Below are 144179 nucleotides of genomic sequence, written 5' to 3' on the forward strand. Positions count from 1 at the left end.
GGTGGCAAAGAATCAAGAAACATCAGAGGCAATAGTATCTTATCTTAAGAGCCTAAAATAGGCAAACAATTGGGACAGGCTAAAAGGTCCCTGCTGCTCTGTCAAATTCTTAAATCTTATTTGATTGGGTAAGACAAAACTATACTCTGCTGTAATAATAAAGTGCAATGTTTTCTCATGTTAATGGAGCTTGTTATATTGTTGGGATACTAAAAATCTTTCATCCCTCACTTAGATGTGTTCATTGAAAAAGGCCTTTCATGGGAGTAGGACAACCTCCAGCAGGCTGCTTTTAAAAATTTTTTTAAAAGAAGGAAAAGGTGGACGTTGGCTTACCTGTGAATTGGATGTGGCCAGCACTAATATTGGCTTTGGGTGGGGTTTGTGGCAAAGGCAACATTCTAAACAAGTACCCCTTGGGTTTTAGTCACAATTGTGGGAAGGAGCTAAAAGTACAATATAGAAAAGCTATTTTCGTAGCCTGTTGAAAGCAAAGGAATTAACCCAGTAGTGTCTGGACACTCTGAAGACTGCCATCCCTATCCAGCAATGGATTGCAAATACTGAAAGCAAGACAAAAACGATGGACTGTTGTGAATCATCCTCTATGGGGGAGAGATTCGTGGAAGAACATCTGGGACACCTGCCAGCAGTGACATGTAAATGTCTGTCATGTCCAGGCCCACTCCTCTAACATCCCTCTCAGGACTGTTGAGGTAGATACCTCGTGAAGATTCAGAGCCATACAATTGAGACCTGAGAAGAAGCAGAGTGGCTCCACCAGAAAAGCAAACCTCTTGAATACCAGACCTTGAGGTCCTAGCGCAGCAGTTCCCACTGCCTGCTATTCACCAACAGCTTGCAGCCTTAATGCTCACTTCAACGACTGTGACATCAGCACCCTCCTGCTCTTGGAAAGGGCAAGATATACTTTCACTGCTATAGACACTGCAAAGTGACCCTTATAACGGGGCAGCTATTGTTTTCTGCCTGGAAAAAGAGTCCTCACAATGATGGACAAAGTTTAAATTCAACACTGAGTTGTGGCCCCAGGTCCAGTGAAGATGCTAAGAGCAGGACCAAGAAGGCATTGAAATTATGTGATCAACTTCCAGCTCTCCCATAGCCCAAAATGGGGAAGTAACAATAATTTGTCATTGCCTATGCCTCAAACTGTACAAATTGGGGAAAATGAGGCCATATTTGATTGCATACTGGCCTATATAGCCTTGCTGGCAGGAAATCTTAAGCCCATGAAAAATAAGTCATCTGCTAGTTGGAAGTTCATATAATCTGCTGTAGTTATGGATTATATATAAAATGCTGTTCTAAACTTGGAAAAAAATTACAAAATGTAAATATGCAACTGAGATTAGCATGATTGAAAGTAACTTTTGTGTAACCCCACATGTTTATAAAATAGTCAAATTGCAAGCTGATGTAATGAGTATTCAGAATGCTGATTTAAAATTGTTATCTGATTCTTAAATGATGACTGAAATTGCTGATGGACTACAGTCACTAAACCCTATGGGGGAAAAGTTGGGGAGGAGGTATTCTGGGAAAAATATTGCTTGTTCGTCTTTGTTTCTTTTGAGCTTAATCCTTAGAAGCACGCAATGAGCCCTTTGGGGTATGAGGCAGCAAGAAACCACCGAATCTGCCCTCGTTGCTTTACAAAAACAAAAAGGAGGAAATGTTGTGGGAAACTGGCTTACCTGTTCCCTATTTGTTGCACTTGTCTCCAATTATTGTAAATATTGCCATGTGATGAGGAACAGCTGCATTAGAGTTTCTAATATGATGTGGAAACTAGGGTCGAGGCTCTGAGTTCCCAAAGCTGTGAGTCCCCTGATTCCATCCTTGGTTCCTTTCTCATGTTTCTCTCTGTCCTTTATTTCATAAAGTTCTGTGTTGCCTTCCCTTTGAGCAAATCTATTGCTGAGCTGGTTCACAGCATCAGCTGCCATGTCTTGAAGTAAGATGGTTGGCGATCTCTACCTGTTCTCTGCCTTGCCCTCTGACCATTCTCTTTCAGGATCAGCTACTGTGCTTTCTTCCCAATTTCAGCAGCAGGCTGGCATAGGGCTTGTCTCTTTCCAGGCCTACTATATCAATCTTGGCTGTAAGCATATAGCAGTGCTGGTCTCCTCTTGAGCTGCTCCCTGGGCGGAGCCTGTTTGGGGCTTTGTGCTTGGGAGCATTGCAAATCAAATATGCAGGCTCCACTTTTTCATCCTCCATCCTATCTGTCTCACTCTGTTCATATCAGATCCAGCAAGGGACTCGATCTGAGTCATGCCTCACTGACATAGTTCAATAAAAAGCCTACAGCAATCTAACAGATAATCTAATCAAAAGCCCCTCAATTGAATTTAATGCAATCAAAGGATATCACACATAGAGGAATATATTAGTGTACAAACATAATCTTTCTCTTTTGGGATTCATAAAATAATCTCAAACTGCCACACCATCTTTCTGATTATTTTCCATACTTTTACTTTTAACAAATTTATTTCAAGTGAAATTCTTATAGGTAGCAGGTAGCTTGGAACTGGTTCTTTATCCAATCTTAAAGTCTCTATCTTATAATTGGGATGTTGACACCATTTACCTTTTTAAAAAAATCAATTTTATTTATGCATATTAATAAAGCATAAATTCATCCTAAGTGTACAATCACTGGTATTCAATATAATTAGAGTTGTGATCCATTGTTTCACTCTATTCAGTTTTAGAGCATTTTCATTATTGCAGTAATAATAGTAATAATAAAAAAAACAAAAACAAGCAAAACTCATCACCTCTCAATATTTCTGTGATTTCACTGCTGTACATAGCTGCTATTCTGTTTCCTTCTCTCTAGTATATTTGTATTTATATTTTGTAAAAACTGTCTTTATATGCAATATCACACATATTCATATTTTATATTGAGGTTTCACTATGTTATACAGTCCCCTTTTACATTTTTTAGCTTTCTGTCTAGTAATATAATATCCTTAGGCTTTTCCTTTCAATGGCTGATATGACCATATAATAGCTCTGCTATTCACAAACAGCATGATATGCTCTCACCGGTTCCAAAGAGTTACCTATTTTCCTTTATTGTGATCATTAGTATAGTTTGTTTTAGGTGTATTATTTTGCTGTCTGTTTTCTATTCTATCTAGTTCCCCTCCCCATTTCTTTTTTCCAGCCTGATTTTGGATTAAGTATATTTATGTGGCCATTATATTTCTTTTGTTGACTTTTTGTAGTTCTTTTCACTTAATTGGTTTATTTAGGATTTAAAATAAATTTATTTAATTCATGACACTCTACCTTCATAGACTTCAAACATAAGAATATTACAATAACATTTTCCATTCCCCTTTTTCAATCTTTGTGCATATGTTATACATTTTAGTTCTACATTAAATTCCATAAGACATTATTAATTTTACTTTAAACAGTTATATATATTTTTTTAATTTTTTTATTTTTTATTGACTTTGTAATAATATTACCTTAAAAATATATATGTGAGGTCCCATTCAACCCCACCCCCCCACCCCCCCTCTCCCCCCCCCAACAACACTCGTTCCCATCATCATGACACATCCATTGGATTTGGTAAGTACATCTTTGGGCACCTCTGCACCTCATATACATTGGTTCACATCATGGCCCATACTCTCCTCTATTCCATCATGTAGGCCCTGTGAGGATTTACAATGTCTGGTGATTACCTCTGAAGCACCATCCAGGGCAGCTCCATGTCCCGAAGACGCCTCCACCTCTCATCTCTTCCTGCCTTTCCCCATACCCTTTGTCCATTATGTCCACTTTTCCCAATCCAATGCCACCTCTTCTATGTGGACACTGGATTGGTTGTGTCCATTGCACCTTTATGTCAAGAGGAGGCTCAGATTCCACCTGGATGCTGGATGCAATCCTCCCATTTTCAGTTGTAATCACTCTAGGCTCCATGGTGTGGTGGTAAGTCACTTCATAATACATTCTTAGTTTTCCTTTATACATTAATTACCTTTTTGTTTTGATTTGATTTTGCAGTGCAAGTCATGTGGATCATTCATTTTCCTCTGTTGTTGTAATACATAGAGGAAGCATAAAATTTCCTTTTGGGAATGTTCTTTTGGCAATTATGGGAAGGGAGGGTTGCTGCTTTAAGGTGTTTGATGTGGGGAGCATGTAGATCAGGGTGTACCTGGGGCAGATTTCTCGGGATTGTGTAGTGTTCATCTTGTCATAATGTTCTTTCAGTGGGTGAAGTCTTACATAATGAGCAGGAATGTGTTGTACTCCCATCCTGGGAGTACTACTATGATCTCAAGTAGAAGGGTGGGAGTCTCTTGGGAGCATAGGTAGTGCTAAATAAAGAAGTGCAGTCCAGTATGTCAAACCTTCAATGTTATTTCAAGTAACTAATAATCTTTTCCTTCAATGAGTTAATCTTTTTTAAAAGATTTATTTCTCTCCCCTTCCTCCCTCTCCCCCCCGAGTTGTCTGCTCTCTCTGTCCATTCACTGTGTGTTCTTCTGTATCTGCTTGTATTCTTATCAGTGGCACCGGGAATCTGTGTCTCTTTGTTGCATCATCTTGCTCCATCAGCTCTCCATGTGTGTGGTGCCACTCCTGGGCAGGCTGCACTTTTTTCACACTGGGCAGTTCTCCTTATGGGGTACACTCCTTGCACATGGGGGCACCCCTGTGTGGCATGGCACTCCTTGCACGCATCAGCACTGCACATGGGCCAGCTCATCACATGGGTCAGGAGGCCCTGGGTTTGAACCCTGGACCTCCCATGTGGTAGGCAGACACTCTATCCCTTGAGCCAAATCCACTTCCCAATGAGTTAATCTTGGTGGTTACCATGGACCCCAAGGGGAGGGGGAGGGACAAATAGAATAGATGGATCATGCAACATTTTTGGGGCAATGGAATTGTTCTACATGATCTTCCAATGATGGATAGACTATGTTAAACTTCATCAAAATCTATAAAAGTTTATTGTCTAAAATGTAAACCATAATGTAAATCATTGGCCATGGTTAGTAGTAATAGCTCAGTATTTGTACCTCAGTTGTAACAAATGTACCATCCACATGTAATATATTAATAGGTAAAAGCTGAAAAGTGGAAGGATGTTGGGTATATGGGAATCACCTATATTCTGTACATGAATTTCCATAACCTAAAGCTTCTTTGAATATGAAATGAAAATATAAGACACTGGGGGATTAAATGGAAGAAAATGTCACTGTACATACAAGATAACAGAACTTTTGGTGATGAAAGGCATAATGTCAAAAGATTTTATATATTTTTTAAAATTATTTTAAACTTAAATTTTTTGCATTGTGCTCATTTTTAAAAAACTATCATTATTATATCATGTTCCTATTAATTTCATTCAGTTATTTTTTTGGCTTCAATTGTGAAAAAGTTTTGGATCACAGAAGGTTTACATCTGTGGTGGGGGAGAATCACTGGAAGGGGTGTCAGAGATGGAGGATGCATGGGAGGAGGTTCACCTGTGGCACACCTATAAGACATATGAATGTGTTCAAGTCTTCATGGGGCATTGTCACAGTAGGTGGAGTTTCATGCAAAAACCAAAAGAACATCAAATTCTTGTAATGGGAGCTCTGCCACATTCTTTATTGGAGCAGCAAGAAACCCCTGATGGTATGTGGGGCATGGAGAGCAGCCATCTACTAAATCTGACCCAAACAGTTGGCCCTCCTTGGAGATTATGATGGAATATTTACAACTCTTTCGGACGCTTTGTGCTAAGTAATAGTGTCCATCTACAAAAAGATTTTGTTGTGCCTAAATACGTATTCTCATAATGTACTATAGATAACATGCTCCACTGATTTTGGCGCTGCAAGCAGAGTGCCTTAAAAGAAGTACAGAATGGAGTCAGTTATTTTCTAGCCATTATTTTCTTAGTTTTTTTATACCTTCTATAGAGAGGTGTCTTGAGCAAAATAGGTCTGGTGGCTTTGTGGGCTAAACTGAAGGTTCTCACCTGCTCTACCAGCCTGAATAGAGTTAATGACCCTAGGTAGGGGATCTAGGATATGCTGTCTACATACTTTAGAGGAAAGGTGGCAATAAATAGCACCTTGATAATCCCCTATAAATCATAGGGAGTTGGCTAGTTGGTTTGATGCTGAGATCAATGAGGTTGGGGTTTTCACTGCCCAGCATATACTTCCCTGGACATGGCTTAGTGCATTTGTTCTCATTCTGGACTGAGGGTTACCCACAATCAGGCCACTCAGACTGGTCTCGTTGTTAGTGTGAGTCCAGTCATTATTTAGGAGACTATTAAAAATGAACATAGGGACCCAGAAGTTAAACACAAAATTAGGAGACTTCTGTGGAAGACAGCAGAGTAAGGAGTTCCAGTACTCACTCTTTCAATTATAACAACTATGAAACAGGCAGGAACTATCTGAAACTAGTTTGAAAATCTAGGGGCCAGAAGAAAACAACACCTTCATGGGAAGAGTGGGAGGAAGAGCCAATAAACTAGGATAAAGAAATGTAATTTGCTCTCTTCCTATAGTGATTACCCATGCCCATCCCCCAATCTAATGAAAGGTCATAATGGGATCCAGTCCCTGGCTAGCTGCTGCTGAAAGAAACATAATGACCCTGTTCCCCAAGAACAGAGGTGGGCATGGCTGATGTCTTAGCCACCAATTTTTCAAACCTCCATGGATGGAAGAGGCAGGGGAGGCTGTGTGTGTGTGTGGGGGGGGGGGGCGCAGTGACTGAAGGACTGCATTTGCTGTGCAAGCCAGGATAGCTCAGTTTATGGGAATAGGAGAATATTTTAATGCCCTTCCTGTCCCCCTGTGCAGTGTACATGGGAGCCAGTCTGTGTCCCCTTCACAGGTCCTTGGCCATGTTTTGACTGGGAAAGGTTGATTTGGGAAAGTCCTCTCTGGGATGACCATCCTCACAGAATTTACCTTCGAGAGAAAAGAAGCATGAAGTAACAAAAGGTATGTAAAAACTATAGAAATGGACAGTCTGGTACAAATGCCTGCTAGCTCAAATACCCAGGAGAGGGAGATCAGTATCCTAGGGAAAGAGGCAACAAGCAAACTCCAGTAAACAGGGGAACTCCAAAACAACTGAAAAGCAAAATCTCAAGATAAGAAACAGGTCAAGAAAGTCAGGGAAAACTGCACACTGCTTTGAACAGAACTTCCTGACAAAAAGGCTGAAGATCTAGAAACTATGTGTCTTATCACCAGCTGGATACAGAACAAAGAAAAGCACTTCCCAGGACATAAATCCCATAATTAACATATTAAATATTAAAATGTACAGTGTACTACAAGAGTACAAGACAAACATAGAAATGGGAACTGATGGTCCATCCAGATGAAGGGGAAGAAAACCACCAATACACCAAAACACCAATAAAGTAGACAAGAAGATGGGCCTACTGAAAAAAAAACTTAAAAAAATGATATTAAAAATTATCAAGAAAGTGAAGGAAAGTACATAGAAAGAACTAAATGATATCAGGAAAATAGTAAATGAACATTATGAGAGTCTTAATAAAGTGATAGAAAATTTTCAAGGAGCCAACCAGAAATACTGTAGTTGAAAACCACAACTGAAATTGAAAATGCCCAGGAGGGTTTCAAGAGCAGATTGTGCCAGTTAGAAGAAAGAATCAGTGAACTTGCAGTTAAACAACTGAAATGAATTAGACCAAGGAGCAGAAAGGGACATGAAATATTAAGAGTGAAAATAACCTAAAACATCTGTGGACACCATAAAGTATACCAATATATGCATTATGTGAGTTCCAGAAGGAGAAGAGAGTCAGGGTAAGAAGGAATATTCAAAGAATATTAACAATAATAGAGAACTTCTGAAACTTAGAAGATGTGACTATGGATATCTAAGAAGTACAGAGAACACCAAATGTGATAAACATGAAGAAAGGTATACACTGTCATATACTGATTACACAATCAAATGCAAAGGGGAAGGAGAAGTTCTGAAAGCTGGAGAAGTAAAGCACCAATTTATTTACAAGAGAGTAAGAGTCTCAATTAGATTGAGTGTTAATTTCTCATCAGAAATAATGGTGGCAAGATGGTAGTGGGTTGAATACTTAAAGTGGTGAAGGAAAACAACTGCTGGACAAGAATTTTATATCCAGCAAGACACTCTTTCAGAGTGTTCAGAGCAGAGATACATAAATTAGAAAAACACACCAACAGTAGAATAAAAAGAATTATAACACTACGAATATAAGGAAACTTCCTCCACATGACAAAGGTCATATATAAAAAGCCTACAGCCAATATCCTACTTAATGGTGAAAGGCTGAAAGGCTTTCTGCCTAAGATCAAGAGAAAAAATTTATGAGCACTGTCACCACTGATATTCAACAATGTACTAGAAGTTCTTGCCAGAGCAATTAAGCAAGAGATATAAATAAAATTCATCCAAATTGGAAAGGAAGAAGCAAAGCTCTATGTGCACATGATATGATACTGTACACAGAAAACCCTGAAATATCCACAATAAAGATCCTAGAATAAAGGAATTCACCAAATTGGAAGGTACAAACTCAACACTCCCAAATTAGTAGTTCTTCTATACATAAGCAATGAACAATTAGCAGAAGAAATGGAGGAAAAAAATTCCATTTACAACAGTAGCTAACAAAACCAAATATCAAGGAACTTTATCCAAGGATACAAAGGACTTGTACATAGAAAACTGCTAGATATTGCTAAAAGAAATAAAGATCTAAATAAATGGAAGGATATTCAGTGGTCATGTGCTGGAGGAATAAATATTCAGACATCAAAACTACCCAAAGCAACTTATAGATTCAATGCAATCTCAATTAAAATTCCAACAAGCTTCTTTGCAGAAATAAAATCCAAACAAGTGCCCCATATAGCTAAAGCCATCTTTAAAAAGATGCAAGATGATTCTTTTTTTATTACTCTTTTTAAGAAAAGATATATAGATCACACTCAACATTTCATTAAAAAATATGAGGTGCCCATATACCTAAATCCCCACCACCGCCACTCCTCCCACATCAGTGTTTTTCATCAGTTTGGCACATTCATTGCATTTGATGAATACATTTTGGAGCACTGTTACACAGCATGGATGAGAGTTTATGTTGTAGTTTACACTCTCTCCCAGTCCATTCAGTGTGATGGAGTTGGATTCAGATGTGACCTCTGTACACATGCCTCTTCTGTCACTTTTACTGAACCAGTGGTTGGAGCTGGGGTTGGTGTATACTCAGGAGACCTGAATCTCTGGACTATCCATGTACCAGTTGGGCCCTGAATCTCAGCAGATTTGCAACACCTACTCTCCAGTTCATTAGACTTACCCAGGTGAGCTAACAGGGAGCTGAATATGGTTAACCACCTCACCAAGGAACTGAGAGTCTACAACTGCAAGCAGGAGAATCCCAACCATCAACCATGTGGGGACTAAGCCCCCTCTTGATTTCCAGGTGGAGTGAACATCAACATCCCAGGGTCTTCAGGATGGGGGAATAAAATATGAAAAAAAGTGGACTTACTGGTATTTTACTATGGAAATATTGTAACTTTATCAATGGAAGAAATTGTATCATTGATGTGGAGATGTGGCCATGGTAGTTGCTGAGGGCAGAGAGAGCGAAGAAAAGGTGTTATATGGGAGCATTTTCAGGACTTGGAATTGTCCTGAATAATATTGCAGGGACAGATGTAGGACAGTATATATCCTGCAAGATGATTCTTGCAGTGAGTTCTGATTGATTTTCCCAACAGGGCCATTAGTGAGGGGCAATGTGACCTTTCCTTTGTTTGGCTCAGTGAACTACTGTATGCAAGACCCACTCATCCTCTGATAAAGATTTTAGTCACTGAGATGAAGTATTGTTTCCTCTATGATCAGAAACAAAGAAAACTTATCTGTTCCCATCCTTCAGCTATTTAACCAATGAAACATTTTTACCATTGATTTTCATAATCAAGCCCTTAGATACCTAATCATTTGACCAAATTCCTCAAATACTACTATCCTTCACACAAACACAGTAACTGATGCACACAAGTTCCTCAAGCTCTGAATAAATGATTTCCCTTTGAGCACATTCTCTACCATGGATATTCTGGAAATACCAATGGGCATCATCCTTCTATTAAAGACTTTTCTCTTTCATTTGATGTTTCTGTGGTTATTCTTAAACTGAGTTTTCTTTTGAACATCAAGGTTTGTGTTTGGGTGAATGATCATGCACAGTGATTACAGACCTAGTGTTTCACTCCTGTGGGGTTCACTCATTTTATTAAAGGATAAATTATAAATTAAGGCAATCCCACATTTGGTACAGATATAGACTTCCTCAAATGTGATTTCTCTGGTTTGCTTATCAGTTAGAGTGGTATATGTGAGCTCTTCATTTAGATTACTTACATAAGTCCTCTCATATGATTATGCTATTAAACCATCTACTAAGGGCTTTGCTACATAGTTGATATTCTTATGGATTCTCTCCAGTATGAACTTCCCGAGACTTACTGAAGTAGCATGGGTAATGACAGGAACTTCAATATTGATTAAAAATATAGTGTTTCTGCAGTATATGAATTTATTTTTCAGAAAAATTTTCCTATTAAACATGTTCACAGTTCCATGATAATAGAAAAAAGAACCACATAAATTCTTAAAATGAATTCTTACAAAATCTGCTGCAGAAAAGAAACTGACCTCAAGATACAGGAAGCAGGCTTACTACTTAATTTCATAAAAGATACCACTTGGCTATGTTACCACTGAATGGACATCAATGGTTATCTTACTATTCCTTTACTGATAATAAAAACAAAAGCTCAAGGAATGTGGGTCCCTGAGCTCTTCCTAGTTGCTACCACTAAAATAGTTGGTTCCATGCATGCATGGCATGTTTTGCAGTGAGTGTACTCTTCTCCTTCCTCCCCCGCCCCCCCCCCCCCCAATTTTGCAGGTCAGGTAAATGATGGAGTAATCATTTTTCTAGTTCATAATTGTGCAGTTCATGGAATCATAGTATTTCAGATACATGTACAACAGATTAGATTGCAGTTGTATTGAGAAGCCTGGTGTGGACTCAAAGATAGATATGCTGAATATGTTCTACATGTTATCTGCAGACTGGACAGGACTATAATTGGCTGAAACAGCTCTCATAGAATATAGTGTGGACACAAGGACCAAAGGTTGAATTAATCTCTTCCTATCTGTTGTGTTTAAAGATAAAACATATGGTTGAATTTTATTCTATATCCAAAATCTTTATGATGTGAATTTTCTCACTTCCATTAAGGTCAGCATATTGACTGATGGCTTTCAAACACTGATATCATTCATAGGGACTATCTCCAGTTTGGGTAATCTCAGTTGTCTCAGGTTTAAAAATTAAGGTTTTCCCACATAGATGGTATTCTTATGGCTTCTGCCGAGCACAAATTCTCTTGTGTCGCCTGAGGGCAGAACCATGAGTAAAGGCTTTCCCACAGAGATGACAATCATGGGGATTCTCTTCAGTGAGTTGTCTCATGTCATCTAAAATGATAATATTTACTGAAGGCTTTCCCACGTGCATGACATCGATAGGGTTACTCTCCCTTATGAGTTCTCTCATGTTTTTTAAGAGAAGAACTTTCACTGAAACCTTTCCCACATAGGTGGCATTCATAGGGTTTCTGTCCAGTGTGAGTTCTCTCATGTTTTTTAAGAGAAGAACTTTCACTGAAAGCTTTCCCACATAGATGACATTCATGGCGTTTCTCTCCAGTGTGAGTTCTCTCATGTTGTCGAAGAGCAGAATTTTGCCTGAAAGATTTCCCACATAGGTGACACTCATATGGTTTCTCTCCAGTGTGACTTCTCTCATGCTGTTTAAGTGAAGAGCAATGAATGAATGCTTTCTCACATAGATGACATTTATAGGGTTTCTCACCTGTATGAGATCTCTCATGTTTTTTAAGAGAAGAACTTTCACTGAAAGCTTTCCCACATTGATGACATTCATAGGGTTTCTCTCCAGTGTGAGTTCTCTCATGTTTTTTAAGAGAAGAAGTTTCACTGAAAGCTTTCCCACATAGGTGACATTCATGGGGTTTCTCTCCAGTGTGAGTTCTCTCATGTCGTCGAAGAGCAGAGTTTTGCCTGAAAGATTTCCCACATAGATGACATTCATAGGGTTTCTCTCCAGTATGACTTCTCTCATGTATTCTAAGATGATGATATTGATTGAAGGCTTTCCCACAGAGATGACAATCATGTGGCTTCTCTCCAGTGTGAGTTGTCTCATGTCTTCTAAGATGGTAATATTTACTGAAGACTTTCCCACATAGATGACATCCATAGGGTTTCTCTCCAGTGTGACTTCTTTCATGTTGTTTAAGGGAAGAGCAATGAATGAAGGTTTTCCCACATAGATGGCATTTATGGAATTTCTCTGCAGTGTGACTTCTCTCATGTCGTCTACAATTAGAATTATGACGGAAAGCTTTCCCACAGAAATGGCATTCATGGGGTTTCTCTCCAGTGTGAGTTGTCTCATGTTCTCTAAGGTGAGAATATCGACTGAAGGCTTTCCCACATAGATGACATTCATGGCATTTCTCTGCAATGTGATTTCCATTGTATTGTCCAAGGACAGAATTTTTTATACAGGCTTTAGCACTTTGGTGAAATTCATATGATTTACTCCTAGTGTGAATCTGTTTATGGTGATTAAAAGATGAATGGTCTCTGAGGACTTCTGCAATTGGTTTGGTGAAATATGCTTTCTTTGTCTTGTGAATTAATGTAGGTTGAGTCACTGTAGATCTGTGAGTGGAATCTTCTTGCAAATAATTACATTTAAAGGAATTCTTTTCAGTGTTGGATTTTAGCTGTAAGAAATTAGATGAGAGACTGTAAAACACTTTCCATGTACGTAAATTTCTTCATTTCCCTACACTTTAATGTACAACAATCACCCAGTGATAATCTTCAAATGAAATCTTTCCCATTTTTTGGTTTTGAATTTTTTCTTCTATTTTCATTATCTCTTTTTTTAGAGATACATAGATAGCAAAAATGTTACTTTATAAAATATAAGAGGTTCCCATATACCCCACTCCCCACACCCCTACTCCTCCCACATCCATGCTATTTTCATATACACTTTTTTCCTAAATGCACAGATATTGTCTCCATTATAGTAATCAATTGCAGAGCTATCTGGTCAATTTTGAATATTTATGCAATCATCTTTTTATATGAACTCACATTAGATTTTTGGCATCAGATTAGTTTTTTACCTAAATTTAAACAATCACAGATTTTTACTGGATTAGCATTTAATCCCAAAACTAATTACAGTCAGGTGATTTTACTGAATTCCTAATTTATTAAATCTCTATGTATCTATTTGAACAATTAGGGTTCACACAATGAAGCTTACCTTTGACAAGATGCTATAAGAGTCTTTCCATAAGATAGGTTGGACGGATATCATTTCTATCATTTCCTGATTTTTAAAGGCACAATTCCTCCCTGTAATAATTGGTCAAACACAATAAATTGTTAGAATACCATTAGGGAAAGGAAAATGTTGGAAAGTTTCAAATAGCCCTGTCAGTATATTTCAAACTTCCACAAATAGCTGGGAAAGAATATCAAATTAATGAATATTCTTGGCAGAGGGAAACCTTACACTACATTACCCTCAGAAAAGATTTTCATGATTGAAATATGAGAAAAAGAAAAAGAAGGTTGGATGTCAGGGGGGTAAAAGAGAGGAAAAATCAGAAAAGAGAAGGACCATGACAAGGATCATTATGTGAATGATTAATTCTAATAGCAAATAAATATATCTTTCCCAAAATCAAAGGCACTTGAATACAGCTTGAGAAGCTTATGGAATAATTACAACACATGGTGTAAATTTCCCCAGTATCCTCACCAACATTTCAGAACTCATAACTCACATTTTCAAGTACCTATTTACTATCTGATGAGGCACCTCTACTGAAGCACAGGTTCTTAGAACTCACCTGAACTCTGGTTTGGGGGAAATCCTATTCCTTCTCTCCACACTTCTTCCCCTTGTTCTAAGTGGGACAGCATATCTGATTTGCAGGCCTGATATCCTGTTTGTATGAGAAAAGATACCTGGATTTTGAATTTTATTTGGAACAGTGTAGTATCATCAGGTCCATGGCAAGCTACCAAAGAACAAGGTAAGCACTGAAGAACAGTTCCTTGAACACAGAACATTGACAATATTTCAATAGGAAAGATGTAATTCTTGACCTTTTTCCCATTTCAGTGGGGACCACACATTATTGCTCTCCATGCACAAGTTCAAAGAGAGATGGCAGAATGCTCTATATTCTAAATGGAGAGAAACGCTGTTTCCACAGTGTTTATGTTACAAAATAATCCAGTAATCATAAAATCCACAAGGACAATTTAAATTACATGTTAAATGAGATATATGCAATGTTTTTACTGCTATGCTCTGATGCATCTGCATAGCACTTGGAGAATACTTATTTCAAAATAGTTACTTATTTATCCATTCCAAAATTATTCATTGAGTTCACAACACTGCTCTGTGTGTTGGAAACTGAGATTCAAGAATGACGTTAAGTTGTGGTCAAGAAAATTAAATTCTATTTGTGTGAAACAGATATAAGTAAAAAGTAGAGAAAAAGTTTTTATTTAGGCAGTTGAATGTGTTATAAAATAGTATAAATATATTAAAATATAAAATATAAAAATATGAGAATATAAAGATTATACAAAACATACGAGAAGCTGACCTAGATATCTGATGGTTTATGATAGATATATAGGTAAATAAATATTATAAATGAAAGATTAGGTAGACAGAGATAGATGATAAATGATAGATGATAGATAGATACAAATGATAAATTTTAAGAGACTTACCCACTGAAACAAGATTTTCAATATTCTCCAGCATCACTTCTCTGAAAAGCTTTCTCTGGGATGTGTCTAGTAGGGCCCACTCTTCTGGGGTGAAATCTACACCCACATCTTTAAGGGTCACTAACTTCTAAAACATTACAGAAATTTAGGTTCACACATGGTCATCCTTATCAAGGTTCTGACTGTGATTCTCAAAATGACACCTCTGAGGAAGCAGAAATTGTATATCAAGCTCAAAGTGTGTTTGGAATACCAGTCAGATCAGTCTCAATGTTAAACTGCTATCTGTACTTCAGATAAACTCACAGATACACACACATTTTGAATACATAAAACTCTATTGTAAAGGAATATCACATGACATGTAGTGTGATATATACCTGGAGTTTTCCCAATAAACGTGTATTATGACTTCCTGATGCTGACTATAAAACACCCATTCTAGTTTTCATAACTAAATACTTCTTTCCACCAATTTCAAGTACATCTACAGTCATTATATGGCAAGTAATATCCATGATATGTCACTTTTAAACAATGAATATGCTTTTAGATAATTCTACTATACAAACTGCCACATTGCCATTTATAAAATTATTTAACAATATGTTAGGTATTTCACAAATCCAATCAGTGAATGTATGAAGTGTTTTCTGTCTAAATTTAATATACAGGTCTATTATTCATTAAAATGAACTGAACAGGTTTCATATACAACCTATATGTAAGTGCTGCCTCTAACAATTCTGCATAACTAAGTGTCCATTATCTTGAACAAGTACAGTTCAGGATCACATACCAAGGACCTGAGTCTGTTGTATTGAAAGATGGCCCTAATCTGACCATTCCTGTGGTAGGAGACCTCCCATTCTCAGCTTTTCCTGGGGACTGCAAATACCAGTTTTAATAGTCTCAACTAAATCTTCATCTCATCTGTCAAAGATTGAAAGAAACCCCATTCATTGTTTCTGGTCCCTCCAAATCTTCAAAAATTTTCAGGGGAATGGATGTGGCTCAAGCAGTTGAGCACCTGCCTCCTACATAGGGGTCCTCAGGTTTGGTTCCTAGAGTCTCCTGAAAACAACAACAACAACAAGCAAAACAAATGAAAAAAACAACTCAGGGAATTCAGTGTGGCTCAGTGGTTGAGAGCTGTCTTCCCACATACAAGGTCCTAGGTTCAATCCCTGGCTCCCAGTACCTCAAAAAAAAAGTTCACAGGAACATACAGTTTATTTTACCTACCTATGTTTCCTAAATGCACAGTCACAATTAGAAAATAATACTTCCCATACATTGTATCAATTTATACAATTTGAATAAAGTTGATTAAAAACTGAGGATAGGAGATGGGAAAAATGGTAATGAGAATTTTTGTTTTTTTTGAATATATCATAATGTGCTAATATATTCCAAAACTTCAAGAAAATTAAAATCAGTGTAAATAAATCAATAATTTCCTCATTTCCTTTTATTTACTAACCTTCTCTTATGCTCCTAGTAACTATACACAATCCTGTACACCAGCACCTTTCACTTTGGATTGATGGGAAGCACCTCCAGAAACCTCAGCTGACACTGTAATCATCTGCACTTGCTAATCTCTATCACCTCTGTTCACTGCATGCCTAAGCCAATTTTAGGCACTAACATGATCCATGAATGCATTATTCCTCCAATGAAGCCAAGGGTTGTGTGAGAAAAAGAAAATAACTCTCATGTATTCAGAGAATACATAGCCTTATGGAGTCTGCAACAAATGATTGTCATGGTTGGAAGGAGATTACTTATTGATGAGTCCCTAACTTAGCATAATTATTCTAGAGGACTGTTTAAACTTAATAAAAGCTCAGATCATTGAATAGCTCCTGAATACACTTGGAATATCCATGGCAATAGGCAGAATCTGATCAACTGTTGGCAACAGAGATTCAATTTCAGTTAAAGAATTCCCTACTCACCTGTGGCTGCATTGTCAATAGCTTAGCTGATAAATGTCTTCCTCTGGATTTTTACTCACAACCAGACAAGCCATAGGTGAGCAAATCTGAGAATGGAGAAAGAAGTTATCATTTTTTTTTAAAGATTTATTTATTTATTTAATTCCCCCCCTCCCCCCGTTGTCTGTTTTCTGTGTCTTTTTGCTGCGTCTTGTTTCTTTGTCCACTTCTGTTGTCGTCAGCAGCACAGGAAGTGTGGGCGGCGCCATTCCTCAGGCAGGCTGCTCCCTCCTTTGCTCTGGGCGGCTCTCCTTATGGGTGCACTCCTTGCGCGTGGGGCTCCCCTACGCGGGGGACACCCCTGCGGGGCGCGGCACTCCTTGCGCGCATCAGCACTGCTAATGGGCCAGCTCTACACGGGTCAAGGAGGCCCGGGGCTTGAACCGCAGACCTCCCATGTGGTAGACGGATGCCCTAACCACTGGGCCAAAGTCCGTTTTCCCCAGAAGTTATCATTGATCACAATTGCCAGACCTGCCTGTCAAGAATCCCAAATGCTTCACCTCCAATCAATTCTAGGATTCCACGTAATCCTAGCCCAATCAAGAGGAACATGAAGTGTGCTCCAAGAGAAAGAGGGGGAGCACTCTTCTCTCTCAGCATCAAAAGTTCAAAGGTATTGGCTTCTCTGACTAATAAAGATTATATGAATACATTCATTGTACAGATAAGAACATGAAAATCTCTGAATTGTATTTATGTTAGCCCATGATGTCCAGAAACTTTCAATTCCCTCTCTTATTCTAAAACATGGGGATCTCTAAAACATGTCATAATCTGGAATTAGGTCCCCAACATCAGAGACAGCAGTCTGGAATTTCTCAGATACAATTATTCTTGGTTTTTGCAGTAGCACTGCTTCTCCAACATCCATCCCTGTCTTCTGACCCCACTCCCTTCCTGTTCTACCCTGAACTTGGCCATCTCGATACACTTATCTAAATCATCTTCATTCTTCCACATGAGATGTCTAACAATGTTAAATCCTTCAATACTCCAATGGATTTGGATATCAACCAATGAATTAGAAGCAATCAATATCTCCCATCATGCCAATCTAGTTATGATAATCCCCTGCCTCAGAAAATAGCAGAAGCATATGGGTCATAATGTCATTGTCATGTGCCACAATCCTCATAGGATTTGGAGGCTAAGAAGATATAGAATGAAGCAATTTGGAAATAAATATATTTGAATAGTGTGATATTTTAGAGAAGTGGTAGCTTAAATCTAGTCCTATAGTATCATCAGCTTAATCCTCCAGACACTTCATTATTTATGAATGTGATAGGATTTGTATACTGTAAATTCTCCACTAAAAATACATTTAATAATAACATGCTTTTCATGGACAAATGATAAAAAGCCATAAACAAAGGATTAACTTAGCCCTTTGTACCTCAAATCCAGGGGGAAAAATGGTTGTATTAAATATGCTTGGAGAATTACGTTTTTCTTAAAAATTTACTCTTCATACTAACCCTGCTGAAAAAAGTTAATCTACACATTTAACAAATTTCCCAGAGTTTTAGAAACTTTATTAATATAAGAAAATTACATGGCTTGAAAAAGTTTTTTCACAGTTTGAATTTCTTCTTTCTCTCTTCCAATCTCAAATTCCTTAAGGGTTACATGCCACACTTAGGTTTTACCTGGAATGTCCCTGCTCATTTCAATAATCAGAGTCCTCACCATATTGTCAAAACTTCCTCTTCATATGAGTTGCTCACACAACTGCACCCTATAACCAGTTTCTTCTGTCACAAGGAGATCTCCATTGCATTGAAATAACTTCCCAACATCAGCTTCCACCTCATTTAATGTTTACTGCTCTGAGTAATCCATGTATCCTCATTTCAGCATATGCTTCCTGTGAATAATATATATATTTTTTAAAAACCCATATTCTCGTTATTTTATTTTTAAGATTTATTTATTTCTCTCCCCTTCCCCCTGCCCCTGCCCCCCCCCCCCACCTGGGTTGTCTGTTCTCTGTGTCTATTTGCTGCGTGTTCTTCTTTGTCTGCTTCTGTTGTTGTCAGCGGCACGGGAATCTGTGTTTCTTTTTGTTGCGTCATCTTGCTGCGTCAGCTCTCCGTGTGTGCGGCACCATTCTTGGGCAGGTTGCACTTTCTTTCGCACTGGGCTGCTCTGCTTATGGGGTACACTCCTTGCGTGTGGGGCTCCCCTACGCAGGGGACACCACTGTATGGCATGGCACTCCTTGTGCGCATCAGCACTGCACATGGGCCAGCTCCACATGGGTGGGTCAAGGAGGCCCGGGGTTTGAACCGCAGGCCTCCCATGTGGTAGACGGATGCCCTAACCACTGGGCCAAGTCCGCTTCCCCAATATTTCTGATATCACTGTATTTACTCCATTTTCAATAAACATCAACCTACTTATCACATCTGCTCTCATAGGAGGTAACTCTAATTACCTCTCTTATTCATTATTGCTTCTGACACAGCATGTTACTAAGCTATTGTTCAGGTCTAAATGCAGTATAAGGACTTCCTTTGCTATAAAATGTACCTGGAAAACTATGTCTTGCTAATTGAATAATTCTTCCATGTCCCATAATTAATTCAAGTCCCATAGTTTTGAATATTATATATTATCACATTTCACATTACTTTACCAGATTGAATTCTCATAATAATCAGATGAATGAGGTACGGGGCCAAATCACCTAAGTTTAGCACCATTGTCTCTACAATTATTCCTGCATTCATACACATTAGTTATTCCTTCCCTCTCACTAAAGAGTCAAGTCACACCTGGTTAAGTTAAATGTCTCCAACTGAATTTGTCTTTCCTTTTTCTTGAAAAACCATTTTATTAAAATTCAAATCTTTCCCAGAAACCTCTTGCTCTTATCATGATCAATCACCTCACCATTTAAATTCATTATTTCTCTTCTATTAAGAACCCAAATCCCCCCATACCAATTTCCTCTCTTGTTTTAGAGGTTGTAGTGATCTATCTAGCCAATAACTCAAATGGGAAGACACCATGCACAGCTCTGGGGGCCTGGTTTAAATGCACAAGGGAGTTGGACCACACTGAAATCCATCCCTTTTAATTTTTATACACTTTCTAAACAATTTTCATTCAACTTATAACATCAAATGAACTTAACTATTTTTAATACTTCACTTTTTATTTTTACACCTATACCATGATCATGTTAATTAACAGGTATTTTACTACAACAGTATAGGAAAAAACAACTTTCTCAATTCTTTTATGAAAACCTAAGATTCCTACTGGAATCAAGATTATCCTTCCCTTACCACCAACTTAAAATACAGATTGAGGTGGCTTCTGACAGGTTTTTTTTCATGAATTACTTTTTGTTATCAATAGCAATTCAAATTTCTTTTTTCTTTTTTTTTTTTTTTACCCCACTCCTCCCACATTAACAACTTCTTTCATCATCGTGGCACATTCATTGCATCTGGTGAATATATTTTGGAGCACTGTTGCAGCACATGGATAGTGGTTTACATTGTAGTTTATGCTCTCCCCCAGTCTACCCACTGGGCCATGGCAGGACATACAATGTCTAGTATCTGTCCCTGCACTACTACCCAGGACAACGCCAAGTCCTGAAAATGCCCCCACATCATATCTCTTCTTCCCTCTCCCTACCTTTAGTAGCTACCATGGCCACTTTCTCCACATCAATGCTACAATTTCTTCCATTACTAATCACAATAGGTCCATAGTAGAATATCAGTAAGTCCACTCTAATCCATACTACTCTATTCCTCCACCCTGTGGGCCCTGGGATGGTTATGTCGACTCCCCCTCTATATCAAGAGGGGGGCTCAGATTCCACATGGATGATGGATGCAATTCTTCTGCTTGCAGTTGTAGGTACTCTGGGCTCTCTGGTGTGGTGGTTAACCTTCTTCACCTCCCTGTTAGCTGGCCAGGGTAAGTCCAATAAGCCAGATGGTAGGAGGTGCAAATCTGCTGAGGCTCAGGACCTGGCTGTCACATGGACAGTCCAGAGATTCAGGTCTCCTGAGTATAACCAACCCCAGCACCAACCACAGGTCTGGTAAAAGTAACAGAAGAGGCATGTGTAGAAAGGTCATATCTAAGTCCAACTCCACTACACTCAAGAACACAAACTCCAAAGTAGGGCCAACTAACATGGCATTGAACTCAAGAGCCATATCCCATGACCATAGAACCTGTGGGTTTCTGGAGCCCTCAGGAGAACTAGTACCTGGGGTTGTATCTACTTTGGCTGTCTCTGGGACCCTGCTGAGGCGTGTGTAAGCATTACCCCTCTGATGACCTTCTGACTCTTTTTTGGACGCTCATAGCCATATAAACTCATTTGTCCTTTCCATTTCCCCCTTTTATCCAAAATCATAAAGCAGATTTTAACACCTGATATTACATGTAGGCTGAGATATTCTGCTGGTCTGAGTTGACCCTTTTATTCAAGGTCTTTTTCTAGTTACATCATCAGCTGGTGCTTGGTAGTAATCCCTTAGCACCAGGGAGGCTCATCCCCAGGAGTCATGTCCCATGCTGGGGGGAAGGTAATGCATTTACATGCTGAGTTTGGCTTAGAGAGTTGGCCACATTTGAGCAACATGGAGGCTCTCAGGAGGTAACTCTCAGGCACCCTGCAGCTCTAGGCCTAGTTCATATTTCAGGCACACAGGCTCATAATCATAGCCATCAGTATCAAGGGCTCATTGTTGGACCATCCATCTTTATTGGTCTTTGCCATTGTACTTGGGGGATTGTTGCTGCTCCATTGGGAATGTCAATTCAGATTTCTACTTAATAATGACTTCCTGGAATTAGCCATTTATATTGAAATACGTCAGTTTACAAAATGCTTTTGCAAACACCCCATAACCAACCATAACAGAAAGACTAGTTAGCTCACCTTGAAGTAAACTAATTGAATTACAGTCATCCACCAATGAAATTTATTTTATCCATTTAAGTCTTGTCTTACATCCCTTATTCTGTTCTGTAAAACTAGTCAATTCACTTTAGGGCAGATCTACATTTCCTTCTTTAACTTAATTTCATTAAATGCAAACTTACACTTTTTATCATCTTAAAGATCTAATAAATTTAAACCTAGGAAGATTATATCCAAGTCAAATAAAATGGAAACTTCATAGTTTATGCAAGAAATGTTCATTTTTCCTTTCTCTACAGGAGGCTAAATCTTTTTTATAATATTCTAAAATTGTGAACAACCTCAAAAGCATATCAATTGCTGGGCTCTTGAATAGAGTATAATTGCTTAATTTGTTTTAACTTTAACTCAGAAAAATATTTCCATAGCTTTCAAGGACTTTTTCTTTACTTTCTGAAATTTGGCAATTGTATTATTTACTCTCTTTCCACTGTTAAAAGGTTTAAATCGGGGAATTACAGGAAAAACTATGCAAACCAAGGTATATTTTGTAACCTTTACGCTGTCCCTATCATTGTTAATTTCCTGGCCTAGTTCTAAGCTAAACTTACATTTTCCTATTTTATCCCACTAGCCTTTTCCCCATAGCTCTCTCAAAGAGAAGGTCCTAGGAGGATGGGTAGGTCGATGAGCGTAAGAAAAACTTACTCTTTTTCCAATAATATCTATATTCAGATCTCTATAAGACCTTTCCATCTAGCTTGGCTTTTCTAATTTGGGACTCCAAGATGACTCATTTTAAAACATGCATATATTTGAACAGCTAGGCACACAAACAGAAAAGCATAAAACTCATTAATTTGACTTATAATTCTCACTTCTTTTGACATCATGTCTTTGGGTTTTCCATTATTCCATGCCTAGAAAAAGTTATCTGGGCATTATTTGGTTAACAGGTTTTTAGCAAGGGATATATATATTCAGGAGGCTACACTTTAAATATTTTGGTTTTAATTCAGTAGTGAGGCTCTTCTCCCTCCAGACACTTTCATTCTGGGATTCTATCCAATACCATCCAGCTGTCCTTGGGGCTTTCTAATTCCTTAAGAATATCTCACATCCTCTTGAGGAGTGGGATAAGGGGTCCAATCTTTTGTTCTAACTCTGCTAAAATTAGCTTAAGCAGTGTTATTTAAAAGTGAGATTTTTCTTCAAGGATATGATAAAATTGAAGTATAAAAAGCTATTTTGAAAAAACAGACTTTCTACTATGTATATTGATTATTCAGGAGAAAAACTCTTTATAAAACCTTTAAAACAGACTAATGATTTAAGAATCTTTGTCACTTTAACAGAGAGAGAATCATGCTCCAGAAATAGATGGAAATATGCTGCTGGTTTGGACTCCTACGATTCTGCCAGTAGGTTATGGCTCAATATCCCTAGATCTACAATGGGCATTGCCTCCAGACTAGTGCTAGAAGGTGCGATGCACCAGATCAGTAAGATTGGTACCTACCTTCCTGTTCTCTCAAGGACCAACAATGCTGCAATATTCTGAATGCAAGAAGGATATACAAAGTGGAGCAATAATTGCCAGAATAATGTGGATAGAACCTAAACAAACACAATTGGCATTATAGTTTGCCCCCATGGAGGGAAAAGATATATGGTATTGCAAATCTGGAGCTTAGATATGTTAACTGAAACTCAAAGAGAAACTTGCTGTACCTATATATCTGATGAATATAATAATATTCCCTTTATACTGAATCATATGCAAAGTGGTATTAAGCACATTAAAGATCTTAATTGATTAACTTTTCTAAGTAGTTAATGGACATGCATATGAGATTTAAAAAATTGACTCCCTTAAATACTGCCTTTATGTTGCTTGCCATATGTTTGTCTTGCTGTTGACTATATAGTCTTTATGAGTTTATGTCTAGGGCATCCTCTAAAATAATATGAGAATTTTATTTGCCCATGGCCAGCAGGAAGCAATTACAGAAGAGGAGACCTTTGCCCATTTTCCTTATATAAGGAATGCTTATAAAATGTCTTAAGAACAAAAAGAATATAAACAAAAGGGAGGATTTGATATACTTATTAAAATTTCTTCATTTAAGCAGCTCTGTATCTTCTAATACTCTTCCTGAAAACTAATTGAACTGGTTTTATAGTAATAAATTCTTAGAAGTTTACTACTTTTACTTAGTTCAATAAAGAATATTAACCAGACCTTCTCAGTATTACCTACAGGAATAAGATAATCTCTTAAAGAAAACCAGACAGAATGGTGTCAGGAGCACTTTATGATCCAGTAGATCTGTTAAATTTCCTCAGAGGAAAAAAAAAGCTTGATATCCTTGAGGGGTCTGCTGAGAAATGAGCCATGAAGACCTTGCACATAGGAACCCACATAGTATCTAAGCTGTGGTTAATGAGTTGCTGAGACCACAGACAAATTTGAAGTGCTTGGGACAATGCCAGACTAAGAAATTGCACATACCCTCTTCACAAGAAGCCTGGAAGATCTAACATCATCAGTTTTTAAAAAAACTTGTTTTTCTTCTCCCCTACCCCATTTTTTTTGCCTATAATAACCCTAATTCCCATTCTCACTTTGAACTTGTTCAGGGAAGTTTTCCTCAGTTCCTTACTTGTGCAATCACAATACATCACCTCACTGAGAGCTGTGTTTCTCCTTTGTGGCACTGGATGGAGTAGGCCCTTTTATTGGAAATATCCATGCTTACTATAACACTTTCACAATCACATTGCATGAGGACTTTCAACATTTCCTCATGCTGCCTAAAATAATGACTTGCTAAAGTCACTCACTTTTAAACAAATCATGCTACCATCTCCAATGAGCTCCCCATGAATAACTTCAGGGTGTGTTTCAGTCTATAACTTGGAACCAAAGAAGAATTGAACCTTTTGGGAACATTCATTTTCCTAGACTTCTGTGACATCTCAGTGTCGAGTGTATTCAAGCTATTCTAGTTACCCCTTCCTCTTGTGTTCTGCATCATATTTCCAAAGCAAAATTATTAGAACACTTCAAGACTCAATCCTAACCCCATTTCTATACATTGTCATGACAATCCCACATATTTATTTAATTGCTTCAATTTATTGTTGGCTCTAAAACAGGGGTTCTTAACCTTTTTTGTTCCATGGACTCCTTTGCCAGTCAGGTGAAAATCACTGACTCCTTACTAAGACCACACTATACTATACATTACTTAATAATTATATCACACCATATCAACATGTCCCATAAGAATGTTCATTTAAATTTAAATTCAAGCTTACAGACCCCTTGTTAAGAACCCCTGCTCTAAAATTATGTGTAGATCTCTATTTTCATATATAAAGGCACAAAAAAATCAGACATAACTCAAGACATTACCCTCACCCCATCCTTGAAATTTAAAAAAATTCTCCTGTTCTAGAGGTTACTCTCTGATTAATCTGGATGTCAATCAAGATAAATGTAATTAAGGGATGCAACATTAAGAAAATATATTCCTTCAATATCAGTAAATTTCAGTTAGGACTTCACCAGACATCCAAGAATTCAACTGAAATCACTACTCAGAACATAGGTGTATAAGCCTATGTATTATTTCAGTACTGACCACTATAATATCCTTAATTTGTACCACAATCCCCTCAAACATTTTCCTATATCATAACCACGGTCTTTTTTTAAAAAGTGAAACCTCTGAATCCAATCCAATCTTTTTTTAAAAGATTTATTTATTTTTCTCCCCTTCCCCACCCATCCCAGTTGTCTGTTCTCTGTGTCTATTTGCTGTGTGTTCTTCTATGTCTGCTTCTGTTGTTGTCAGTGGCATGGGAATCTGTAGTAGATGGATGCCCTAACCACTGGGCCAAGTCTGCTTCCCACCATATTCTTTCAATCTCTATTTGTCATTTCCTGAGAGATCCCTTCACTGAACCCCAACCTAAGAAATCCCTTCCTGTAGCCTTTGCTAAAACTCTACTATTCCTTCAGGTTACTCTTTTTCATTACACATTTGTTCATTTGTCTGTCTCTTCCACTGGTCTAATTACATAAAACTCTTCATGAGTGGTGATGTTGGGTGAGTTTATTTCTCTTCGAAAATTACTAAAGATTTTAAATCCAGAGAAATTGTATTTTTACAATAACTTAACCTGACCTCAGATGGCCTGCACCCAACTGCCTGCAGTTAAATTAAATACCTTCTTGGAAGCAGATGTGGCTCAAGTGATTGAGCTCTTGCCTACCACATGGGAGGTCCCTGGTTCAGTTCCCAGTGTCTCCTAAAGAGGACAGCTAGCTGACAGATGGGCAGATACAGCAAGCTGACACAACAAGATGATGCAACAAGAGACACAAGAAGAAAAACACAATGAGAGACAAAACAAAGCAGGGAGCAAATGTGGCTCAAGTGATTAGGCACCTCCCTCCCATATCAGTGATCCTGGGTTTGGTTCCTGGAGCCTCCTAAAGAAACAAAGAACAGTGTGCAAACAATGGGAACAAGAAGCAAGTGCAAACAATGAGGAGGTGAGGAAAAACAAATAAAATAAATCATTAAAAGAATTAAATATCTTCTGACATAAAAGAAAAAAATTTTAAAGTTAGGATTCACCCACTTGGATAAAATTCTCTGCCTTACTGTCCAGAACCACCCAATATTCAGAGAAGGCAGGGATCCACGTCTTAATGGGGATGCTTTTACCACATTTTGGAGTTCAGAGGTTCTTTCTCTTTATAAAAAGCACTATTTGGGTGGTCAACTCTTTTCATGCAGTTAGTAACCTCATCAGCCCTATAAACCAAAAGACACACCTTGGTTAACTCAGGTGATTGTCAGGATAATCAAACCAAGGCATGCCTTTTTTACCACAATCTTTTCCCTCAAATTAGGTAAATCCTGTAAAAGCAATTAAGAAAAACAGACTGTCATCCAATTCCTTCTAAAAGTCTCAAAATTAACCTTCCTTTGTTTTTCAAGAGGCCTCACAGTTTTATGGAATTTTGTTGTGCTGGGTAAGTACCCTAGAACATCTATAGCAAGAAGATTCCTACTAATCTGTATTTCTAAAAGGAAATGTAATCTACCATTATTTTCTCATGCTATAGGCATCAATGTGACTCAATATAAGTAAAAACATTTGAATTGAAAAAAAATATAATCAAGGAAAAATATTGCAATTGCTCGAGTGTGTACATTTTCCTATTAAGCAAGGGAAATACCATCCTCTGTAGGTTTGTCAGATCTAGCTGATTTTCTAAGAATTGTAAAACCATACAAGCATCAAAATATTAATTGTTCCCAAAATAAATGATCAAGTTTCTTTGTTGATTTCTTTATGAATAAGATGGGATTTAACTAATTTTTAAAATTAAAATTATAAAATTCTATTGACATATCTATTTAAAAATTTATTGAAGTCTTATCACACATACAAAAACATATATAAACATGTGTATAATAATAGTTGTGAACTTACAAAACAAACATATATAACATCATACAGGACTCTCAAATTCACCCTTCCACCAATAACTTGCATTGTTGTTAAACCTTTTTAACTAATGATTAAAAAGCATTGTCAAAATATTACTACTAAACAAAGTATTTTCTCCCAACCAATCCTATTATTATCTTTATATCATTTATATAAAGATAATACACATAGACAATTAAGTGTATAGTAAAAGTTGTGAACTTACAAAGCAAACATGCATAACATCATACAGGGGTCCCACACATCAACCCTCCACCAACACCTTGCGTTGTCATGAGATGTTTGTTACAAATTACAAAAGAATATTGTCTAATCTTACTACTAATCATAGTCCTTATCTTACATTTGGTGTGTTTTTCCCCAACCCACCCTATTATTATTTTTTAAATATATTTTTTATGACAGAAGTTGTAAACTTATAAAACAATCACGCATATGTGCAAAATTCGCAAACAACACCCCTTCATCAACACACCACAATGTGGTGTGTTATTTGCTACAGATAAAATAATATCATCTGATTGTTACCATGTCCACAGTGTACATATGGCTCACATTTTCCACACGGCCTCAGTATCAACACAATATGTCTTTTGCATAGATGCAAGAATATTATATTATTACAGCTAACCACAGTCCATAGGTTACTCCAGCTGTATTTTTCCCATGCTTCTCCACATTCCCAACACCCTGCAGCAGTGATATACATTTGCTCTAGTTCACAAAACACTCTTGCATCTGTACCATCAGCCACAATTCTCATCTACCTCTTAGTTTACTGTGTTATCCAGCTCTTAGATTATTCTCTAGCATTCTGTCAATTGGCACTTACATAGCTAGACTACCATTTTCAGTCACATTCCCATTGATAAACTAGTTGTTACTCACTGTATGTTTCCATCCACTCTATGCATTCCCACACTTTTACAGTAAAACTAATTAAAACTTCTACATACATTAAACATCAGTAGTCCACTTAGTCCTCCTCTTATCTCCTTTTAGAATCCACCACCTACCACCAGGTCTTGAAGATACTTTCCAATAATTTCTTCTAGAAGTTTTATGGTTCTTGCTTTTATTTTTAGTTTTTTCATTCACTTTGAGTTAATTTTTGGATAAGGTGTGAGAGAGGGGACCTCTTTCCTTCTTTCAGCTATGGCTATCCAATTCTTTCAGCACCATTTGTTGAATGGATTTTTCTGCCTGAGCCATGTGAGTTTGACAGGCTAGTCAAAGATCACTTGACCACACCTGTGAGAGTCTGTTTCTGAACCATAAATTTGGTTCCATTGGTCTATTCTCTTTGTCTTTAGGTGAGTACCATGCTGTTTTTACCACTATAGGTAGGTACTATGATTTAAAGTCTGGAGATGAGGGTTCACTTTTCCTTTTTATAATGTTTCTGGCCATTCAGGACTCCTTACCCTTCCAAATAAATTTAATGATCATGTTTTCAATTTTTCTTTAATGCCAGTAGAATTTTTATTGGGATTGCACTAAATCTCTGTATTAATTTGAGTAGAATTGACATTTTAATGATATTTAGTCTTCCAATCCATGAGCATGGACTGCTCTTCCAGTTATTTAGGGCTTTTTTGATTTGCTTAACATTGAGTTGCAGTGTTCTTAATACAAATGCTTTATATCATTGGTTAAGTTTATTTCTATTTGAGTTTTATCTGTCATGTTTTATTTTCACCACTCTTTCAACACTTTTAGTTACTTTTATTGATATAATCTTCATTTCTAGACTCTCTTCCAGGCCCCTCTCTCCTGTCTTTTCTTTTCAGGCTCTCACACACCCTTTAGTATTGCCTGAAAATCTGGTCTCTTGCTTAGAAATTCTCTCAGTTTCTGTTTATCTGTGAATATTCTAATTTTGCCCTCATTTTTGAAAGACAGTCTTGCTGGATATAGGATTCTTGGCTGGAAGTTTTTCTCTCATAGTATCTTAAATATATCAGACCACTGTCTTCTTGCCTCCATGGTTTCTGGTGAGAAATCAGCACTTAATCTTATTGGATATCCCTTATGTTATGCATTGTTGTTCTCTTGCTGTTCTCAGAATTCTCTCTTTGTCTTTGTCCTTTAACATTCTGATCAATAGATGTCTTGGAGTTAGTCTATTCAGATTTTTTTGGATGGGAGTAGGTTGTGCTTCTTGGACAGGGATAGCTATGTCCTTCAATAGGGTTGGGAAATTTTCTACCATTATTTCTTCAAATATTCCTTCTTCCTCTTTTCCCTTCTCTTCTCCTCTGGGACACCCATGGCATGTATATTTGCACACTTTTTGATGTCATTTAGTTTCTTGAGGCCTTGTTCAATTTTTCCATTCTTTTATTTGTTCTTTTGTATGTTCACTTTCAGAAGCCATTTCGTCAAGCTCATCAATCCTTTCCTCTGCCTCCTCAAATCTGCTATGATTCCAATATTTTTAAAATTTCATTTATTGCATCATTCATTCCCATAAGATCTGCTATTTTTCTATGCATGCTTTCAAATACTCTTCTGTGCCCATCCAATATCTCCTTAATATCCTTAATCTCTTTATCCATCTCACTGAATTTATTAAGGAGATTTGTTTGAACATCTATGATTAGTTGTCTCAGCTCCTTTATGTCATCTGGAGGTTTATCTTGTTCCTTCAACTGGGCCATAGCTTCCTGTTTCTTGGTATGGATTATAATTTTTGTTGGTGTCTTTGCATCTGGCTTACTAAAGTACTTTTTGGGGTGCAGGTTTTCTCTTTAGTTTAGGGCTTCCTATCCTTTCTCCCTTGCTGGTTGTGCAGTAGGAGCCAAGCATGTAGTTGGTGCTTTAAGCTGTGGAGGTTCAAGCTGCCCTCATTGCACCAGGGACCAATGAAGCTTCTTCCAACTTTCTCCTTTGCCAGGAGTGGGGGATAGAGTCACAGCTGTGTGAATAAGCCAAGTGCAGGCCTAGACTATAGTTGCCCATAGAGACTGATGAAGCTTCACATTCCTTTCTCCCCTGCCTGGGGTGGGGATGGAGCTGCAGGTCTGGGCAGCAATCTATGCAGTGAGGGTCCAAGATGACTGTAGTTGCCTTGATAGACTTTTGATTTTTAGTCTGTGCCAGCCAAATTTACCTGCAGTTACCTATATCAGCTGGTGCAGGGCTCCTCACCCTCCTCCCTGCCAGAAGTGGGCCTGGAGCCTAGGCTAGGGCTGCAGGCTGTTCTGCATGAAAGGAACTGGATCCTGCCAACACTGAGAGTTTCAATCAGCCCGGCTTCCCCTCAGGCTGGGGACAGAGTCAAAAGTCAGAGTCTTTCTGACTTGGACTGGTTCACACCCCAGCTGTTCCCAGAGTTATATCTTAGCCAGGTGAGTCTACAATCAGTAGCCAAAATTGGCAGCCAACTGTCTCCTCCTCCCATTTCTGGGATATGGAGCTTCCATTTCCAACCACAGAATAGCTCCTGGGGTGGCTCATGCCACCACAGTAGGATAATCACTGGCCTCTGTGGCTGATAATTTTCTGGGAAGGCTGGCACAGGCCCCCACAGCTTCCTCCCTGCTGGAGGTGGCACTGAGGCCAGGCTAGAGCTGCAATATGATCTGGATGGAAAGAAGCCACTTCCCAACAGCACTGGGATTTTCAGTCCACCCCACGTCCCCTTGTGCCAGGTGCAGTGTTAAGATGGCGGCTCCCAGTCTCTTTCTGACCTAGACAGGCTCAAATTTAGCTGTTCTCAGGATTATATTGTAGCCTGAGTTTCCTCATCAATAGCTAAAATTGGCACCCAACTGTCTTTTCTGCTCCTGTTTTGGGGAGGTGGAGCTTTCAATTCCAGCCACAGAACAGCTCCTGAGGTGGCTTGTGCCTCCAGTGGAGTATGAACACCAGCCTCTGGGGCATGGAGCACTCTACTTATGAGTCTTCTCTGCAGATGGGCAGTCTTCTCCTTCTACTCCTTCAAGGACATTGCAGGATGCTCTTCTGGTCTCCTGGAGTCCCTAAACAGGTGGTTCAGCTAGCTCCAGAGAGCTCTGGGTGTTTGCTAACTACCCTGTAGAGGAGCTGACTCTAGGAGCTCCTTACTTGGCTGCCATCTTGCTGGTTCTCTGACATATCTTGAGATATAGAAGCATAAATTATTTCTGCAGTAGTAATGTTTACATTTCAGGTACAGGTATTTAAATAACTATTTAAATAAATATTTTATCTTTTCCTTTTTAATTCATCCTCCTGAAATTTAAAAAAGTTTGTAATCTTATTTAATAGAATTCATTGTAGGCAATCAATTATTCCATTTTACTGTTTTTTTTAAATATAGTCCTGTATGTTTTCATCTTAGTTACCCTACAATATTCTTAAGATAACCAATAATCTCTTTTTTACATAATGGGTATATTTTGGAAGTCACCTCTGAGCTAGGCCCTGTCCAAGGGCATGGAGTCATACAAGAAACCAAAACAGAGAATCTGGCCACTTCAGAAGAGATACTTTAAAGAAAAAAATAAAAGGAAAAGTTAGTTTGTGTACTTAACATGGATTTATTTCACTCATTGATATAGAAAATCTGTCTTGGAAATACCATAATTTTGAATAAAGAATAGTCCCAAAGTTTGTTTACTTTTCCACTGGGTGACAGACTAAGTTCAGTCAATTAGGTATGGATTATTAAAGAGCAATACTTGAAAAGGTCATGAGTCCACCTAAGTTACTGATGAGAAAATTCTGAGAATCTCAGTGTAGAATAAATTTTCAGATCTGGGATGCAGGAATGACATTTAGATTGGAAAATGTAAATTTTATAAACAGAGATGGTAAATGAGGTCAAAGGAACAGAAGATATTGCCTAGGCAGGAAGATATAATAAAGGAAGGGCTAGGACTGACTTCTGGAGAAATTCAACCTTTAATATTTCAGAGAGAACTAGAAAATATATAGAAAGGGAGACCAGAAACAATCCAAAAGTGTGCTGTGACCTAGGAGACCAGAACAGAGATAGATTATAGAAGGAGGAAATCAGGGAATTTGTTGAGGAATACTATAAGATGAGGCAACAGTGGATTTCAGTGAGGTAGAGGAAATGAACCTCTCTAGCACAGTGGATTTAAGTGAAGGAGGTATAAGCCATAACAGAGTGCACTGAGGAGTAGTAGGTGGTAAGCATAAAACCATTCACTATGACTCTTTTTAAAAGTTGGTCTCAATTGGCAAGAGATTTCAAATAACTGGGGAAGTAAAAATCACATACCAGTAAAATTTAAATAATTTAAGATAGTACTTCGATAGAAATAATGTATGGAAATTGACAGTATTTATAAATGGTAATGGGCGAAGGCCACATCTTATCTCATCATTTAGAACACACAAGAGCCCAAAAAAATAAGAGGGGACATGGAGGTCAGCTCAATTCTGAGGCAGGTTCCACAGAAAAGCCACATTTTGCTGTTTTTCCAAAGTACTGCACTGTTCAGCTTCTTTTTCTATGGGAAAATGCAACCACTATTTTATTCCCTTTGTAAAATGAAAATACTGAATCAATTTAATGAATGATCCATTCCAGGGAACAAACCCTCATTGCACAGACTGCAACCCTAATCAGGGTTTCAGTCAATGACATGCATCCTTGTTCTCCTTGATTGGATGTACAAGATAATTAACAGTTAAAATTGTCTTAAAATGTTGGAAACAAAGAGAAAATAATTGGGAAGGATGATGGAAAGGCTACTTAGTCAATTAATTCAATAAATACTTTACAGCTCATTCTTTGTAACAGGAAATAGTCAAAGTTCTGTAGACACAAAAAGGAACCAGATATGCTGGGTCTTAATTGACAAAAAGCTTGAGTTCCCTGAAGTTGATCAATGTCAGCAATGGTTCTAAATTCACTTCTACCTTCCATGTCATCTTTCATAAAACCTCTTCTACTGCCACTGCCTCATTCCATTCTTATCCAAATTAACTCTGATAAAAAAGAGAAAACAGACATTTTAACGTAGGTTAAGGGAAGCAGATTTGGCTCAATGGATAGAGAATCCACCTACCACATGGGAGGTCCAGGGTTCAAACCCAGGGCCTCCTGACCCGTGTGGTTAACTGGCCCAATCACAGTGCTGATGAGCGCAAGGAGTGCCCTGCCCACAGGGGTGTCCCTCACATAGGGGAGCCCCATGTGGAAGGAGTGTGCCCTGTAAGGAGGGTTGCCCTATGCAAAGGAAGTGCAGCCTGCCCAGAAGTGGCACTGCACACATGGAGAGCTGATGTAGCAAGATGATGCAGCAAAAAGAAACACAGGTTCCCAGTGCCACTGACAAGAATCCAAGCACAGAAGAACACACAGAGAATGGACACATAGAGCAGACAACAGGGTGGGAGGAGAGAAATAAATAAAAACAATCTTTTAAAAATTATTAAGGTAATTATAGGGATTTTCACCTTTTTATAACATTTTGGGTACCCTGAGTTTGGTGCTACACCCCAAGCTTTCAAGTGTTTCTCCTGCTTTGGACTAGGCCCCAAATAATGCCTTCTTTGAATAAAATACTGAAAGTACAGCCAATCTTAGGGTGACAAATAGGCGTCTGTCCTATTTTTCCACATTTTCAGGTGTAGTATAGTTTCTAAATGTTTTAACTCTGTGTATATTTCCAAATTTTTATAACCTTCATTTTTAAATTTATTTTTCCCAACAAATACTTAGTGTTTCAACTTTTTTGGCACTCCTACAGCAAATCTGCCAAGCCTAATACTTTGAAAATAGTTAAATCACAATTTTAGTTAAATTATCTCACTGCTTGAATCATCATCCAAATATTTTTATTGCTAAGTTTACTGTATACAAATTTCTTTCTCCTACAATGATTTTCCTTGCATTAATTTGTAATTTGTTAATACAGGGCAACACCTATTACAGTGATGAAAGGCAGAATGTCAAAAAATATGATATTTTTTATTTTTTAATACAATTTATTTTTTACATTTAGTTTTTCTAAATTAGTATGTATTTTATTTCTAATCTTTGAACCTATCAGTACTATTTCATTTACCTAATAATTAAATTTGGCAATATATTAGACTCCATGTCTGAAGAAGTTTTAGATCACAGAAGGGTTCAACTATGGCAGGGGAGTAGCACTGGTATGGGGTATCATTAATGAGGGATACATAGGAGGAAGCTTGCTTGTGCATGCATATAGGGTATATAGATATGCTCAGATGTACATTGGGTATTGACATAGTGAGTAGAGTTTCACACAGCTGAGGATGTGCTGAGTTCTCATCCTGGAGAGCTCTGTCACATCCCCCAATGGAACAATAACAATCCCCCAAGTGCAAGGGCAAAGCCCAGTGAAGAACGATGGTCCAATGATGGGCCCCTGTACTGATGACTATGCTTATGAGCACGTGCTTGAAATTTCAACTAGGCCTAGAGCTGTAGGGTGCCTAACAGTTACCTCCTGAGAGCCTCCATGTTGCTCAAATGTGGCCACTCTCAGCCAAAGTCAGCATATAAATGCATTACCTTCCATACAGTATGGGACATGACTGCCGAGGATGAGGCTCCCTGGGGCCAAGGGATTACAACCAAGCACCAGCTGGTGATGCAACTAGAAAAAGACCTTGAATAAAAGGGAGAAATGGTAAAGACAAATAAGTTTATATGGCTAAGAGATTTCAAAATGAGTCTGGAGATCAGCAGAGGGGTCTTGCTTACACATGTCTCAGCAGGATCTAACAGACAGCCAAAGTAGACACAACCCCAGGTAGTGGTGCTTCTGAGACACCCAGGTCTTACAGTCATGCCAGATGGCTCTGGAGTTTGTGTTCCTGAGTGTGATGGAGTTGGACTCAGATGTGACTTCTCTACACATGTCTCTTCTGTCACTTTTATTGAACCTGTGGTTGGCACTGGCATTGGTGTATGCTTAGGAGACTTGAATCTGTGGTCAGTCCATGTGCCACCTGGGCCCTGAGCCTCAGCAGAGTTGCAACACCTACTCTTCAGTTCATTGGACTTACCCAAGTTAGCCAAAAAGGAGGTGAAGATGGTCAACCACCACACCAAGGAACCAAGAGTCTGCAGCTGCAAGCAGGAGAATCCCATCCATCAGCCATGTGGAATCTAAGTCCCCTCTCAAATTAGAGGTAGAGTGGGCACCACCATCCCAGCATCCTCAGGATGGCAGAATAAAATATGGATTAGAGTGGATTTACTAGTACTCTACCACAGAATTATTGTGACTCTAGCACTGGAAGAAATTATATCATTGATGTGGAGACAGTGGCCATGGGAGTTACTGAAGGCAGGGAAAGGCAAGAAGAGGTGTGATATTGGGGCATTTTTGGGACTTGGAGTTGTCCTCAATGATATCACAGGGACAAATGAATGGAGTTGGAGAGAGTGTAAACTACAACATAAACTATAATGCACAGTGGGCCAAAATGTACTGATCAAATGCAATGAATGCACCATGCTTTTTAAAAATTTGCAATTTATTTTCTTTGAATCTAGCATTTATGATTACCTCCTACCCCTACCATTTTGAGCAATGCTGCATTTAACACTTGTGTACAAATATTTGTTCCAGACCACAATTTCAATTATTTTGGTATAAACCTAGATTAAGAATTGCTGTGTAAATGAGTATTTCCATATCCAAATTCCTTGTGAACAACAAAACTGTTTTCAGACAGCAGCTGCACCATTGCACTTTCCCAACACTGTACTAAGGTGTACCATTTCTGTTTCCCCACCAGCACTTTTTCTTTTTCCTTTTCAAATAATAGTAATTCTACTGGGGGTGAGGTGCTATCTCATTGTGGCTTTGATTATGTCTAGCCAATGAGCAATGATATTGAACACATTTTCATATACTCCTTGGCCATCTGTACATCCTTATGGATACACATATATTCAGGTCATTTGCTTATTTTAACAGTGAACACTTTAGAAAACATTCTCATTTCTGTACATATTTTTCCACTTTTTCTTTATGGTCACCATAGGACTTAAATTTAACACTCTAAATCTATAACAATCTCATTTGTTTTTATATCAACTTAACATCAATATCATACATATTATAGCCATATACTCCTCTACTCCTCCACTGTTATACAGTTACAGTCACAAATTACCTCTTTATATATAAGTCCAAACCCATTGATTTGCCCTTACTTTTTAGTCATTTGCACTTTAGATCCTATAGTATGTAAAACGTGGAATTATGAAACCCCCTAGAAAAACAAGAGTATGGTTTTTATTTTTATCCCTGTTTTTTCTTTTACTAGAGATCTTTATTTTCTCATGCAACTTCAGTCTATTGTGTACTATCCTTTTCTTTCAACATGAAGAACATACTTTTTGTATTTCTTATAGGTATGGTATAGTGATCCATGGCCATTTGACACTAATTATGAATTCCAAAAAGAGGTAGTGATTATGTTTGTGAACTGGTCTGTTCCTCTGGGTGTGATACCCTTTGATTGTATTAGATTCAGCTGAGATGTCGTCAATTAAATTATGTTAAGATTAGGACTTTGGTAAGACCATGCAATTAGAACATGCACGGTTGATTCCCCATCCCCTTGGTGGGCTACATAAATGGATGCTCAATCAAGAACACAGGAATCGATACAGAGAAGATACACATAGGAATAGAAACAGCTCCATAGACATGGCAGAGGCCCTGGGAAGACAAGCCATAGAAGGTATAATTTGCACCTTTTAAATCACATAAACATATATAATTCAGTGATGTTAATTATATTCACAATGTTATAATATCATCACCATCCATTACCCAAACTTAACAATCAGCTTAAATAGAAAATCTGAACTTGATCCTTAATTAACCATTCCCTACCCTGACCCTGTCCCATGGTAAACCACATTCTAGATTTTGAATTTGAGTTATTTATTCTAATTTTTTTCATATCAGTGAATCATATATTTGTCCTTTCATACCTGAATTATTTTAGTCAGCCTGATGCCTTCAATGCTCATCCATGTTGTTACACATATAGTTCATTCATTTTTATGGCTGAATAAAATTCCACATATTATTTATCCATTCTACAGTTGAGGGAAATTTGTTTCACTTCCATCTTTTGGGAGAATAATGCTGCTATGATCTCTTATGTGCAAATACCTCTTCAAGTCCTAGCTGTTAAATTTTTTTTGTAAATACCTAGTAGTAGAACTGCCAAGTCATATGGTAATTCTCTACTTAACTTTCTGAAAACTACCAATCTCTTCCACAGCAGTTATACCATTTCACATTCCCCCAGCAATGAATGAATGTTCCTATTCCTCCACATCCTTTCCAACACTTACACTTTTCCATTTTTTCCAATAGTAGCCACTTTAGTGAGAACTGGTATCAAATTGTGGTTTTGTTTGCATGACCCTGTTAATGATGTTGAGCATCATTTTTTTTTAACAAATCAAATTTATTGATACATATTAAAAAGTATAAATCCACCCAAAGTATACAATCAATGGTATTCAGTATAAACTGAATTATGCACACATAGTGCATAATTGTGCATTCATCACTTCAATCATTTTTAGAGCATTCTCAAGCTTCCCCTGCCATACTCATTTGTTATTCTTTTTTCTTCTCTCTAGCATATTTGTATTTATATTGGATTTTCTTGTGTTTAACCACCCTTGCATACCTAAGATAAAACCCACTTGATTGTGGTGTATAATTCTTTTAATGTGGTTTTGGATTCTGTTTGCAAGTATTTTATTGAGGATTTCTGCATCTATATTCATTAAAGATACTGGTCTGTAATTTTCTTTTTACTTTTTTTCTTTTTGGAGTATCTTTACCTAGTTTTGTTATTAGGGTGCTGTTGGTTTCATTGAACGAGTATGGTAGCATTCTTTTCTGTTCAATTTTTTGTAAGACCTTCATTCAAGATTGGCATTAGATAATTTTTGAATGATTGGTAAAATTCATCTGTGAAGCCATCTTGTCCCGGGTGTTTCATCATTGGGAGGTATATGATGAGATGACTATTTCAATCTCTTCATTTTTAATTGCTTTTTAAGTCTTCTATTTCTTCCAGAGTCAGTGTAGGTCTTTTGTGAGTTTCTAGGAATTTGTTAATCTCCTCTACATTGTCCACGTTTTTGGCATACAGTTGTTCATAGTATACTTTCATGATCTCTCTTATTTCTGTGTGGTCAGTGTTAATGGATGCCCCCTCATTTCTGATTTTATTTGCCTCTTCCTTTCTTCTTTATCTAGCTAAGTGTTGGTAGATTTTGTTGTTCTCAAAGAATGAGTTTTTGGGTTTTTTAATGCTATCTATTGTTTTTTTGTTCTCAATTTCATTCATTTCTGCTCTGATCTTTACTATTTCTTTCCTTCAGCTTCGTTAGGGATTAGTCTGCAGTTCTTTTTCTAGTTCTTCCCAGTGTGCAGTTAGATCTTAAATTTTATCTTTCTTCTATTTTAATGCAAGCACTGAGGGCTATAAATTTCCCATCTCAGTGTGTCTTTGCAGTGTCCCTTAGGTTTTGATATGTTGTGTTCTCATTTTCATTCATCTCAAGGTATTTACTGAATGCTCTTGCAATTTCTTCTTTGACCCACTGATCATGTAAGAGTGTGTTGTTTAATCTCCATATATTTATGCATTTTCCCTTTCTCTATTCATTATTGATTTCCAGGTTCATGCTATGTGACCAAAGAAAGTGTTTTCTATAGCTTCAATCTTTTAAATTTATTGAAAATTCTTGGGATACAACATATTGTCTATCTGGGAGAAAGATAAATGAGCACTTGAAAAAATGTATCTCCTGCTGTTTTGAGGTACAATGCTCTATAGATGCCTGCTAGGTCTAGTTCATTTCTCATATTACTCTGATTATTTATTCTCTGCCCAGATATTTTATCTAATACTGACAGTGATGTATTGAAGTCTCCAACTATTATTGTAGAGACATCTATTTCTCCCTACAGTTTTGCCAGTGTGTGCCTCATGAATCTTGGGGCATTCAGGTTAGGTGCACAAATATTTTGTATAGTTATTTCTTCTTGGTAAATTATCCACTTTATTAATATATAATGACCTTCTTCATCCCTTAAAACAGTTTTGCATTTGAAATCTATTTTGTCTGCTACTAGTATCACTACTCCAGCTCTTTTGTGGTAACTATTTGCATGGAATATCGCTTACTTCATCCATTTTGTCCATTGGTTCTCTATTGTCATATCACCCTATTGTCTGTCTCTTTACCATTTTAATTTACCCTTCCTAATAATTCTCATTTCTACACTCTTTTCCATATCTCTTGCCTTTGTTTTTTCCTTTGAGGCTGGAGCACTCCCTTTTACATCTCTTATAATTCTGGTGTTTTCGCAACATGTTCTATCAGTTTTTGTTTGTGAAGAATTTTAACTCACTCACATTTCTGAAGGATGGCTTTGCCAGATACAGAATTCTTGGCTGGCAGTTTTTCTCTTTCAGTACCTTAAATACATCATATCACTTTCTTCTCTCCTCCATGGTTTCTGACAGAGGTCTGCATTTAATCTTATTGAGTTTCTCTTGTATGTGATACTTTGCTTTTCTCTTGCTGCTTTCAGAATCCTCTATCTTTGATATTTGTCATTCTGAATAGCAGGTGTCTCAGGTACACCTATTTGGACTTATGCATTTTCCTTCTTGGACATTGATATTTATGTCTTTCATAAGGGTTGGGAACTTTTCAGTCATTATTTCTTCAAATATTCTTTCTGCACCTTTTCCATTCTCTTCTCCTTTTGGGACAATGGTAAGCCTATGTTTGTGCACTTTGTACTGTCATGCAATTTCCTGAGACTCTGTTCCATTTTTCCCATTCTCTTCTCTGTTTTCCTGTCTTTTCCAGGTCAGATGATCTGTCTTTAAAATCACTGATTCTGTCTTTGAGCAATTCAAATCTGCTCTCATGTGCCTCTAATGTATTTTTAATCTCATCCATCATGCTTTCCATTCCCATAAGCCGTGTTACTTTTCTTTGAAGGCTTTCAAATTGTTCTTTATGCTCACCCAGTGTCTTCTTAATATCCTTTATCTCTGTAGTCATATTTTCTTTAAAATCTTTGAATTGATTTCTTAGAGTTATGTGATTATCACAGATTGTCTTAAATCCTGTATCTCTTCAAGATATTTGGTTTGTTCCTGTGGCTGGGCCATCTCTTCCTGTTTCCTAGCATGGCTTGCAATTTTTGGCTGATGTCTAGGCATCTATGTTGGTGAATTTACTCTGATGGCATTTTCTCTCATCTATTTGTTTTTCCACAGCTCTTCTCTGACATTTGGTCCAATTTATTCTAAGTCTTTAAAATTGCCCACCTCAAGATATCAAAATCAGGCCAAGGACTCACTAATGGGGTTAGGATACAGAGTGAACCAAAATCAGTTTTTGTCCATCCAATTTCCAGACCTGCCAGCAGATGGCAATCATCAGCACACCTTTCCTTGGAGGTGTTTCCATCTCAGGTTTCCTGTATTCCTGTGTTGAATCTCCCGAATCAGATTCAAAGTGGGCTCTGCTGTACAAATGCACTTAAGAAAAACCCTCAGACTCCTTGCCTTTTCCCTTGAAACACTAGACAGAGAGGAAGATGTCTGTTCCCCTCTCAGTCAGCTGCATTAAGCTGGGATTTTATCCCAGCTTAATATCTTGGGGTTGTGGGTGAGGAGCCCTTCCCTGCTGTCATGAGGGTTTGGTAACTCACATTTGTTGTTTCAGGTTCTTCATCTCTCTGACCCTCCCTCCTGGGAGTTGTGTAGCACTATCCTGATCCACTGACCCTTAAAGTATGTCCCCTGGACAAGTTTTCACTGTTTCTCCATTATTTTTGTGTGAAATTCAAGTCCCACCTGCTAATCTGATGCCATCTTCCCAACTTGAGCATCTTTTCATGTCCTTCTTGGTCATTTGTATATCTTCCTTGTAGAAATGTCTGTTAAAAACTTTACCCATATTTAAAATATTATTTTAAAATTTTTATTGCTGCATTGAAGAATTTTGAAAATATATTTGGAATATTCTTTATTGGAAAAGCAGTTTTGAAACATATTTCTCTCATTGGGTAGGTTGCCTTTCCACTTTCATAATAGTCCTTTGATACAGCAAAGTTTTTAATTTTGATGAGGTTCCTTGTATCTACCTTCTTTTTTTTCCTTGGTCATTGGGTGTAATGTCTAAGAAAACAATGTGAAACACAGTATCTTAAAGATGCTTCCTCAGGTTTTCTTCCAGGAGTTTTGGCTCTTATATTTAATTCTGGCTCTTATATTTAAACTTATGATTTATTTTGAGGTGATTTTTTATAAGGTACAACGTAGGGTCCCCCTTTCATTATTTTGCAAATGGAAATCCAGATTCTATGGACTATTTGTTGAAAAGACTACTGCTTCCCCCAAGAGTGAACTTGATCTTTCTATCAAAAATCAGTTGGCCATCAATGTGAGGGCTGACTTCTCAGCTGTGAGTTGAATTCCATTGGTCTCTGTGTTTGTGCTTGTGCCAGTAATATGCTGTTTGGGTTTCTGTGGCTTTGTCATAATTTTTTCAACCAGAGGAATTAGGAGTTCCTACTAATTTCTTTCTTATCAAGATAGCTTTGGATATTAGGAGTTCTTTACCTATCCTTATTCATTTGTGATTGGTTTTTTTCATTTTTGCAAATAAGATTGCTGGAGTTTTGATTAGGATTATATCCAATCTGTAAATTGCTTTGGAGACAAATGACATCTTAAATATAATCAGTATTCCAATCCATGTAAATGGAATATCCTCTCATTTATTTAGCTCTTTGATTTCTTTTAGCAATGATTTTTAAATTTTCTATCTACAGGTCTTTTATATCCTTGATTAGATTTATACCTAGATATTTTATTCTTTTAATTGCTATTGTAAGTGGAATTCTTTTATTTCCTCAAATTGCTTATTAGTAGTGTTTAGAAACACTACTACTGATTTTTACATGTTGACCTTATATCCTGCAACTTTGCTGAACTCACTTGTTAGCTCTGTGTTAGATTTTTCAGGACTTTCTATATATATAGGATTATGTCTTCTAAAAACTGCAATAGTTACACTTCTTCCTGCCCAATATGTATGGCATTAAAAATTTTTCTTGCTTAATTTCTCTGGCAAAAACATCCAATACAATGTTATATAGCAGTGGTGACAGCAGGCATCCTTTTATTGTTTCAAATTGTGGAGGGAAAATTTTCAGTCTTTCACCATTAAGTATAATGTTAGCTGTAGGCTTTTAATATATGCCCTTTATCATGTTGAAGAAGTTTCCTTCTACTTCTAGTTTTCTAAGCATTTTCATAAATTAGGGGTGCTGCCAGATTATATCAAATGCCCTTTTTGTATTAATTAAGATGATCAGGTGGTTTTTATTTCCTTCATTCTGTCATTGTGTATTACATTAATTGATTTTATGTTGAGCCTGGGTGTTTTATTTTGCTACAATTGCTGAGAGCAAAAAAACAAATATGGATTGACTTTTACAATAGGAGTTTATTAAAGTAAAAGCTTACAATTCTGGGTACATGGAAATGCCTAGATAAAGGCATCAGCAGAGATACTTTCTTCTCACCAATGTCAGCTGATGACGATCCTGGAGTCCTGCCGCATGGCAAGGCAAAATGAAAACTTGCCTCACCCAGTTCCCTTCCTTTTCCTCAAGGCTCATTTTTCCCCCAAGCTCAGTTGGGGGTGATGAGCACATGACTCATCTCTCCTTTCTCCTCTTCTGCTCCTCTGATTTCAGCATCTGGCCTCTCTCTCAGCTCTTTAGTACTTCTCTAGCTTTCTGCAGCTGCAGGTAATCCTTTAATCCTTTCTTATATGGCAGGGTAAAATGGTAGCTTCCTTTCTCTGTGTGTCTCTGAATTATTCTCCTGCCATTTATAAAAGACTCCAGAAAGAGGGCCAAGAACCACCCAGGGTCACATGTCACTGTAATACCCCAATCAAAGGCCTCCAACTAAATTCAATCCAAAGGAGCCCATACCCACAATCTAATCACAAGCCCTTAACTGAGAAACAATCTAACCAAAATTGATCTAATCAAAAGGTCCCTAAACTGATTCTAACCAAAATGTTCTACAACATATAATAGGTTCACAGACACAGGAATGGGCTCACTTAAGAACATAATTTTCTAGTATCCACAAAAGATGCAAACCAGGACAGTAGGATAAATCCGACTTGATCATGGTATATAATTCTTTTAATGTTCTGTTGGATTTGGTTTGCCAGTATTTTTGTTGAGAATTTCTACAACTATATTTAGAAGATATAGTGGTCTGAAACTTTCTTTGAAAGTGGTATATTTATCTGGCTTTGTTATATGGGAGATGTCATCATAGAATGAATTAGGGAGTTTTGCCATCTCTTCAAATTTTGGAAGAGTTTGAGCAAGATTGGTGTTAGGTTTTATAATGTTTAAAATTTCCTGTGAAGTTATGTGGCCGCAGGCTCTTCTTTTTTGGGAGGCTTTTGATGACTGATTCAATCTTTCTACTAGTACTTGCTTTGTTTAGTTCTCCTGGCTCTTTTGGAGTCAGAGTAGACAGCGTGTGTGTATTTAGGAATAAATCTGTCCATTTCACCTTGGCTATCTGAGTTTTTGGCATATAGTTGTTCACAATATCCTCCTATAGTCTTTATTATTTTGGTAGAGTCAGAACTAATGCCTCCCTTTTAATTTCTGATTTTAGTCATTTCTGTCCTCTTTTTTTCTTCAGAGTCTAGCTGAAGTTTTGTCAATTTTATCTACCTTTTCAAATAAACAAATTATGGTTTTGATGATTCCTTTTTGTTGTTGTCTGTTCTCTATTTTATTTATTTCTGTTCTAATCATTATTTCCTTCCTTCTGTACATTATGGGTTTAATTTGCTCTTCTTTATCTAGTTCCTTAATTATTAATGTAGGACTCTGATTTGAAATCTTTCTTCCTTTTTAATATAAGCATTTAGTGTTATATATTTACTTCTCAGCACTGTTCTTGCTGCATTCCACAAATTTTAGTATGTTGTATGTGGTACTTTGAGATTATTTATGAATCCCAAAAAGAGAGACTATTCTATTCTATTAATCTATTCCTCTGGGTGTGATACAATTTGATTGTATTAGATTCAGCTGAGATGCCTTTGATTCGATTAAGATTAGGGCTTTGATTCAACAACATCGGTAGGGTGTAACTCAGGTTGAGTCCCTGTCCCCTTGATGGGCCTATATAAATGGATACTCACAAAAGAAGACTTGCAAAAGATGAGAGAACAGATCATTTCAGCCCTGCCATGTGACAGAAAGGAGAAGGCTCAAACTGCTAAAGCCCTGGGGAGAGATGAGCCATTTGCCTGATGGTTTGCAGATAAAACAGAGAAGCTGAGCATCTGAGAAGATCCAGAAAGAAATGAGGCCTATTTTAGCCTGCAGCTGTGAAAGAGGAAGGCTGAGCTCTTGCAGAGATCAGCAACCATCTTGCTTCAACATATAGTAACTGACTTTGGTGAGAAAGCAATCTTGAGTTGGACTCTTCAGGGCCTTGTAACTGTAAGATTTTACCCCAAATATATACCTTTTATAAAAGCCAACAGATTTCTGGTACTTTGCATCAGCACTCATTTGGCAGACTAATTCAGAATTTGGTGCCAGAAGTGGGGTACAGTCTTTTGCAATTACCAAAAATGCTGGAAGTTTTATACATGGGTAAGTGGTATTTTGGAGGAAAATTGTGAGATGCTTGATGGAAAAGGCCTAGATGGCAACGAAGAAATTCTTAGTAGGAATAGAGTCTAAAGTTATTTCTGATAAGGCCTTAGAAGGGAAAGATGAAACTTATTGGAAACTGGAGGAAAGGTGATTATGTTTTAAAGTTGCAGAAAACTTAGCAAGATTGACTCCTGATGTTGTATGGAAGGCAGAACCTGAAAATTACAAGTGTGGACAATTAGCCAAGGAGATTTCCAGACTAAATGTAGAAAATGCAACCTGGCTGCTCCTTGTAGCATTTAGAAAATGCTAGATGAAAGAGATAAGTTGAGAACTGAATTGTTGGGCACAAAGAAATAAGACATCAATTCCAGAAATTCCATGCCTCTGGAAATCAAGCCCCCAGATAATGGTTCCTAATTTGAGGAAATAACTAAACTTGAAATTTGTAAGACAGGATTGAAAATGCAGTTATCCAGGAAAGACTTGTGGAAAGTCTTACCGTCTGATGGCTGGGACCCCTGCCTCCTGCATACTAAACCAATAGGCTTTTTGTGAGATCTGTATGAACAAAACCACTGTCAGTATGGACTAAAAGAAACATGGAAGGGAGAGATGGAAGGGAAAACAGCCTGAAGAGGAAAACTATGGAAACTGAGGTCTGGAATTAAGACAACTCCTTGGGCTGAGAGGAAGCTAACCAATGTGTAAGGAGAGGGTAAGTTTGCCACAGCATTTGAAGAGGGTGGTTGTTTTAGCCCACTGCTCAGGTAGAGTTTTGCTACCCCAGGCTATACAGAGAAGGTGGAGCACATTCCCCAAGGGATGGGGACAGTGAAGTTGGTACCCCATTATTCTGAAAGGGTGGGCCTATTCCTCAGATTAGGGAAGTCCAGGTTGGAGGTTGGGTCTATGCCAGAGTTTAGGTAGAATGTTGCTACCATCTCACTTTACTAAGGGGTTGAGACCATACCCCAGAGACCAGGGAAAGAGTAACCATCACCCCAATGTTCTTGGAGGATGGGGTCTGGATATAGGTTGCCACCCAGATGTTTGATGAGGATAGAACCAAGAAAATGGCCATTGGGCAAGCCTGTGGAAAGGGCGGGACCCCATGAAGCCCTGAGGAGAGGCCATCATCTTAAGAACTCAGAAATCTGAGTGTGCGTTGTAGATTTTCAAAACTGTTGGCGACCAGTGGCTCATGTTTTCCTCCCAAATTCTCCTTGTGGTAATGCAAATGTTCATCCTATGTTCGTCCTATGTCAGACATAGGATGACTTGTTTTATGTGTCACAGATCTACAGCCAGAGGGGACTTTGCCCCCAAAAAACTATTTCTATAACTGTGATGTAATTCTGTACTTAGCATTGTAACTGAAAGGATTTAAGGTTTTTTGAATACTGTAAAGTCTTTTTGGGATTCAGAGAGTAGAGTGTGGCAGTTTGAAATTATTTATGAATCCCAAAAAAAGAGATTATGCTTGTAAACTAGTCTATTCCTCTGGCAGTGATAAATTTTCATTGAATTAGATTCAGCTGAGATGTCTTTGATTAAATAATGTTACAATTAGGGCTTTGATTCAGCCATGTCAGTAGGGAGTAACAGGTTGAGTCCCCACTCCCTTCGTGGGCCTATATAAATGGACACTCAAGAAGGCATGTGGTCATTTCAGTTCATCCATGTGATAGAAGAGAGAAGGCTCCAACAGCTAAAACCCTGGGGAGAGATGAGCCATTTGCCTGATAGTTTGCAGCTGAAGAGAACAGAGATGAGCAGCTGAGAAGTCCCAGAAAGAAATGAGCCTTATGTCAGCCTGTAGCTAAGAGAGGAAGGCTGAACCTTTACAGAGATCAGCAACCATATTGGTTAAACACATATCAACAATATTTGGTGAGAAAGCAACCTTGAGCTGGACTCTTTAGGGCCTTGTAACTGTAAGCTTTTACCCCAAATAAATACCCTTTATAAAAGTCAAGAGATTTCTGGTACTTTACATTAGCACCCCTTTGGCAGGCTAATACATTGCATTTTCATTTTCATTCCCCACAGGATATTTCCTAATTTCACTTGTAATTCACTCCTTAGTCCAATGTAGTTTATGGGAACATTATTTAATTTTCATATATTTTTCCATTTTCCAATTTTCCTTATGTTACTGTTTTCTAGCTTCATTGCATTATAGTTGAAGATACAGTGCATTACTTCAATATTTTTTAACTTATTGAGACATTTCATGACCCAAAATATGATTGTTCCTGGATAATTATCCATGCTTGAGAAGAATGTGCATTCTGTTCTTAGGTGATATGTTCTATACATGTCTGTTAGGTCTGCTAGTTCAAATATTGTATTCCCTTATTCTTTCCATTATTAACAGTGGTATATTAAAGTCTTTTATTATTATTGTGGAACCATCAGTTTCTTACTTCTGATCTGTCAGTATTTGCTTCATATATTTTGGGGCTCTACTATATAATTATATACTATAATTATATACTATATAATTTATAATTGTTACATCTTCTTGTTGAATTGACTCCTTTATAAGTATTTTTTTTTAAGATTTATTTATTTATTTCTCTTCCCTTCCCCCTCGCCCCAGTTGTCTGTTCTCTGTGTCTATTCACTGCTTGTTCTTCTTTGTCTGCTTCTGTTGTCAGCAGCACAGGAATCTGTGTTTCTTTTTGTTGCATCATCTTGTTATGTCAGCTCTCCATGTGGGCAGCGCCATTCCTGGGCAGGCTGAATTTTCTTTCACACTGGGCGGCTCTCCTTATGGGGAGCACTCCTTGCGCATGGGGCTCCCCTTCACGGAGACACCCCTGCATGGCACGGCACTCCTTGCGCGCATCAGCACTGCGCATGGGCCAGCTCCACATGGGTCAAGGAGGCCCGGGGTTTGAACCGTGGACCTCCCATTTAGTAGATGGATGCCTAACCACTGGGCCAAGTCCACTTCCCCTTTATAAATATTTTGTAACCCACTTTTTTTCCCTTTAATGCTTTTTAACTTAAAGTCTATTTAATCTGGTATTACTGTAGCTACCCCAGCTCTCTTTTGGTTAGTACATTAATTGCATATTTTTCCACCCTTTCACTTTCAACCTACTTATGTCTTTGAATGAAAGGTGGGTCTTTCATAGAGAACATATAATTGGGTCATGAGTTTCTATCCATTCTGCTAATGTCTACTCTTGACTCAAGAATTTAATCTATTTACACTTAAAGTCACTACTGAAAATGCAGGACTATCTTCTGCTACTTTATTATTTAGACTTTTTGAGTGTTACATCTTTTTTACCCTGAATTCTTCCATTAATACCTACTTTCATATTTATTTGAGTTTTGGGTATTTTACCATTTTGAGTCCCTTCTCAATTTTATCTGGACATAATTTTCATATATTTTCCTTTTGGTTATATATATCATATTTGATTTGATGGTTTACTATTGATATTATTATTGTTAATATTAGTTTTCAGGCCCAGAATTTCTTTCTGAGCTGAGGATATGCCCATTGATGCTCTCCCTATAAGAACTATGAAGTTGAGCCCTAAAACATTTTCTCAATTTAGTAATATTAGCATGCAAGTTGACCAGCATTATATGGAAATACTTGGGTACTAATCACAATTATACTATACCAGTCATAGAAAATATGTCAATCCTCAAAAAGGGAAGGGGCATAGTTCACAATTTTCCAAATTTTCTAAATGTAGCAAACATCTCCATATCAATGACTGATTCTTGGAAAGAATCATTCTAACAAGGTTAAAAAAAAACCTCACAGGATGAATTGAGAAAACAAATTTCATGGGTAAATTTCCATCTTCATATTAGAAAACCTGAATTGTTATTAAAATAGCTAAAAATAAATGCCATAATTTAAATAACCAAATATTCTTCATAAATTTAGACATGAAGCACAAAAATGATATTGATAAAATGAAAAAGGGAAACCTTTGAAATAACCATGTGCTCTCCTAAAGAGCATGTTTCATCAATATCCTAAGGCAATGCAATTGAACAACACTATAAAGAACTATAAAGCACTTGGGCCTAGCAGTCATATATGACATTCCACACCAAAGCAGCAGTATACATAATCTTTTTAAGTGCACATGGGATATTTTCCAGGGTAGACCATATGTTGACATAAAAATAGTTTAAAAATTTTAAAAGATTAACATCTTCTTTGACCACAATGAAATGAGAGGAAAAATCATCTTGGAGTAATGAAGAAATTATTACATTGACTGAGATGATAACAGCACAACTCTGTGATGAAAGTGAAAGTCACTGAGTGTGCACTCTGAATGGATTGGACAAAGCACATGACTGTATAACACCATGAATCCAGTGGTGGAAGATAGAAATAAGAGAACATTCTCCCATGAACTATAACAAATGTATAATAATAATACAGTATGATAAAAATCTGGTGGGTTGGGGTAAAAATACACCAAATATAAGATGGTCTATACTTAGTAGTAATATTTTGATGATGCTACTTCAGTTTGCAATAAAAGTTTCACAACAATGCAAGGTGTTCATGGTGGGGTTATATAGGTAATCTTGTACGGTGATATGCATATTTGTTTTTCTAAGTTCACAACTTCTACTATACACTTATTGTTGATGTATATTCATGTATGAAAGCTATACTTCAATAAAATTTTATTAAAAAAGGAAGTAAAAATCAAAAGCAGAAGAAAACCTGGAAAACACAAATATTTGGAAATTAACAACTCATTTTTAAGCAATCAGTGGGTCAAAAAATAAACCACAATAAGAAACTTAATAAAAACCATAATACAATATACCAAAACATATGGGATGAAATGAAAGGAGTGCTCTGAGGGAAATTTATAGGTCTAAATACCTAATTTAATAAATATGGAGGTTTGGAGGCAAGATGGTGGCTGCGTGAGCTTGCCTGGTAATGTCTCTGCAGGGGGCGGCTGGGCAGCGTTGAAGGCTCTTTGGGACCGCGCTGTTTCGGGGATTTTTGCTGGTTGGAAGGTGTCTGGACGTCAATTCGGTGGGAAGGTAACAGAGAGGATACGTCTATAATATATAAACGGAGGTCCCAGCTGGGCGCAGGAAGTTCCCTCCTTGGGTGGGCGGAGCCGCGGTAGCGGGCGCTCCTGCAGCTCCGGAGCCGCGGCGGCCAGGGTTTTTGTTTTTTTTTTCCTTTTTCTGGAGGCTTTGCGGTGCTGAGAAATTCGCGGATACTGGGCTGGCTGGTGAGGGGTTGTTGGGACAAGACTCCTTTGCAGATCGATTTGGGGAGACAGACGGTGTTTTGTTGTGAAGTGGGGGACATTTTGGTCGCCAGACAGGGGGGGTAGCGCTTCCGCATGGAGCCCCATCCCCACAGGTCCGGCTGCCGATCTGCAACGGAATTGGATTTTGGGCAATAAGGGGACACAATTGGGAGACTGTTGTAGGGTGCAGTGAGGGAGGAGGACACGTCTGGAAGCCGATTGGGGAATATTTTGCGAAGTTTGGGATTTCGGATCTTAGAGTCTGTTTTCGGCGTTTCCAGCTGAAGCCCACCCAACCCGGCGGGGCTTGGGATCTGGGTCATTGAACTGGCTGTGGTGTAGAGGCGCTCTCAAGTGGCCGTTTTGTGGGAGCACAGGGAGGGAGCTGTCCAAAGGCTGAAACCCTGAGGAGTAGGTGAATTGCAGGGATCAGACATTCAGTATAGAGTTCGCGGACCTGGCTTCCCCCACGGGGCTGGCACCCAGCTACGGGGATCCCTGAGGGCTGTGTTGCACTGCGGGGCTCCTAAGCATTCTGTGGACCAGATTTGAGGTTGCCAGGTCTGGGTCCCCTGGACTTTGGCAGTCCACACCCCAGACTCACACCTCTTGAGTCTTCAGTGTCTCAGACTTTCCACCCCTGAATCCATCACGCCCTGGGGTCTACCTGGGGTCCTTGAGTGCCCTGGACCTTAACGTTTGTGTTTTATCTTTATTGGTTCATATTGTTTTGTTTTTATTTTTACTTTATCTTATTTTTTACTCTTTTTGATGCCCTGATTGCTAATACTGCATTATCCCCTAGTCTTTTCTCCTAGCGTGTCCCCCAAAGTCCTTTTATACAGTTATTTAGGGGTTTTTTGGTTGTTGTTTTAGATAGTGTTGCAATTGTGACACGTGTATACCTGTATCTCTCTTCCCCCTATCTGTTCCCCACTGTTTGCCCATCCTCTTTTTCTTTCTTCCTTTCTTCTTGTCTTTCTTTTTTTCTTTATTTTAATTAGTTTTTTTTTCGGTTTTCTCTTTCCCTCTTGTCCCTCATCTTCCACTTATTTTATTTTAATTCAAGTATACAATAGGTGCTACAGGGAACACCTCACATTTGCTGGGTTTTCTCATCCTCCACTGCCTCATTTCTGTGTGAACTGATTTAGGCTACCTACACTATCCCCCTTCCCCTGCATCTTGATATCCACTATCATCTACTGTCTCTCCTATATTCCACCCCCCACCTCCCGTTCTTTGATCCACAAAGTGTCTAACTCTTAATTTCTAATACCTTTGTTCTGTTTTCTGTCTGTTATCCACTCTTGAAACTATTACCTTTCTTTTCTTTTTCCCTCTCTCATGCTCAATAGCTTTGTAGTTCATACCATATTCCTCCCATATTCAGTCATCTACTTCATAAAAGGTACTCTACCTACAGCTATAACTCTATACAATCTACATGAATCTAACCTCCATCCTCCCAGATCTCATATTCTTGCTTTGTTAACATACATCACCAATACTACTTTACACTTTTCCCTTGCTTACACAATTGCCTTTCCCCAACACTAATACTTTCCTCTAAAGTGAACTTAACCAACAACAAGTAACTAGAATAAGAAGAACTAAAAAAGTGACAAAGAGAAGATATAACACCTATGCAAAAATAACAACTAATTAACCTCCAAGAGCAGACAAAGAAGCTAAGGAACTGATTAAATTCGTCAAAATAAAGAGATGACCAGAAAGCAACAAAAATCTACAAACCAAACCAATAATCAGGAAAACATGGCTGAATCCAATCAACAAACCAATAATCACGAAGGGGAGCAAAACTTGGCACAAGCAATGAAAGATCTCAGAACATTTATCACCGACAAATTTGATGCAGTAATGAAAGAAGTTAACAACATGAAGACATCACTTGGAGGGGAAATTGCAGACATACGCAAAAACATAACAGATATGATGGGAATGAACACCACAGTTCAAGAAATCAAAAATACACTTGCAGCAAATATCAGCAGACTAGAGGAGAAAGAGCAGAGAATTAGTGATGTGGAAGACAGTACATCAGAAATCAAACAGATAGTAGAAGGGGTCAATAAGAAGATAGAAAAAATCCAACTAGGATTTTAGGGACCTGAATGACAATGCAAAACGCTCAAACATACGTATTATACGCATTCCAGAAGGTGAAGAGAAGGGAAAGGGGTCAGAAGGAGTGTTGCAGGAAATAATGGCTGAAAACTTCCCAAATCTACTGAAAGAGACAGATGTACATATCCAAGAAGCACAGCGCACTCCACAAGTCATAAACCCCAACAGGCCCACCCCAAGACATATACTTGTCAAATTATCCAATGCTCAAGACAAAGAGAAAATCCTAAAAGCAGCAAGAGAAAAGAAAACCATCACATACAAGGGAAGCTCAATTAGATTAAGTGCTGATTTCTCTTCTGAAACCATGAAGGCAAGAAGACAGTGGTATGATATAGTCAAGGTACTAAAGGAAAAAAATTTCCAACCAAGAATACTCTATCCAGCTAAACTAGCATTCAAACATGATGGAGAGTTCAAAATATTCGCAGACAAACAGAAACTGAAAGAGTATACCAACAAGAAACCTCCCCTTCAAGAAATTCTAAAGGGAGTTCTGCAGGAAGAAAGGAAAAAACAGGAAAGGCAAAGTTGGAGGAGAGTATAAGACCAACAACAACAACAAAAAAGACAAAAAAAAATATACAAACAAAATATGACAAATACAAATCCAATCAAAATATGGCTAACACAAATAATTCCTTGATAGTAATAACACTGGATGTCAACGGATTAAACTCACCTATCAAAAGATTCAGACTGGGACATTGGATAAGGAAATATGACCCATCCATATGCTGTCTACAAGAGACACATCTTAGACCCAGAGACGCATGGAGATTGAAAGAGAATGGCTGGAAAACAATCATACAAGCTAACAATAACCAAAAAAAGGCAGGAGTAGCTATATTAATATCAGACAAAATAGACTTTAAATGTGAAACAATTGTGAGAGACAAAGAAGGATACTACATTTTAGTGAAAGGGAAAATCTGTCAAGAAGATCGAACAATCATAAATATCTATGCCCCTAACAAGGGTGCCTCTAAATACGTCAGGCAAACGCTGGAAAAACTAAGTGAAAGAATAGATACATCTACAATTATAGTGGGGGATTTTAATACACCACTATCAACTCTGGACAGAACATCTCAAAAGAGAATCACCAAAGAAACAAAACATCTGAATAGTATATTAGAGGAGCTCGATCTAATATACTAGATCGCTACATTGTATAGATCGCTACACCCAAACACAGCAGGATATGCATTTTTCTCAAGCGCACATGGATCATTCTCCAAGATAGATCATATGCTAGGCCACAAAGAAAGGCTGAACGAATTCAGAAAGATTGAAATCATACAAAACATTATCTCTGACCACAGTGGAGTCAAGCTGGAGATCTGAAAGGGACAGAAGCCCAGATTTCACACCACGATTTGGAAATTAAACAGCACACACTTAGAAAAACAGTGGGTCAAAGAGGAAATCTCAAAAGAAATCAATGACTACCTTGAAACAAATGATAATGATAACACAACATACCAAAATTTATGGGATGCAGCAAAAGCAGTACTGAGAGGGAAGTTTATAGCCATAAATTCATATATCAAAAAAGAAGAAAGAGCAAAAATTGAAGAACTAACTGCACATTTGAAGGAATTAGAAAAACAATAACAAAGTAACCCAACAGGAAGAAGAAGGAAGGAAATAACAAAGATAAGAGCAGAACTAAATGAAATAGAAAATAAGAAAGCACTTGAACAGATAAACAAGACCAAGAGCTGGTTTTTTGAGAAGATTAACAAAATTGACAAACCTTTAGCAACACTAACAAAGAAAAAAAGAGAGAAGATGCAAATACACAAAATAAGAAATGAGAAAGGCGATATCACCACTGACCCCACAGAAATAAAGACTATCATAAGAGGATATTTTGAAAAACTATATTCCAACAAAAATGACAATCTAGAGGAAATGGACAAATTCCTAGAAACACATAAGCAGCCCATATTGACAAAAGAAGAAATTGATGATCTTAACAAACCAATCACAAGAAAAGAGATAGAATCAGTTATTAAAAATCTCCCAACTAAGAAGAGCCCAGGGCCAGATGGCTTCACAGGTGAATTCTACAAAACATTCCGGAAAGAACTGATACCAATCCTGCTGAAACTATTCCAAAACATCGAAACAGAAAGAACATTACCCAACTCCTTCTATGATGCCAATATTACCCTAGTACCAAAGCCAAACAAAGACATCACAAGAAAGGAAAATTACAGACCAATTTCTCTAATGAACCTAGACGCAAAAATACTTAACAAAATACTTGCTAATCGTATTCAACAACACATTAAATGTATTATACACCACGACCAAGTGGGATTCATCCCAGGTATGCAAGGATGGTTCAACATAAGAAAATCAATCAACGTAATACACCATATAAACAGATTGAAGGAAAAAAATCACATGATTATATGTATTGATGCAGAAAAAGCATTTGACAAAATACAGCACCCTTTCTTGATAAAAACACTCCAAAAGATTGGAATACAAGGAAATTTTTTGAACATGATAAAGAGTATATATGAAAAACCTAAAGCCAATATTGTTTACAATGGAGAAATCCTAGACTCCTTCCCTCTAAACTCAGGAACAAGACAAGGATGCCCACTGTCTCCGCTCCTATTTAACATTGTCTTAGAAGTACTTGCTCGAGCACTGAGGCAAGAACCAGAAAGAAAAAGCATTCAAATTGGAAAGGAAGAAGTCAAAATTTCATTATTTGCAGATGACATGATCCTATACATAGAAAACCCTGAGAGATCTACAACGAAGATTCTAGAACTCATAAATGAGTTTAGTAAAGTCACAGGTTATAAGATCAATGCGCAAAAATCAGTAGCATTTCTGTACACCAATAATGAGCAAGATCAGGAGGAAATCAAGAAACAAATACCATTCACAATAGTAAATAAAAAAATCAAATACTTAGGAATAAATTTAACTAAAGAGGTAAAGAACTTATACAACGAGAACTATACAAGATTGTTCAAGGAAATCAAAGAAGACCTAAATAAATGGAAGACTATTCCTTGTTCATGGATAGGAAGACTGAACATTATTAAGATGTCTATCCTACCAAAACTGATCTACACATTCAATGCAATCCCAATAAAAATCAACGCAGCCTTCTTTAAGGAACTAGAAAAACTATGAAATTTATTTGGAAAGGAAAGAGACCCCGAATAGCCAAAGACATACTGAAAAAGAAAAACGAAATTGGAGGAATCACACTACCTGACTTCAAAACATACTATAAAGCTACGGTGGTGAAAACAGCATGGTATTGGCATAAGGAGAGACACATAGACCAATGGAATCGAATTGAAAGCTCTGATATAGAACCTCACATATACAGCCACATAATATTCGATAAAGCCACCAAACCCTCTCAACTGGGAGAGAGTGGCCTATTCAAACAAATGGTGTCTGGAGAACTGGATAGCCATATGTAGAAGAATGAAAGAGGATTACCATCTCACACCTTATACAAAGATCAACTCAAGATGGATCAAAGACCTAAATATAAGAGCCAAGACCATAAAAACCTTAGAAAGCAGTGTAGGGAAACATCTACAGGACCTTGTAATAGGAAATGGATTTATGAATATCTCACTAAAAGCACGAGCAGCAAAAGAACTAATAGATAAATGGGACTTCCTCAAAATTAAAGCCTTCTGCACCTCAAAGGAGTTTGTCAAGAAAGTAAAAAGGGAGCCCACACACTGGGAGAAAATATTTGGCAATCATATATCTGATAAGAAACTTATAACTTGCATATATAAAGAACTCCTATATCTTGAAAATAAAAAGATAAACAACCCATTTAAAAAATGGGAAAAAGACTTAAACAGACACTTCTCTGAAGAAGAAATACAAATGGCAAGAAAGCACATGAAAAAATGTTCCAAATCTCTAGCTATCAGGGAAATGCAAATCAAAACTACAATGAGATACCATCTTACACCCATAAGATTGGCAGCTATGAAAAAAACAGAAGAATACAAGTGCTGGAGAGGATGTGAAGGAAGGGGAACACTCATCCACTGCTGGTGGGAATGCAGAAGGATCCAACCATTCTGGAGGACAGTATGGCGGTTTCTCAAAAAACTAGCCATAGATTTGCCATATGACCCAGCAATACCACTGCTGGGTATATACCCAGCAGAACTGAAAACAAGGACACAAACCGATATATGTACACCAATGTTCATAGCAGCATTGTTCACTATTGCCAAAAGTTGGAATCAACCCAAATGCCCATCAACAGATGAGTGGATCAATAAAATGTGGTATATACACACAATGGAATACTACTCGGCTGTAAGAACAAACACACTACAAACACATGTGATAACATGGATGAATCTTGAGAACCTTATGTTGAGTGAAGCAACCCAGACATTGAAGGACAAATACTACATGACCTCAATGATATGAAATAAACAAGCTGCCCTAGATAGCAAGAGACTGAACGATAGGCTTACAGGAAATCGGAGGGTGGAGGAAGGATATGAGCCGATGTCTGCAGGGGTGGAATTTAAGACGAGATGGTGGTAAGTATGAACACAAAGAAGAGATAAAAGGGGGGCAAGGGGTTGCCTTTAGTTGGGGCTTTGCGGGTTTGAGGGTGGCTGGGGAGGGACGGATGGGTAACGTTGCCCAAAAGTGGGGGGAGGGAGGGGTAGCATATGAACACAGGAGAGGGTCAGGTGTTGGTGGAGAGTAAAATGCCGAGAAAATCATATCAAAATATAATAAAGAGGGTTACCTGTTTAGAATGCTCGGAGGGGAGGGTCTGATGCAGGACGGGCTCCTGGGGAATGTCTAAATGCTCATTCTGCCAGAGTGGGTGACACCATGGGGTAGAAACCCAAGTAGTGAGAGTGGGGGTGGACCCACATCCTGGGGAGGACTAATGCCATCAAATAGAGGGAACTGTATCCCTCGAGAGAAAGGGTGGCTCCCAGGGCATTGGGGCAGTAGAGCAAGTTAGACCCTGAACACTATTCCATCTATCTCTGGAAGTGGCTCCTCAGGAAACGGAGGTTGGCTGTCACTGTGGGCACCAAGGTGGAAGGGAAAATGGACGTTAAATGTGTGGAACCAAAGTAAATGGGGGGTAAGAGAGGAGTTTCTTGAGAGTACACAAGGATGGATATAAAACATGTAATATTACACCATAACATATAGGATATGACAGACTGATAATGTAAACCATAATGTAAAACATAGGATAACTAAAAATGTAAAGAACTGTGTATCCTAAAGTATGCACCATAATGTAAGCACAGATGTCACCTTGTTAGAAAGCTAATGTCTCAGACTCTGTACATCACTTTAAGTAAATATGATATGAATAGGGCGTAAGAGTATCACTGTGGAAGGGAAAAGGTTTTCTGGTGGATGTGTGGGAGTGCTGTATATTATATATATGCATTGCTGTGGTCTAGGACTCCTGTGAAGAAAAGCTGAATAATTAGGGGGGGAAAAAAAAAAAAAAGAAAAAGATAGGATGTGGAATTTTTTCAAGTCAACATTCTTTATCTAACTTTATCCAAGTTCTTTATCTATCCTTTAAACCCATCGCTATATGCCATTCCCTAGTAAGGGACCATGACATTATATTGGGCTTCAAATTTCGGGGAGTTCTGGATCACAGAGTGTTTCAACAATGGCAATGGAGGGGTACTGGTATGGGATACCAATGACAGGTGATATATGGCTGACAGGGAGCTGTACAGAACATATGTCCAGGGTGCATGGTAATGTTTGGATATACTCATAGTGGCAACAATTAAAAACCACAGCAGGGGGGGTACTGGGTTCCTGGCCAGTGGTGCTCTGTCGTGGTCCCTAGGGGAGCAGCGACAGTCTCCCAGGTACAGCGGCGGGGACCAGGAGGGAGTGAGGGTTCAACAGTGAGCCCCTGATGCTAATGACTATGCTTGTGAGCTGATAAACCTAAAATAAGAACAAGGCCTAGAGCAACATTGTGCCTGGGAATTTCCTCCTGTCAGCCTTCATGTTACTCAAACGTGGCCAGTCTCGAAGCCAAACTCAGCATGTAAATGCAATGCCTTCCCCCCAGCGTGGGACATGACACCCGGGGATGAGCCTCCCTGGCAACGAGGGACCACTACCAACTACCAACTGATGATGCAACTGGAAAATGACCTTATACGGAAGGTTCAATGCGGATCAGCAGAATATCCATGTCTACATAAAATAACATGACTTTAAAATGCTGTTTGACCTAAAGTAAGGGGGAAATGGAAAGGAGAAATGAGTTTATATGGCTACGAGTTTCTAAAAAAGAGTCTGGAGGCTGGCAGAAGGATTGCCCTCATGCACAACTGAGCAGAGTCAGAGAGACAGATAAAGCAGATACAACCCCCAGATATTGGTTCCTTTGAGGGCTAAAGAGACCCATGGGAGTTATGGTCATGGCCGATGGGGTTAACTACCAGGGCAGATGGCCCCTCTTTGGAAATGGTGTTTATGTGTGATGAATCTGGACTCAGATGGGATCTCCCTTCATAAGACTTTCATGCTAATGTGCTGGAGGTGCAGTTAATGTTGGGGTTTAAGATATATTTAGGGGATTTGAATCTCTGGACTGACAATGTGATAGCCAGGTCCTGAGCCTCAACAGACTCCAGCACCTACAATCTGATCTATTGGACTTACCACACTCAGCTAAGATGGAGTTGAAGAAGGACAACCACCACACCATGGAGCCTAGAGTGATTACAACTGAAAATGGGAGGATTGCATCCAGCATTCATGTGGAATCTGAGCCTCCTCTTGACATAGAGGTGCAATGGACACAACCAATCCAATGTCCACATAGAAGAGGTGGCATTGGATTGGGAAAAGTGGACATGGTGGACGATGGGTATGGGGAAAGGCAGGAAGAGATGAGAGGTGGAGGCGTCTTTGGGACATGGAGCTGCCCTGGATGGTGCTTCAGAGGTAATCACTGGACATTGTAAATCCTCACAGGGCCCACTGGATGGAATGGAGGAGAGTATGGGCCATGATGTGGACCATTGTCTATGAGGTGCAGAGGTGCCCAAAGATGTACTTACCAAATCCAATGGATGTGTCATGATGATGGGAACGAGTGTTGTTGGGGGGGGGAGAGGGGGGGTGGGGGGGTGGGGTTGAATGGGACCTCACATATATATTTTTAATGTAATATTATTACAAAGTCAATAAAAAAAAAGAAAAAGAAAAAAAATAAATATGAAAAATCTTAAATCAAAGATCAAAGCCTACTACTACATTTTAAGGAATTATAAAGAGCAAACTAAAACCAAAGCTATGAGAAGGAAAGAAATAAGAATTAAAGTGGACATATCTGTAATAGGGAAGATAGAAAACAAAATAGAAAATCAACAAACCAAAAGTTGGTCCTTAGAAAATATCAATAAAATTATCAAACCTTTAGCTTGATTAACAAGGAAAACATGAATAACTAAAGTAAAAAATGGAATTGTGAATGGTACTACTGACTACAGAATTAAAAGATTGTAAGATGATACTACAAGCAATTAAACAACAGCAAATTAGATAACTTAGATGAATGGAAACATTCCTAGAAAGACAGAAAATGCAAAAACTAACTAAAAAAAATAGAATATAGTAACAAAAAAAAATTAAGCAAAAAGAATGAATCAGAAATTTTAAAAAAACTCCAAACAAAGAAAAGTTCAGGACAAGATGACCTCACTGTTGAAATGTATTTAACATTTAAGGAACATGGGACAAGATGCCATCTGAATGAGTGCATGCTTGTCTTCACTCCTGCAAAAAAAAACTGGCTGAGTGGGGACAGAATTCTGCCCTAGGGAGCAGTTTTAGGAACCCACAAAGCAGGAGGTTTCTGGACTTTGATCTGGAGAGGGCAACAAAAGGAGTGCTTGCTCAAGGTAAAACTGTGGGTTTCTGACACTAGATCCAGAGCTGTGGGAAGGCAAAACCCTTCCCCTAGGGCCGATAGCCACAGCATTCCCTGAACACTGCCGATCATATGGCAGCGTTGCCGACCTTGTGTCCCACAAACATGCAATTCCCAAACCTGTGTTCCCTGAAACCTGCAGTTCCCAAACCCCGCATTCCACATAACCCACATTTCCCAAACCCGTGTTCCCTGAGCCTGTATTCCCCCAAGACTTCATTCCCGGAGCTCAGCACTACCTGAACTTCAGGATTACCCTAGCCCTCCAGTCTCAGACAAACTCAGAGTGGGAAGATTTTGGTGACTGGTGCAGAGGGGCCCAAGGACTGCAGGTTCAATTGCCTGGTCCCCCATTTTTTGAGCTTGGAGGAGCATGCCAGCTGGCTTGGGAAGAGGCTGGAAAAGAGGAGTGGTGAATCTGCTCAGAGAGCCTGATTTATCTAAAGGCCCTGGAATAGGGTAATTTAGTCTGGGAGAAGGTGGAGTCAAAAAATTAACCACTCCTGCATAGCACACCTAAGGGAGGGGGAACCTAGGATGTGCTTTGTCGGCTTCCAATAGCTTACTTAGGGTTCCTGGCAAGGTGTGGGTACTCTCTCTCAAAGAAACTAAGAGTCATTATTTTCTGTGGAGAGAGTTGGTTCACCAAGGTCCCATTTGAATCTCCTAGGGGAGCCCTCACAAGGCATTCCTGCTGCCCTGGGAGAGAGGGAAGTGAGGAAGGGAGAAGAGGGGAAGGATAGACTCCTAAGGAGTTTATTGAATTGCAAAGAGAATTCCTTGGTTGAGGCCTTGTCTGGTCTTTTTTATTGGTATGTTTTCTTGTCCTTCCTCCCTCTTTATCCCACCACAGCCTATTTTTTTTCTTTCTCTTTTTCCTTTTTGTTTTTCTTTTTTTCTATTAGGTGCTGCAGGCAGGGTTTCTTATTTGCTGTGCTTCCTCATCCTTGATTTCCTCTTTCCTATGTGTACTAATTCTGGTTACCAACACTATCCTGATTCCTTTACATCTTTCTATCTTCCATTGTCTATTGTTTCTCTTATAGTCCACTTCTCTTTGTTTAGCCCCCAATTTTTCTGACTTTTTATTTCTAACGCCTCTATTCTGTTTTCTATCTTTTATTCACTCTTAATGTTATTGTCCTTTCTTTTCTCTTTCCCTCTCTCCTGACCACACTGGCCTTTTAATGCATACTACATTCTTTCCCATATTTGGCTTACCATCTCATTGTAGGTACTCCACATTTTTACTGTTAAAATTTTACACAGGATACATGAGTTTAAAATCCATTCTCCTTCTCTGGACTGACCATATGATAGCCAGGCCCTGAGCCTCAACAGACTTCAGCTCCTACACTCTGGTTTATTGGACTTACCCCACTCAGCTAACATGGAGTTGAAGAAGGTCAACCACCACACCATGGAGCTAAGAGTGCTTACAACTGAAAGCAGGAGGATTGCATCCAGCATCCATGTGGAATCTAAGCCCCCTCTTGACATAGATGTGGAATGGACACAACCAATCCAAGGTCCACAGGATGGAGGAACAGAGTAAGGATTACAGTGGACTTACTGATATTCTATTCATGAACTATTGTGGTTAGTAATCGAAGAAAATGTGGCATTGGTGTGGAAAAAGTGGCCATAGTGGTTGCTGGGTGTGGGGAATGGGAGGAAGAGATGAGATGTGGAGGATTGGGACTTGGAGTTGTCCTGGATGGTGCTGCAGGGACAATTACTGGACATTGTAGATCCTCACATGGCCTAATGGATGGAACGTGGGAGAATGTGGGCTATGATGTGGACCACTGACCATGAGGTGCAGCGATGCTCAGAGATGTATTCACCAAATGCAATGAATATGTTATGATGATGGAGGACAATGTTGCTATGGGGGCAGTAGTGGGGTGAGGGGGTGGGGGGTACATGGGGACCTCATATTTTTTGAATGTAATATTTTTTTAAAAATTTAAAAAATAAATTAATTTTAAAAAATCCATTCTCCTAGATCTCACATGGTTTGCCTGCTAACATTTACTAATAATACTACTACTATACTTTCACTTTTCTCACCTTTATTGCTTTCCCTGGCCCTAATATTTTCCTGCAAGGGAACTTAGACAACAAGAAAATAGAATAAGAAGAAAATGTCAAAGAGAAGACTTAATACACACAAAAACAGCACCTAAGGAAACCCCAAGACTAGATGGAGAACTATTCAACTGAATAAACCCATCAAGAAAAAATGATGATCAGACATCAACAAAAACTATAAATCATACCAATAATCCAGAAAATATGGAACAAACTGAAAACCAGGAAGAGGAGCAGAACGCTGAATATTAATCAAAGCTCTCAATACATATATCATGAAACAATTTAATGAAGTGAAGGAAGAGATTAAGGATATTAAAAAACACTTGGAGAGCATACAGAAGAAATTGTAAATATATACAAAAAGGTAATGGATATGATGGTGATGAATGGCACAAAGAAATAAAAAATACACTCTCAGAAAATAACAGCATATTTGAAGAGGCAGAGGAAAGAATTAGTGATGTGGAACACAGTACATCTGATATCAAACAGATAGTAGATCTGATCAATAAAAAGATAGGGAAAATCCAGCAGGGACTTAGGGACCTGAATGAGAACACAAAAGGCACAAACATATGCATTATAGGGATCTCAGAAGAAGAGAAGGGAAAGGGGACAGAAGGGGTGTTGGAAGAAATAATGGCTGAAAACTTCCCAAATCTACTGAGGGAGATGGATGTACTGGTCCAGGAAACACAACACATCCCAAACAGCATATATCCCAAAAGGCCTAACCCAAGACATATACTTGTCAAAATATCCAATGCTCAAGACAAAGAGAAAATATTGAAAGCAGCAAGAGAAAAGAGAACCATCACATACAAGGGAAGCTCAATAGATTAAGTGTGGATTTCTCATCTGAAACCATGGAGGCAAGAACGCAGTGGTATGACATAGTCAAGGTACTAAAAGAAAAAAATTTCCAACCAAGAATATTATATCTGACAAAGCTGGCATTCAAAAATGATGGAACGTTCAAAATATTCACAGATAAACAGAAACTAAGTATGCTAATAAGAAACCTGCCCTTCAAGAAATACTAAAGGGAGTGCTGCAGGAGGAAAGAAAAAAACAGGAGAGACAGAGTTGCAGGAGAGTGTAAGAACTAAAAAGACAAAAAGAGAAAAAAATCCCAAACATATGACATACACAAATCCAAAGAAAATATGGCTAATGTAAGTAATTCCTTGAGAATAATAACACTGAATATCAATGGATTAAAATCACCTGTCAAGAAACACAGATTGGAAGAATGGATAAGGAAATATGACCAACCTATATGCTGTCTACAAATAAGACATCTTAGACCCAGGGATGCAAGAAGGTTGAAATTGAACAGCTGGTAGACAATCGTACAGACAAACAATAACCAAAAAAGGCCTGGAATAGCTATATTACTATTTGACAAAATAAACTTTAAATGCACAACTATGGTGAGAGACAAAGATGGACACTACATATTAGTAAAAGGGGTAATCATTCAAGAAGAAAAAACAATCATAAACATTTATGCTCCTAACTAGGTTGCCTCCAAATACATGTGGAAATCACTAGAAAACTAAGTGAAGGAACAGATGCCTCTACAATTACGGGGGGGGGGGGGGGACTTTAACACACCACTCTCACCATTGAACAGAACATATCAACAGAAAGTCAATAACGAAACAAAGACCTTGAAAAATATTTTACAGGAGCTGAATCTAATAGACATATATAGAAGACTATATTCAAATATAGCAGGATATACATTCTTCTTAAGTGCACATGAGACATTCTCCAAGATAGACCACATGCTAGGCCACAGAGAAAGTTAAAATGAATTCAGAACGATTGAAATCATACAAAATAATTTCTCTGACCACAGTGGAATGAAGGTGGAAATCTCCAAAAGCCAAAGACACAGATTAAGCACCAAGGTACGGAAGCTAAATAATACACTCTTAGACAGACAGTGGGTCAAGGAGGAAATCTCAACAGAAACCAGTAACTACCTTGAAACTAATGAAAATGACAACACAATATATCAAAACTTATGGGGTGCAGCATAAGCTATACTGAGAGGGAAATTCATAGATATAAATTCATACATCAAAAAAGCAGAAAGAGCTAAAATTGAAGAAATAACTGCACACTTCTTGGAATTAGTAAGAAAACAACAAGAACAACATACTAACCCCAAAAGAAGAAGAAAGAAAGAAATAACAAAGATCAGAGCAGAACTAAATGAAATAGAAAATAAGAACACTCTAAAAGAAATAAACAAAACAGCTGTTTCTCTGAGAAGATCAATAAATTGGCAAACCTTTAGCTAAATTAACAAAGAGAAAAAGAGAGAAGCTGCAAATATACAAAATAAGAAATGAGAAAGGGGATATCGCCACTGACCCCACAGAAATAAAGAACATCATAAGAGGATACTTTGAAAAACTACATGCCAACTAGAAGGACAATTTAGAGGAAATGGACAAATTCCTAGAAACACATAAGCAGACTACATTAATGAAAGAAGACATTGATGACGTCAACAAACAAATCACAATTAAAGAGAATCAGTCATTTAAAAGCTCCCAACTAAGAAGAGCCCTGGCCAGGTGGCTTCCCAGGTGAACTAACACCAGTCTTGCTCAAACTCTTTCAAAAAATCAAAATAGAAGGAACATTGCCTAACTCATTCTATCATGCCAACATTACCCTAATACCAAAGCTAAAGAAAGACACCACAAGAAAGGAAAATTACAGACCGATCTCTCTAATGAACCTCGATGTGAAAATCCTCAACAAAATATTTGCTGATTGTATTCAACAACACATTAAATGAATTATACACCATGACAAAGTGGGTTTCATTCCTGGTTGCAAAAATGGTTCAACATAAGAAAATCAGTTAAGGTAATACACCACTAAACAGACTGAAGGAAAAAAATCACATTATCATATTTATAGATGCAGAAAAAGCATTTGACAAAATATAGCACCCTTTACTGATAAAATACTGCAAAAATTAGGAATAGAAGGAAACTTCCTGAATATGATAAATGATATATATGAAAAACTCACAGTTAACCTCATCTGCAATGGTGAAATCCTAAAATCTTTCCCTCTAAGATCAAGACCAAGACAAGGATGACCACTATCACCCCTTCTACTTAACATTGCATTAGAAGTACTTGCTCAAGCACTGAGGCAAGAATCAGATATTAAAGACATCCAAATGGGAAAGGAAGAAGTCAAAATTTCACTATTTGCAGATGACATGATCCTATACATTGAAAGGCCTAAGAAGTCTACCACAAAGCTTTTATAACTTATACATGAGTTCAGTAAAGTCACAGGTTATAAGATCAATGCAGAAAAATCAGTAGCATTTCTATACAGCAATAATAAGCAATCTGAGTAGAAATCAAGAAACAAATACCATTTACAATAGTAAATAAAAAAATCAAATACCTAGGAATAAATTTAACTAAAGATGTAAAATACTTATACACAGAAAATTACACAACACTATTCAAGAAAATCAAAGAAGACTTAAATAAATGGAAGAATATTATCTGTTCATGGATAGGAAGACTTAATATTATTAAGATGTCTATCCTGCCAAAACTGATCAACAGATTCAATGCAATCCCAATAAAAATCAACACAGCATTTTTACCCTCCCCACCCCAGTTGTCTGCTCTCTGTGTCCATTTGCTGTGTGTTCTTCTGGGACCATTTCTATCCTTATCAGCAGCACTGGGAATCTGTTTCTTTTTGTTGCATCATCTTGCTGCATCAGCTCTCTGTGTGCGCGGTGCCCCTCCTGGGCAGGCTGCACTTTCCTTCATACTGGGTGGCTCTCCTTACGGGGTACACTCCTTGTGCATGGGCTCCCCTACGCAGGGGCACCCCTGTGTGGCATGACACTCCTTGCGCACATCAGCACTGTGCATGGGCCACCTCCACACGGGTCAAGGAAGCCCAGGGTTCAAACTGTGGACCACCCATGTGGCAGGCAGATGCCCTATCCATTGGGGCAAGTCAGCTTCCCAGCATTTTTTAATAAACTAAAAAAATAAAATATTAAATTTATTTGGAAAGGAAATAGGCCTCAAATACCAAATACATATTGAAAAAAAATCAAATTGGAGGAATCAAACTATCTGACTTCAAAACATACTACAAAGCTACAGTAGTGAAAATGGCATGGTATTGGAACAAAGAGAGACACACTGACCAATGGAACCGAATTGAGAGTTCTGATATAGATCCTCATATATACAGTCATCTGATTATTTGACAAGACCACCAAGCCCACTCAATTGGGAGAGAATGGTCTCTTCAACAAATGGTGTCTACAGAATTGGATATCTATATGCAAAAGGAAGAAAAAGGATTACCTTCTCACACCTTATACAAAAATCAACTCAAGATGGATCAAAGACCTAAATATAAGAGCCAAGACCATAAAGACCTTGGAAAACAATATAGGGAAGCATCTACAGGACCTTGTAATAGGAAATGGCTTCATGAACTTCATACCCAAAGCACGAGCTGCAAAAGAACAAATAGATAAATGGGACCTCCTTGAAATTAAAGCCTTTTGCACCTCAAAGGAGTTTGTCATGAAAGTGAAAAGACAGCCTACCCAATGGGAGAAAATATTTGGTATTCATATATCTGATAGGAGACTAATATCCTGCATATATAAAGAAACCCATATCTCAAAAATTAAAAGACAAATGACCTATTTAAAAAATGGGCAAGAGAGTTGAACAGATCCTTTTCCAAATAAAAATGGCTAAAAAGTACATGAAAAGATGTTCATAATCACAAGCTGTAAGGGAAATGCAAATCGAAACTACAATGAGATACCATCTTACTCCCATAAGGCTGGCAGCTATTAAAAAAAAGAACACTACAAGTGTTGCACAGGATGTGGAGGAATGGGAACAGTCATCCACTGCTGGTGGGAATGCAGAAGGATCCAGGCATTCTGGAGGACTGTTTGGGGTTCTTCAAAAAACTAGCTATAGATATGCCATATGACTCAACAATTCCACTGCTGGGTATATACCCAGAAGAACTGAAAACAAGGACACAAACTGATATATGCACACCAATGTTCATAGTGGTATTCACTATTGCCAAAAGTTGGAATCAATCCAAATGCCCATCAAGAGAAGAATGGATAAACAAAATGTGGTACATACATACAATGGAATACTACTCAGCTATAAGAAGGAATACAGTTCAAACACATGGGATAACATGGATGAATCTTGAGGACCTTATGTTGATTGAAGCAAGCCAGGCATTGAAGGACAAATGCTACATGACCTCAATGATATGAAATAAGCAAATCAAATAGTCTCAGAGAGCTAGAGACTGGATAATAGGCTTACAGGAAACTGGGGAGAAGGGAAAGGAAGATTGTGAGTTGATGCCTACATGGGTGAAATCTATGATAAACTGGAGGTAAGTAGTAGTACAGGGAAGGGATAAGATGGGGGCATAGGGATACTATTGGGTGGGGCTTTGCAGGCTTCAGTGGGGCTAGGGTTGGGAGGATGGGTCACATGCCCCAAGGAATTGAGGGAAGGTTTGGGGGGAACAGAAGAACATGGGAGGTAGTCGGGTATGTGGTTGAACCATTAATGTTGAGAAAAATCTTTAGAAAATACAATGAGGAAGGGCTACCTATTTAAGGTGTTTAACGGGGGGCATCTGGCACAAGAGCAGGCTTCTAGGGAGTATGTGAGTGCTCATATTGTCATAGTATCTTACATCATTGGGAGGAGATCCATAAAATGTGTGAGAAAGTGTACCCACACCTATGGGAGGCCAGATGTTCTCAAACATAGGGAATTGTGTTTCTTGAGATAATTGGTGGCTCCCAATGGGGTAGGACAGTCTAGTGTGTCAAGCCCTCAGCATTGTTGCAAGTATCTGTGAATCTGGGCTTTCAAGCAGTGAAGTTTGATTGTCACTGTGGGCCCTGGGGGAAGAGGGAGAGGAATAGAAGAGATGGAAGCAGGGTCACTGGGGGGCAATGGACGTGTTCCACAAGATCTTGCAATGATTGATATAGGACATGTTAAATTTCACCAAAAATGTATAAAGATCTATAGGCTAAAATATAAACCATAATGTAACTAAAACTTTGGAAAAATGTACAGTCTAAAATATAAACCATAATGTAAACCAAAATGGAACCATGTTTGGTAGGTATGTTTCAATATTTGTACATCAGTTACAGGAAATATATCATGAACATGTAAAAAGATCATTTCTGGGGAAGGGGGAAAAGGGCTTGATGTTGGATATATGGGAGTCCCCTATACTGTATAGGTGACTTTACTGTGACCTAAAACTTTTTTAAAGACAAAAGTAAAAATAAAATTTAAAAAAAGGATGTAGGCATTGAGGAAGGAATGAAAGAAATTGCCTTGCCACTGTACATAAAGGGCAACACCTATTACAGTAATGAAAGTCAAAATGTCAAAAACAAAATTTTATGATATTTTTCATTTTTTAATACCCCAATTTATTTTTTACTTCATTTTAGCTTTTCTAAATTAGTATGTATTCTATATCTAATCTTTAAACCTATCATTATTATTTCATTTTCCTACTAGTTGAATTTGGCAATATATTAGGCTTCATTTTTGAAGAAGTTTTTTTACCATGGAGCGGTTCAACTATGGCAGGAGAGAAGCACTGGTGTGGGGTGTTATTGATGGGGGATACATGGTTGGGAGGGAGTTCACCAGGGCAGGTATATAGAGTATATAAAAATGTTCAGATATTCATTGGGTATTTTCATAGCTGTTATAGTTACAAACGACAACTGAGGAAGTGTTGAGTTCCTAGCCAGGGGAGCTCTGTCACATTTCCCAATGGAACAGCAACAATCCCCCAAGTGTAAAGGCAAAGACCAGTGAAGAAGGATGGTCCGATGTGAGCCCTTGATACTGATGACTATGCTTATGAGCCTGTATGCCTGAAATTTCAACTAAGCCTAGAGCTGCAGGGTGCCTAAGAGTTACCTTCTGAGAGCCTTCATGTTGCTCAAATGTGGCCACTCTCTAAGCCAAACTCAGTATGTAAATGCATTATCTTCCCCCCAGCGTGGTACATGATTCCCAGGGATGAGTCTCCCTGGCACCAAAGTATTACTACCAATAACTATCTGGTGATGCAACTAGAAAAAGACCTTGAATAAATGGGGGAAATGGTAAAAACAAATGAGTTTATATGGCTAAGAGTCTTCAAAAAAGATTCGGGAGGTCATCAGAGGGGTTGTGCTGATGCATGTCAGAGACAGCCAAAGTAGATATAACCCCAAGTACTGGTGCTTCTGAGGACTATGGAGAAGTACAGGTTCTATGGTCATAGCGGATGGCTCTGAAGTTCAGTGCCTTGTCAGTGGGCCTACTTTGGACTTTGTGCTCCTGAGTGTGATGGAGTTGGACTCGGATGTGACCTTTCTACACATGCCTCTTCTGTCACTTTTACTGAACCTGTGTTTGGTGCTAGGGATGGTCCATACTCAGACTTGAATCTCTGGACTGCCCATGTGCCTGCTGGGCCCTGAGCCTCAGCAGAGTAGCAACTCCTATTCTCTGGTTCATTGGTCTTACCCAGGTCAGCTAACAGGGAGGTGAAGATGGTCAACTACCACACCAGGGAATCAAGAGTACCTACAACTGTAAGCAGAGAAATTGCATCCATCATCCATGTGGAATCTAAGCCCCCTCTTGATCTAGAGGTGGAGAGGACATCACCATCCCAGGGTCCACAGAATGAATAAAATATGGACTAGAGTGGACTTACTGATATTCTACTACAAAACAATTGTCATGAGTAGTAGAAGAAATTTTAGCATCGAGGTGGAGAAAGTGGCCACAGTGGTTGCTGAGGGCAGGGAAAGGGAAGAAGAGATGTGATGTGGGGGTATTTTTGGGATTTTGAGTTGTCCTTAATGATATTGCAGAGTCAGATGCTGGACTTTATGTTTCCTGCCATAACACACTGAATGTACTAGAGAAGAGTGCAAACTACAGGGTAAACTATTATCTGTGTAGTGCAGCAGTGCCCAAAATGTGTTCACTGATTACAATGAGTGTGCCACAATGATGAGGGAGATTGTTGGTGTGGGAGGAGTGGTGTAGGGGGGCGGGGGGTATACAGGAACCTCTTATAATTTTTAATGTAACATTTTTTTGTGTGATGTATTTATCTTCAAGAAAATACAATTTACAAAAATGATGTCGTGGGGGATGGGGAGTGGATTATAAGGGAACTTCTTACTTTTTTTGTTTTTTTATGTTTTTTTAATGTAACATTCCTTGTGATCTATTTACTTTAATTAAAAAATATATATAAAAAGCAAAAAACAAAAACAACAAAAAAAGCAAAACAAACAAGCAAACAAAAACCAACAGGTGGGAACAACCCAAATATGTATCACCTAATGAGTGGATAACCAAAATATGTTGTATTCGTACACTGGAATTTTGTTCACTCATGAAAAGGAATGAAGTAATGGTACAAGCTATAAAATGGAAAAATGTTGAAAACCTGCTAAGTGAAAGAAGCCTGGTGTAAAAGGTCACATTTTTTAAAGATTCCATTTATAAGTAATATCTAGAATAGGTAAATCTATAACATAGAAAGTTGACAGGGATTGAGAAGAGTGGGGTAACTCAAAAAGAGTTGAGTAACTCCTTCGGAGATGATAAATTTTTTCTGAAATTAGATAAAGCTGATGCACAACTTTGTGAATATACTAAATTCCATTGACACTGGTGTTTAATTTTATGTTTTGTGAATTTCACCTCAATAAAAATCTGTGCAAATCATATCACACACTGAAATTGCATGGCATTTTATTCAAAGAAATCCAATTTTCTCTAGAATATTGAACATTTATATTTTAATGTGAAAATAAACATTAATAGTTCTAAATTTTAACAAAATTTTTCTATTTCTTTTTCATGCATAAATGATAGCATATTCAGAATAAAATAATAACGGCAAATTAAAAGGAAACTCATATTCCTCTCAAACATTTGAATAATTCAATTGTTAATAAAAGGCAATAAAATTATATCCTGGACTGTGATATGTACCATAATTTTTGCATCATTTCCCCTTATCAAAAACAAGTATAAATTTGGCTTTCAATTTTCCTTCGGATAATTATTAACGTCTTTATCCTCTTCTAGGGAGTACTATGTAGCTTTTACCCTAACACGCACATCCTCAACCTAATAACTCTTTGTATTTTTGTCACATTAAGCCTGTTGAAAATGTTCATATTTATTCATCTTCCATTTATTTTTTTTTAAAGATTTATTTATTTAATTTCCCCCCCTCCCCTGGTTGTCTGTACTTGGTGTCTATTTGCTGCATCTTGTTTCTTTGTTCGCTTCTGTTGTCGTCAGCGGCATGGGAAGTGTGGGCGGCGCCATTCCTGGGCAGGCTGCTCTTTCTTTTCACGCTGGGCGGTTCTCCTCACGGGCACACTCCTTGCGCGTGGGGCTCCCCTATGCGGGGGACACCCCTGCGTGGCACGGCACTCCTTGCGCGCATCAGCACTGCGCATGGCCAGCTCCACACGGGTCAAGGAGGCCTGGGGTTTGAACCGCGGACCTCCCATATGGTAGACGGACGCCCTAACCACTGGGCCAAAGTCCGTTTCCCATCTTCCATTTATTTTTATTTCCAGAATCATTTCAAATCATTCCGACCTTTTATCTAGAAAGAGCAAGTATGTTAAGATCCTTGATGAATCTCCAGGACCTAGAATATTTCCTAGATCATATAATGCAATGAAATGATTTATCAGTGAATAAAGGAATTAATGAATTTTCATAATTACTTTTCACAATAGTTTTACAATCCAAAATCTGAGGGTTTTAATTTCAAAATTAGCTGGGTAAGTCCAATCATGATGAATAGTGTGTGACCTACAGAATGAAGGAGTGACTACCTCAATTATCTGTGTAACCAGCGTGTGACCCCTGGAATACAGTTCTTATGTGGTTGATTTTTGAAAGGTTATGCAAAAATGGAGGCTATATTCATCTTCAGAAGAAGAACGTGGACAGGGCCTGAATTTGGGAAGAGAACAAAATACTGCTTTCTTTTGGAACCTGTCTCAGAATCTAGTTGACCTCATGTCCTCCAATTTTGGGGTTCTGTTAAGTTCTCCAAACAATAGATGTGAGCAGGCCTAATTTATTTGCACTTTTATAAATCCTGACTACGTTAGACATTTTTTATATCAAAAAATATCTTTAATTTGGGTACTCTAATATATATTTTGTTGAATGTGAAATTTTTTCTGCTTTTTTGAGAAAGCTGTAAGTATTTTTATTGACAAAAGAAGAGACACAAGGCTAACAGATATTAAATAAGTTACATAGGCCTGAGATGGAGGAAATTATTTGAGGCTCCATATCAGCAAACCAATACTTAACTAAGTTCCTATGTCTGTAAGTGCTTCTAACCCAGAACCTGAAACCTGAGACCAACCAGCCATAACTCCCCAGCTCCCTTTGCTTCTGTAATTTAGTGCCACTGAGACAAGGCTAAGCCAAGTAAGGAAAACTATCATGTGTCAATCAATAAGATTATTTTCTCTAAGAATACATTGTTTGCCTACAGAAATCTTATTGCTCTCACTTTTCAGAGCTCCCCTTCATTTTATGGATTGGAAGTTACCCAATACATGAGTCACTTAATAAAGCTGTGAAATCCAAAAAATTAATTTCTTTTGGAATTTTTTTTTTCAGTATTGGCTATAGGAACAGGATCTGCAGGTGACTGCTAAGAACTTAGCTGATATTGAGTGTCATAAAACTATCTGCTGCTACATTCTGAGAAGGGGCTCAATGGAACAAAAAAGGTTAAGAACCCCTAAGTTAGTGGGTCAGTATTGTTTATTTGTCCTGTGTACAGAGTAAGAAGTTAAATAATAAAGATGGGATCCCCATCTTTATCTAAAAACATTGTGTCTCTACACTCTGCACTCTGGCATGTAACATGTTCAAAACTTATGGGGTTGGAAGTTGTACCAATCTAACAAAATGTCAAAATTTCACTAAAGACAACCTGGAATGTCAGTGTCCATTCTGGGGAACATCCAATTAAACAAAATTACTTATCAATCAAGGAAAGGAACTTCCAAACTAAAGAGTAGTTCGGAATGCCTACATTAATTGATACTAAGTTTACTAAGAAATTGCATGATTCAAAAATAGTTTTCAATAAAGGATTCTTTGCAAAAGGCAAATGAGAAATTATAAGCACATAGGATTTCTAGGTTTTCTTTATTTCTATGTTTTTATGTCTGAAAAATGGCTAAATTATTTTTAATTAAAGCTATAAGGTCTTTGTGACTATTTATATGTTCAGTATATATTTTCCTACCTATGAATGATATTACCAAATTGACTTATGAAAATACTTTAAAAAGCTCTATTCAAGTTGGCTTAAAGATAAATTAAAACTTATATATAAATTATTCCTCTTATAGTTCCAGAAATTTAGGAAACCTAACTTCTAATATTTCCAACTGAAAGAGTATTCATAGAACTAAATCGAAAATTTTGAAGAAAATTAAAGTTCACATAATTCAACTAAACTCTTGGCAAAAAGGACTAATTTAATAGTACTAGTAAAATAAAATAGCTATGTATTAGGAATTACCAATATTAAGTACAATATAAGCATTCAATTTTATTCTACTTGGGTATGTTCTTCCTAAATTTAGATAGGTTTTCTAATCAAATAATATAGCATTCTAGCTATTAGATCCTTAAGATGATTTTTTAAATGTAGGTCATTCACCCTGCAGTGTGCCCACAGTCCATGCCTCAACAAACTTTTCTTGTTTTCTTGGTTCTTAATAAACTCTTTATTCCCTTGCCTAAAAAACATATTTTCAATGTAAGCTGTGTTTTTAAAGATGTTGAAGACAGTTCACAAGATAATTTTTAAAATCAATTTTATTGAAACATATTCATAAAGCACATATTCAATTAAAAGTGTACAATCAAGGTATTTGGTATAATCACAGAGTTGTACATTCATCATTTCAATCAATATTAGAGAGTTCTCATTATTCCAAAAAATAATAATAAAACAAAAACTCTACCCCTTAATAATCACCTTTAGATCTATTTTTTTCTCTGCTGTACATAACTGTTTTCCTATTTCCCTCTAATTTATTTGTATTTATATTTTGTACAGATGGAGTCAAACAATATATAGTACCTTTCATCTAGTTACTTTCACTTAGCATATTTCTTTTTTTTACCCATTGATGGAAGATTATTAATATATTACTATACACTATTGTCCATAGTTGGCTTTAGTTGTATTCTTGCCCAGATAGCACCCTGGTATTAACATCTTGTAATATTAATGTACAATCTTATATATGCAATATAACCCCCACTCATTTTTCACACGAGAGTTGCTATGCTATACAGGCCTATGTTTCAATTTTAGCTTTCCTTCTGGTGATATGCAGGACTTTTGATTTCCCTACCACTATCATACCCATATTACCATTGCTAGTTACAAACCTATGATGTGCCATCAATATTTCTATTCATCTCCAAAGATTAACAAACAAGCTTTTTACCTATTCTGCACAGATTATCCTCAGCTTTTCATTCTCTAGCCTCATTCTTTTTCTGGGGACCTCTATTCTAGTTATTTTTTTTTTAAGATTTATTTATTTATTTCTCTCACCTTCCCCCCTACCCCAGTTGTCTGTTCTCTGTGTCTATCTGCTGTGTGTTCTTCTTTGTCTGCTTCTGTTGTTGTCAGCGGCATAGGAATCTGTATTTCTTTTTGTTGTGTTATCTTGTTGTGTCAGCTCTCCGTGTGGGCAGCGCCATTCCTTGGCAGGCTGAACTCTCTTTCGCACTGAGAGGCTCTCCTTATGGCACACACTCCTTGAGCGTGGGGCTCCCCTATGCCGGGACACCTCTGCATGGCACGGCACTACTTGCGCGCATCAGCACTGCATGTGGGCCAGCTCCACCAGGGTCAAGGAGGCCCGGGGTTTGAACCGCGGACCTCCCATGTGGTAGATGGATGCCCTAACCACTGAGCCAAGTCCGCTTCCCTGTTCTAGTTATTAACTTCATGAGTTTGCCTTTGACTTATATTTCATAATAGTGAAACCATACAATATTTATCCTTTATGTCTGGCTTGTGTCACACAACATACCATCCTCCAGGTTTATCCATGTTGTCATATGCTTCATAACTTCATTTCTTCTTACAGCTGTATAATATTCCATCATGTAGATATGCCACAATTTGTTTATCCATTCATTTGTTGATGGATACCTGGGCTGTTTCTATCTTTTGTAATTATGAATAACTCTGCTATGAACATCAGTGCGCAAATGTCTGTTCTTGTCACTGCTCTCAGTTCTTCTTGGTATATACCTTGTAGTGGTATTGCCAGGTCATATGAACTTTCTTAGGAACTTCTGAACTGTTGTCCAAAGTGGCTGCACCATTGCACATTCCCACCAACAGTGAATAAGCATTCCTATCTTTCCATATCCTCTCTAATGCTGATAGTTTTCTCTCTTTTAATAGGGGTCATTCTAATAGGTGTGGCATGTGGCATATGACAACATGGATAAAGCTGGAGGACTTTATGTTGAGTGAAGCAAGCTAAACACAAAAGATAAATATTGTATTATTGTGCTATAATGAACTAAATATATTGTATAACCTTGTAGTGTTAGTAGCTCATAGAACTAAAATATGGGTATGATAGTGCTTGAAAGGGAAAGTCTAAAGTCATGTATACTACTAGAAAGCAAGCTAAAAATGTAATATGGGACTGTATAGTATAGCAAAACCTCATGGGAAATAGGAGTATGGGTAACTTTGCATATATAAGACTGTTTTTCTTTGAAACTAAACAAATGTACATTATTGATATATGATGTTAATATCAGGCAAAAATACAACCAAACTATGGAGAGTAATGTATAGCAAAATAGTAACAATCTTCCATTAAAGGTAAAAATAAAAGGAAACATACTAAGTGAAAGAAAATAGACAAAAGTTACTACAAATGGTTTGACTCCAACTTTGCAAAATATAAATACAAATAAATTAGACAGAAACAGAATAGCAACTATGTATGGCAGGACAGAGAGACTGAGAGTTGATTATTAAGGAGTAGATTATTTTGTGTTTTTTTGTTGTTGTTGTTTATAATTATTATTATTGTAGTAATGAAAACACTCTTAATATTGACTGAAGTTATGAATGCACAACTCTGTGATTATACCAAATATCTTGATTGTACACTTCGGATGGATTGTATGTTTTATGAATATGTATAAATAAAATTGATAGAAAAAAACAAACCTCCTTCTTGCTAAGATAATAATGAATACCATAGTTCAATTCTAAATTCAATTGCAGTTTTCTGTGGAAAATAATTCTATCATGTGACGTGTAAAATTGCACATACATTCTAAATATAGTTATGTGAACTACCCATTTTATTTGTCCAATGTATACTTAAAGACTCCTAGATCATTTTATATAGAGAGGGTAAAATTCTAGTCCATACTTTTTATGGATTCCTTATGTTTAATTTTACTTCTGTGACTTGTTATTGAACCAGATATGTGTCAGTATCCCAGTCTCTTCTGAGGAAAATTGTGCCCCACCCCACCACAACTTCACACATAACAGAACTGAGGCTGACCTGGATGTCTATGTCTTATACTACGTGATCTCCATCCCTTATCATAGATCATTAGGTTAAGAAAGACTTGGCTTCTCACGCAGAGTGACCAGTCCATAAGCTGGTCAGCACCTCATAATTTGGGTGACCTGGTTCAAATGGTGAATTGGGTCAAGAATTTTCTCCTGTGGATATAGAATTAGCAAACTGAGAGAAGGGGGACACTCAGCAGTGGAACTGGAGAAAGGATGCTTTCAAGTTGAGTTAGATCCATAGCAGATGAAAGTGCATATAGGGACATCAAGGGGACCCCATAAAGGGAAGTGTGGGGAGCCAGTTCAGGGAGATGCCCAGAGCTGCCTTAGATGCTAAACCCATAGTTCTGAATCTTGGTTGTACCTTGAATCACCTGTGGTGCTTCAAAATGACTATACCCAGGAGGTGGGGCAAGATGGCATCTGAGTGAGTGCATAATCTCTCCTGCAAAGAAGCGGCTGAGTAGGGTCAGAGTCCTGCTGGACCAGGCTGTTTCGGGTGTTTGCAGGGCAGGAGGTGTCTGGACGTCAATTTGGTGGGATGGTGACAGAGGAGATTCTTGCAAGAAGTAGAATTTTGAGTCTCTTGCACGGAGATCAGAGGTTGTGGGCGGGACCCTTTCCCCTGGGGCTGGTGGCCTGGCTGCGGTGATTCCTGAAGGCTTTGTTATGCTGGGGTGTTCCCAAGCCCTGAGCAGGCTGTTTCAGGGGCTTGCAGGGTGGGAGGTGTCTGGATGTCAATTTGGTGAGACAGTGATGGAGGAGATCCTTGCAAGAGGTGGAATTTTGGGTTTCTGACATGGAGGTCAGAGGTTGTGGGTGGAGCCCCTTCTTCTAGGGCTGGTAGCCTGGCCATGGAGATCCCTGGGATCTTTGTTGTGCTGCGGTGTTCCCAAACCCTGAGCGGGCCGTTTCGGGGGCTTGCAGGGCAGGAAGTATCTGTATGTTGATTTAATGAGACAGTGACAGAAGAGATTCTTGCAAGAGGTAGAATTCTGGAGGTCAGAAGTCGTAGGCAGAACCCCTCCCCCTAGGGCTGGCGGCTGGCTGCAGGGATCCCTGATCTTTGTTGTTCTGCGGTGTTCCCAGGCCCCATGTTAACCGGATGTGTGGTTCCCAAGTCTGTGTCCCCTAAACCCTGGTGGCCCATGCTCCAGTGACTCACACACCTTGATTCTGTAATATCACAGACTTCCCATCCCCAAATCCACTGTGCCCTGAGGTCCGTCTGCGGACCTTGATTACCCTTTTTTGTTGTTGTTGCTTGTTCTCTCTCCTTGAGCTTGGAGGAGTGTACCAGCTGACTTGGGGAGAGGCTGAGAAGAAAGGAGAGATGAATCTGCTGAGAAAGCCCAATTTACCTAAACTTCCTGGGATAGGAAACTTGGTCTGGGAGAAGGTGGAGTCAGAAAATCAATTAGACCTCTCCTAGCACACCTAAGGGGGAGGGACTGTAGGAGGTGTTATCCAAGCTTCCAATAGCATGTTTGGGGTTTCTGGTGAGGTGTAGGCGCTCTCATGCTGGAAATAAAGAGCCATAGTCTTCTGTGTTGAGTTGGCTCAATAAGGACCTACTTGAATCTCCTACCGGACCTCTCAGGCAGCTCTCCTGCTGCCCTGGGAGAGAGAGAAGTGCTGAAGGGAGAAAAGGGGAAGGTCAGATCCCTAAGCGTATTATTTAACTGCAAAGAGGATTCCTAGCTTAAAACGTTGGTTCTTTTTTATTTTTGTGGTGGTTGCTAATATTGCATTATCTCCTGGTCTTTTCTCCTGTTTTCTCTCCCAAGGTCCTTTTTCATTTATTTAGTTATTTTCCTATTTTTCTTTTTCTTGCTTGTCCCCTCTGCCCCATTTTCTTTTTCCGCCCTTTTTCTCTTCCCTTTTTTTACTTTTCTCTCTTGTTCTTCTTTTTTATTTTATTTTCTTTATATAATAGGTGCTACAGGGAGTGTTTCACATTTGCTGTGTTTCCTCATCCTCCATTTCCTCTTTTCTGTGTGTATTGATTTTGGCCACCTATACCATCCGCTTTCCCCCACATCTTTCTATCCTCCATCATCTACTGTTTCTCTTACATTCCACCTCCCTTTCTTTGGCCCCCAAATTGTCTGACTTTTTATTTCTAATATCTTTGTTCTGTTTTTGTCTTTTATCTATTCAATATTACCGTCTTTCTTTTCTCTTTCTCTCTCTCATGAAAACACTGGCCTTTTAATTCATACTATATTCCTCCCCATATTCAGTTGAATGTCTCAATATAGGTACTCTACTTACTGCTATAACTCTATACAACTTACATGAGTCTAATATCCATTCTCCCAGATCTCACATTGTTGCTCTGTTAACATTTATTACCAATACTACTTTATACATTTCCTTTTATTACTCATTTTGCTTCCCCTGGCCCTAATATTCTCCTTCAAAGTGAACTTAGCCAGCCACAAGAAAATAGAGTAAGAAGAACAAAGTGTAAAAGAGAAGACATAACACGCATGAAAAAAACCTAATTAATCCCCAAGACTAGACAAAGAAGGTAATGAACTGGTTAAACCCGTCAAGATAAAATGATGAGCAGACAGCAACAAAAAACTACAAACCAAACCAATAATCAGGAAAACACGGCCAAATCCACTGAACAAACTAAAAACCAGGAAGAGGAGCAGAACATCAGACAGGTAATTAAAGATCTCAAAACATATTACAGACCAACTTAATGAAGTAAAGGATGAGATTAACAATATGAGGAAAACACTTACAGAGGAAATTGCAGACATACACAAAGAGATAACAGATATGATGGTGATGAACACCACAGTTCAAGCAATCAAAAATACACTCTCAGCAAATAGTAGCAGGTTCAAAGAGGCAGAGGAGAGAATTAGTGACATGGAAGACAATACACCTGAAATCAAACAGATAGTAGAACTGATAGATAAATAGATAGAAAAATCCAGCTGGGACTTAGGGACCTGAATGACAATGCAAAATGCACAAACATTCATATTATAAGCATCCCAAAAGGAGAAGAGAAGGGAAAGGGGAGAGAATGGGTGCTGCAGGAAATAATGGCTGAAACTTCCCAAATCTACTGAGAAAGAAGGATGTATGTGTCCAGGAAGCACAACGCACTGCAAACACCATAAATCCCAACAGGCCTACCCCAAGACATATACTTGTGAAATTATCCAATGCTCAAGACAAAGAGAAAATTCTAAAAGCAGCAAGAGAAAAGAGAACCATCACATACAAGGGAGGCTCCATAAGATTAAGTGCTGATTTCTCATCTGAAACCATGGAGGCAAGAAGGCAGTGGTATGATATAGTCAAGGTAATAAAAGAAAAAAATTTCCAACCAATAATACTCTACCCAGCTAAGCTAACATTCAAAAATGATATAGAGTTCAAAATATGCACAGATAAACAGAAATTAAAAGAGTATGCCAATGACAACCCTGCCCTTCAAGAAATACTAAAGGGAGTGCTGCAGGAAGAAAGAAAAAAACAGGAGAGGCAGAGTTGGAGGAGAGTGTAAGAGCAACAAAAAAGACAAAAAGAGAAGGGAAAAAAACAAACAAAATATGACAAACAAAAGTCTAAAGAAAATATGGCTAGCATCAATAATTCCTTGAAAGTAATAACACTGAATGTTAATGGATTAAACTCACCTGTCAAAAGATTCAGACTGGGAGATTGGATAAGGAAATATGACCCATCTATATGCTGTCTACAAGAAACACATCTTAGACCCAGGGATTGAAGTGAATGGCTGGAAAACAATCTTGCAAGCAAACAATAACCAAAAAAGGGGAGGTGTAGCTATAATAATATCAGACAAAATTGACTTTAAATGCGAAACAATTGTGAGAGACAATGATGGATACTACATATTAGTGAAAGGGATAATCTATCAAGAAGAAAGAACAATCACAAATATTAATGCTCCTAACAAGGGCACCTCCAAATACGTGAGGCAAACACTGGAAAAACTAAGTGAAAGAACAGATGCCTCTACAATAATACACCACTATCAACTTTGGACAGAACATCTCAAAAGAGAATAAAGAAAAAAAAACTTTGAACAGTATATTAGAGGAGCTGAACCTAATAGACATATACAGATCATTACACCTGAAAACAGCAGGATATACATTTTTCTCAAGGGCACATGGAAAATTCTCCAAGATAGACCATATGTTAGGCCACAAAGAAAGGCTCAATGAATTCAGAAAGATCAAAATCATACAAAATAATATCTCTGACCACAGTGGAGTGAAGCTGGAAATCTGCAAGGGTCAGAGGCCCATATTTCATACCAAGAAATGGAAATTAAACAGTACATTCTTAGAAAAACAGTGGGTCAAAGAGGAAATCTCAGGGAAGTGGACTTGGCCCAGTGGTTAGGGAGTCTGTCTACCACATGGGAAGTCTGTGGTTCAAACCCTGGGCCTCCTTGACCCGTGTGGAGCTAGCCCATGTGCAGTGCTGATGTGCACAAGGACTGCCGTGCCATGCAGGGGTGTCCCCTGCATAGGGGAGCCCCATGCACATGGAGTGCGACCATAAGGAGAGCTGCCCAGCATGAAAGAAAGTTCGGCTTGCCCAAGAATGGTGCTGCACACACAGAGAGCTGACACAACAAGATGACACAACAAAAAGAAACACAGATTCCCATGCTGCTGACAACAAGAGAAGCGGACAAAGAAGAACACACAGCAAATAGACAAAGAGAACACAGAGAACACACAGCAAATAGACACAGATAACCAGGGCAGGGGGAGGATAGTGGGGTGGGGGGCGGGGGGGAGGGTAGAGAAATAAATAAATAAATAAATAAATAAATAAATAAATAAATAAATAAAAAGAGGAAATCTTAAAAGAAATTAATAACTACCTTGAAACTAATGAAAATGATAACACAACATCCCAAAACTTATGGGACGCAGTAAAAGCAGTACTGAAGGGAAATTTATACCTGTAAATTCATACATCAAAAAAGAAGAAAGAGCAAAAATTGAAGAACTAACTGCACATTTGGAGGAATTAGTAAAAAAACAACAAAGTAACCCCACAGGAAGAAGAAAGAAAGAAATAGCAAAGATAAGAGCAGAACTAAATGAAATAGAAAATAAGAAAGCACTTGAAAATATAAACAAAACCAAGAGCTGGTTCTTTGAGAACATCAATAAAATTGAGAAACCCTTAGCTAGACTAACAAAGAAAAAAAGAGAGAAGATGCAAAAACACAAAATAAGAAATGAGAGAGGAGATACCACCACTGACCCACAGAAATAAAGACTATCATCAGAGGATACTTTGAAAAACTATATTCCAACAAAAATGACAATTCAGAGGAAATGAACAAATTCCTAGAAACACATAAGCAGCCTATATTGACAAAAGAAGAAATTGATGATCTCAACAAACCAATCACAAGTAAAGAGATAGAATCAGTTATTAAAAATCTCCCAACTAAGAAGAGCCCAGGGCCAGATGGCTTCACAGGTGAATTCTACAAAACATTCTGGAAAGAACTAACACCAATCCTGCTGAAACTCTTCCTAAAAATCGAAACAGAAGGGACATTACCTAACTCATTCTATGATGCCAACATTTACCCTAGTACCAAAGCCAAAGACACCCCAAGAAAGGAAAATTACAGACCAATTTCTTTAATGAACCTAGATGCAAAAATTCTCAACAAAATACTTGCTAACTGCATTCAACCACACATTAAATGAATTATACACCACGACCAAGTGGGATTCATTCCGGGTATGCAAGGATGGTTCAACATAAGAAAATGAATCAATGTAATACACCATATAAACAGATTGAGGGAAAAAATCACATGATTATATCTATAGATGCAGAAAAAGCGTTTGACAAAATACAGCACCCTTTCTTGATAAAAACACTGCAAAAGATTGGAATACAAGGAAAATTTCTGAGCATAATAAAGAGTATATATGAAAAACCCACAGCCAACATCGTTTACAATGGTGAAATCCTAAAATCCTTCCCTCTAAGATCGGGAACAAGACAAGGATGCCCACTATCACCTCTTCTTTTTAACACTGTCTTAGAAGTACTTGCTTAAGCACTGAGGCAAGAATCAGACATAAAAGGCATTCAAATTGGAAAGGAAGAAGTCAAAATTTCATTATTTGCAGATGACATGATCCTATACATAGAAAACCCTGAGAGGTCTACAACAAAGCTTCTAGAACTCATAAATGAGTTTAGTAAAGTCACAGGTTATAAGATCAATGCGCAAAAATCAGTAGCATTTCCATACACCAATAATGAACAAGCTCAGGAAGAAATCAAGAAACAAATACCATTTACAATAGTCAATAAAAAAACCAAATACCTAGGAATAAATTTAACAAAAGATGTAAAAAACTTATACACAGAGAACTACACAACACTGTCAAGGAAATCAAAGAAGACTTAAATAAATGGAAGAATATTCCCTGTTTATGGATAGGAAGACTAAATACTATTAAGATGTCTATCCTACCAAAACTGATCTATACATTCAATGCAATCCCAATAAAAATCAACACAGCATTCTTTAAGGAACTCAAAAAACTAGCTATGAAATTTATTTGGAAAGGAAAGAGGCCCTGAATAGCCAAAGGCATATTGAAAAACAAAAACGAAATTGCAGGAATCACACTACCTGACTTCAAAACATACCACAAAGCTACAGTAGTGAAAACAGCATGGTATTGGAACAAGGAGAGACACACAGACCAATGGAACTGAACTGAGAGTTCTGATATAGATCCTCATATATATAGTCATATAATATTTGAAAAAGCCACCAAACCCTCTCAACTGGGAGAGAATGGCCTATTCAACAAATGGCGCCTGGAGAACTGAGTATCCATATGTAAAAGAATGAAAGAGGATTACCAAATCACACCTTATACAAAAGTCAACTCAAGATGGATCAAAGACCTAAATATAAGAGCCAAGACCATAAAGACTTTGGAAAGCAGTGTAGGGAAGCATCTACAGGACCTTGTAATAGGAAATGGCTTCATGAACTTCACACCAAAAGCACGAGCAGCAAAAGAACAAATTGATAAGTGGGACTTCCTCAAAATTAAAACCTTCTGCGCCTCAACAGAGTTTGTCAAGAAAGTGAAAAGAAAGCCTACACAATGGGAGAAAAATATTTGGTAACCATATATCTGATAGGAGACTTACAACCTGCATATATAAATAACTCCTATATCTCAAAAATAAAAAGACAAACAACCCAATTAAAATATGAGAAAAAGATTTAAACAGACACTTCTCCAAAGAAGAAATACAAATGGCTAAAGAGCACATGAAAAAATGCTCCAAATCTCTAGCTATTAGGGAAATGCAAATCAAAACTACACTGAGATACCATCTTACTCCCATAAGATTGGCAGCTATGAAAAAAACAGAAGACTACAAATGCTGGAGAGGATGTGGAGAAATGGAAACACTCATCCACTGCTGGTGGGAATGTAGAAGGATCCAGCCATTCTGGTGAACAGTTTGATGGTTTCTTAAAAAACTAGCTATAGATTGGCCATATGACCCAGCAATTCCACTACTGGGTATATACCCAGTAGAACTGAAAACAAGGACACAAACTGATATAAGCACACCAATGTTCATAGCAGCATTGTTCACTATCGCCAAAAGTTGGAATCAACCCAAATCCCCATTAACAGATGAATGGATAAATAAATGTGGTATATACATACAATGGAATACTACTCAGCTTTAAGAACGAATATACTACAAACACACATGATAACATGGATGAATCTTGAGAACCTTATGTTGACTGAAGCAACCCAGGCATTGAAGGACAAATATGACATGACCTCAATGATATGAAATAAGTAAACCAAGCTGCCTCGGAGAGCTAGAGACTGGATGATAAGCTTAAAGGAAATTGGGGTGGAAAGGAAAATGGGTGAAATCTATGATAAGCTGGAGGTAAGTATTTCTACAAGGAAGGGATAAAATGGGAGAATAGGGTTACCTTTGGGTGAGGCTTTGCAAGCTTGAGGGGGGCTAGGGATGGGAGGATGGGAATGCCCAAGAAATTGGGGGGAGGGTGGGGGAACATACAAACATAGGAAATTGTCAGGTATTGGTTGAGAGTATAATGCTGAGAAAACTTTTTCAAAAATATAATAAGGAAGGTTACCTGTTTAAGATGCTTAAAGGGGATAATCTGATGCAGGACAGGCTCCTAGGGAGTGTATGAGTGCTCATTTTGCCATAGTGGGTTATATCATTGGATAGAGACCCATATAATGAGAGTGAAGGTATACCTACATCCTGGGGAGGACTGAAGCTCTGAAATAGGGGGAATTGTATCTCTTGAAAGAAATGGTGGCTCCTAATACATTAGGGCAGTTGAGCATGTCAAGCCCTCAACACTGTTGCAAGTATCTCTGAACATGGCCCTTCAAGCAATGAAGATTGACTATCACTGTGGGCCCTAAGGGGAGGGGGAAAGAGGTATTGAATAGATGGAACCAGTGTAACTGTGTGGGCAATAGAAGTGTTCCACAAGATTATGCAAGGATGGATATAAGACATGTTACATTACACCAAAAATATATAGAGGCTGATAGGCTAAAATGTAAATCATAATGTAAAACATAAGATAAGTAGAAATTTAGAAAACATTATAGTCTAAAATATAAACCACAATGTAAACCAAATGTTACCTTGTTTGAAAGCTATTGTCTCAATATCTGTACATCAGTTTCAGTAAATATAGTATGAACATGTAAAAAGATTATTGCTGTGGAAGGGAAAACGGTTTTATGTTGGAAATTTGGGAGTACTGTCTAATTTATATATGAACTACTGTGATCTAAAACTTTTGTGAAGATAAGCTCAATAATTAGGAAAAGAAAAAAAGAAAAAAAAAAGACATAGACACTGAGGAAAAGACAGAAGAAGTTGCCTTTCCAATTTGCATACAGGGCAACACTTATTGCTGTGATGGAAGGCAAAACATCAAAAATAAAGCTTTTGCATTTTTAAATTTTTTGATATCCCAATTTATTTTTACCTTAATTTTTCTAAATTAATATATATTCTATATCTAACCTTTAAACTCATCGCTATATTCCGTTTTACTATTAATGGAATCTGGCAATATATTGGGTTTCATTTTTAAGAAGTTCTGGATCACAGAGAGGTTCAACAATGGCAGGGGAGGAATACTGGTGTGGGATGTTATTGACAGGGGACACATGGTTGGCAGGGAGTTCTCCAGGGCATATACCCAGGGTATATAAAAATGTTTGAATATTTTCACAGTGGTTACAATTAAAAACAACAACTGAGGGAGTGCTGAGTTCCTAGCCAGGGGAGCTCTATCACAGTCCCTAAAGGAACAGCAACAATCCCCCAAGTGCAATGGCAAAGACTACAAAAGAATGAAGGTCCAACAGTGAGCCCTTGATACTAATGACTATGCTTGTGAGCCCATGCACCTGAAATAAGAACAAGGCCTAGAGCTGCAGGGTGCCTAAGAGTTACGTCCTAAGAGCCTTTGTGTTGCTCAAATGTGGCCAGTCTCAAAGCCAAACTCAGCATGTTGCCTTCCCCTCAGCATGGGACATGACTCCCAGGGATGAGCCTCCCTGGTGCCGAGGGATTACTACCAAATTCCAGCTGATGATGTAATTAGAAAATGACCTTGAATAAAAGGGTCAACTCAGACCAGCAGAGTATCTCAGTCTACATATAACACCAGGAGTTAAAAATGCTTTTTGACCTGAACAAAAGGGGGAAATGGAAAGGACAAATGAGTGTATATGGCTATGAGTCTCCAAAAACAGCTGGGAAGTTATCAGAGGGGTCACCCTTATGCACACCTCAGCAAAGTCCCAGAGACAGATAAAGTAGATACAACCCCAGGTATTGGTTCTTCTGAGGGCTACAGAGACCCACAGGTTCTATGGTTATGGCAGATGGAGTTCAGTGCCATGTCAGTTGGCCCTACTTTGGAGTTTGTGTTTCTGTGTGATGGAGCTGGACTCGGATGTGATCTTTGTCCACAAATCTCTCTTATTACTTTTACCGGAACTGTAGTTGGTGCTGGGGTTTAATATATACCTAGGGGACCTGAATCTCTGGACTGACCATATGATAGCCAGGCCCTGAGCCTCAACAGATTTGCAACTCCTATACTCTGGTTTATTGGATTTACCCCACTTAGCTAACATGGAGGTGAAGAAGGTCAACCACCACATCAGGGAGCCAAGAGTGCTTACAACTGAAAGCAGGAGAATTGCATCCAGCATCCACGTGGAATCTAAGCCCCCTCTTGATATAGATGTGGAGTGGACACAACCATTCCAAGGTCCACAGGATGGAGGAATAAAGTGGATTAGAGTGGGCTTACTGATATTCTATTCATGAACTATTGTGATTAGTAATAGAAGAAAATGTGGCATTGGTGTGCAGAAAGTGGCCCTAGTGGCTGCTGGGGTAGGGAGTGGGAGGAAGAGATGTGATGTGGGGGCATTTTTTGGGGTTGGAGTTGTCCTGGGTGGTGCTGCAGGGACAGTTACCGGACAATGTATGTCCTCCCATGGCCCCCTGGGTGGACTGTGGGAGAGTGTGGGCTATGGTGTGGACCATTGACCATGAGGTGTAGCGGTGCTCAGAGACGTATTCACCAAAGGCAATGAATGTCTCATGATGATGGAGAAGGTTGTTGTTATGGGGGGAGAAGTGGGGTGAGGGGGTTGGGGGTGTATGGGGACCTCATATTTTTTTAATTAAAAAAATAAATATAGACTAAAAAATCGTTAAAATAAAATAAAATAAAATGACTATACCCAGTTCCCACCCCCAGGATTCTGATTAAACCTTACACCTGGAGGGGACCCTGGGCATGGAGCTATTTAAAAGCTCCATAGGTGATTGTTAGATGTTGTGAGGGCTGAGAGCCACTACCCTAAACTTTCCAGGTCAATAACAATTATACCCCTGTAAGAGATTGAATCATGTACCCCACAAAAGACTTGTTATTAATCTTTGTCCACATTCCAGTGGGTGAGAACTTATTTGTAAATTGGACTTTTGAAGGTTTTATTGTTAAAGTGTGGCTAAATAGAATCTCAGGGTGGGTCTTAATCTGTATAACTGGAAGCCTTAAAAAAGAGGAAATTTGGATGCAATAAATAGAAACAAGAAATGGAAACAATCTGGAGGAGTAGCCAGAAGTCACAGAAAGCCACAGAAGGAGACCAAGGACATAGCCATGAGATGGAGGCAGAGATGCAAGCCAAGGAATCCCAAGGAATATAGCAAACCAGCACCAGAATTCTACAGATTCTAAAAGAATGGATGGCCTTGCTGAGGCCTAGAATTTGGATGTATGGCCTTCAAAACTATGAAACAACATATTCATGCTGAGTCATACTAAAAAAATATTAAAAATAGAACAGTTGACCCCACTTACATTGCTGGAACTTCCAGAGATGAGCCTCCTTGACACCAAGGGATTAATACAAAGTGCCAACCAGGAATGCATTTGGAAAAAGACCTTGACCAAAAGGGAAAAACATTAAACACGAAAGAGGTTTTATATGCTGGGACGGGTGCACCTGGGGCATGCCTCTAAGGCATATGAATATGTTAAAGTGTTCATGGGGAGTTCTCTCAGTAGGTGGAGACCCACGCAATCACCAAAAGAATACTGAATTCCCATCCTGGGAGTACTGCTACATTCTCTAATAATCCCGAGTACAACTGCAGAACCTAGCGAAGGAAGACACACCACTACAACAGGTCCTTAATATTGATTATACATATGAATCTTTTCTTGTGAAATTGAAACTTAGCTTAGTATTACATATTGCCTAAGAGTTACCTCCTGAAAGCCTTCTTGTTGCTCAAATGTGGCCTCTCCCTAAGACAAACTCAGCATATAAATGTACTACCTTTCCCCAATGTGGGACACAACTCCTGGGGATAAGCCTCCCTAGCAATGAGGGATTATTACCAAACACCAACTAGCAATACATCTGGAAAAAGACATAGACCAAAAGGGGGAAATGGTAAATTAAAATGAGTTTTATGGCTAAGAGATTGCAAAGTGAGGCAGAAGGTCATTTCAGAGGTTACACTTATGCACATCTCAGGAGTATCTCATTAACTGCCACAGTAAATAATACATCAAATAGCAGGGCTCCTGAGGACTCTAGTGAGATCCAGACACCATAAGCAGGGTAGACAAGCTCAGGAATGCAGCACTCTGTCAGCGGTCCTTACTTTGGAATTTATGCTCCCCAATGTAACACAGTTAGATTCATTTTTCATTTCCCTATATATGGCTCTCCTCCCCCTTTTATTTGAACCTAAAACTTATTTGAACTTAAATCTTTGGTCCATCCATGTGCCAGTTGAGCCCTGAATCTCAGCAGAGTTGCAGCACCTATTCTCCAGTTCATTGGACTCACCCAGGACAACTAACAGGAGATGATTATGGACAATACCTATACCAAGAAACAGAAAGTGTCTGCAACTACAAGCAAAATAGTTCCATCTCTCTGCACCATGGGATCTAAGCTCCCTCTCAAATAGAAACAGAGTGGGCATCACCATTCCAAAATCCTCAGGATTGGGGAATGAACAATGGACTAAGATAGACTTATTATTATTCTATTACAGACTTGCTATTATTCTACAATGGAAAACTTATATCAATGAGGTTCTGAGGGGAGGGAGAGGGAAGAAAAGGTGTAATATGGGGGCATTTTCGGGACATTGGAATTGTCCTGCATGACACTGCAATCACAGATACAGGCCATTATATATTTTGTCATAACCTACAAAATTGTGTGGGAGACAGTGTAACCTATAATATAAACTATACTCCATAGTTAGTAGCTATGCTTCAATATATGTTTATAATTGTAACAAATATATCACACTAATGAAGGATGTAGTTAATGTAGGAAAGTGTGTGTGGGGGAGGGGGTACATATGGGAATCCCCTATATTTTTTATGTAACATTTATGTAATCTAAAGCTTTTTTAAAAATTTAAAAAAAAAAAGAGTTTTTATGGTTAAGGGATTTCAAAATGAGATGGGAGGTCATCCCAGAGGTTAAGCTTATGCACATCTCAGGTAGATCTCATTACAGTAAACAAAGTCTCAAACAGAGATGCTCCTAAGGGCTCTAGAGACATACAGAAACTTACAGGCAAGGGACACAACCTCATGAAATGAGCATCCCATTGGTGGACCCTACCTTGGAATATATGATAATTTATTACCCCAGTGTAACAGACTTAGACTCATTTGTAATTTCCCAACACAGGATACTTCTACCACTTTTATTTAAGCCTATAATTAGCAACATACTCATTAAATATATGTCTCAGAGACTTAAATCTTTGGTCGGCTCATTTGCTGATTGAGCTCTGAAACTTAGCAGGGCTGCAGCCAAATCTACTCTCTAGTTAATCAGTCTTGCCCATGAAAACTACCCATGAAAACTACCAAAATGATGACGATGGACAACCTTCACCCCCCCCCAAAAAAACCCCAGAATATCTACAACTGCAAGCAAAACAGTTCCTTCTACATGCCGCATGAGGTCTAAGATCTGTCTTAATCTGAAGCAGAGTGGGCATCACCATCCCCAAATACTCAATATAGAGAAATGAACAAACATAAGGGGGGAATGGAACCAAGCACCAAAGTAGAATTATAATTGTAGTTAATAGAAGAACTTGTAACACTGATATAAAGATAGTGGTTATCAAAGTTTCTAAGGGGAGGAGGAGGGAAGAAAAGGTGGAACATAGGGTGATTTTAGGGCTTTGGAATCGTTCTCTATGATACTGCAATGATGGATACAGGCCTACTACACATTTTTTCAAAATCTATAAAACTGTAATGTGTGAAGTATAAATCATAAAGTAAATTATAGACCTTGGTTAGTAGCAATGCTTCAATATTTGTTCATCAATTGTAGCAAACATAAGATGTTATTATTAGGTAAATGTGGAAGGAGAGGGCATTGGGTATATAGGAATCCCCTCTACTTTCCATGTAACTTTACTGTAATCAAAAAAATAAAGATTATGATATGAAAAAACAAACAATAAAAAGAGTTGACCATAGACATGAGGGTCTATTTCTGAACTCTTAATTCTATTCCATTCATCAATGTAGGTCTATCTTTATGCCAATACCATGCTGTTTTGACCACTGCAACTCTGTTATACATATCAAGGTCAGGAAGGGTGAGTCTTCCTACATCACTCCTCTTTTTTTAGGATGGTTTAGACTATTTGGCTCCTCTTTTCCTTACAAATAAATTTAGTAATTGACTTTTCTATTGCTGTAAAGTAGGTTGTTGGAATTTTGCCAGCCAAGAATTCTTTATCAAGTAAAATTGTCCTTCAAATATGAAAGTGAGTTTAAAATACTCACGAATAAACAGAAACTAAGAGTTTGTAAACAAGAATTTAGCTCTGCAGAAAGCATTAAAAGAAGTTCTGCAACCTTACAGGAAAAGTCAAAAGAGAGTTTTAGAGGAGAATGCAGAAGTAAAGACAATCAGAAAGGATAACCAAAAGGGTAAAAGACTAACAATATAAGACATGACATATGAAAGCCAAAAGATAAAATGATGGAAGTAAAGTCTCACCTTAGACCCAGGAATACATATAGGCTGAAAGTGAATGGTTGGAAAAAGGTATTTCAGGCAAACAATAACCAAAAAAGAGCAGAGGTAGCTATACTAATACTGGACAAAATAGACTTTAAATGCAAAAAAGTTAAAAGAGATACAGAAGGCAATTGTATATTAATAAAAGGAATGATCCACCAGGAAGGATTAAAATCATAAATGTCTTCTATGCAACTAACTGGGGTGCCCCAAAATATATGATTTTGGCAAGATCATGTACATGATTCTGAAAGGAGAAATAGACAATAAAAGAGACTTCAACATACCACTTACATTGATAGAACAACAGACTAAAGATCAACAAGGAAACATAGAACTTGAACAATATGATAAATTAGCTAGACCTAACAGATATATACATTATATTGTAGCCCAAATCAGCACGCTATACATTCTTCTCAAGTGCTCATGGACCTTTCTCGAGGATAGAACAAATATTGGGTCACAAAGCAGGTCTTATCAAATATAAAAAGACTGGAATTACAGAAAGTATGTTCTCAGATAATGGAATGAAGCTGGAAATCAATAGGGAGGAAAGGGGAAATTTCATAAATGTGTGGAGGCCAAACAATACACTCCTAAACAATCAGTGGATCAAAGAAGAAAATATAAAAGAAATTAGTAAATATCTCAAGATAAATGAAAACAAGAATACAACTTATCAAAAGTCATGGGAGGGAAGTGGCTGTGGCTCAATCAGTTGTGCTCCCGTCTACCATATGGGAGGCCCTGGTTCATGTCCCAGGGCCTTCTTGTGAAGGCAAGCTGGTCCGTGTGCCAAGGAGAGCTGACCGCCCATGTGCCGTGGAGAGCTGAAGGCCCATGTGCTATGGAGAGCTGGCACAGCAAGATGACGCAACAAAAGGAGACAAGCAGATACAGAAAGAAAAAAACACGCAGCGAATGCACACAGAGAAGAGACAGCAAAGAATGGAACAAGGTACAAGGGGGGGTGTGTGGGAGAATAAATAAATAAATCTTAAAAAAAAAAGTCATGGAATACAGCAAGGGCAGGGCTGTGCAGGAAAATTATAGCCTTAAATGACTATATTAAAAAAGAAGAGCTAAAATCAGACCTCACTGCACACCTGGAGAAAGTAAAAAACCAAAAAACCAAAAAACAGAAAACCAATCCCAAAGCAAGCAAAATGAAAGAAATAGCAATGATTACAGCAGAAATAAATGAAACTGTGAACAAAAAAGGAAAATTGAGAGAATCAATAAAACCAAAAGATGGTTCTTTGAAAATATCAATAAAATTGGCATAACCTTAGCAAGCCTAACAACAACAAAACAGAATATGAAAATAATAAAATCAGAAATATAAGGGGGACATTATAATTGATCCGACAGAAATAAAAAGATCATAAAAGGATATTTTAAGAAACTGTATACCAACAAATTAAACAACCTGGATGAAATAGACAAATTCCTAGAAATGTACAAACAACCCAAACTGACTCTACAAGAAATACAAGCACTCAACAAACCAATCACATTTAAAGAGACTGAAACAGTCGTCATAAATCTCCCAATGAAAAAAAGTCCAGGACCAATTGGCTTCATAGATGAATTCTACCAAACATTTTGAGAAAAGTAAACATCAGTCCTGCTTAAACTCCTCCAAAAAACTGAAAAGGAGGGAAAATAACCCAACACATTTTTTGAAGTCAACATCATCCAAATACCAAAGTCAGTTAAAGACACTATAAGAAAATTACAGAATCTCTCTAATGAACATAAATTCAAAAATTCTCAACAAAATACTTGCAAATAGATCAAACAGCATATTAAAAGAGTTTCCAAGATCTTCTTTATAATAAATATGTAAAGTATGCAGGGTGTGTTTTGTTAGGGGAAGAGAAAATATTTTGTCTTAATGTAAAATGACTTGTTGTCATTGAGAAACAGAATGTAGGAAAATCCTGAATATATAGAGAGAAATTTATAGATGGTTTGCAGAAAGGGGATCTTATTTGTCAATGGTCAAAGTTGGTTAAGATTTGATTGGTTTATACAATTTTTAAGAGTTTTCTTATCAGACAGTATCTTCCTGCAAAACTAGTATTTGGTTTTCTTTCTGTTAAAATGACAAATATTCTTAGCTAATTGAGATGCTCTTAATAAGAATTTATAAAAGTTTTTCTTAACCATTTGAGTAATGTCATTAGAAGGTAAAAATTCTGTATCTTATCAGAATAATCTCCTGTTTATTTTGAGCTTATTCTTTGTTTTAGAGAACAAGTCTTTTCACTTTTTAAATAATTATTTTTTACCATCATGTTACCTCTTCTCTTTACTTTTAAAACCTACTGTTTTTACTCTCATTTAATAGAGAACTAGATATTTCAATATCCATGATCCTATTAATATATAACAAAATGTTGAAATCTGACAATTTTTGACACTTTTCTTCCAATAATTTAGCAATAAATGATGTCTTCTTGATCTCAAACTCTCATTGCGGCCTTCCAGAGGTCCCTTGTAAAATCACAGAGGTGCTAAAATTAGTTTTACTCGATAAGTTATCAGCAGCATAGGAAGTGTTATCAAATTTTAAAGAATTTTGTAACTTTTTGTTGGTTAAATTTATAGGATATATATTAATACAAACATTTCAAAAATTACATAAGGTCCTTAGAGATTTGCCAAGATCCTCACTGTCAATGAGCTGTCCAAAAACTGAGTTGTCTGATAATGGACAACAATAGTATTATTATTGGTCATAAGTTCAGATGCACTTAAAATAATGTTTTATGAACTCTCATATGATTGTTCACTTTTGTAAAACAACAATGTTAACCATGGACATTTAGGGTTTTTTTTACCTACAGATAGTTTTTATTCTAATGCTTCCCTGAAAACACTTGCAATCAGCTAAAGAAAAGTGAGCTTCATCTTTAACAGAAGGACTGTCTCAGAGACCTACCGACTATTTCAAGTTTTCTGAGGCACCAGCTTCTAATGGCACTCCTTAAATAACTTTGACAGCATACAAATGGAATGAGCCAAGGTCCCCAGAATTCTAGTGAGATGCTGATAGGTTCATGAGATTGCTAACAGAAGAGCTAATGAAACAAGGATTAACTGCCTAGGAGCTAAATGAATTGATAAAGAATGATTATAGTTTTGTTTGGATTATTGCTAATGTTTTATTGTTCCATTTTCTAGATACAAGGAATCCCTTACTACCTTAAGTTATCTAAAATTCATAAAACATTCATCTTTATCTCCCTGCCTGACCCCTCTAGAATTTGAAAACTCCTACCGAATATTTTTATATTTATGTTAATTATTTGCATAGATTCAATTAGGATCTGTCCTCCTTGTTAACAGGAAATAATTGAAGTCAATGGTTATATGACCAAGTCTTAGGAATGTTAACTGAAGAACACAGAGGAAATTTCAAAACAATTGGCTATTTAAAACCCACACCTTGATGCAGTTGTCTGTACTTAAATTGTGTTAAAGCTATAGCAGAAGCTATCAAATAAGTTACAGCTTTACCAAATTTACCCCTGAGCAGACCTAATATTTTTCCTACAGAAAGCTGACTTCTTATGAGATCCCTCTGCTTCACCTACTAATCTTCATCTAAAGTGCTGCAATGTTCTTAACCCTGCTACTCTGGTACCTTTATGTGATGAGAGGGAACCTCATGTCTATAAACTGGTAACTTCAAAATTAATGAATCCACAAATGGTTTTTATCATCAACCCATATGTCATTCTATTTGTTAATGCTTCTTATGCTAGAAATTTCAATGGTATAATTTCCAAGTAGGCTATGTAGATTCCACACACTATGAATTGATTAAAAGAGGTAGACTTCCACAATTTTCTTCTGCCAAAAAGGATGAACCCTGTGCCCTTTCTCAGCCCTGTTTTCTATCTGAAGGAAATGCTGTTAACATCTACAGTGATAACAGATATGCTTTTGGTGCAATTCATGATTTCAGCATGCTATGGAAACAAAAAGGGTTGCTTACTTCTTTGAATATGCAAATTGAAAATACTGGACAAGTAAATTACCTCCTTTCTTCCATTTTTCTCCTATCTATGGCTGCCATCATTAAGACAGAGGCTTACATAAAATGAATAGAGCCTGAATATTTTTTAAAATTGATCTTGCATATTTTCATATAAAAATAGCCACTACTAAAACATCTGGTACTATAGACTTAAATTAAAACCATCTAAATTAACTGAAGTATTTACCCTTCCCTGGCCCAAAATTTTACCTTTGGCCCTGATGTTTATTCTCAGCATTCCTTTTGAGAAACACAAACTCTTTCCATATAAAATTGTTATTAGCAAACCTGTCTGTGGGAATAAAATTGATTACTTATTATCATACCATGACATGACCCAATTTACATTATGCCAAAGATTATCTTCATCAAGTACAGTATGCCTTCCCTGACCCCTATGACAGACACCCCATCAATCATAATCTGGCACCAGGATAATCGGTCTATTGAAAATAACACAAACAAAAGACAGCCCTAGATCTCATTAAAAGGAACCCTGCCAAGTATTCCCAACTTCTGACATGGCAACTTTATTACAGGGTGTTGAGCCATGGGTTCATATCGCTCAACTAAAAAATGTTCCATCAGAAACCTGTACTTGTTCTAAGTCTGGAGACTTAAAAATCAAAATAGCCAGGAAGTGGAGAAGACAATGCCCCAAGGTAAACTACTTATTTCCAAGAAGACAGATCAAGCCTTCACATAGACTTTTCCTTACTAACACTTATAATGCATAAAATCCTTTATTTTTTACTGCTTTATTATTGCTATGGCCTTGAAAAACAATGCTATTATCCACTTCTCCCAATACATTTTTAAGGGAGATAACCTCACAGGTGGTTGGATTTGGCAGCATAAACCCCAATCTATGCATATTGCAAGGGGCTCCATTATTCTACGCAGAACAAATTTCTTTCTTATCACAGATGCTTAAGTGTCTTTGGAGCAAACTGCACCATTTGTTTCATATCAGTTGCAAATACAAGACCCAAGGCCCTCTTTACTGGGCTTTAAGCTTTCTTGGTCCTGTAACCTTGGAGCCAAGAGTTAAGAATTAATGGATGATTATAATTACTGAATAATAATACAGATGCTTTTTTTCTTATTTTATCAGTATATTATAGAATAGCCAAAGCTGATATTTGAAATTACTGAAACTTGCTAGATTGTTCTCACACTATGTTACTTCTAACTAGATTCTCTCTTGTGCGTATTTACTATTGTGATGGTAACCACTCTATCCTCCCTAGTTTGCATCCATAAAAACCCTAAACTCCTCAAAATTGGGGATGCAGATTTTGGGGCCTTTAGACTACTGATGTCTCTTACTAGGCTAGCAAATAAACTCTTTCTCCTTTGAAACCTTGGTGTCTCAGGAATTGGTCAGGAGGAAATAACCTGCTTTTGTTAAGTATCAAATTCACTATAGATAAAACAGGTCTAGAGATTTATACAGATTTCATGGAAGAGCTTGGAGACCTTACTATAGTAGTCCATATACCTCCGTGAAGTACATTTTACCTTAACAATACATGTCCACTTTCAGGTTTAAGATGCTGGCTCTGCAAAATATTCACAGCACAAATACATTATGTTCAGCTCCTCATTTGTACTCTCAATATCACAGACCCTTAGATGCTAAGGACAAATAATAGTACTCCTAGTAAGGAATATATAAACATCATCTCCTTGACTGTAGTTGATATAGCCTGTGCATTAAATCAAAATTATTTCCAAGAGTACCTAGTCTCCAAGATGGCCAAATAAGTTATATAGGCCCTACAGTCTTTGAATGTTCAGAAGGGATGTGAGACTGAGTGTGTATTCAGGGCTGCCTCCAGACGATGTGGAAGATATGCTAATCCAAACTGGCTTGGATGTGGAGAATATGTAACTCACCTGGAGGAAATAACCTATCTGATACTAAGATCAAACACTGAAGAACCTAACCAAAGGTCTGTTTACCATCACTGTTAGTCTTCCTAATCCTATATCCTCTGTATAAAAGGGTCTGGAAAAGGCTGTTCGGGGCTCGGTTTTTATTAGGACAAGAGTCCGCCGAGCCCGGCCGGTCGAAATAAACCAACTTCCTTCTCGGTATTCTCGTGTCCTGGCCTTCGATACCGCGCATACCCGATTTCTCTACTACATAGTTACATTGCTTTGCCAGGGTATATTTTCATCATGGAGGTTTTGGTAAGGTGTTTGTCTGGCCAACTAGTTGCTAAATGTCTGGGCAAAGTGCACTTGGTCTCCTCACAGCCCCTTAGGATTTTATAATCAATATGAAACTCAATGGACAACTCCCCTCAATCTACTTCTCAGGTAAACAGGATTTCCCAGGGAATTAATGATTCTGGGTTTTCCTCTTTTGGTAGATTGTTGCTACATTAGGTTAACACAAATGAAAACATGATTAGAAATCTATCAATAGAAGAAATAACAATCTACTGCTAAAGCTATAGCTGCATAGAAAGTCATTAATCAGCTAACCTTGTTTTAGACAACAGCATTTCTGTACTTGATTTCTTATTAGCTGAACAAGGAGGCATTTCTGCCATTGCCAACATCACCTGTCGTACTTGGGTAAACACTTCTGGGGAAGTTGAGACACAATTACATGAAATAACTAAACAAACCTTATGACTTAATCAGGTAAGGCCTTCTTCAATGTCCTGATTTGGTCACTTTGATTTCAGTTGGATCAAATCATGGGGTCCTGGAGTTAGGAGCATACTATGAGGTAGGCATATGGGCAATTTTATCACTCGGTACTCATTATAGTCTCCCTGGTGCAATTTCTCTCAGGAGTTTTGAATGTGTGTCACCAGCAGCTTGTGAATCACCAAATGATTTATGTCCAGGATGACATGATTAAAGAAAAATTGACAGCAGGACCACCTGCGAGTCTAACATGACAATAACATGCAAGTACTACTCCAAGTCCTTAGGCAGTAATTGAAAATGGGGCTCACCACCTTAAATTTTTATCACAACTCTCAATGGTTGAGAGCCAGATCAAAATAGGGGAAATTTTTAAATAAATTAAGTAGGCCCTGGATGAGGGATTCTTAACCATGGGTCCAAAGGTCTCCAAGGGGAATGTGGAAAGATTTCAGGGAGTCTGTGAGCTGGAATTCATTTTGAATAACCCTAAAATTTAATTTAAAGACATGCCAATATTGAGTCATAAAACTATCTACCGCTATATTCTGAGTCATAAAACTATCTACTGCTATATTCTGGTTTTCACCTGACTGGCAAAGGAGTTCATGGAATAAAAAAGGTTAAGAACCCTTGCCCTAGATGGGGTCCCTTGTGCTAAGCCAGGGGTTCTTAACCTTTTTTGTTCCATGGACCCATTTGCCAGTGAGGTAAAAGCACAGGCCCTTACTAAGTCCACAGTATATTGTGTATTATTTAATAAATACATCACACCCGCACCAACACGTTCCCACAAGAATGTTTATTTTTTATTTAAATTCAAGCTCACTGACCCCTTATTAAGAACCCCTGTCCCTATATCAGTAAATTGAAGCTTAATTAAGTTCTTATCCTTGCAAAGGCTCCTTTTCCCAGAACCTGCAACATGAGAGTAACCTGTCATAACTTGTCAGCTTCTTTCCTCTGCTCCTTCCCCAAGAAATTTGATGTCTTCCATTTGTCTGGGTGCAGAATTTCTCCCCAGCTCCTATGATTTGTTTAAATTCTCTCCCTCACTCAGTGCTCCATTTCCTTTTCACCTTTCAGTTCTGGAACCTCCAGTCTCACAGCAGTTCAGTTTAACCCTCCCTACATTTTTTTTCCGTGAGGCTTCTCTGCCTTAGGTTTCTTCCCTGCTGGTCTTCCTATCCCAGGAAGTTGGATGAGGTCAATCCAGAAAGGTGGGTCCCTCCAGGAAATTCCATGCTACACTTAAGGAGTCCCACCAACAGCACCTGCATTGAATGGGTGCAGCACTCGTCCTCCACCATGCTGCCACGGTTTCTCTCTCCCCCACAATCAGGAGCCTTTTTGTTTTCAGCACTCTTCAGTGTCTTGTGTTCTGCCCTGGGTCTCTGTGGACTTGGGTCCTTTCGTAGATATGTGTGGGGTTCTAACCACCGGCCGTGAGATCCTCTCAGGTCAGTGTTCCCCCAGAGAGGTACGCAGACGGCTCACCGCCGCAGAGAACTCCCAGGCTGTGCGGGTCCCAGGGAGGGGAGGGGAGGGGAGGAGGACCTGCCGAGCAGGGCGGAAGTTTCCTACCTGATACTGCTCTCATTCTTCAATTCAGCACTTGTGGAGTCCTCCTTTGGTCTCTGTCTTCCTCCAGAGTTCTGAAATTTTCCATTGTATTTGCTGAATCTCTGAGACGGTTTTTCCGGGGTTGTCTTCTGTCGCTGTGTTGATGACGTCACCGCGCCTAGAGTGTTGTTTCCTGGGTTGCACTTTTGCCCAAGCTCTAGTTTCTCTTAATTCCAGACCTCTGGGAAGTCTTACACCACATACTAATTTTTACAAGGCTTTCCATTTCCCTTTTCTGTATTTTAAGGGAGCATATCTCATCTTCATGTTTATGAAGATTCTGTGTATATGGGATCCTTCAATAATATATTTCTTCATGAATATGGATTTTCTCTTTTGCCTCCAAACCATGATGACTGGGAGGAAATTGAGGGCAGATACTATCCTGGGGCCCATTTATGATAGATTATCATACTGTCCCAGCATCTGTTATGGGACCATTAGTTATGGGACTCTTATAAACCTAAATTTCCACTGTCTAGAAATGTTCCACATTTTTCAGGATATAAGCAGTGAGTGATTAATCTACCCTTTTTGCAGCAAAGCCATGAGTACTGAACCATAGAAACTCACATCCAGCACTCCAGAGAGAGAAGGATGAACAGTTTTATTACCCACAGGGCTAGAGAAGAGTTAATCTCCAAATTCTGAGCCCCATTTTTCAGTTTTTATAGGTTTATATAGGATTTCAGGTGGGACCAGCATAACTTTTGCTCATTGTCTAACGCATTGCTAGGAAAAATTTTGCAAGCAGGGGGGTTACAGAGGCAGAATGCAGCTGCAAGGTTGCAGGCTGATTTACAAAAGCGGGGACTGGGAGGAAGTTGCTCATTTGATAGCTTCCAACTAGGCCACGTTTTCACAGGCTGATTTACAGAAACGGGGGGCGGGAGTTATTTATTTGATATTCTCCTGCAAGGCTGTGCTCTCACAGGCCGATTTACAGAAGCGGGGGCAGGAGACACTTGTTAGATATTTTTGCAAGGTAATGCTTTTTATTCCTCAACAATCCTCCATCTGATGCCCCTATACACTTTTTACAGGGCATCTCCCATGCTAAGTGGAAAAACAATGTAAGGTGGTAAACCATTCTACAAGACACAAGTACACTATTAAGATTAGTGTCCTTTCAGCTATACTCCAGCCTCTGGGGGCTGTAGCTGCCAGTCCAGTTCCAAATAGTAAGTCAAGCAATTCAGTGAAAGTAAGAACCAAAGGGAATAGAAGCCCATCTAGTCAGGTGATTATGATTCTAGTGGCTCTGGGCAATTCGGATTTTCAAAGGACAGTCAGATATGGGGTGAGTTGTCCAGTTGTTTTGTTTCTTGTTGGAGTGTGCCCTTTTAACTCTAGTATGATGAATTCAAGGGCCAATATGTGAAACTTTCAGAGCAGTGGGGGTTACAAGGATAACAGTATGTGCGCCCATCCAGGTAGATTGGAGGGGCTCTTTTTCAGTTTTTGTGACACATACTATTAAATAATTACAACCATGATTAAAAACATTGTACTTTTGTCTAAAATTATGCTGAAACATTGGTAGATTACCCGGAATTTTATATACCCTTTATATAAAAGTATTCATATGAACTATTTACTCATACAACTTTAATAAAGAGAGGGTTAAATAATCCTTTTAATTTTTATAACACTTTTAAATAATTTCCATTCAACTTATAACATATTAAATGAACTTAACTATTTTATTACATTAATTTTTCAAGGTAAAAGAACAAATCTTTTGCAATAGTTTGAAATAAAAAGATATTTTTCAGGATCTGATTTTGACAAAGCAGGTTTGAACATTATGTTCTTAAAAAGGATGAGACGTGTTTCTTTTTAGAAAACCAAGGATTTGATAAGGTTAAAGTACAAGAAGCTATTTTGATAAAACAGACTGCTTGTATACTGTTTATTCAGGAGAAAAACTTTTTACAAACTTTTACTAAAACAGACTAATGACTTGCAAAATTTTGTTACACTAACAGAGAACAAAATTTTAACTTTGCATCAGTTTACTATTTTATACTAAAGTTTTAAAATTTTATAGACAGACCCATCAAATCTTAACTTTAACCATAAAAAAATCCTTTTTTACAAACCTTCTGCACTTTCTGTATTCATTCAGGTTTTGTTCCACATTTTACTCTTTTTTAATAACCAATCATTTTATTTTAGGACAAAATAATTTTTTGTTTCTGTAAAAATGAAAACACATTCTCTATACCCTACATACATAAGATTTTGGAAACTGTCTCCAAGCAAACCTCTTACAACATACAATTACCATTAACACTAAATAAACTTGTCAAAATAATTATTCAGTTTGGTTATTTGCAAATATAAGTTTTTAAAAACTTTTTAAAATACTCTAGTGCCATGCAATACTTAGAAACAGTCTTTTAGAAACAAGTTGGCAGGGGAGGCCGGCTGCCAACAAGTTTTCCTGTTATAAAATTACTTTTTGTTATTATTATTAATTTAGGGGTTTTTGTTTGTTTGTTTGTTTGTTTGTTACCCAAATTAGGTTTCTTAATGGGATGGGATCCTGAGATAGGACAGTTTTGTGTATTTGGGCTAGGGTTTTTCCCAACTGCTGGAGGGTGGAATCCCAGCTAGTCTCTCCTAGGAGTCTGAGAGTTCCCTTGAAGGTTTGAATAATTGGGGGTGGTTGTCCAAACAGAATTTTAAAAGGCAAATAGCCTGAGGGCCCAGGGGTGCATCTGACTCTAAGCAGAGCTAATGGGAGCAGATCCACCCACAGAAGGCTGGTTTTCTGACAGAATTTGGTTAAGGTGGTTTTGAGGGTTCATTTCATGCGTTCTACTTTCCCCGAGCTCTGGGGCCTATATGCTGAGTGAAGCTTCCACTTAATTCCTAACATTTTTGCTAGCTCTTGGATGATGGCTGCTATGAAAGCTGGACCATTCTTGCCGCCTGCGGACAAGGGTATCCTGTGCCAAGGAACTATTTCTTGGAGTAAAGCTGTAGTTACTTCCTTTGCCTTTTCAGTGCAGGTGGGGAAGGCTTTAACCCAGCCCAAGGAGGTGCACATTATTATTAATAAGTACCTATACCTTTGCCTTGGTTTCATTTCTGCAAAGTCTGTTGTTAAGTTTTTAAAAGCGGCAGTTCCTGTGTTTTGGATGCCTGCCAGGGCCTGGAGATCCTGGAAGGGGCTGCTTTCAGCGCAGGTTTGACACCTGCTGCTAACAGTGGTACAGAGCGAGGTCATCTGGGTAATGTAGCAATATTTTCTGAGCAGGACCTTTAAAGCAGTTTTTTTTTCCCCAAGTGAGTGAGCTGGTGGCATTGTTGAATGAGGGTGTAGGTAGTCCCGATTTGGGATGAACTCCTTGCCATCTGGGAGTAGCCAGCCCCCCTCTGGGCTCTGGAGTCTCTTTCTTTCCTTGCCCACTCCTGCTTCCCCCAGGTACAGTTCTTTTAATGCATTGTTTTAAAAGGGATGTAGTGGAGAAATTCGGGTATGTGTGGTTTCGAAGGCCAGGACACGAGAGAATACCGAGAAGGAAGTTGGTTTATTTCGACCGGCCGGGCTCGGCGGACTCTTGTCCTAATAAAAACCGAGCCCTGAACAGCCTTTTCCAGACCCTTTTATACAGAGGATATAGGATTAGGAAGACTAACAGTGATGGTAAACAGACCTTTGGTTAGGTTCTTCAGATCTTAGTATCAGATAGGTTATTTCCTCCCGGTGAGTTACATATTCTCCACATCCAAGCCAGTTTGGATTAGCATATCTTCCACATCGTCTGGAGGCAGCCCTGAATACACATTCAGTCTCACATCCCTTCTGAACATTCAAAGACTGCAGGGCCTATATTGCTTATTTGACCATCTTGGAGACTAGGTACTCTTGGAAATAATTTTGTTTTTAATGCACAGGCTATATCATATTCCCCCCTTTGAGGCCGAGTTTAAGTTATTAAACTTCGGCATCACTATTGTCTGAGTCCCTCTGGACTGGCTGGTATGTATATAGAGCCATGAGATGGGCAGCTGTTTGCCTTTTTACTACACCATTTATTAGGGTGCGCATTCTGCTTATGATGAAAGGTAGGAGGCATGGAAGGATGGTGCATGCTCCTATGAAGAGGGCAACTATTCCCAATAGAAGCTTGAAATTGTTTACTATTGACTGCCAGCTTCCAAAGGGGTTATTTATATTCCAGCCATTCCAGGTTTGCCCTGGGACATGAGCAATTTTTACTATATTGCTTGTGATTTCATCAATAACCTTTCCAGTGTTATCTAATTCAAGGCAGCAGTTAGAGAAATTGAATTTTCCACAAACTCCCCCTTCAGCTGCCAAGAGATAGTCTAGGGCAAGACGGTTTTGATAGATAGCATTCCTGAATTTAGTTTGCTCTTGGGCTAGTAAGTTCAGTGCATGGGCAGTTTCATTAGTTATTATTTCTACCACTGCTTGTAGGCGGATGATTCGGTTTAGCATATAGATAGGGGTTCGGTAACCCCACATGCCATCCTCTGCCCAAGTTGCTGGCCCATAGTATTGGATTATACGCTCAGGGGGCCATTCTTCACCTCCCCAGGTAATGACAGCCCTTTTTTCCTTTATCTTTTGATACACTGGCTGGCTTAGCTCTTTCCCTTCTGTTAGGGGAATGAGGAAGAAGGAGGGTTTTATTGTACCAAGCATACAAGTTCCACACCAGTTTCGTGGCAGTTCTCGGAATGCAACTTTCCCACAAATCCAGTACAAACCATTTGGGGCAGTAAAGGGGCCCTTTGCAATGGAGTTCCACACTGTGATTAAATTGGGGAAAGTACGATTTATGAGAACGAGGTCTGATTCGTTCCATGTTCCCCAAGGTTCTGTTGTATTTGTGGTATAATTTTGGAATTTTCCCCCTGTACATGTTAGATTTCCAACAGCTATAGAGGAGCTTAGGCAGGCCCTTGAAGCACAATATTTTCCTATGACAGAAGTTTGTAAGGGCCACATACTATCTCGGGGAACAGCCGGGAGGCCAGTCGCATTATATGGTTGGCTGTAATTGTATTCCCTGGTCTCCCATGGCCATTGGTCTCCCATATTAGTACCGCCACATACATAACATGAGGAGACATTTAAGGCTGCGCCCACCACTTCAGCCAGGCTTATAAAGAGGTTTGTTGCTGCTTGTGGGATGGAAAAGGGCTTTTCCATTTCTTCATAAAAGGAGTGGAACACAGAATGGGCTTTACTTGTGAGTGGGTATTCTCGATACCCAACCCAGATGTAGGCTCCTGGGTCTATTCCTTTACCTTCAATGCGGAGGCCCATTCGGACTCCCTGAGTCTGCCAGGATTCAGGTTTAAGGATGGTGAGATTTAAAGGGTTACATTGACCACGTGGACAGTTAGCCGGGGCCATACCCTTGGTGAGGATAGCTGTCTGTTTAGCTACGTTTGTTTTCCAGGTGGCCCAGGTGACACAAGACCAGTAAGGGCAGTAGTATGCACCTATGTATTTGCACCAAAAGCTCCCCCCTTTGGCTGCACTTCTCATCTCTGGAGCGCACATGTACTTATTGCTATGAGTATACTTCCGCTCCCAGCCGAGCCCTCCACAATTTGTGTTCCATGGTGTCCCAGAGTCTATAACCTGACATGCGTCAAATAGGAGGGACACTTGTTCATTCTGGCTCATGACTGGGGTGGAGGAAAGCAACTCCCCATTTCGATTAAGCACTCTTATTTCCCATTTACGGGAGACTGTTGGGGGTCTAGGATCATAGCAGGTTATTTGGCCAGATGCATTACAGACACTATAGGAGGTTCCCTGAAACTGACAGGTGGTTACCTGGCCCTTGCAGGTGTAATGACTATGATATATTAATGTGGTGTTGACATGGGCCCCTGTACGCACCTTTTGAATACATGGCTCACATTCTGTGGTGTCGACCTGGGACCAGGGGAGGTTTAGGGCTAGAAGTAGGAAAAACAGGCAAAGGGGCATTGCAACAGATTAAACCTGATTCCTAATCTTCGGCTGTGCGTAGACCAATCAGCTTCCGGGTGTGATTGGAGCAGAGCTCGGTGTTCCCTCCTCAATCTTCGGCCGTGCGTAGACCAGTCAGCTTCTGGGGTGTGACTGGAGCAGGGCTCGACGTTCCCCTTTTTCGCAGGATGAGTTTGGTTGGGCTGTGGGTATCTGGAACACAGGTCCAGGACTCTGAGGCAGCTCGCTTGACTCGGCTATAGTGAATCCACGGGATGATTTCAGCCACCTTAACTGCAGTGGGGGTGGATAAAATGACAAGATAGGACCCTCGCCATCGAGGAGTTAGTGGAGCTGACTTCCAGTCCTTGACCCAGACTGCATCTCCTGGCTTGTACGGGTGTACAGAGCTGCTTAAGCTAATGGGGGCCCTTTCTTGGACCCAGCGATGCAGGTTATGTAGGGTTTTTCCTAAGCTTATCATCTGCTGAGCTATTGATAAGTTCCCTCTTTCTCTAAGATCCCCCTCTATATTTCTGATTAAGGGAGGAGGCCTCCCAAAGAGGATTTCATAAGGAGTTAGGCTTAGTTTTCGGCTTGGGCTGGCTCGAATTTGGAGGAGAGCACTTGGAAGTACTTGCACCCATGTTAGCCCAGTTTCTTGGCAAATCTTGGCAATATAAGTCTTTATTGTACGATTCATTCGCTCTACCTTTCCTGAGCTCTGAGGATGGTAAGCGGTGTGCAGTTTCCATTGGATGCGCAGTGCCTTTGCAATCTTTTGAGTGATTTCAGAGACAAAGGCTGGTCCATTGTCAGAGCCAATTGAGAGCGGTAGCCCATAGCGAGGAATAATTTCCCTAAGAAGAACCTTGGCTACTTCTTCAGCTTTTTCTGTTCGAGTGGGGAAGGCTTCCACCCAGCCAGAAAACGTGCAAACAAGGACTAGGAGATATTTATAGCCTCCAGATCGTGGCATTTCAGTGAAATCAACTACTAGATCTTCGAGGGGCATACTACCAATTCTTTGGACCCCTGGGGCTGTTGTGGGCCCCTGGCGAGGGTTATTCTTTGCACATGTCACACATCGTTGGCATACAGCATGGGTGATAGTGACTAGTCTTGGGATGTAAAAGAATCTTTCTAACACTTCTTTAAGATGAGTTTTTCCCAAGTGTGTGTTCTCATGGTAGTCTTGAACTACGGCTGCTGCTAATATTTGTGGCACAACTATTCTGTGATCAGGCAATGTCCACCATCCATTTTCCCCTTGTGTCCCGCCCTCAGAGAGTATCCACTCTCTCTCAGCTTGAGTATATTGTGGCTCTCGGTGACTCAGAGGCTGCGGGGCAAGAACAGGCAGTGTATACTGGATGTTCTGATAATTAAGGGGTTGAGGAATGAGAGCAGCGGCCAGGTTTTCAAATAGGGATCCCTCCCGTGCCACTCTTTTTGCTTCAGCATCTGCCCTCTGATTTCCCTGGGCAATGGGGCTGTGGCTGGTCTGGTGTCCCTTACAGTGCATTACAGCTACTTTGGCAGGCTCCCAAACTGCATCTAGTAGCTCCAGAATCTGTGTGCCGTATTTAATGCTCTTGCCTCCCGAGTTCATGAGTCCCTTTTGTTTATATAAGGCTCCATGCGCATGCAGGGTAAGAAAGGCATATTTGGAGTCTGTGTAGATGTTAACCTTGGCTCCGGCTGCAAGTTGCAAGGCTCGGGTGAGGGCAATGAGTTCAGCTTTTTGTGCTGATGTGTTATTTGGGAGGCGCTGTGCCTCTACTGTGGTCTCAGATGTTACTACAGCATATCCTGCTCGTCGATTGCTGCCCTGCATAAAGCTACTCCCATCTGTAAAAAACTCCATGTCAGGATTTGCCAATGGCTGGTCTTGAAGGTCTGGCCTGCTGGAATATACTTCTTGCAATGTTTCCAGGCAGCTATGGGCTGGAACCCCTGGCTCTATGGGTAGCAGGGTGGCTGGATTTAGGGTTTTTACAAGTTCCAGCTGGATGGATGGGTTTTCACATAATAGAGTCTGATATTTAACCAGGTGGCTGTTAGTAAGCCAATGTGTTCCTTTGGCTTCTAAGATTGTGACTACTGCATGTGGAACCCGGACAATAATAGGCTGCCCAAGAGTCAATTTTATAGCTTCTACTGTAAGCACGGCTGCAGCCGCTACAGCTTGCAAACATGAAGGCCATCCCTGGGCTACAGTGTCCAGTTGTTTAGATAAATACGCTACAGGTCTTTGCCAGGAACCGAGGTATTGAGTGAGTACTCCTACTGCTATGCTTTGGCGGTTGTGAACATAGAGGTAGAACGGCTTACTGAGGTCCGGAAGTCCGAGACTCGGTGCTTCCATTAGAGCTTGTTTGAGAGCAGTGAAAGCATTTTTCTGTGGGCTTTCCCAGAGCAGGGGATCCCTATCTCCCCCCTTTGTGGCTTCATATAAAGGGCGCGTGAGAACCCCAAAATTGGGGATCCAATTGCGGCAGAATCCAGCTGCCCCAAGGAACTCTCGCAGCTTCCGGCGAGAATTGGGCTCAGGAAGACTACAGATCGCTTCCTTTCTCTCAAGTCCTAATTCACGGTGCCCCTGTGTTATTTTGTAACCTAGGTATTTGACCTGAGGTAGGCAGATTTGGGCCTTTTTCTTAGACACCCGATAGCCCTTCTGCTGTAGATGTTTTAAAAGAGCATGGGTTCCACCAGCACAGTCCTGATAGGTGGAACTTCCGAGAATGAGGTCATCTACATACTGGAGAAGAAAACAGTTATGGCTTTCCGCCTTAAAGGATTTGAGATCACTGGCCAGGGCTTGTCCAAAAATAGTGGGTGCATTTTTAAATCCCTGAGGCAATCGCGTCCATGTCAGCTGCTGCCTTTCACCTGAATTTGGATTTTCCCATGTAAAGGCAAAAATCGGCTGACTCCTTGGTGCTACCCTAATGCAGAAGAAAGCATCCTTAAGATCTAGGCATGAGAAATAGATTGCCGATGCTGGTATTAAGCTGAGCAGAGTATAAGGATTTGAAACTGCAGAGTGAAGGGCTACTACTGCCAAATTAACTGCTCGTAAGTCCTGGACTGGGCAGTAATCTCCATCTGGCTTTTTAACTGGGAAGAGAGGGGTGTTCCACGGAGACTGGCACGGCTTCAATATGCCCTCACTCAGCAATCTCTGAATATGTAGCTGGACCCTTTCTTGCGCTTCGCGTGGAACTGGATACTGCCTTATGCTTACTGGACTGGCTGTAGGCTTTATTTCAATAATAACTGGAGGAATGTCATGTGCCATCCCCATCGGGTTCCCCTCTGCCCATACTTCAGGCACATCTTCAAAGGGGAGCTGTGTGGCCATGGATTGGCCAGTCTCACTGAGGCAAAATAGTCTCCATTCCTCCTGCAGAGGAAGGGTTAGCGCTACTTTCGGAGGGTCTTGTGGCCCCAAGATCAGTGTGGATTGCCCTGTGGCACTAAAGGTAATTTGAGCCTGTAGTTTTGACAGCAGGTCTCGACCCAGGAGGGGGACTGGGCACTCCGGAAGATAGAGGAATTCGTGAGTGACTTCCCTTCCCCCAATGTTGCAGGTCCTGGCTTGAAGGAAAGGCCGTTGGGCACTTTTGCCAGTTGCCCCTATGATAGTGGCTTGTCTTTTTGATAGAGGCCCAACTGGCTTGGTCATTACAGAATGTTGAGCCCCAGTGTCAACCATCATCTGTATGGTGTGGCCCCCAATTTGAACTCCGACCATAGGCTCCTCGGGGCCAAGGGAATAGGAGCCCGGTCTGTCCTAATAATCTCTATCAGAGTCCTCCATTCCTGCCAGCCCAATGATCTGATTTGCAGGTTTCTTCTCTGAACCTTTACGGTCCCAGCGTTTGGGTTGTGATACCCCACTGGCCTTTCTGGCTAATGCTTTGGCTGCAGAGGCGGCCGGGTCAAGTGGCCAGCTAGGACACTCTCGCTTCCAATGTCCATCCTCCTTGCAGTATGCACACTGATTTCGCCCTAGACGTGGGCCTTTCCCTCTCCTTGGGGCTGGGGCTTGCCAAGTTACCTTCCTTGTTACAGGAATGGACTTTTCCACTATGGCTGCGGCCAGAAAATCTGCCTTTTTCCTCATCTTCCTAATTTCCTCCCTCTTTGTTTCTTCATCACGGTTGACATAAACCTTAGTAGCTACTTCCATGAGCTGAGAGATATTCATTCCAGCAAACCCATCTAATTTCTGCAGCTTTCTCCGTATGTCAGCCTGTGACTGAGCAACAAATGCTGCATTTACCATTGTTTGGCTCTCAGGAGCATCTGGGTTAAAGGGCGTGTATACACGGAACGCCTCACACAGTCTCTCATAGAATTGAGCAGGACTCTCATCTAGAGCCTGTAGAATTTGACTGGTCTTTGCCATATTCACTGCCTTGCGGCTCCCCGCCTTGAATCCTTCAACTAATGCCCTATGGAATGTCTCTAGTCGGTTGAGCCCGACAGCGCTATTTGGATCCCACAGGGGGTCCTCCTCTGGGAACTGCAAGCGGGCATATTGATCACTGTCCAAAGTTCCCTCAGGTGGGTGCTCTCTAAGCCAGGCTAGCGCTCCCTGTGTGACCCGCATTCTCTCCTCAAAGTTCAATAAAGTCATTATAAGTTGTTTACAATCAGCCCAGGTGGGTCTGTGGGTCTGTATGATGGACTGGAAAAGGTCTGTCATGGCCTGAGGCTTCTCCGAAAATGGTGGGGTGTGGCTTTTCCAGTTAAAGAGATCTGTTGTTGTAAAGGGCTGATAGATAAATGTCCGGCTTGCTCCCTGAACCTGGCCATCTGCATCGTAAAAGATTGGGGCCCGGGTTTCACGGAGCGGGAACTGGAAAGCAGCCTTTTCCCCTGCTCCCTCTGCCCCCGGGGCTCCCTGTGGTTTGAGCAGTAATCTCTTAGCGTCTCCTCCCTGACTGACCCGTAGCACAGCAGCGGCGTTGCCAGAGGCAACCGGCTGTAAAAGCAGCTGGTCTGCATTTTCCCTTGCCGAAGGTGCCAAAGACCATTGCGGAGACGGTAAAAGCTGCTGTGGGGATGGCGTAGGGCTCTCGGGTGCAGATGGCGATAAAGGCAACTGCGGGGATAGTATAGGTGCCCTCTCTGATGGTGACAAAAGCAGAGGCGGGGGTGGTGACAAAAGCAGCGGCGGGGATGGTGAGGATATCGCACTTCCCTGTGCGGATGACGACTGTGGGTCACTGCTTAGGGAGACTAGCTCATTTTCATTCCTTAGTACCGCCGGGGCGGGAGTCATCGCATAAGGCGGTGGAAATTCAAATTCATCTGGCCCTTCCAAAATGGGCAGATTAGCACTGGACTTAGGACGCACTTTCTCTGTGCCCTTTGCACGGTGATTGTTTGGTTTGGTCCCTGGGACGGCACTCCTCGGTTTCTGCATTAAGCAAATTCTAGCTTCCTTAGCCATGCACTTCCTTAACCAAGGCGGGTTTTGGCTCACAGCGTTTTCCCAAGCATCAATGTAGGGGAATTGGTCCGGATGCCCTGGATTTCCAGTCACTGCGTCGTGGACTTTACGGATGATCCGGGGATCCAAAGTGCCCTCCTGGGGCCAGCCCATGCCGAAAGTTGGCCATTCTAACTCACAAAGCATCCTAAGCTTTCCTGGCTGAAACCTTATGCCGTACATCTCTCCCTGGAATGCACGGGGGAAGTTTTCTAGCATACATCCTAACGGGGTTTTACTGTGTGTGTTTCCCATTTCCACCCTGTGCCGGCGGTGTACAACAGTCACTCAAGCCTTTCGCTTCGTCCGTCTCCGGCCGCGTCCCTCGCGGGAACTTTCAGGCGCCTCTTAACCTTAGCGGATTGGTATAAGCCCCCGATATGGAAGAGGGTCCCTTTGCAGGGATCCCCCAGACCGCCCTTGATCGTATGAGGTCGCCACGGAACCGCGGATCTGGACTCCGCACTCGCGCTGCAGAAGCAATTTTCCACGTCTCACTCAGTCGCCACAAGCACACGCACACGACCACCCCCCTTTCCTTTCCTCGGACCTGGAGAGGAGACGGCTTCCTCCTGTATTCTCAGGAGTACTAGGGCCTCCTCTATGAGAGTTGATCAGACTCCCTCCTAATTTCAGAATTAGGCCTTCCCTGCACTATGCCCCCGGGGGTCTTACCAATCCGACGTGTGGAGCTCCTTGCTTCGTTCTCAGGGTCTCTCAAACCTCCCGGTGTCCCCGGCTCCTCCGGAAGGGCTCCAGCGAAAACCGCAACCTCTTTCTGGACTCAAATGGGGTGTCCAGGGGCGCCCAGGGCTGGGCTTCGCCCGGGCCCTCCCGGCCTCCCCGGAGACGTCCGGTAGGGGCAAACAACTGTTGCCGCCTCTGACCTTCTCAGCGCCCTCCTGGCTGGCTCGCCAGAAATGTAGTGGAGAAATTCGGATAGGCGCGGTTTCGAAGGCCAGGACACGAGAGAATACTGAGAAGGAAGTTGGTTTATTTCGACCGGCCGGGCTCGGCGGACTCTTGTCCTAATAAAAACCGAGCCCCGAACAGCCTTTTACAGACCCTTTTATACAGAGGATATAGGATTAGGAAGACTAACAGTGATGGTAAACAGACCTTTGGTTAGGTTCTTCAGATCTTAGTATCAGATAGGTTATTTCCTCCCGGTGAGTTACATATTCTCCACATCCAAGCCAGTTTGGATTAGCATATCTTCCACATCGTCTGGAGGCAGCCCTGAATACACATTCAGTCTCACATCCCTTCTGAACATTCAAAGACTGCAGGGCCTATATTGCTTATTTGACCATCTTGGAGACTAGGTACTCTTGGAAATAATTTTGTTTTTAATGCACAGGCTATATCAGGGACAGGTGAGGAACCAGTGGTGGTCCTGCAGTTTGAGGGCCCCATATGGTTGCCTGCCAAGCCACCCCATTGGCCAGTGCATTTTCTTCAGCAACTGCATCCTTTTTTTTTTATGCTCCCAAGAACCCATGATGGGGACCCTGCCTGGCCTCCAGACCACTTTCAGCAGTTGAAGGATTTTGTTGTTGTTGTTGTTTTCCTGCAATTAGGAGTCCCTTCTCCTTATAAATTGCTCCATGGATATGTACAGCAGCAAATACATATTCAGAGTTAGTGCAAATGTTTACCACTTGCCCGGTGGCCGGTCGTAGGGCTTGAATCAGTGTCCAGAGTTCTGTTTGCTGTGCAAACCACCCCCTAGGTAGGGGAGTTGCCTTTACTACTTATTTAGCTGCAGCTACTGCCCACTTAGTAAGCCTCTTCTTATTTTTGACAAAACCACTGCTCTTTGTGAACAGGGTTTGATCTGGGCAAGGAAATGACCCATCCTGGAGGCTGGGGTGGCCGGTATACACCTTCTTGTCACTTTTGCATGGTTGCACCTAGGAGTTCCTCTTTTGGTCAGCAGGAAAATGGCAGGATTTAGGAAAAGAGGTAGGGGAGATTTTTTGGTTGTTTTTTTTTTTTTTTTTAAGCTCTGCTGGGAGCTGAGTCCAAGTTAATTGAGTCCTTTAAATCCAGACATGTAAACCAGGTGGCCCCAGGCTATACTAGCAGCAGTGGGGAGATTCAGGCTGAAGAGTTCCCCCTTTTCAGGATGGCCTTTCTCAATTGGTTGGGTCTGCATTTTTAAGGCTGCTGTTAACAGGGAGACCTGCTGTTTCCTTTGCTTTTTGTTTTCCCCTCAGCAGTTTTGTAAGTTTTTGTTTGATGTCCAATACCATCTGGATGACAAAACCTGTGCTGACCATTTTCTGGCTTTCTGGGGCTTCTGGGTTGAAGGGGGTGTAAATCTTGAAGGCTTTGTAAAGTTGCTTATAAAAACTTTCCAGAGGTTCTTCAGGTTTTTGAGTGATGGAGACCGTTTTGGACATGTTTGTGGGCCCCTTCAGTCCTTCCCGTACCCCCCTGAGGAGGGCTTTTCCATACCACTGAAGGTCAGCCGCCCCTGATCTGTGTGACAGTCCCAGCCAGTTGAGCTTCTGGTGCCACTTCTTGGGCCCATTCCTTTGGCTCTGGGTCACCTGCAGGGGCCTGTTCTCGCCACCACTTTCTGGCCTCTGTGGCCCTGGCGTCTCTCCTCCATAGTGAACAGGGTTAGGAGGAGTTGGTGGCAATCAGCCCAAGTGGGGTGGTGGGTTTGGAAAATGGTCTCCATGAGGTCGGTGAGAGCCTGAGGCTTTTCCAAACATGAAGGGGTGTGGTGCTTCCAGTTTAAAAGATCTGCTGTTTTGAAAGGCTGATAAAACAGGATTGGCCTCCCGGGTTGGACAGTCCTGTCTGCAGTGATCTGGGCTGGGCCTGTGTTTCACGGAGGGGCATCTAAAGTGCAGGCTGTGCAAACCAATGTTTTCTTACCAAAGGGGTCTCAGGATCTCCCTTGGGGGAGGCTGATGGGCCCGGGGAGACTGAAGGTGGAGGAGTTGCTGGGAGATCTGCCTGTAGAGGCTCCGGGGCATGGAGATGCCCTGGAACAACTGGAATATATGGTGGGGGGTAAAGTGTCTTACTCTGGAAGTCCTTGTAGAATAATAGGCTTTTCAGGTCTGGCTATCTGAGCTACTAGAACCCTGCTCTGACCCTTCCTTTCAACAGAGAATCAAACCTAAGAGGGCAGGGTTTGGGCAATTTCTAATCAAGAATCAATGTAGGGAAATGGATCAGGGTGGCTGGCAGTCCCAGTGACTACACACCAAGCGGCATGAACCTTGGTTACATCTAGGGTTCCTTCTGAGGGCCAGTCTGCACCAAATATGGGCCACTCCAACTCATACAAGGGCCAGAGAGTTCCGGGGGATATACAGACACCATAATACCTGGAAAAACCTTTCTTGAAGTTTCTTAACATACACTCCAAGTTTGGACTGTGATGAACCCATCCCTGAGCCAGTGTCACAGGACAAACAAAAGAGGGGGGGGGGGCTCATGATACCTGCCTGTCCACATCTCTCACAAGAACTTAGGCTCATCTCACCTAAGGCCTCCATGTAGAGTCTGGATTAGCTGTTATGCTGCATGACTTAGCTGCAGAGTATAGGTTGGGGCCCACTCGGACTCTGTAGGGCAGGCTGTGGAGCCACAAACTGGATCAGCAGAGGCAAGCCTCTGCAGTCCCCATTCATTCACTCAATCACTCAGAGGTTACACAGTCCCACCCAAGGGACTACTCTACCCTGGAATATCAAATCTCAAGATTTTGGGAGGTGATCAGTCTCCCCTTCCATCCAGAAATGGGCCTGACTCAGACTCAGAATCCCAGGGCTTTACCTTTCTTATGTTTCCCGATGTTGCTCAAACCACCTCTCCACCGAATCAGGCTGGGTGGAGGACGCAGCCCACAGGGATCCTTTCTCTGAAGAAGGCCCCGTCAAGGGGACAGGTGGCACCACATTATTCGTGTGGAGATTTCTGCCAGCTGCGCCCACCAGTCCCAAATCAGAGGCTCAAAGGGCCAGCGTGGTTGGATTTCCCAGCCAGTGAACCAATGTTGCAGCAAAGACAGGAGTACTGAACCATAGAAACTCACAACCAGCACTCCAGAGAGATGGATGAATAGGTTTATTATGTGTGGGTTAGAGGAGAGTTAATCTCCAAATTCTGAGCCCCGTTTTTCAGTTTTTATAGGTTTATTTGGGATTTCAGGTGGGACCAGCATAACTTTTGCTCATTGTCTAACGCATTGCTAGGAAAAATTTTGCAAGCAGGGGGGTTACAGAGGCAGAATGCAGCTGCAAGGTTGCAGGCTGCTTTACAAAAGCAGGGGCAGGGAGGAAGTTGCTTGTTTGATAGCTTCCAACTAGGCCATGTTTTCACAGGCTGATTTACAGAAACAGGGGCGGGAGTTATTTATTTGATATTCTCCTGCAAGGCCATGCCCTCACAGGCCAATTCACAGAAGCGGGGGCAGGAGTTACTTGAGTAACTTGAAGTGATTGCTTCAGGGCTATTTCCATAGAGTTATGTATCACCATGAAGGGAAATAATCCACTCCACTTGGTAAATGATAAGTGCGGTCATCCCTCGGGCTGAAGTGTGGTTTGCTGGCCTGGCGGGGGAGCAGCCGCGGCAGGCCAAGCTGCTGCCCCCATAATAGGGTGGCTGGTCGGACTCACCGCCACCCCTGAAGGGAGCTCGGCATGGGCGCAGAGTGCCCTCGGGTCTCCCCTTCTCGGCAGCCATGCTTCCGCGGCCGCCCCTCCTCCCGGATGGCGCCACACGATGCCTGTGGGGCGGCACCCTTCTTCTTCTTTCTCCCTGTGCAGGCGCAGGGCAGAAAATTCCAGTCTGCCCTTTCCCCTCCCCCGACAGCAGCAACAGCCAGGCGTGGGCGGAAAAATCCAGTCTGCCCTTTTCCCTTCCCCCGACAGCAGCAACAGCCAGGCGTGGGCGGGAAACTCAAGTCTGCCCTCCACCCCAGCAACAGCAGCCACCAATCCCTAAACCCTGCCCCTTCCCCCAGCAACAGCAACAGCCAATCCCTAACCACCACCCCTCCCCTGTCCAGTACCGCCCACTGACCTTTCGCCGGCAACCAATCAGAACAGGGTGTGGCTTCGACCAATCAGCCTTCCCCAGCCCCTATAAAACTGTTGCCTCTCCCTCAGTAATGTGGACTTGCGTGTTTACCTTGTCTCTGCGGTAGTTCTTCTGCCGTGCGCCCTCCAGTCCTGAGAGCCCCCGACAAGGGCCTGGCTTCCCTTGTCCCCAGTTCGTCGCCTGCCTCTCCGGGCGACCCCTTCGTCGCCGGCTTCGCCGGGCGACCCCGTCAGCCGAACCGCGCAACCCCTTGTGAGACCGATCCCTCGTCTGCTGCCGGACCGACCCCTCGTCCCAAGCAGGACTGACCCCTCGTCCAGAGCTGGACCGACCCCTCGTCTGCAGCCAGACCCCACCTCTACCGACCGAGCAAGCCGCCGCAGTTTTTCTAATTTATTATTTTTTGTCTTTATTTTTTTAATATTACATTCACAAAATATAAGGTCCCCATATACCCCCACCCCCTTCACCCCACTTCTCCCCCCATAACAACATTCTCCTCCATCATCATGAGACATTCATTGCATTTGGTGAATACATCTCTGAGCACCGCTGCACATCATGGTCAATGGTCCATATCATAGCCCGCACTCTCCCATGTTCCACCCAGTGGGCCATGGGAGGACCTACAATGTCCAGTAACTGTCCCTGCAGCATCACCCAGGACAACTCCAAGTCCCGAAAATGCCTCCACGTCTCATCTCTTCCTCCAATTCCCCACCCTCAGCAGCCACCATGGCCACTTTCTCCACACCAATGCCACATTTTCTTCGATTACTAATCACAATAGTTCATGAATAGAATATCAGTAAGTCCACTCTAATCCATGTTCTATTCCTCCATCCTATGGACCTTGGAATGGTTGTGTCCACTCCACATCTATATCAAGAGGGGGCTTAGATTCCACATGGATGCTGGATGCAATCCTCCTGCTTTCAGTTGTAGGCACTCTTGGCTCCATGGTGTGGTGGTTGACCTTCTTCAACTCCATGTTAGCTGAGTGGGGTAAGTCCAATAAACCAGAGTGTAGGAGCTGAAGTCTGTTGAGGCTCAGGGCCTGGCTATCATATGGTCAGTCCAGAGATTCAGGTCCCCTGGGTATACATTAAACCCCAGCACCAATGACAGTTCTGGTAAAAGTAACAGGAGAGTCTTGTAAAGAAAGGTCACTTCTGAGTCCAGCTCCATCACACAGAAACACCAACTCCAAAGAAGGGCCAACTGACATGGCACTGAACTCCATCTGCCATGTCCATAGAACCTGTGGGTCTCTGTAACCCTCAGGAGAACCAATTCCTGGGCTTGTATCTACTTTATCTGTCTCTGGGACTCTGCTGAGGTGTGCATAAGGGCAACCCCTCTGATAACCTCCCAGGTCTTTTTGGAGACTCATAGCCATATACACTTATTTATCCTCTCCATTTCCCCCTTGATTCAGGTCAAAAGCATTTTTAACTCCTGGTATTATATGTAGACTGAGATATTCTGCTGGTCCGAGTTGACCCTTTTATTCAAGGTCATTTTCTAGTTACATCATCAGCTGGTACTTGGTTGTAATCCCTCGGCACCAGGGAGGCTCATCCCCAGGAGTCATGTGCCATGCTGGGGGGAAGGCAACACATTTACATGCTGAGTTTGACTTCGAGATGGCCACATTTTAGCAACATGGAGGCTCTCAGGAGGTAACTCTTGGGCACCCTGCAGCTCTAGGCCTTGTTCTTATTTCGGGTGCACAGGCTCACAAGCATAGTCATTAGTATCAAGGGCTCATTGTTGGACCTTCATTCTTTTGTGGTCTTTGCCGTTGCACTTGGGGGATTGTTGCTGTTCCTTTAGGGACTGTGATAGAGCTCCCCTAGCTAGGAACTCAGCACTCCCTCAGTTGTTGTTTTTAATTGTATCCACTATGAAAATATCCAAACATTTTTATGTACCCTGAGATATCTGATCATTTTAAACCTACCAATATGGAGCATGGCCAATGGAAATCACCATGGGAATTTGAGGGGTGCATTAAAGTCAGACATGTCAATGCTCATTAGAAGAACATTTTTCCAGGATTGGAGGGTGATTTTGAACCCATGAGTAGATATCCCAGTGAGCTCACTTGAAGTGTCAACCTGGGTCTGTGAAATGAGTGGACACTGGGGAGCTGCACTATGCTGACATAGGTTGAACTTAGACATATTCCTCTTGTACCTTATGAAGCACACAATGCCACTAAGAATTGTACTGTCTCCCAACAAGAGAGTAACTGTAGATGGCTGTAGGGCAGATTTCCTATGAGAATGCTCCACACATCACTGGCAAATCAAAATGGTGCTAGTAGACCATGGTGGCAAGAAATGAATCTTTGCAGGAATAAACATTTACTATGGAGTGGGCTTTGATTATGCTGTGCTAGATGCATATGCTTCAAATATTATTTTATCCTTTATTGGACAGGTTATTCATAAATTATCTTGATGTAGATTTTATTTTACTTAATAATCATGGAGTATCTTAGATTTGTGTATTCATGTATTTCATCAGATTTGGGAAGTTTTCAGCCATTGGTTCATTTTTTAAAAATAAAATTTTATTGAAGTGTATCATTCATAAATGAAAATACATAAACAATAAGTGTTTAATAAAGGTTGTGAACTTTAAAACCAACATCCAGTAACATTTTTAATTTAACTATCTTTTAAAAAATAAGACATTATATATCCTGCCATAACCCACTGAAGTACTTGGGGAGAGTGTAAATTATAATGTAAACTATAATCCAGGTAGTGCAGCAGTGCTCCAGGCTATACTCACCAAATGCAATGAACATGCCACAATGATGAAAGAAATTGTTGATGTGGGAGGAGAGGAATGGGATGGGGTGGGTGTGGGGTATATGGGAACCTCTTATACTTTTTAATGTAGCATTTTTTTGTGATCTATATATCTTTTTTAAAAAGACAATAAAATAAATAATATATTTTTTAAAAATTATTTTACCTATTTATATTTCATACCCACTAGAATCACTACTATTTAAAAAAAGCACAGAAAGTAACAACTATTGAAGAGGACATGGAGAAATAAGGAATAAGAACACTCATTCATTGTTGGTGGAATGTAAAATGGTGGGACCAATATGGAAAATAGTATGGCAGCTCCTCAAAAAATTAAATATGTTATTACCGTGTGACTGAACAATCCCAGTAGTAGGAATATACCCCCAAAGAATTGAAAACAGAAATTCAGGAATTTGCACACTGATGCTCATAGCAGTAGTATTCACAACTGCCAAAAGATGGAAGCAACCAAAGCATCCAAAAACACATGAATGGATAAACAAAATGTGGTATATACACACAAAGGAATAATATTCAGCTATAAAAAGGAATGAAGTCCTGATGCATGCAACAACATGGATGAATCTGGAAGACATCCTGTTACCTGTAAGCTAGATACAAATATTGTATGAATCACTGATATGATATAATTAGAACATACAAATTTATAGAGTTAGAAGCTAGAATACAAGTTACCAGGGGTCAGGGTTGTGGCAGAGAATGGGAAGTTAAGGCTTAATTGGTGCAGAGTTTGTTTGGGGTGATGAAAGTTTAGGTAATGGATAGTGATGTGATAACAGAACATTGTGAATGTAATTAACATTGATGAATTATATATTTGTATGTGGTTAAAAAGGAAAGTTTAGGTTATATATATGTTACCAAAATAAAAAAAAAATTAAACCATAGAATGAGCAACATAAACTAAAATTTGATGTATGGAATATCAATAATGTAAATATAACAATATTGTTTCATTGATTGTTACAAAAGAAACCATATTAAATGCAGTGTGGGAGATTGTATATAGAATTCTGTACTTTCTGCATGATTTTTCTGTGAACCTACAACTTCTTTAGTAAAAAAAAATCATATTGCATAAATTAAGTAAAGCATCTGGATACATAGCATCTTAAAAATGAAACCAATAACAAATATTTATTGTACTGCCTTATTTTTTAATGACTTCATGGGAAAATATTGAAACACTGCTTTTAATGTATTTTTCAAGTTGTCATTAACACTCGTTCAATAATCTTATGGTGCTAGTATAGTACAAGTTGGCATTTTATTTTGAAGCTGATCGGTTTCTTTGCAGTCATTACCTTTGTTTTTAAACCCCTCATAAAACTAATTATCCATACCTAATTTGAGTAGTTACTTAACCTTAAATAAATAAATAATATAATATTGAAATTTAAGCAGCATATAAAACATTATAAAAATTATCATAGAAGGACCTGTAAATTAAAATTTGACCTGAAATTCATTAACAATAGGTTGTGCATTCATTTTGCATTCCATTGCTATCAATTATAAAAAACATGTATTCTAACACTTTTTACATACAACACTTTGTTAAAAGGCCTAACCAGTACTGTAAGATAAGTATCTATCATCCATCTTTTGATCTGTCTTTCCATCTATATTGTATATGTATGCATATATTTGTTATTTATGTTTTAGTTTTATATTTAGCTATATATGTGTAGTTTCATATAGTATATAGATAATATATCTTAAATATTATATAATATACAATCTATGTATGTGTAGTTTTATATGTATATATGAATAAAGGAATAAAAATATTATCTTAAGATCTTAAGATTGTATATAAAACCCAAGAATATCTACACAAAAAATAATTAGAATTATTTTTAAAAGTTAAAAAGAAATGCTGACTATAAGATCAATATGTAAAACTCTGTTTTTCTGTGGACTAGTAGAAACTAGAAAACCTAATTTCAAAAAAGGACACCATTCAAAATAAATGATTAAATAAGTGAAAAGAAACACCATGTTCATGGGTAGAAAGATTTAATATTACAAAGGCATCAATTCTGCCCACACCTAGTGTTGAAGAGAGGCGGGGCAAGATGGTGCCTGAGTGAGTGCACCTCACAATTTCTCCTGCAAAGAAGCAGCTCAGTAGGGTTGGGGTCCTGCTGGACCAGGCTGTTTTAGGTGCTGGCAGGGCAGGAGGTGTCTGGACGTCAATTTGGTGAGACAGTGACAGAAGAGATTCTTGCAAGAGGTAGAATTTTGTGTCTCTTACACGGTGGTCAGAAGTTGTGGGTGGGACACTTTCCCTAAGGGCTGGCAGCCTGGCCACAGCGATTCCTGAAAGCTTTGTTGTGCTGAGCTGTTCCCAAACCCTGAGCGGGCAGTTTCGGGGACTTGCAGGACAAGAGATATCTGGATGTTGATTTAGTGAGACAGTGACAGAAGAGATTCTGGCAAGAGGTGGAATTTTGGGTTTCTGACACGGAGGTCAGAAGTTGTGGGTAGGACCCCTCCCCCTAGGGCTGGTGGCCTGGCCGTGGCAATCCTTGAAAACTTTGTTGTGCTGCGGTGTTCCCAAAACCCATGTTTACCAGATGCTTGGTTCCCAGGTCTGTATCCCCTAAACCCTGGTAACCCACACTCCAGAGACTCACACACCTTGAGTCTGCAATATCACGGACTTCCCTTTCCTGAATTCTCCGCACCCTGAAGTCCATCTGAGATCCTTGATTACCCTAGCCCTCCCCATTCTGTGTTGTTTTCTTTTTCTCCTTGAGTTTGGAGGAGTGTACCAGATGACCTGGGGAGACTTAGGGAAGAAAGGAGAGGCGAATCTGCTGAGGAAGCCCAATTTACCTAAACATCCTGGGATAGGAAACTTGGTCTGGGAGAAAATGGGGTCAGAAAATCAATTAGACCTTCCCTAGCACACCTAAGGGGGAGAGAGTGTAGGACGTGCTATCCAAGCTTCCAATAGCATATTGGGAGTTCCTGGCAAGGTGTAGGTGCTCTCACGCTGGAAATAAAGAGCCATATTCTTCTGTGTTGAGTTTGTTCAACAGGGAAGGGCCCACTTGAATCTCCTACAGGACCTCTCAGGCAGCTTTCCTGCTGCCCTGGGAGAGAGAGAAGTGAGGAAGGGAGAAAGGGGGAAGGTCAGATCCCTAAGTGTGTTATTTAACTTCAAAGAGGATTCCTAGCTTGAAACGTTGGTTTGTTGTTGTTGTTGTTGTTGTTGTTGTTGTTGCTAATATTGCATTGTCTCCTGGTCTTTTCCCCCATTTTATCCCCCAAGGTCCTTTTTCATTTATTTAGGTTTTTTTTCTTTTTCTTGCTTGTTTCCCCCTCTTTTTCTTTGTCCCCCATTTTCTCTTCTCTTTTTTCTTTTTTTCATTTCATTTTCTTTTTTATAATAGGTTCTACAGGGAGTGCTTCACATTTGCTGTGTTTCCTCATCCCCCATTTCCTCTTTTCTGTGTGTATTGATTTTGGCCACCTACACTATCCCCTTTCCCCTACATCTTTCTATCCTCCATCATCTACTGTTTCTCTTACATTCCACCTCCCTTTCTTGGCCCCCAAATTGTCTGAATTTTATTTCTAATACCTTTGTTCTGTTTTCTGTCTTTTATCCACTCTGATATTATTGTCTTTCTTTTCTTTGTCCCTCTCTCATGAAAACACTGGCCTTTTAATTCATACTCCCCATATTCAGTTGAATGTCTCATTATAGGTACTCTACTTACTGCTATAACTCTACACAACTTACATGAGTCTAATATCCATTCTCCTAGACCTCATATTGTTGCTCTGTTAACATTTATTACCAATACTACTTTATACATTTTCTTTTATTACTCATTTTGCTTCCCCTTGCCCTAATATTTTCCTTCAAAGTGAACTTAGCCAGCAACAAGAAAATAGAGTAAGAAGAACAAAGTGACAAAGAGAAGACATAACACTTATGCACAAACAACAACTAATTAATCCCTAAGACTAGACAAAGAAGCTAAGGAACTGATTAAACCCATCAAGATAAAATGACCAGACAGCAATAAAAAACTACAAACCAAACTAATAATCAGGAAAACATGGCCGAGTCCAATGAACAAACTAAAAACCAGGAAGAGGAGCAGAACATCAGACAAGTAATTAAAGATCTCAAAACATACATTAGAGACCAACTTAATGAAGTAAAAGAAGAGATTAATAATATGAAGAAAACACTTAGAGAGGAAACTGCAGACATATGCAAAAAGATAACAGATAGTATGGTGATGAACACCACAGTTCAAGAAATCAAAAATACACTCTAAGCAAATAACAGCAGATTAGAAGAGGCAGAGGATAGAATTAGCAACATGGAAGACAGTACATCTGAAACCAAACAGATAGTAGAACTGATCGATAAAAAGATAGAAAAAATCCAGCTGGGACTTATGGACATGAATGACAATTCAAAACACACAGACATACAAATTATAGGCATCCCAGAAGGAGAAGAGAATGGAAAGGGGACAAAAGGGGTGTTGGAGGAAATAATGGCTGAGAACTTCCCAAATCTACTAAGGGAGATGGATGTACATGTCCAGGAAACACAATGCACCCCAAACACCATAAATCTCAACAGGCTGACCCCAAGACATATACTTGTCAAATTACCCAATATTCAAGACAAAAAGAAAAATCTAAAAGCAGCAAGAGAAAAGAGAGCCATCACATACAAGGGAGGCTCCATAAGATTAAGTGCTGATTTCTCATCTGTAACCATGGAGGCAAGAAGGCAGTAGTATGATATAATCAAGGTATTAAAGACAAAAATTTCCAACCAAGAATACTCTACCCAGCTAAGCTAGCATTCAAAAATGATGGAGAGTTCAAAATATTCACAGATAAACAGAAATTAAAAGAGTATGCCAACAAGAACCATGCCCTTCAAGAAATACTAAAGGGAGTTCTGCAGGAAGAAAGAGAAGAAAAAAAAAGGAGAGGCAGAGATGGACAAGAGTGCAAGCAACAAAAAAGACAAAAAAGAGAAGGAAAAACAAACAAAATATGACAAACACAAGTCCAAACAAAATATAGCTAACATAAATAATTCCTTGAAAGTAATAACACTGAATGTCAATGGAGTAAAGGGAAACATGACCCTGTGAAATACTTCCAGATATCATAAAAGACAAACATTCTTTCTTTCTTTCTTTTTCCTGGCAGAAAATATTCTTGCCTGAACTAACATAAAGGAATTATTCCATTTTGGGTCTCCTCTATTAGGGCACATAATAGACAAATCTTAATGTTTCCAAAGAAAATGTGATAGAGAATGCCACATCCTTGTTTTGGGCCATTTTCTTCCATAAAGCAGTGGGCATGACACTGAAATACAACCCAGTGAAAGCATGTAGACTAAATAAACCTTCTTGAATGGTTGGGTTTGATCTAGGAGAGAATCTCAAATACCTGAAAAAACAGATGTGGTGTAAATACCGTGCGCAGTGCTCTGCCCAGAACACCTTAATAAGAATCAAACAAAAGGTGCCTTGCGGGCTTGCTCTCATGCATGCTCTCTTGCATGAGCCTCAACTGCAAATATTCTGGGTGCTGGTTATGAGTGGAGCAGTTTGCTTTAAGCAGTTAGGTCCTAGTGGTCAGGTTGAGGTCCTTCAGGAAAACTAAGAGCTTAAGCGAGAATGAAGTAGAAGCAGGGCCATTCTGAGTCCTAAGCCTGACATGGTCAGATGGGCATGACCATCTTCTGAACTTCCATGGCCCAGGGTGCAGATCTGATTGCAGAGGAAGGACTTTCTTTAAAATAAGAACTAAAAATTGCTGGGCAAAGTGAAGAAGTGGGCTGCCGCTGTTACTGAAATGGACATGACATTGCTTTGGAACACGTGACCTGGGTGTTTTTCTCGGGTGTGTGCATGAGCAGGGATCACAGGTGCCAGAGAGCATCAGTCTCAAGCCCCAGACCTCCCCACCTGGTGGGACAGACATGGGCCATGCTTTGCCATAAATTCAGGACAGAGCGTTTGTCTTGAGAGTCATTGACTCCAAGAGGTGGTGAGACCCCTGCTCGGTAGACTGGTTCATTCTGATCGGTCCTTGGCTTAATGTCATCCAGCCTGGCGGGTGATCCGGGGCTAAAGTGGACACTGGGGCTGCTTTCAGCTCATGGGGCATTACTGTTAGTTCTCACAGCGAAAGGCATTTTGCTATTTGAACGCTGAGCATCTTTGCTGACCCCGAGGAAAAGGAAACAAGACAGATGTGGAAATTGCCGCACTTGAGCTCCAGTGGGGCACATCCCACCCACTGGCCATCCTGGACTCCTGATGTCCAGTGTGGGCCCATGGTCTAGTTTCAGTGTCTCGGAGTCTCTGGCCCCAGGAAGCACCCACCAGGGTCGTTGAGGAAGCAGCCCTGCTCCCTGCGGCCGACTTGGGGAAGGACCCACTCTGGGGCTGCGGCCTGCGGGCTCTCTCTGGGGTGCTCGTGTCTTCTTTTGGCCTGAGGTGGGCTTTGGCCTGAGGTTCAGTAGGCCCCTTGCTCAAAAGGCCCCCATTCCACGTCAGACTTGAGACCTTGCCCTCTTCCCACTGCCTCCTGAGGTGCTCTTACAGCAGAGATGGCACTTGGAGTCGGTCCCTCCCCCTGCCCTGAAAAGGCATCCTGCCCCTGTGACTGGCAACATGCAGAGCTGCACAAGCCTGACTCAGGTTCTCAGCCAGGCGAGGCTGTCCCCGGAGACGGGGGGCAATGAATGGAGACATTCTCAGCGGTCACAACTGGGGGGTGTTGGCATCCAGTGAATGGATGAGGGAGGCTGCTGCACATCCCACAGGGCACAGGGCAGCCTCACAGCAAGGAGTCACCCGGCCCCAAACGTCAGCAGGGCTCAGGGAAAACCCTGCTCTAAGCGGCGTCGGAAACTTTTCAGCTTAGGGAATGTAACACTGGCAGCGGATGCTGGTGATGGGCACAGCCCTCTCCTCTGCCTTATGTCCACACACCCATTGCATCCTTAAGGCACGATTGTCACCCTTGCTTTGCCGGGGAGTGAAGAGAGGCCCAGAGAGGTTAAGAAACTGTCCAAGATCACACAGCTGCTTGTGGTGGAGGTATTCTGTCAAGGCCACATAGCCAGCACAGCGTCCCTTTGCTGTGTTTTCCCAGCCCACCATGAGCAGGGGCTGGGAGAAAGCCCACATGGCACAGAGAGCAGGTCTAGCTCCTCCCAAGTGCAAACCCAAGGGCGGGCATGCGGCCTTAACCGGGATGCCATCGCCGCGGTGCCTTTGTAATGTGTAAGTCTGATGGATGACCTATATGGTCCCAGAGCCACAGCCATGGGGGGTCCTGCCTGCTGGTGACGGAGGGTGACTTTCCCCTTGATCTGGGCACAGAGGTGGTTGTAAGATATGCATCCATCTTCGATCTCATGAGCAGCACCTTAATTGCTCTTGCCACCTCCTCCCTGAGCACTTGGTTTAGGAGAAGTGTCTAATTTAATGGGACTAAAAAAGAACACCACAGAGTGGGCCATTGAGCATGTTCTGAGGACCCTCATTGCCCGGCTCGGCGTTCGTTGTTGCACTTTTTAGCATTTTGCTTAAGCTGTAAGGCTGGGGCTGTTCTTCTCCTGGAAGTTCTTTTTGAGTGCGTGTCTGTTTTCGTCCATGTGGGGAGGGCAATCTTGCGATGGGACACTAACCACTCAGGCTTGACTCGGTGGGGGACGTTCCAAACTTTATGCCTAGGTAGTGTCCCAAAGAGCTGGATGGAGGGAGGAGCAGGAGGGTGAAAGTAGCACCATCACCAACTGTGTCATTTTGTTACTGGACTGTCAAAAGGGTGGTTCAAAATGAATCTGAAATGCTCCCATAATGTTTTCCATCTTGGCCTTTGCCCTTGCAGGGTGCCTGTGGCTCCTGGCAGCACCGTTTGGACTCCAATCAGTAGGAATGTGACGCAGAGCCAAGGGAGTGAAAGGCTGCCAGGTGACTCTCCTCTTCGCTTTGCCTCTTGTGTTTCCAGAGAGAAGTCATGCTGCAGGGGGCCGTCCTTTCACTTTGGGATGCATGCACCTCAGCCACCTCCGCAGGCCCCTTCGGGTCTGGGCCTGGCTGGGGGCCATGGGGCAGGGCTCAGGAAAAGAAACAGGAAAGAACCAGCAAAGGAGCATGCCTGCACTCTGCAGAAGCTGCCGGCCCCACGTGCACTGAGGAAAACCTAGTCATCACATCACTTGCTTTAAGATGAGTGTGTTTATTGATTGTTCCAAAACACCCCCAGGTCCACAGGGCCCATATTACTAACATGGGGGAACATTCTATTCATACATTGAGAAAGAAATGCAGATGCACAGGACACGGGCATCTGGAGACGGTATTGAAACCCAGAGCCTGAATTAGACAAAAGCAATTAAAGCATCGTGATGTAACTGGTGCAGCCTGGGATTCGAGAGCCGCGTGTTCCCCAGAAGAATGCCGAGTGGGAAAAACAGCAGAAAGATTGAGTTTATTATGAGTGTCTGATAGTTGCAGAGATGTAGAGGGGAGTGAGGAGAGGGCCTGGAAGGGAGTCTTCTCCAAAGTTATGTTAGCAACTTGCACATCTGGGGAGAGTGGAGAAGCTCAAGCACCTTATTTTCATATGTGGTGCAAGCAAGAAATAAAGCTCTAGACAATTCTCTGTCTTTATTAAAATCCAATTACAGTAATAGCTCAGACTTAAACTTGGAGCACTGTGAATGTGATGTAAAAGTTTTAACAGCACATTGCACACGGCACTTCTTCCATTTACATTTCTCACCATGGACGATTGGGTCTCAATGTGGAGCAACTTTCTGGAGTTTATTTGGTGAAGGGAATTTGAAAGAACTAGCTGCTGAATACATTAAATTGCATCTTCATGATTTATTTCTCTTCCTCCTTAAGGAAAGCGCCTTGCTTTCTCAGTCCAGCAAATCATCCTCCTTGAGCTGGGCCGAGCTATATCCAAGGTTAACGCCGCGAGTGTGTGGCACTTGCTGGGTACGGGTGATTTTGATCTGAGTGAGGTAAACATGACTCAGACCAGTAAAGTCAAGAAGGAAAGGGCTGGCAACCCCGCGTGCTGGGAGGAGTAATTCAAGAAAGGCTCTCTGGGATGCCAGGGTGGGAAGTGGGGAGGAGGATGGAGGCCTGATGCTGGGAGGCAAAATGTTCCAGAAAGGTCGGGAGGCTTCTGAACACTTAGAAAGCTTAGAGTGGAGAGGCGGGAGCACACAGGCGAGCGGCAGAGCCGCTGGAAGAATCAAGTGATTTCCCTCAAAAGGCACTTACCCTGCTCTATTTTCCTATCATGTGGCTTTAGGGAAGTATGCCAGCCAGGGAGGGAGGGACAGCAGCCCAGGGGGAAGTTCAGAAGCCAGGGAGGGAGGGACAGTGGCCATGGGGGGAAGGACAGTGGCCACGAGGGGAGGGACAGTGGCCAAGGAGAAGGGACAGTGGCCAGGGAGGAAGGGACAGTGGCCATGGCAGGCGGGACAGTAGCCATGGCAGGGACAGTAGTCAGGGAGGGGTAGATAGCAGCCCAGGGGGAAGGACAGCAGCCAGGGAGGGACAGTGGCCCTGGAGGGAGGAACTGGCTGAGCCAAGCTGGGAGGAGGCAAATGGACCTCAGGTCCCTGCAGACGCCCCTCAGAGTCTGGCTTGGCGTTAACGTCCTGGAAAGCTTTCCCTGGAAGGAGGGTCCAGGTGTCAGCCGAGGGAGGGGCTGAGTCTCTTGTGAACTGTCCTGCCACTCGCAGGGAGTTGGCCTGGAGGAGGGACAGCCTGGCCCCCCATGGAGGATGAGGTGGAGCTTTGCAGCAACCCCACCCACGGTGGGCTCCACGCAGGGCCCCTGGGTGCAGACACCCAAGGAGGTCCCAGCCCTGCAGGAACCCGCGTTGCTCAAGTCCAGTCCAGAGGCCCCAGGTGCTGAGTTCATGGAGCTCTTCACATGCGCTCCCCATGTGCCCCCAGGCTGGCTCCAGAACGCCATCGAGGTGTCCCACTGACAGATGCAGAGTGGCGGCTGCTCGGTGCGGGCAGCCGCGGTCACGGTCAGTCTTGGTCAGGGGCTCTGGTCTGCTCTCCCTCTGCTCTCCCCCTTGCATCACACCTCGGTGGCACAAGGGCGCTCGTGAGCCCCTGGCCCAGCCAAAGGACCAGGACCCTACAGCCCTTGGGGACGCCTGTGCCAATCAGCTCCTGGGCATGGGCGGGCGGCCGGAGGCAAAAGGGGCTGGTGGGAGGGCACAGCAGGGACTATGGGCCCCAGCACCTCCCCAGCTGTCACCCCATCACCACCTCTGGAGGGCGAATCCCCTTCCCCTCATGGAGCAGCTGTTTGGCCCGAGCCCAAAATGGCCCTGCCCTGTGGTTGCTGCGGAAAGTGAGAGGGTCTGATGGGGCCTTGGGGCCCCCACACTGTAGGTTTGATGGGGCCCTTGGGATCCCCACACTGTGGATCTCCTGGGGCCCTCAGGGTCCCCACACTGGATCTCATGGGGCCTTGGGTCTGATGGGGCCCTCGGTGTCCCCACACTGTGGGTCTCATGGGGGCCTCGGGGTCTCCTCACTGTGGGTCTCCAGGGTCCTTGGGGTCCCCACCCTGGCCATGGAGGAAGATGGGAACCTGATTCACCAAGTGTGCACAGAATAAGGTGGGGAAAGAGTTCTGGAGGAGAAAACCAGGTCCTCTCAGCTGCCAGCTGGAGCACAAGCATCCACCTGGGAGCCTCTGGGCCTGCGGGGGCGAGGCAGGCGTGCAGCGGGGTCATTCGGGTGGGTGCTCTGCTGCTTGTCTAGAGGACGAGCTCTCGTGCTGCAGGTGTGCTGGGGAGGACAGCCCCCCGTGGTCTCGGGAGCTGGGGGGCTGCAATGAGAAGGTAAGAGGGGTGGGGGCAGGTTCATTCCCAGGGCTGCCATCCCCCAGATGCTTGAACATCGGGGGTGTCTCCTCACCAAGCAGGAGGCCGCAGGGCTGCGGTCAAGGCAGGGGCAGGGTGGCTCCTTCCAGAAGCTCAAGGGGTTCTGCCCCATGCTCCCCTGTAGCCTCCCTGCGTGGAACTGCGAGCTCCGGCATCAGCCTCGGTCTTCACACGCCTTCTTCCCTCCGAGTCTCTGAGTCCGAATCTCTGCCCTTCTGTCTTTTGAAGACGGGGGTTCCTGGGGCACGGGGCCCATTGATCACCCCGTTACCTCTGCAAAGGCCCATTCCTGGCAGGGCCCCACTTGGAGGCACTGAGGGTTAGCACTTGAACGTGTCTTTTGAGGGACACAGTTCACCCCTCTGCAGAGGGCGAGGGGGCGGGGTTCAGATGAATGGAGTGGGCTGAGGAGGGGGTGTGCTGGGGGGCACTGCACGGGGAGGGTGGCAGCTGCTTGGGGAGGTGGAGGCTCCGGGATGGGGAGTGGGTGGGGCCAGGGACTGGCGGGCACCACAGACAGCAGGCCCGTGAGTGTGACCCTTCTCACGCGGAAGGTGGGGGAGGCCTGGAGCCACGAACGGAGCAGCGGCGGCTGTGCCAGCATAGGAAGACGGTGGTGCAACCCAGTGTAGGGATGAGGCCCACGGGTGTGTGGCTCCCACAGGGAGCTCCACCAGCTCCTGGTGGCCAGTGGGCTGTGGAGTGAGGGGTGGCAGCTTCAGCCTCTGAGAGAGGCCAGAGGAGGGGGTGCTCAGAGGAGGCCTGTCCCGGAGGAAGGAGACGACCTGGGCAATATGGCGTGGTGGGTAACATAGCGTGGCAGGGAACGTGGTGTGGTGGGTGCGGTCACCCCTCGGGCTGAAGTGTGGTTTGCTGACCTGGCGGGGGAGCAGCCGCAGCAGGCCAAGCCGCTGCCCCCATAATAGGGTGGCTGGTCGGACTCACCGCCACCCCTGAAGGAAGCTTGGCATGGGCGCAGAGTGCCCTCGGGTCTCCCCTTCTCAGCGGCCATGCTTCCGCGGCTGCCCCTCCTCCCTGATGGCGCCACACGATGCCTTGTGGGGCGGCACCCTTCTTCTTTCTCCCTGCGCAGGCGCAGGGCGGAAAATTCCAGTCTGCCCTTTTCCCCTCCCCCGACAGCAGCAACAGCCAGGCGTGGGCGGAGAAATCCAGTCTGCCCTTTTCCCCTCCCCAACAGCAGCAACAGCCAGGTGTGGGCGGAAAAATCCAGCCCGCCCTTTTCCCTTCCCCCGACAGCAGCAACAGCCAGGCGTGGGCGGGAAACTCAAGTCTGCCCTCCACCCCAGCAACAGCAGCCACCAATCCCTAAACCCTGCCCCTTCCCCCAGCAACAGCGACAGCCAATCCCTAACCACCACCCCTCCCCCGTCCAGTACCGCCCACTGACCTTTCGCCGGCAACCAATCAGAACAGGGCATGGCTTCGACCAATCAGCCTTCCCCAGCCCCTATAAAACTGTTGCCTCTCCCTCAGTAAAGTGGACTTGCGTGTTTACCTTGTCTCCGCGGTAGTTCTTCTGCCGTGCGCCCTCCAGTCCTGAGAGCCCCCGACAAGGGCCTGGTCTCCCTTGTCCCCAGTTCGTCGCCTGCTTCTCCGGGCGACCCCTTCGTCGCCGGCTTCGCCGGGCGACCCCGTCAGCCGAACCGCGCAACCCCTTGTGAGACCGATCCCTCGTCTGCTGCCGGACCGATCCCTCGTCCCAGGTGGGACCGACCCCTCGTCCCAAGCGGGACCGACCCCTCGTCCGCAGCCAGACCCCACCTCTACCGACCGAGCAAGCCGCCGCAGCTGGCGCCCAACGTGGGGCAAGGCAACCCCACCACAGCACAATGTGGAGCAAGGCAACTCCACCACAGCCTCACTCCATAACCTGGCGCCCCCCCCCTCTTCTCACTGTGGGACTTCTCTCGTGCAACACTGCTGCTACCTGAGCCTTGGCTACCTCATATGATCCACGGCGGTCTGGGAGAATCGCTGGATGGCTTTCTCCTTCCATGTCAGGGGCTTATACCGACCCGCTATGATTAAGAGGAGCCTTGGATTTCTCGGGAGCGCGCGCTTGCACGTCTGAAGTAATCCTACCACAGCCCTATGCCCTCCTCCCTTCTCACCTTGGGACTTCTCTCATGCAACATTGCTGCTACCTGAGCCTTGGCTACCTCATACGATCCACGGCGGTCTGGGAGAATCGCTGGATGGCTTTCTCCTTCCATGTCGGGGGCTTATACCGACCCGCTATGATTAAGAGGAGCCTTGGATTTCTCAGGAGCACGCGCTTGCATGTCTGAAATAACCCTACCATAGCCCTACGCTCTCCTCTCTTCTCACCCCTATCTTTTCGCTCTGCATTGCTGCTCCTGAACCTTGGTGACCTCATATGATCCACGGCGGTCTGGGAGAATCGCTGGATGGCTTTCTCCTTCCATGTCGGGGGCTTATACCGACCCGCTATGATTAAGAGGCGCCAATAAAACTCTCAGGAGCGCGTGCCTGAGCACCTCCACCCCTGCCTTCACCTCTGCCTCCTCCCCTCTGCGCTTGCTCCCCTTTTCCTTGCTCCACTGCTCGTCGTCCTGCCCTCCCCTCGTCGGGGCCTTCTCTTGGCCCGCGACCACCGTCGGAGCCCCACCGGCTCCGACCCCTCGTCTCACCGTGCACCTCAGCTCCCATCGCCGCGCTCTCAAGGTAAGGGCCCCTTTTCTTATCGGCTCCAAAAGGCCATTAGCAATGGGTAACATCCTATCTGCTAAGCAAGCCCCACAAGTTCGGGCTTTCGCCGGTCTCCTAGACACTCACCGGTGTAAGATCTCTTTCAAACAGCTTCAAGTATATTGGGACCTTTTTCTCCCCTTTAATCTGTGGCTTACCACGTGTCGGCTCTGGGACCCGGACACCTATACTCGCCTTATAGATAGGGTCACTTTTGCTGTGGAGCAGGAAGGTAAAAGATTCCCTCCTGGCTTATTACAGGCAACATGAAGTCCACAAGAAATCTTGAAGGGTATAATCTATGATATGCTATATAAAAAAAGATTTAAAAGCAGCTATACCAAGAAAGTGGGAATTATGAGTCAACTGTAAATAAATTGTATGTTTCTGTTGATGTGTTGTAATTGTTCTGTGTTTGTCTGTCTGTTCGTTCAATGTCAACATATATTGTGATACCTCCGGATGGTAAATATAAATTACTAGAAATCTTTAAAAGAGCTCTATTCAAATGGCCAAAAATTAAATAAGCACTTATATTAATACTTAAGTTTATTATATTAATACATAAGTTTAAATGTTAATAAGATATCTACAATTAAAAAAAATTGTAAGTCTTAATTAACAAAATTAACTGTATGTCTTCATAGAAAGTTGTTCTTGCCTAGATTAAAATGAATAACTTATTTTTCTTCACAGGATAATATAAAGAATGTAAAACTTATATGAATATTAAAAAGGTTAAAAGTTTGTAAAAATGCTAACGGAAATGTAATAAGTTTTGCAAAAAGACGTATTTTGTCCTAAAGTAAGATGGCTAATTTTTCATAAACTCTTGAAATTTAATTTGCATGCGGCAAGTGTAAAAGGTATTGTGATAACTTTACGTAAGGGAATGTGCTCTGTAAAGATAAAATTTATCTTCAATAGTTTACATTAAGGTATTAAATGGCTAATTCCAAAAGGTCATTCTTAAATATATATATATAAAACTGAATTGATGATAATAATAATAAAAGGTAATTTTATAACAGGAAAGATTAACAGCAACCAAGCTCCCCTGCCAACTTGCTTTTAGGAAACAGTTTCTAATATTGCATGCTACTAAGTATTTAAAGAAAAGTTATTCTTAAGGAAACAGAAGATGATTTTGTCTTTGCAGCCATTGTCTATTTAGCAACACCCCTCGCTATCGGCCTAGCCACTGTTGCGCCGGACGATTGGAACCTTAAACAAAGACTCCTCCTCACTGTCATTTTCCTATCTATCGTTACTATATTTACTGCCCTCATTCTCCTTCGTTTATAAAGCAGTCTCCTACAAACCACAAAGCTTCTGTCTTAAACATACCATTCTCAACCCTATCCTCTAAATGATCTTCTCACTTCCCCCACAGCCTTTAATACTCTATTTCTTCCTCATAACCTTTGCTTTCTTGATAATATTTTCCGCCATCTGTCTAGCCGCTACCACCCCAGAAGATTGTAACCATGGCCCCCCATGCCGCCATCGCTCTCAAGCAGCTCCAGCCCTGCTAAACGTCCCGCAACCCGCTTTCCCCGGCCCGCGGCCTGCTTTCTAGCATCCAATAACGCTTCTGCTCTTGCCTCCCCATACTTCTGCGGAGCTTCCTCCTGTCTCGACCTCACTCCTCTTCTCAGCCATCCAAAGCGTCCTTTCTCGTCCCCCGCACCCCTCCTTTTTTTTTGCCTGAACCCCCACTGCGTTGCAGATTGGGCCGCCCCATGTCGGCCCGCCCCATTAACATCGGCCTCTCTCGCGCCCGTGAAGACTTTGGCCTTCTTATTGTCCTCGCCTACGTCTCCACCACTCCCGACGCTGCCGCCACCACCGTCGCAGGTGCCCTGACGCGACTTGTCCTCACCGCTGCGATCCTCCAGACCATCACACAGTCTGCCTCTACCGCTCTTCGCCGCCAAGAAGAGATCAACTACCTGTAACGCGCTGTCATCCTGGACTTTTAACAAGCAGATGGACCTTATAGCCACTGAGATCAACGAGAATTGGACATTGGCCACCCTTGCTTGCAACGGCAAGATACTGCCCCCCAAATTGTACAATTGTATCCCCGTCATACTCACCTCCCTCTTCAGCCCCGCTTCCCTCATTGCTTACTGCCTCTTGGGCCTCGGCTACTTGTTGCTGCTGCCATCCTGGCCCTTATTTGAAAAGAAGGGGGAAATGCGGTCACCCCTCGGGCTGAAGTGTGGTTTGCTGACCTGGCGGGGGAGCAGCCGCGGCAGGCCAAGCCGCTGCCCCCATAATAGGGTGGCTGGTCGGACTCACCGCCACCCCTGAAGGAAGCTCGGCATGGGCGCAGAGTGCCCTCGGGTCTCCCCTTCTCAGCGGCCATGCTTCCGCGGCTGCCCCTCCTCCCTGATGGCGCCACACGATGCCTTGTGGGGCGGCACCCTTCTTCTTTCTCCCTGCGCAGGCGCAGGGCGGAAAATTCCAGTCTGCCCTTTTCCCCTCCCCCGACAGCAGCAACAGCCAGGTGTGGGCGGAAAAATCCAGCCCGCCCTTTTCCCTTCCCCCGACAGCAGCAACAGCCAGGCGTGGGCGGGAAACTCAAGTCTGCCCTCCACCCCAGCAACAGCAGCCACCAATCCCTAAACCCTGCCCCTTCCCCCAGCAACAGCAACAGCCAATCCCTAACCACCACCCCTCCCCCGTCCAGTACCGCCCACTGACCTTTCGCCGGCAACCAATCAGAACAGGGCATGGCTTCGACCAATCAGCCTTCCCCAGCCCCTATAAAACTGTTGCCTCTCCCTCAGTAAAGTGGACTTGCGTGTTTACCTTGTCTCCGCGGTAGTTCTTCTGCCGTGCGCCCTCCAGTCCTGAGAGCCCCCGACAAGGGCCTGGTCTCCCTTGTCCCCAGTTCGTCGCCTGCTTCTCCGGGCGACCCCTTCGTCGCCGGCTTCGCCGGGCGACCCCGTCAGCCGAACCGCGCAACCCCTTGTGAGACCGATCCCTCGTCTGCTGCCGGACCGATCCCTCGTCCCAGGTGGGACCGACCCCTCGTCCCAAGCGGGACCGACCCCTCGTCCGCAGCCAGACCCCACCTCTACCGACCGAGCAAGCCGCCGCAGTGGGAACATAGCATGGCAGGGAACGTGGCAAGGCGGGGAACATAGCATGGCAGGGAACGTGGCGTGGTGGGAACATAGTGTGGTAGGGAACGTGGCAAGGCGGGGAACATAGAGTGGTAAGGAATGTGGCGTGGTGGGTAACGTGGCATGGTGGGAAACATGGCGTGGTGGGGAACACGGAGTGCTGAGCCCTCGAGGGGTGAGTTTTGAGGACAGAAGAGCAGCGAATGCTGTGGGGCAGCTGGGGATGCACTGACGAGATCCAATGAGAGGAGGCGGTGGCGGGCACACTCAGTGACTAGACCCCTGGCCGAGCTGCACAGCCCTGCCTCCAGGGTGCCCCAGCAAGCCACGCTTGCACGGCTGCCACCCTCAACAGTCCCCTCATCCTTCCGGGTGGGAGCAGAGGGCCTGGGGGAGGCGGCCCTGCTGGAGGCTGGGCTCGACTTGTCCACGTCCGTCTGTCCTGGAAACCATGGGTGACTGCTGGTCCTACAGTGGGGGTGGGGGACACTGGCAGTCCCCTCCTCTCCCATCACCCAGCAGCATCTCAGGGCACTGGTGCAGGCCACCCCCTCTTCAGAGGGAATAATTCGGTGCCTGGCTGGGGGGCTCCCCGGTGCTGCAGACCCTGTTTGCAGAGGCCTAATTACCTTCCCCTGGGGGGAGCAGACTGGATGGAAAGCAGCACGGCAGCAGCAGTTAGAGCTGCAGGGACCCAGCCAGGGGCTCCCGCAGGACAGGGGGGGCGGGGTGAGGAACCTCCAGGCCTCGCGGTCCCCACACACGCATCTGGCTGCACAGTCTTTCCCTGGAAAAGGGATTGGGGAGCTGTCCCTTTCGCTTTTGTGACCAGGTCCCTGCCTCCTGCTTGGGGCGGGGAATTGACGGAATGAGAACTGATTCATTCTGTTTCCATCTGCAGCAGTGGGCATGGGGTGATGTAACTCAGTTTCTACCTTAGATCATTGTTTTAATCTCGTACTTAAGCACCATCATTTAATTTGTGTATCTAGCTGGAAATACTGATTTTCAGAGGCATTTATTCTACGCATTATGTAAAATCCTACTTGTACCGTACTGCAGCCGGGTTACTTGGTGGCTTCAAATAACCTCCAGCTGGCTCCATTTTTTCCTTGTTTCCTGTTTGCGCCCACATGTCATGGCAGCTGTGGCCCTCAGTGACTTCTCTGTGGAACTGGGAGGTCCCCGTGGCTGTCGTGAGAAACGTGGTGCTGGCAGATGATTTGTTGGAAGGCACAGGGCCTGGAAAGCAGCATTCGCTTTGCTCGGTTTCCATGACCCCAGACTTGGAGTATGTGATCTAGACTTAATGCGTTTTTTAAAAGCTGGTGAAATAGCAGAGTCACGGCTTGACCAGAGGTCAGGAATCCTGCCAGCGCCTCCAGGCACCTGTTTGCAGGCACCAGCTTGGGGAGAGCGGGCAGGCGAGAGCAGATGGGTGCGGGTTTGTTTGGATGCAGCGGCCCACAGAGGCTCCTGAGGTGCAGGGGCAGCTCCTCAGCTTCCGCACAAACCAGACTTGCTTCTGTGAGGGCGCCCAAACCTGCACCAGGGCTGGGCCCCCGGGGCCCCTCGGGGACACAACAGAGTGAGCATGCTGCCCCCTGGTGGCAACCTCCAGTGGTGGCACAAGAGGCGCTTTCAGTCAGGTGCATTCAAAAGTCCCTCCTGCTCTTTTAGAGGCACTAAAGGAGATGACTGCCATCCTCCTGTTGCATGGAAATGACCACGCAGGGACCCCCTTCATCCTGCTGTCCTCCAGAACAGACCCCATGCTCAGACCCCACAGCCCGACCCCTGCCTGCCACCAGGAGCTGCCCTCAGCTCGAGGACAGCCTGGAGCTGACCCTGCTGGGGAATCTGTGCCACTGACAGCAGCAGTCAGGGCTCAGAGTAACCGAGAACAGGGGTCCACCTTCCACCTTAGGGTGCTGGGAGGAAGGGGGGCAGAGAGGGGAAGGGAGAGGATGGGGGAGGGAAGGAGCATAGGGAGGACCCAGGAGGGGGAGGGGAAGGGGGAGGACAGACAGTGGGAGGGAAGGAATGGGGAGGTGGGGCAGGGACAGCAAGGGAGGGGAGAAAAGAAGAGAGGGAGAGGACAGGAAGGGAGAAGGAAGGGAGGGGAGATGAGAAAGTGGGAGGGAGGGAGGAGGGGGACGGGGAGAGGGGAGGAGAGGGAAGTAGGGAGGGAGGGAAGGGAGAGGAAGGGAGAGAGGCAAAAAGCTGCACAAAAATTAAGACGGGCCCCTGCCCCTCCTAGCGCACTTCCTGCCCCTCGTAGCACACCCTCTCGTTGCATTCCTAAATGCATTGAAGGAAATGGCAGCCCCACCCTGCAGACTTCTACCTTAAACCTGTCCAAAATAAATTTAAATAACTGAACTTTGTCTTCAATAAGCACTTGTAACTATAGCAAATGACACAAATATCTGCTCATGTGATGGCCTTAAGTGCATAAGTGCCCACTCACGCACGTGCACACATGTTCTGATTGTCTAGACCAGTGGTCTCACCTGGTGGTGACTGTCCCCCAGGGAGCATGTGACAAAGTGTGGAGACTATAGTGGTCATGACTGGAGGGCACACCACACCCCCCAGTGCCCGGGCTCCCCTCACCCCCAGGGCCCGAGCCCCCCAAGGCCTGTGGCTGCTTGTCCCCTGTCGGTGAGCGGGGGGCAGCCGGGGCCCAGAGCTGATGAGGGAATAAGCGAACATGGCAAAGCCCCGGGCAGCCCCCGAAGCAGCTGCCTTCCAAGGGCCTCCCCTCTGCAACCCCCCAGTGGGGCGGGGCTGGGAGCGGCCCGCTCTGTGGAAGGATGCCACGTGGACCCACTCGGGCTTCTGAGGAAAGGATGCCCCTGGATGGTCCCCTTGTGCCTAGAGGTTTCTGTGCACTCGCTGTTGTGTCTGCAATTTCCTTCTTCCCAAAGCCTCCCTGTGGCCTGTCATGCATGGCACATGGCTGCGCTAACATGGAGGCATGGGGAAGGGGCCTGTAAGTCTAAAGTGTGAAACCTCAGCGGCTCCCTTTTCACTTTCTGCCACTTTTCTGTGCGCAGTCACCGCTGGATATGGGAGTGTTGCGAGGGTGGCTTTCCCGGGCGGTGGCTGACGGCTGTCCAGGCAGGGTTCTCAGTGATGCCGTGGCAGGAGGCACAAGTGGATTTTAGGAGAGCCCTTTGCGTGTGCATTTCACTACTCAGAAAATGAGCATGAAATACCAACACGGAAGCAAATTGCCGTCTCCCAGTATCTAACTAAATGAGCCAGAATTGGCTCCGAGAAGCAGAAACAGGTCCTGCAGGGCTGCCCGCTCCCCCCACCCCCAGGCATATGCCAGAGCAGCCTTGAGCCCCATTTCCTCCCCTCCTGTGGGGTAGCGTGCTGGGCCTTTCAAAGGAGAGCTTGAAAAGAGCCTCTTTGAGTTGGAGCTGGAAAGGCTCTGGAGTTCAATTTTGAAAGGACGGTCCCCGTCAAATGACAGAAGCACTACAGCCCTGTGGCCCGGCCCTGCATGGTGTACAGTCTGCCTGGCCCCACACAGCTTCTGGGGCAGCATCTGCTCACCTGGGAACCACCACTGGGTCTCCATCGGGTCGGCCCTCCTCACCACCTTCCTGGGAAGTCAGACTTACAGGCCCTGGTTTAAACAATGGGGCATTCACTCATCCCCATCATTCTTAATGTCCCCAGACTCCCACCTGAGGAGAAGGAGGGGTGGTGGCCCTGGGGCTGTCCTGAGTGGCACAGGATCCAGTGAACTCAGATGCTCGCTGTCGCCAGGAGAACTGGTGAATCCATTGCCATTTCATGGGCACCCCACTTTCCTTGAAGCTTTCCTCTGGTGTCTTCTGGTTTGAAGAGCCCTGTCTTGGGCAAGTCCGCCCTTCCAGCCCTTCAGCTGTCCCTGTCGTGCAAGAACAAAGCCCCCAAAATCTCCCCTCTATAAATGGCAGATGGACGAGGGGTGAAAGCCAGGCAGGGATTCTTCAGGAGAATGAATAGCTGTGTTATTTAGAGCCCCAAGCCCAGCCAGGCCCCCGCTCACCTTGCCTTCTCTCCCCTGTGCCCACCTCACTTGGCTGCAGCTCAACAGCCTTCCTCTTTTAACTTCCACATCGATCCTGCATTTCCCTATTGGAGTTACCCACCCAGCATGGCATGCCACCCAGACTGGAATTCTTTGCTGTGACCTGAGTCTCTGTCCCATCTGGGCTCCCCCAGCCCCCCATATTGCTGTGTGGGGCTCCTGAGGGACCCTTCTTGGCTGGTGCCTGCACCAGCCCTGCCCCATCCTCATGAGGTGAATGAGATGCCAAAGATGTCCCACTCTTCAGCAGAAAATCAGCATAAAGGCACATGTCCTATCTCCAGAGTGACCTGGCTGTCCCCAGGTGTGGGTCCAGAACCTCACTTGGGAGTGGCCCCTCTCCAGATGGACCCCTCTCATTTATCCAGCAAGTGTTTGCTAAGCACCTGCTCTGGGCTGCACACCATGCAAGGCGCAAACAGCCTTGGGCCTGGCACATAGTAGGCTCTAAACATTTGCCCAGTGATTGTGGAGAGAGCCCAATGGCACTCAGGCTCCATGCCCCTGGACTGGTTTTGCAGTGGACTGGGGTAGGGTGTGGCACATCTTGACTCTCAAAAATGACATCAAGAAGCTCATTCCTATCAAAATGCTGCTGGAGGAAGCCTAAGAGCACTAGAGCAGGCTCCTGCAAATGGAAAGAGCACATGATGGTCACTGAGCACAGACAAAGCCCCATCAGTGCCTGGCCAGGCCTCAGCCTCCCAAGGCCTCAGTAGATACTGGTGACCTCTGCCTGGTGCATTCTGCTTTCTTTGCATTCTGCCTTCTTGGTCTTCCAGACTTCTCCTCAACTTTCTTTCCAAATCTCTGAGACTGCACCTAGCCACAGCTAATTTCTCAACTGTGCCAAATTGGCCTCAAGGCAGAGGACTCTTGGGCAAGTGTTGACCATGAGTTGGCTCAGGGTTCCCAGTGTTTTCTGTATCCTGAATCCTCGTTATCACCACGCACATCCACGATCACCATGGAAGGACAACAGAGAGTGCAGAATGCATTGGTAGAGAAGAGTGTGCAATGAAGGAGAAGGTGCTGGCAAGGAAGAACACAGAGGCAAAGAGGAACCATGTGGTGAAGAAGAGCAGCAGAGAAGAGCATGCTGGTGAAGAAGAGTGCACCCACGAAGGAGAATGTGCCAGTCAAGGAAAGCACACAGTGGAAAGGAGTAGATCAGCTCATAGATGCCCTCACCTCTGCCCACAGCTCATTGGACAGAACTAGTCTCATGCCTTATTCTAGGGGACCAAGAATCAGTCTTCTCTGTGGACTCAGAAACCAAGGAGAAGTGCATACTGGTGGAGCTCCATAGTGCTGTCACTTCCCCTGCCCCTTCACTCAGCTTTCCATGCCTTTCCCTTTTCCCTGATGACCTGAAGTCCAGAGTAGCCCAGCCAAGAGGAGGGGATTGGGTCGCAGCAGGTAGAGAACAAACTAGAGGAAGGGCAGGGTATGCTTTGGATTCTGCATACCCCAAAACCCAGGCCTTCGCACTTTGGAGTGCTAACTAACTTTTAGGAGAGTACTTTCTGAAGTTCCCATCTGCTTGTCACCGAGAAAGATACGTGGCACAGAGTGCACACTCAAGAAAGATGGAAGGGTGGGCAAATGAAGGACTATCCTCCAATTTCAGAAACTGCTCTTATAAAGATCTTGCATTTGGTGGTGCCTGTAAATCACCTTTAGTGAAAGGAAAAAGTTACATGAAAAGACATAAAATTCAGCGAAAAATGTATCAGTTAATATGGTACTCATGTTATGGAAGTTGGGGCCATGTTCTAAAATATTCATGACACCATTTAGAGCTGTGTTTGACATGAGAGACTGCAGAATATAGGAGAATAAATCCACCAAACTAATTTATGGAAAATGTATTCATCTGTCATCAGTGAAAAGCATGACATAGTTTCAGCTTCTGGTCTTGGGGTTTTGGTTTGGTTCAGTAATTCTTACCAGGAGCATTCTGTGCACCAGGCAAAATGCAGGGTGCTGTGACTGGCACCACAGACAACTGGGGGTGGGTTCCCTTGCCCCGAGGCAGAGCTCATAAAGCTGTCATTGAGGAGAGATGACTGTTCCAAAGGACCCTTGTCAGTAGCTCTCTCTGGCTTCTCATATCTGACTTGGGATAAGGTTTTCTAGATCTTTGATGGAATCCAGCTGGTTCATAGGGGCTCAGCATGCTCAATGCATCTTCAAGACCAGAGACAGTGCCAGTAATTTTAATTCTCTTGGCAGCCCTGGTTTGCCCGGATTAGTGGCTCCCCACCTCATGATGAAGCTGACTGGGTGCTCTGTAAAGGTAGGAACCAACAAATGGGACATTGGGTTGAAAACTCCTCCCACCCTTGAAGCCCTCAACCTCCTCCACTTTCCGACTCTGTTCCCTCATAAGCCCGTCAGAAACCGAAGAATGGGGTGGGAGGAAAAATGTAATGGGCTCCCTTCACTGACTAAAATAGCTCACTAGCTGCCATTTTACCCAGGTGCCCAGAAAGTTTTGGGAGGGAAACTGTTCATGTCTTTTCTACCCTTCTGCAGAAAATAATTTGAACCCCCCACTCATCATTAATTCTGTGCGCATTGGCTCTGGTTGTTAATAATCAAAATGTAGAATTCTGGTCATCTGCTGCCATCCAACTGAGAGAGAGGTGTTATGTGTGTGCTAATGGATAGAGAATGTTTCTGAGACTGAACACACCAACAGAAAAATAAGACGCGGGAAAGTTACACCTCTCAACACCAATGGAATTCCTGATGGAATTCCTGATGGGCTTCAGCCCAGGTGGCAAGCATCGCTCTGCTGCTTCTTTATTTCTGTGATTGCCATGTGGTGTGTGTTTCTCTATTTTTAGTAAGCATACTGGTTAGTTTTGCATCATTTCTCAAAAAAATTCAATAAAACCCTGAAAAGTACAAAAACACAGTACACACTGAGGTGCCCACCACCCAGAATTAATAGATGCTAATATATTATCATATTCACTTCAGATTTTTTATAAAGAAATAACAACATTATGGAAAAGGTGACATTCTCTCTATCCCCTTACTTTTCCAGAAGCAACATTTTTGACTGTGGCCCCTCTCCAGGCCATGTTTTTGTACTTCTTGGGTGTATACATATATATAAAGTATGCTGTTTATATAGACTTGTTAAAAATCTGTGTAAATGAGATCACACCTGTATTAGGCAGCCAACGGGGTGCTGATGTAAAATACCAGAAATTGGTTGGTTTTTATAAAGGGTGTTTATTTGGGTCAGGAGCTTGCAGTTACCAGACCATAAAGAATAAGTTACTTCCCTCACCAAAGTCTATTTTCACATGTTGGAGCAAGATGGCTGCTGATGTCTGTGAGGGTTCAGGCTTCCTGGGTTCCTCTGGGCTCAGCTCTTCTGTTTCCTCCACAAGGTCAGCTGTAGACTATGAGGTTCTCCAGGCTTTGCCTCTCTCCACAA

The 144179-nt window shown here is 41.4% G+C and overlaps 1 protein-coding gene across 1 annotated transcript; it reads right to left on the minus strand.

Moving 5' to 3' along the window:
• Nucleotides 1-10325: 10325 nt before the first annotated feature.
• LOC101422179 (zinc finger protein 596-like) lies at nucleotides 10326-100564 on the minus strand. Its single transcript, XM_012521014.4, has 6 exons — nucleotides 100401-100564; nucleotides 16956-17041; nucleotides 14995-15121; nucleotides 14094-14189; nucleotides 13502-13593; nucleotides 10326-12947 (listed from the first exon to the last, which is right to left on the minus strand). Exons 2-6 carry the CDS (start codon nucleotides 16965-16967, stop codon nucleotides 11664-11666), a joined length of 1611 nt encoding a protein of 536 aa, XP_012376468.1. The 5' UTR covers nucleotides 16968-17041; nucleotides 100401-100564; the 3' UTR covers nucleotides 10326-11663.
• Between the last annotated feature and the right edge of the window lie 43615 nt (nucleotides 100565-144179).

Source organism: Dasypus novemcinctus, chromosome 5 (genome assembly GCF_030445035.2).
Source record: "Dasypus novemcinctus isolate mDasNov1 chromosome 5, mDasNov1.1.hap2, whole genome shotgun sequence".
NCBI classification, from domain to species: domain Eukaryota; kingdom Metazoa; phylum Chordata; class Mammalia; order Cingulata; family Dasypodidae; genus Dasypus; species Dasypus novemcinctus.

Coding starts and splice junctions, on each gene's coding strand:
- LOC101422179 (XM_012521014.4), bottom strand. Junction 13,594..14,093: donor TCCCCCAAACCAGAGTTCAG/GTGAGTTCTAAG, acceptor CAATTATTACAG/GGAGGAATTGTGCCTTTAAA. Junction 12,948..13,501: donor CTTATAGCATCTTGTCAAAG/GTAAGCTTCATT, acceptor AATTTCTTACAG/CTAAAATCCAACACTGAAAA.